The 142,967-nt window shown below is 52.1% G+C and overlaps 2 protein-coding genes across 2 annotated transcripts; one reads left to right on the top strand and one right to left on the bottom strand.

The window, feature by feature from the left end:
* Window positions 1–25,409: 25,409 nt before the first annotated feature.
* On the top strand, window positions 25,410–36,390 carry TACR2 (tachykinin receptor 2). The gene is made up of 5 exons (XM_075533431.1): window positions 25,410–25,801; window positions 28,186–28,380; window positions 30,849–30,999; window positions 33,064–33,260; window positions 36,189–36,390. The coding sequence occupies exons 1-5, from the start codon at window positions 25,410–25,412 to the stop codon at window positions 36,388–36,390; spliced, it is 1,137 nt and encodes a 378-aa protein (XP_075389546.1).
* A 1,873-nt stretch (window positions 36,391–38,263) lies between these two features.
* Window positions 38,264–106,956, bottom strand: HK1 (hexokinase 1). Its single transcript, XM_075534449.1, has 18 exons — window positions 106,791–106,956; window positions 80,019–80,181; window positions 72,318–72,466; window positions 68,134–68,253; window positions 65,143–65,238; window positions 64,473–64,572; window positions 64,206–64,389; window positions 59,973–60,128; window positions 58,588–58,821; window positions 56,976–57,280; window positions 55,040–55,188; window positions 54,530–54,649; window positions 52,997–53,092; window positions 51,034–51,133; window positions 46,456–46,639; window positions 43,985–44,140; window positions 41,061–41,294; window positions 38,264–39,089 (listed from the first exon to the last, which is right to left on the bottom strand). The coding sequence occupies exons 1-18, from the start codon at window positions 106,851–106,853 to the stop codon at window positions 38,939–38,941; spliced, it is 2,760 nt and encodes a 919-aa protein (XP_075390564.1). The 5' UTR covers window positions 106,854–106,956; the 3' UTR covers window positions 38,264–38,938.
* Window positions 106,957–142,967: the final 36,011 nt, after the last annotated feature.

Below are 142,967 nucleotides of genomic sequence, written 5' to 3' on the forward strand. Positions count from 1 at the left end.
TCTAGTTTTGTTTCTCTAGTCCACCTGGCCTGACACAGGGGCCTCTCCCTTACCTTCACCATCACTGAGGAGGAGTACAGCTTAACCATCATGAGATCTCACCTCGCGCCACCCAGAGGGACTAAAAGGAAAAGCGCTCACAGAAGAACCCAGTGTAATGGAGGAAGCGGAGCAGCAGGGACTCTTACTTCTCATCTGTAGAAATCCGTCCTCCCACCTCGGCAAACCTTTGGCATCATCTCTCTTCATGGATTCACTCTACCTAGCCAACCTGAAACCCCAAAGCATGCCCAGGGCTCCAAGAGGCAAGAATGAAGAAGGATCCGAGCAGCCCATTTGTCCATGAGCAACAGGGTAAACAATTATTGTGGTATAGTCGTTTCATAAAGGCCACTCCATAAGGAACTGCAGCTGTACCCAACAACTGGCATGAATTTTTCAACAAAAACAGTGACCAAGAGAAACCAGATATACAGGAATACATACATATGGCTTTTAACATCATAAAAATAAGCACAACAAAGCTATAATATTTGAAGATGGCTTAAACAAAAAGAGATGAAAGTGACTACCAAAAAAAAAAAAAAAGGAAAGAAAAGGCGCCCAATCTGAGCCCACCACAACGAGGCAAAACACTGAGGGCGTGCAACAGAACAGCAAGGGGAGCAGAGCAACAGAGTCCCTGGGAGTACCAAAAGTAGAATTTAGGGCCAGGGCTTGGCACCCCATCCAACTCAACCAGAAAACACTCCTAAAGGCCAACAAACAGTCCTTGAACTAACTACAAGCTTTTTGTCTTGGTGGTGGTAGTTTTGTTGTTGTCATTGGCTTTTGTTGCTGTTTTGTTTTGTTGCTTGGTTTACCTCTGTTTTGGTTTTGTGCAGTTTATTATCTCCGCAGGTCTGTCTAAATAAGATGGGCTGGATGAACAATCTGGAGAAGAAAACAATGGGACCGACAGTTCCTGGAGGGACATGGGATGGGGGAAGAGGGGAAGGAAGTGGTGTTAACAAACCCAGGGACAAGGGAATAACAAGTGATCCAAATTGGTGGTGAGGAGGGTGTGGGAGGCCTGGTAGGGTATGATCAAGGGTAATGTAACAGAGAAGAATTACTGAAACCCAAATGAAGGCTGAGCATGATAGTGGGACAAGAGGAAAGTAAAAGGAAATAGAGGAAAGAGCTAGGGGGCAAAGGGCATTTATAGAGGTCTAAATGCAGGCATGTATATATGTAAATATATTTATAGATGAGGATGGGGAACTAGATCTATGTACATATATTTATAGGTTTAGTATTAAGGTAGCAGATAAACATTCGGCCTCCACTCAAGTACTTCCTCAATGCAAGAATACTTTGTTCTTTTAAACTGGCATTCCATGATGTTCACATTCCTGACACAATCACTGAAGACAAAGTGGGGTACATAATTAAATGTGGTGAAAAAAGCTGATGGAGCCCGGCTATCAAAAGATAAAGCGTCTGGGGTCTTAAAGACTTGAAGGTAAACAAGCGGCCATCTAACTCAGAGGCAACAAAGCCCACATGGAAGAAGCACACCAGCCTGTGTGATTATAGAGTGCTGAAGGGATCAGTTATCAGGCATCAAAGAACAAAAAAAAAATCATATCATTGTGTGCTCACCTTCCTGATATGATTGCTGAAGACAAATGGGTACATAAGCAAATGTGGTGAAGAAAGCTGATGGTGCCCAGCTATTAAAAGATATAGCATCTGGGGTCTTAAAGGCTTGACAGTAAACAAGTGGCCATCTAGTTCAGAAGCAACAAAACCCACATGGAAGAAGCACACCAGCCTGTGTGATCACGAGATGTCGAAGGGATGAGGTATCAGGCATCATCAGAACAAAACAGCATATCATTGTGAATGAGTGGGAGTGCTGAGTGGGGATTCAATGCCTATCTGTAGGTAACTGGACATACCCTTATGGACAGGTTGCGGGGAGGAGATGAGCCAGTCAGGGTGCAGTGTAGCAATGATGAATCCTACAACTTTCCTTTAGTTCCTAAATGCTTCCTTCCCCCGCCACTATCATGATCCCAATTCTACCTTACAAATCTGGCTAGACCAGAGAATGTACACTGGTACAGATAGGAACTGGAAACACAGGGTATCCAGGACGAATGATCCCTTCAGGACCAGTGGTAAGAGTGACAATACCTGGAGGGTGGAGGGAGGGTGGGCTAGAAAGGGGGAACTGATTACAGGGATCTACATATAACCTCCTCCCTGCGGGACGGACAACAGAAAAGTGGGTGAAGGGAGATGTCGGACAGTGTTAGATATGACAAAATAATAATTTCTAAATTATCAAGGGTTCATGAGGGAGGGCGAAGGTGAAGGAGGGGTATAAATTGAGGAGGCAATTCCAGGGGCTTAAGTGGAGAGCAAATGTTTTGAGAATGATGAGAATGTTTTGAGGGCAACAAGTGTACAAATGTGCTTTACACAATTAATGTATGTATTGATTGGGATAAGAGTTGTATGAGCCCCCAATAAAATGATTTTTTTAAAAAAGAAAGAAAAGGGTAAAGGTCATTTTTAAGGGAGAGAGAAGGTGTACCTATGTACTCAAATATAAGCCGACCCGAATATCATTCAAGGCACCTAATTTTACCACAAAAATTGCATTAAAAATGTGCTGAAAAATTTGGCTAATACACAAGTATATACGGTAATTGGAAAGACCCCAAAGGGGAGGGGGCATTTCTAGTCTCTCACAGGATCCTTTAGCTTAGCCTGGGGGGTGGGCATAGGAGTGTCTGCTTTATAAAATTGACCAGGTTGCACACATGTTTCAGGCCCTTTTCTACACGTATGTCATTGTGCCCCATAAAAGTTAACCAGAAAACCTATGTTCTTTTGTTTCAACTTACCTTACCCTGATGATCGGTGAGGATGGGTGTACTTTTTCATGTTCATTAGCCATCAGTAGTTCTGCAGGTATCTTGATTTTTATTCTTTGTACGTTTTCTGTCAACTGCTTCTTTGAAGTGGGCAGTGCTAAGGACTGGCAGGCCGAGAAAATATCATCTCCACTCTTATCCCCAGGAGAAGGAACTTTCTAGCTGAGAAGATTATAGGCTGGACTCAGCTTCTATGGAAGGGTCTTGGTCCCAGCTGCCAGCAGGAATGGGCTTTGCTGGGGGCCTGCCAGGCATGCTGGGAAAGTCACTTGAGAGCACTGCCTGATGGGATGTCAGGCCAGGCCCCGTGTGACTCAGCGGGAGTGGCCAGTGCTCAGGCATCAGCACTCAAGGCACCCTAATGGTCACTCGGGAGGACAGACCAGCTGCCCAAGGAAAGGCTGTGTCCTGGAGCAGGGGAGGGAGACCTGGGAGGAGTGGCCAGGCTCCCTGGACAATAGGAGGGTTCCAAGAATGGGGATGCAGAGGGCACTAGGGGAGGACCTGGACTTGAACCTACTGCTGATGGTGACAGAAGGGAGAAAGGCTACTCCACTCAGAAAATGTTGGCTGGGACCTGCTGCTCTGCTCCAGGCTCGTTAAGAAGCCACAGTGGCCACACTGGTGCTAGACGCTCTGGCATCCCAGAACAGCATCAGGCCCTTTGTGGTCACTGTCACTGCACGTTAGATTACTCGGCGAGAGCCTGCCTGCTCCAGTCACTGTCAGCTCAAGAACAGAAGGGACATCTTACCACCGCTGCCGTCCCTGGCTGCCTAGTGTCGGGCTGGGCACCTGCAACTAGCTGTTGCCACCAGCCGACTCAATGCATGTCCCGGTAGAATGGTTTTCCAGAAGCAGATCCGAGGCCCCTGTGGGTGAACTTGGACCTCCAGCCTTTAGGCTTCACCACCCAGGGGCATGTGGGTGCTTACTAAACACGGGGCTCACAAGTCAGCCCTTCCCTGGGCCAGGTGGGCTCACTCTGCTTTCATCCCATTTTGGATCTCAGTGCACTGAGTTCCGGTGGCACAGCGGTTACAAGTTGGGGCTTTCGGCTCCTGTAAAGAGCAACAGTCTCCGAAACCCACAAGGGCAGTTCTCTGCTGCCCGACAGGGCGCTATGAGTCGGCATCAACTCGATGGCAGTGGATTTGGTTTGGTTTGGTTTCCCCAGGAGGATCCACCAGGAATCCAATCACCCCCGCGCTTGATTGAAGGCTGCAGCCTGAGCGCTGGGTCAGCTCTCTTCTCCCAGACCGGCTGGCTCCTCTCTTCTGCCTATAGTTTCCTCCGGGCACGTCAACTTCCACTTTCCCGAAGGTCACCGAACCGTGCTCTCTGCAGCAGCCCCCACTTTTTGCCTTCCTCAAATCCCTCTCTGCTCAGCTCCAAAGGGACAAGAAAAGTCCTCTATTGACAAAATAGCGTTTTCTGTGACAAACAGGTGTTGCTTGAACTGTGGTTGGCTTCTCCCCTTCGCTCGCGGATCATCCCAGCTGTGTGTGCAAAACGGGCCGGGAGGCTCTCTCCGGTGTCCTCTGTGGAGCCTCGGGCTCAGAGTTTGAGGTTAAGGTCACACAGCCTTGGGAAGCATGTCCAGCTAGGCCGTCCAGGTCCTAGAGCCAGGAGCTGCCTCCAAACACAGGTGCACCGTCTCCTCGCTCTGCCTGAGTGAGTCCACTGCGTGTCTGCCAGTCCGCCACACTGTGGTGACTTACCAGAAGAGTCCCCCACGGGGGACAGCTTTCAGAGGAACCCCCAGACGAAGCAGAAAGGCCTGTGGTCTCTTTCTGAAGTTGAGCCAATGAACACTCGGCGAATGGTCCCCTAGGGCGCTGGAAGATGAGCCAGCCCCCCTAGACTTGCAGCTGTCACTGTCAAGTCGACTCCAACTCACAGTGACCCCAACGGAGGGAGTAAGCCTCCCCCACCGGATTTCCAAGGCTGTAGTCTTTGAGGAAGCAGGCTGACCTATTGGCCGGTTCTGTTGGATTTGAACTGCTTACCTTTCGCTTAGCAGTCAAGCACCTCATTGCCACACCGCCAGTACTCCCCCAGGATGAAAGCAGCTCCAAGAACCCAGGAGCCACAACAATGAACTTGAGTAGGCGGATGATGGAGAAGACCCTGGACTGGACACCATCTTCTGCTGTACCTCGGTCACAGTGAATCAGAGCCATGAGTGCTTGGAAACCAAAAGCAACAACAAGCCGGAACAAATAGCCCTGACCTTTCCACAGGAAGTGGTGAAACCTGGCCAGTCGGGGCCTTAGGGGCGGGGGAGACCATGGTGAGTTCCCAGAAAACAAGCGTTTACCTGGTAGTCATCAAATTTCCTCAGAAAGGCCAGGAGGCACCTGGTATTGAAAGTAATCAGGGAGGAGGGGCAGGGAAGTGAAAGTTTCTTAGTGAAGAGTCTAATCCTCCTTGAATTTTGCTCTCCTCTGAAGCCGAGTCGGATGTCCCAGGATGTTCCCACTGCACATGCGTTTTAAGTGGTGTCATCCTTGGGAGATGCGCCCACGCATCAGACCCTGAGCACCACGCAATGACATACTGCCCGATCCTGTGCCATCCTGGCAATTGGTCGGTTTTCGCCCATCGTTGCGGCACTCTGTTAATCCAGCTGGCCACAGGTCTTCCTCTTTCTCTCTGGTCCTCTACTTTGCTAAGCATGGTGTCCTTTTCCAGTGACCGGTTTCTTCCCGTCGCCTTTTCAATGTACCTGGACATACATTGTACAACACGGTCCAATGTACAGATAACACATCCAGCTCAGCAAAAGTCTTTTCTATTTCTTTTTTTTAAACTTGGTGTTCGAAAGTTCATTAATCTAATGAAATCCAACTTCTCGTGGGATGCCTGAAGAGAAGCCCCATTCGGCTTGCTGCAACAAACAGGAAGCCACACCTGGATTTGCAGCATCTGTTTGCAGCCTTGGAAACCAGAGGGCACTTCTCTCCTGTTCTACAGGGTCACCAGGGGTCGAATCCACTCAATGGCAGTGGGCTTGGATTTTATTTTTTAAGATCATTTTATTGGGGACTCTTTCAGCTCTTATAACAATCTATACATCAGTTGTATGAAGCATATTTGTACATACGTTGTCGTCATTATTTTATAAACATTTACTTTCAATTTCAGCCCTTGGTATCAGCTCCTCTTTTTTCCCTCCCTCCCCCCCCAACCTCCTGACCCCTTGATAAATTAGAAATTATTATTATTTTCTTATCTCATGTCAACTGCTGTCTCCCTCCCCCCACAGTTTCTGTTGTTCAGCCCCCTGGGAGGGTGTGTGTGTGATGCAGCCATCATTGTGATGGTTCCCCCTTCCTTCCCGCCACCTTCCACCTGCCCTCCTGGGAGCTTGACTTTGTCGATAAGCCAAAGTAAAATATTTTTTTTAGGTTGTTCTAAGTGAATCTTGACATTTCCTACATTGATTGTAATGCCCTTCACTCCTCTCTCCCTCTGGGGTAAGTTGGGGCAGATGGGGAGTGGCTTCCAGGAGAAAGCAATATTAAAGAGAGAATGAACTACCAAATCCGTGGGAGTTGGTCAGGTGAGAAGGCAGGGCAGAGGGTCTCAGACGTAGGGAGGAGTGTGTCGCAAACCGGAGCCACCTGGGTGACTATGGAGGCTCCCTGTGACACGGACACGTGACACTGTGGGCTAGGCATTGGACTGCTAACCACAAGGTCATCCTTTGGGACCCACCAACTGCTCTGAGGGTCAACCGTGAGGATGTCTGTTCCCTTGAAGAACTAGACTTAGAAACCCTATTACTCAAAGCTGCATGAGTGGCAGTCGGGTGTGTGGCAGTGGCTTTGGTTTGGGGCTGGGGAGTATCTTTAAATGATACTGATACTGGCCTGCCACTCCCAGACATTGGTTTAACTGGTCTGAGTGGGTGACCTGGGGATTAGGATGTCACGAGGCTCCCCAGTGGGTGGTGACAACATGCTGCACAGTGGGGATTTCTGGTCTACAGAAGGGCACGAAGCAAGCGTATGTGGCCCTTGGTGACCTGAATGGGGAGCCAGAGCAGTGGGCTAACTAGTGGGGAGAAGGAGAGGGAAATAGGCTGAGATTCAGGATGTTGTGCAGACAGGACCAGGTGAGCATTAGGGGGGTGGAGGGCGAGCAGACCATGATGCCCAAGTTTCATGGTTGGATAACTGGCTGGATACTGTACACTCCCAAGATGCAGCGCACAAGGGAAAGGAGTATGGACGGGAAGACCTGATTAGAGATATGCACGCTCACTGCAAGGTAGCCTGGCTCTATAACAGTAACCCTCACAGCCTCCACATCCTCACAGTCACGTTATCATCCTCACCTGCATCTGATTGGGAGGCTGGCTGCTGAAGGCTGTCTTGTTCACAAATTAAAGCAGTAGGGCTCCCTCTAGCGTTCACATTTACACACTACAGGTGTTCGGGTGGAGGTTTCCCTTCCACTGCAGGTCAGGGGGTGGGGCCTCAGAGCCAGCGTGCTGGTCTTTCTGTTAGTCTCCTACCATCCAGTCAATTCTGACTCAGAGACAAGAGAGCCACGACAGTCACGCTCCACCCAGCTGTGAGTAAAAGTCTCGCTTAGGTGAGCTTCTTTCTCTCCCATCTTGGAGGGTGTCCTGGGCAGGGGGAAGGGCCGTGCACAGACTTGTCACAGCGCCATTAGTACTTGGCCATCGGACCTTAGGAGCGTGCTTTCCAAGGACACCTGTGCCTTTACTCGGACAGGGTAGTCTCTGGAAAGGTAAGATGGGTTTGCATTGACTCACCGCAGGCTCTGACCTTGCCCTTCAGGGAAGAGACAAGGGACAGCTCCTGAGTCCTCCGGAAGGACATTCAAGTGCCCAGGAGTTGAAAGTGGGAGAGGAATCCCTGGGAGACTTCCAGGAGGCGGTGGCAGTCCATCTGGGCACTAACAGGATCAATAATAATGCCTGTGGCAGGACACCCGGTCCCTGGGACATTCGGGAGAAACTTGTGGTCACAGAGAACCCTCGTGGTCAGAGAATTGAGAATGTGGGCTCACATCCAGACAGACCAGACTTGCATTGTTGACTCCCGGCGGGGCGGCCCTGGACAAGCTTGCAGACCTTTCTGGGGATGTAGTCCCTTCTGTGAAATGGGCGTATGACAAATGAACCACAGACACTTAGTACTAGTATCGTATGGGCCTGGTATTGTGGTAAGCACTCTGCATGGAGTAACATCTTTACTCCTCACACCCATTCTCTCCAGTAATGCAACTGTTGTGATTTGTGCCATCGGGTCAGTTGGGACCTGGGTACACCACAGAAGGACACACTGCCTGCCCAGGCAGGCGCCATCCTCACAACTGTTCCTGCACCTGGGCCCACGGTGGCAACATAACCGGCCGCCTTTAGTACTACGAGGCAAGTGAAACACAAAGACGTGACAACTTGCTCAGTCACCTGGCATGTATGTGGTTGATGATCAGTGTCAACGGCTAGTGCTAGGTGGTCAGATAGGGACTGGGGTCATCCCTCCCATACCTGTTCAGGCCCCCTAGAGGAGGTTGGAAGGGAATTAGGCGAGCATCAGCCTCCCACGAAGACTTTAATGGCCATGCTCCAATTCAGCGGGCGCTCACCCCCAAAGTTCCCTGCTCCCAAGGCAGGTCCTGAGCCAGGTGGGTATTACACCTGGGCGGCCCAAACTAGGCCCAGGTTCATGACCCCACCCAGGTGGGCTTAATTCAGCCACTGCGGTCAACCAATACCTTCAACCATGCCTCTCCAGCCAGAGACTTGAAATACCCTGGCGGCGGGGAGACCGATCTTTTTTTACCCCACTCCTGGCCAGAGGCAGGTGGAGGATGGAGGTGCACATGCACCGCTGTGGGGGGGGGGCCCTCAGTGCCCACTCCGGTCATACTTGGGGCCCACGTGCACCCACACCGGGCCTGTTCGGGGTCCACAGCCTCTCTCTTCCACGTACTCTCCCCCCAGCTCACGCTCACAGCCCCAGTTCCGCACATGCGGGTGCGCTGTTCCATGAGGTTGTGTGTCCGGGGTGAGCCCCAGCGCGGCTTCCGCACGCCTTGGCACCCTTTCCTGAAATAGCGTGAACTCCTTTGAGGCTGTAAGACCTGAAACTTCTCCTGCCCTTCATAAAAACTCACTTGGGTCACAACTGGGCTTCGGTGTGAATTTCTCATGTGAAGCCAAGAACCCTCCCGCTGGGATCACAGAGATAGGGTATCTGAGACAGATGGGTTCATTGGCAGACCTCGGTCTCCTCGACAAGTGTCGGGGACAGCATTTCAAGACATCAGAAGTGACAGTCCCAGCAGACATTTAGTTGTGGCCACATCATTATATTCCACTGTCCCTGGAACTCCTCAAATGGCAGCACCGGGCCGCGTGCTAGTTCCCCAGTGTTGCCACAATGAAGTACAAGCGCATTCCATCAAGGACCTTACCTTCATTCCCTCACTGCTTAGGGGGCACGAAGGCCAACTTCAAGATGGCAGCTCCAGGGGGGTGGAGGGGGGCTTGCTCTCTCTGCTGGCCCTGGAGGAAGGTCCCTGTCGCTCCGCGTTCCTGGGAGCTAGGTGTCCATATGTCCTGACATTGTTTCTCTGGGTTTAGAAGCTCTCAGCTCAGGGATTTTGGGTCCAATGGACACCCCTCTCCTGGCGCCTTTCTCTGTGGGACGGCCCTGTTTCTCTCCTCTCCCCTTTCATCTCGGAAGACAAATGGTGTAGCGATCACATCCCGGGGCAGCCCCTCTTCCATCGGATCAGGACTGTGACCCAAGGAAGCATGCTGTATCCCACTCCTGGCTGATCCTATCAAATCACCGGCCGGGCCATGATGCCCTCATTGTGTAACTGCCAAATCACATCATTGGATAACTGGAAAATAATTGAGTATCATGGCCCAGCCAAGTTGACACATTATTCTAGGGGATGTAACTCAATGCATGGCATTCTGCCCTCCCCCACCCCCACCTGTATGTCCTTGCCACATGCAGAACACTGTCACCTTATCATCCCCAAAGTCTCAAATCAACTTCAAGACCAAACTCCATCTTGGGAAAAATTCCTCTTCATCTGTGAACCTGTGAAATCTTAAATAAAATTCATGTGCTCCCAAAGCACAGTGTGAAACTAGGTGCCTCCTTCATAAACGAGGTGGGGGGAAATCTAGAAAGCCCCATACTCGGCAGCACAGTGCCTCTGAGACCGTCTGGGTACAGGCCCTGCTCTCCAGACTTGCGTTCTGCCCACATTCTCTGATTCTGGGTGGTAGTCTCTTGGCTTTAGACTCCCAGGCAGGTCCTGTTCTTCTTCCCCTTGGGCCTGGGCAGCCCTGACCCCCACCCCAGGTTTGGACAGCAGAGCCCCATGGCACCGTGAGTGGCAGCCTCACCCTCCAGAAACAAGTTGGTGAAGGTCTGACTCTGATACCCAAAGGTCATGGCCCCACCCTTTGACACAGGCTCTGGTTCCTGTGCCCGTGTAGCTCCAGCTTCCACTGCCTTGTCCTTGACCTCTCAGTCCCAGCTTAGCCTCTGCCCTGCATGGGCAAGTCTTACAATCCTCCTGCTCTACTGATAAGGGAGGGCCCAGAGGTACCTTACTCTGCCAGTAAGGTTCTGATGCTGGCACTCAGGTCGCTTATCCTGTGGGTTGGTGAGCCTGGCTCTGGCACAGCATCCTGTGGAGATCTCCATGAGCAGTGGCATCCATCTGTCCCCAGGTCTAGGAGGGTCTCAGTGCAGGGCCCTTGGGTGCAAAGGGTGTTCTCTGTTCCCAGCTCTTCTGTCTGGGTGGTCCTCTCTCCTCTGCTGGTGTCTCTCTGACGTCTTATAAGACAAAAGGCTAGGCAATGCAAGCCACACCCCAGGAAACCCCCCTTTATCCAGGTTGTGACCTGCATCCCACCCTAATCCCCTTACCACTCATTGGCTGATCCCATCAAACCACAGCACAGAGAGAGGATGGTTCCCTATTGTCCAACCACCAACTCACACCATTCCGTAAGTGACAACCTGGGTCCTGAGAATCATTATTTGGAGGGAACATAATTCATCCACGAGCGGCAAGGAGACAAGGGCCCTCAGAGGTCGTTTCTGCCCGCCAGCCCCAAGAGAGCACAGTGAGTGCACGGTGCTCAAACTCACATCGGTCCTGACAAGGAAGAGGTTTCCTTTCCCAGCTTCCCATGCAGCTAGGGATTGTCATGTGAACCAGTTCTGGCTGTGAAACATCAGGGCGATCTGCCTGGGGGGGACACTGGAAAAGGCTTTCTCTGGAACACCAAGATGCCTGCAAGGGGAGTTCTCGGGCTCCCTGCTCCCTTGTTTCCGCCACGGAAAACTGTCACGTGAGGCTACCACCTTGCAGCCATGAGGGAAAGCTCAGGAAACGCCAAGTTTCCAAAGAGCTGTTGATAATATTGTTCCGTTTAACAAAGAATCACCGTCCCCCAGACGTTTGGTCACATGAGAACATTCAGACCCAGTTTACGTTAGTCACAGCTACTTACAGCAAAAAACAGTTGTCATGTTATGTGCAACGTCTTTCCATTATTCTTGCACTTCCTCCGTCATTCATTCAACACCAAATATTTATGGAGCTCGTCCTGTGTGTCCAGGACAGTGGGAAGGGAAGCATGGCATACTCAAGAAGAGACAAGCCGTAATTCCTGGCCTCCTGGCTTTCGTAGTTTGTCAGGGAAAACAGACTAGGATCAAGTGACAAGAATGAGATAGATCAGGGTGTTAAGAAGGAACACACAGGATTGCTATTATTGTGCCGACAGAGAGTGTTAGTCTGGGTAGACTAGAGAAACAAATCCAGAGACACTCGTATGTGTATAAGAGAGAGCTTTATATCAAAGAGCAATTATATATTGAGAAAACACCCCAGTCCAGTCCAGATCAAGTCCATAAGTCCAATATTAGCCCATACATCTGATACCAGTCTATAAAGTCATCCTTAGACTCATGCAACACATGCAATGACGCCGAAAGCAGGAAGACCACAGGCCAGTGGGTGGGAAGTCTTGCGGATCCAGTGGCGGTGTATGCATCTCAGTGCTGGTGTGGGGGTCTCCATGTGGCTTCTTCAGCTCCAGAGGCCTCATGGGCTCTGACCAGATTGACTGACTAGATTCCACCTCCCTTTGCTCAAGTTGACAGGAGATTATGTAACTGCCACACAGAGGTACTGTTGCATTAACTTGGGTAGGGCATATGGTTTAGTATATGGTGTATTGTTTAGGTGTAATAAAAACAAAGCACACACACAAACACACACTCCGTTTCAAGTCCAGCTAACTCACGGTAGCCCTATGTGTTTCAAAGTAACTGCACTCTCCAGGTTTTCAATGGCTGTCATCTTCTGGGAAGCAGATCTTGGGTCTCTTTTTCTTTTCTTTTTTATAAATAATTTTATTGGGGGCTCCTACAGGTCTTATAACAATCCATACATCATTTGCATTAAGCATATTTGTACACACGTTGCCACCGTCATTTTCTAAACATTTGCTTTCTGTTTACGTCCTTGGTTGTCAGCTCCTCCTTTTCCCCTCCCTTCCTCCCTTCCCGCCCTTGTGACCTCTTGATAAATAATGAATTATTATTGTTTTCATATCTTACACCAACTTCTGTCTCCCTTCACCCACGTTTCTGTTATTTGTTCCCCTTGAGTGGGGGAGGGAGGGATGATGCATCAATCATTGCGATTGGTTGCCCCTTCCTCCCTTTCTTCCCCTCCTCTCCCCCTACTCTCCCGGTATTGCTATTCCCATTTCTGTTCCTGAGGGGTTTATCTGACCTGGATTCTGTGGGTCATGAGCTCTTATCTGTACCAGTGTACATGCTCTTGTCTAGTCCGAAGTGAAAGGCAGGACTGGGGTCATGATGGTGGGGTGAGAGACTGGCCTCTTTCTCTGAGGTGCCTCTGGGAGGAGTGCTTAACTGCTTGCTCCACCAAAGAAATCTTGCAGTAATAAAACCAAAATTGCAAACTCACTGCCACCAAGTCAATTTTAACCCATAGCAACCCTATAGGACAGAGTAGAACTGCCCCTGTGGGTTTCTGAGACTGTAACTCTTTTTAAAATTATTTTATTGGGGACTCTTATAACTCTTATAACAATCCATAATTTAATTGTATTAAGCACACTTGTACATATGTTGCTATCATATTTCCCAAACAATTTTTTTCTACTTGAGCCCTTGGTATCAGCTCCTCTTTTTTTCCCCCTTCCTCCCACCCCCGTGAATCCTTGATCAATTATATATTGTTATTATTTTGTATCTTACACTGGCCATTGTTTCCTGTCACCCACATTTCTGTTCTCTGTCCCCTTGTTGGGGAGGAAGGGTGTGGCATGTTATATATCCAACCTGTGATGGGTTCCCCCTTTCTCCTTCCCCCTCCTGGGCCATCCCCCCACCCTCATGATATCGCTACTCCTACTACTGATCCTGAGGGCTACTATCCTGAATTCCGTATGTGGAGAGCTCTTATCTGTACCAATGTGTTTTCTGGTCTAGCCAGATTTGTAAGGTAGAACTGGGTCATCTGGGGGGGGGTAAGGGGGGGACACATTCTGGAACTAGAGGAATGATGTGTGTTTTGTCGGTGCTCTACTGCACCTTGGTTGAATTATCCCTTCCTTATAGCCCTTCTGTGGGGGGATGTCCAATTGTCTACAGATGGCTTTGGGTATCCACTCCAACCCCTCCCTCATTCGCATTGATATAATTGCTTGGGATCTTTTGATACCTGATACCCGATCCCGTCGACACCTCATGAGCACACAGGCTGGTGTGATCACACAGGCTTCTTCCATGTGGGCTTATTTACTTCCCTGCTCAACGGCTGCTTGTTTAACTAGAGACTGTAACTCTTTTTTTTTTTAAAACAATTTATTAGGGGCTCATACAACTCTTATCACAGTCCATACATATACATACATCAATTGTATAAAGCACATCTGTACATTCTTTGCCCTAATCATTTTCTTTTTTTTCTCCTCTTTTCTTTTTTTACATTTTATTAGGGGCTCATACAACTCTTATCACAATCCATACATATACATACATCAATTGTATAAAGCACATCCATATATTTCCTGCTCCAATCATTCTCAAAGCATTTGCTCTCCACTTAAGCCCTTTGCATCAGGTCTCTTTCTTTTTTCCCTCCCTCCCTGCTCCCCCTTCCCTCATGTGCCCTTGGTAATTTATACATCATTATTTTGTCATATCTTGCCCTATCCGGAGTCTCCCTTCCCCCCCTTCCCTGCCGTCCCTCTCCCAGGAAGGAGGTCACATGTGGGTCCTTGTAATCAGTTCCCCCTTTCCAACCCACTCGCCCTCCACTCTCCCAGCATTGCCCCTCACACCCCTGGTCCTGAAGGTATCATCCACCCTAGATTCCCTGTGCCTCCAGCCCTCATATGTACCAGTGTACAACCTCTGCCCTATCCAGCCCTGAGACTGTAACTCTTTACAGGAGTCAAAAGACACATTTTTCCCTTTGAGGAGCAGCTGGTGGTGTGTAACCTACCGCCCTACCAGGGCTCCTTGGCTATATAAAGAAAATCCAAAATGCAACCTGCACGGGGCCCCAGATGGCAGCTTCAGGTGCTGCCTTTCTCCAGCAAGTAGGAACTCGTGTGGTCCTACTTCAAAGACCAGAGACAGCGAGAGACGTCGGGCACCGAGCAGGCGCCCGCAGTCAGGCTGTGTCCATCCCCTGCATCTGACGTGGAGCTTGGGAGGGAAGGTAGGAATGCCGTCGTTAACAGTCAGGTGATAACAGGTACTCAGGGAGATTCTCTTTCTTAAAGGAAGAAGGTAATAGTGGCTCCTGGTCCAGGAGGAGGAACATTCTCCTCCAAACCCCCAGAGCAGTGCAGTCATCGATGACAAGCGTAAGGTCAGCTCCGTGCTTTAGAAGGTCACAGCGGCAGCCTGGAGGCTGGAGTGGAGGTGAGCAGGGTGACACAGGGCAGGGAGAAGGCTGTGGGGGCCTGCACCGGATGGAGACGGACAGAAGGGCTTATGGATGCAGGCCCGGGGTTGACGGAGGGAATGTTTCTAATAAAAGGCAAGCAAACGCTTTCCAGTCCATAGAGGGGGGGTTGGTTAAGCCCTCAGCTACTGACTCAAAGTTTGGAGTTTGAGCTTACCCAGAGGCCCCTCGGAAGGAAGCTCAACCTGCTTCCAAAGGGTCACAGTCATGGGGCAATCCCTCGGAGCCCAGTTCTACTCTGAAATCGCCCGGGAAGCCGCCGATGCGGTGGGTCTGTCTGACGCCAAGCACTACCTAGGGTCCCAGAGTGCGTCAAAGGCACCGAGCAGGGTTTCGAAAAATCTCTTTCCCAAGAAGTCTCAAGAATTTCAGAAGTAAGCTTGAGCAGCCCGCCCTGGAATCCCGAGGGCTGGGATTCCCTGAGGAGCTCGTCCTCTGACAGGCACGGGGTGGGCTTCCTGACTACAGGCTGGGTGGGGAGAAGCCCACTTTGCACATGATCTTGGGTGAGCCACCCTGGAGTCAAGAAGGTCATAAGTGGTGACATTTGAGGGAACCTTGGAGGACCAGTAGGGCGGCTTCAGACAAAGGGCCCCAGAAAGGAGCCTCTGGGCTCTTCCCATCAGTCTCCCCTCTCTCTCCAACCTCTTTTCTGGGCCAGGAGATGGGACGTTCAGATAGTTTTAATATGGAAACTTTGCTTCGTGTTTTCTTCCCTTTTTTGCCACACTTGAAGGATGGAATGCAAATATTTCCCTTACTCACCAGAAAGGCTGGAAAATGAAAGGTCTTTATGTCCGGGGGGGAAAAGAATGATTTTTGGGGTTGCTGGGGCCTGGACCTCGTCAAAGACACCAGGAGAGAGAGAGAGAGAGAGAGAGAGAGAGAGAGAGAGAGAGAGAGAGAGAGAGAGGTGGGGGAGGCTTAGAGGCAGGGGCTGAGCATCTTGGAGAAGTGATTTGAGGGAAAGGAAGAGAGGAGACCCTGGGGCCAGAAGAAGTGGGTACTCAGCCACTCCCTGGTAGATCATTGGAGGACAGTAGGCTCGGGGCTCTGGAAAGACAGAAGCCCAAGACCACAATCCCTGGCTGAGCCCCAGTTTCCTGGTTCTCAAGAGCAATAGGCCCTGACCTCAAGGGTTTTGCAGGAACAGGAAGAAGAGACAGATCTGTAGTGACTTGTGGGACATAAGGACCCTACAGGTGCCCCTCCCCCAAAGCTCGGGCACATGGACAGCCCAGGAGGTGGTCTGTGGAGCCCCAGGGGTATTGGGGCTGCATTCCTCTGCCAACTCCTCCTGAGGGGGCTTGGAGTTCTGACCAAGTTGATTTTCAGGAAAGGAGACCTTGTTTTGCACCCATGGGTGTGTGAACTTACATTTATGCTACCGCATCTCCCTATTGCCCTGGGTTAGACTGGGTTCTCTAGAGAAGCAGAGCCAGGGGCGCTTGTGTGGGGTACACACACACACACACACACACACACACACACGTGCGCGCTGTGATCCACAAGCTCGGCAGTTCAAATTCACCAGCTGCTGCTCCTCAGGCTCTCGATTCCCATTAACAGGTACCGTCTCAGAAACCCACAGGGGCAGTTCTACCCTGCCCTATAGGGGGGCTATGAGCCACCATTGACAGATAGATAGATAGATAGATAGATAGATAGATAGATAGATAGAGATGTAGATATGTAAAGAGATCGATATCACGAGCTGATTTCCCCAGCTGGAGAAGTTGTTAAGTCCAGTCTGGTTCAAGTCCGTAGGTCAGGTGGGAGCAGAGGGCTTCTCTGACTCATGTAGTTACAGAAGCTTAAGAACAGGAAGCAGGATGAAGAAGCAGGAGAAGAAGCCCCAGGCTGGTGGGTGGAGAAGGACATCAATTAAGGGTTGGCTGAATAAATCCAAAGTCATCAATCCGCTGATGGCCCCTGGGTCAGAAGGTAACACACAGATCCACGAACCAGACCCAAGATCCAGGTGCAGTAGGAGGCGAAGGGGCTCTGCTTAGGATTTCTCTCTCATAAAAAAGGTCGCCCTCCCCCGCCCAAGAAGGTGCCATCTGGCTGTGACCCCCCCACTAATAGGTTCTCTGTTTTTGCCCGGGCACTTCTAGTTGACGTAAACTCTGACCACCACCCTCCCCTTCCTTCCCTGCAGAAATCCGCGGCTCCAGCCAAGCCTGTCTGACGTTCTCTCAGGGCTGGGGGTCTTTCTGGGGTCCAGTTAAGCACAGTCCCCAAGCCCCCACAGGCTCTCCCTACTTCATCAGGAGCTTGAAGCTCATGGCACTGACTGAGGGCCGGTATCTCCCATTGACAGATGGATGTTGTGCAGGCTCTCTGCTGGGCTAGGGTGTGGCTCCGGTGCAACCTGACAGTCCAGGGTGAACTGGTCCTAACTGGGACTGGAGCCCTTCCGGGGAAGCTTCTGTCCGTTGTCACTCTCTTTCCTCCCCGTCCCACCTTTGCCAATGCCTGGCAGCTAGTAAATCCTCCTGCCTGCAAGCTTCTGGCTGCCTCTTGGATGACCCTCAGCTCCCCCGCCAGCACGACGGGTGTCAGATGCCCCTGGCCCTTTCCCTCCTCCACCTGCCATAGATGGGCACATTCTGCTGAAGCCCGAGGCTGGCATTGGGTCCTTTCTGTTAAGAGCTTCTAAACTCTGTGTATACCAGGAGCCTGCCAGATATAAACATCCCCAGCCTCCCTCGGCCAGCTCGATAAACTTCAAGCTTTCAGCCCAGGCACTGCCCCCAGCATGCCCCCTGTGTTTAAAAAAGATGTCAGCGGCTGCCCAGGCGCTTGGCAGAGATCCGCTCTCTGGCCTCAGATGGAGTCTCAGGTTCTGGCTCACAGATGCCCAGGCCCAGAGCTCACCTCCTGAAGGTGCACAAAGGGGGTCTGTCTATACCAAAAGCATCCAGGAATGCCAGGGACGGGCTCCTGGCCTCCTGCTCAGAGAAGCTCCTTCCAGCGCAGCTGTCCCGCCTGATGGGATTAGGATGCCAGCCCCTGGCCCCTGGAAGGACAACATTTTACACCTTCCCATCATCTTTGAATCCAGCTCACGTTTGTGGAGCGCTCCGATGGGCCCCACTGTCAGCGTGCTAGAGAGACACTTGATGATTCCGCCCTGTCCACTCCAATGTGTGTGGCTAAGCACTCAGCTGCTAACCTAAAAGTTATGGTTTGAACCCAGCTAGCAACTCTGCCAAAGGACATCTGGCTCTCTGGTTACAGCCAAGGAAACCCAGGGGCCCGTTCTACACTTCTGCACCTGACTGTGAGAGAGCATCAAACAGTTCACGGGGAAGCCCATTACTTTTCATTCCTTCTTTCCTTGAACTCTGGAAGCCCCTTTGTGTGTGTGTGTGTATGTATGTATGTTTGCATGCCGCTGGGTGGTACAAATGTTTAATTTGCTCAGTAGCTAAGTGCTATAGTTTATAATTACTAGCAATCTGGTTTGTCTCTCTAGAGAACCCTGTCCAATACACTAAGTCAGAAGCCTGGGGGTAGAGCTCACAGAGGCACCTCGGAAGAAACACCTGGTGATCTCCTTTGAAAAGAGCAGCCAATGGAAATCTTATGGCTCCCAGTTCTGCTCTGACCCCCACAGGTTGGCCTGAGTCAGAAATGACTGGACAGCACTTGGCCGATGGAGAGAATCTATCCCTGTCGCTGTCTCTAGCGCTACCTCTATCCCTATCTACCTACCAGATCTTAAATATCTATCTCTACTCATCTTTAGATATGAATAACATGCAGATGTTTAAGACCTCCTGGTTCCACATCCCTGAGTTGTATTTGGAGTCATCATCGTTGTTTCAATTCAACTAGCACTCACTCACCACCATCTGCTAGGTACACTGGGGTGGTACTGCTTGGGTAACTACTAGCTCACCCAGCAATGCCACAGAAGACAAGCATGGACATTTGCTTCCATAAAGATCACAGAAGCTGTGGTAGTTACATAATCTTTTGTCAACTTGCGAAGGGGTGGAGTTTAGCCTGTCAATCAGGTCACAGCTTGATCACCTCATTTGGAGGCATTAAGGAGATCAATAGCTCGCTCCCACAAGACTATCCTGTGGAGAAGCCACATGGAGTTATGCTGATGGCAGGCAGAGCCCTGGCGCTGGAGGAGTCATGTGGAGACCCTTGCCAGCGCTGAGATGCTCCCACCACCACTGGACCCACAAGACTTTCCACCCACTGGCCTGTGATCTTCCTGCACTCGGCGTCATTGCATGTGTTGCACGAGTTTGAAGAGGAACTTACAGACTGGTCCTGAACTTGTGGGCTAATCTCAGACTTAGGGACTTGATCAGGATTGGGCTGGGATAGTTCCTCAATATTCAATTGCTCTTTTAGATAAAGCTCTTTCTTATACGTATTTGAGTGCCTCTGGATTTGTGTCTCTAGTCAGCTCAGACTAACACACATACAGATCGCCAAGTTTGTATTCCACTAAGGAGCCCTGGGGGGGAGGGGTAGTGTGTGTGGGGGGGTCAATGTTGACAGATAGCTCTGCTGCTAACTGAAAGGTCCATAGGCGGTTTGGACCCGACAGCAGGTCTGTGGGTACTGCTGGTGTCAATCTGGACGACAGCCTAGGAAACCCCGTGGGGCAATTCTACTCTGTCTGATGGGGGTGCCGTGTGTCCCAATGTACAATCTACTCAACAGTGCACAAGGATTTTGGAAGCAAAAACATCATCGGCAACCATGGTCTTCCGCTCCTCTCAGTCCATAAACGAAAGAATGCTTTCAAAAGAGAGCAGGTTCGCTGGTCGAATGAAGACTGACAGGACCCCAGAGACGCTGGCCCTCCGTCCCCCTCAGTCTGGAACTGAACTCACCCAACCACTGGCAGGTCTCTAAGGGGAACAGGGAGCGCTAGTGATGATCGTAGAATCAGCAGTCGTCTGAGATTTCTAGGGCAGCATTTACCCAAGGACCACGTTCACAGGGGCTAGGAAAGAACTGTCAGCAAGAAAGTGGGCTACGTGCCATGACGTAGAGAGGACGGTAATCTAGGAGATCTAAGAGATGGGTACGTGTTGTTGACAGTGACACTGATGATCGGCCCTGTAAGCCTTCACTGAAAGAGTCAAGGCTGACCCACAGTAACCCCTCGGTGGGTTTCTGAGACTGTCACTGCTTACAGGAGTAGAAAGCCCAGTCTTTCTCCCCGAGAGCTGCTGGTGATTTTGAACTGCTGACCATGCGGATTACAGCCCAACGCATAACCACTACCCCACCAGGGCTCCTCTATGAAAAGCTCCAACAAATTTGTAGAGGCCTTCATGAAAAAGAAGGAAAGGAGGTTTGAAACCAAAGGGGGCAGCCCCTTGAGCTGATTCAGACGGGTACAGAGTTCACCACATTCTCCACATTGACCTCATCGTGCCCTGCCCTGGTGAATTTGTCCCCCTTGGTGCCCCTGTGGGCCAGGTGCTGGGTGACGTGCAGCAGCTTCCAGTGCTCTCTCTCCCTGCCATCGGTCGTCCACAACGACCCGGCCAGGACAGGGTAGAACTGCCCCATGTGTTTCCAAGACTGTAACTCTTTTTCCTTTTCTTTTTTTACATTTTATTAGGGGCTCATACAACTCTTATCACAATCCATACATCAATTGTATAAAGCACATCCGCACATTCCCTGCCCCAACCATTCTCAAAGCATTTGCTCTCCACTTAAGCCCTTTGCATCAGGTCCTCTTTTTTTTTTCCCCTCCCTCCCCACTCCCCACTCCCTCATGTGCCCTTGGTAATTTATACCTTGCTATTTTGTCATATCTTGCCCTATCCGGAGTCTCCCTTCCCCCCCTTCTCTGCCGTCCCTCTCCCAGGGAGGAGGTCACATGTAGATCCTTGTAATCAGTTCCCCCTTTCCAACCCACTCACCCTCCACTCTCCCAGTATCGCCCCTCACACCCCTGGTCCTGAAGGTATCGTCCACCCTGGATTCCTGTGCCTCCAGCCCCCTATGCACCAGTGTACAACCTCTGCCCTATCCAGTCCTGCAAGGTAGAATTCGGATCATGGTAGTTGAGGGGAGGAAGCATCCAGGAAGGACTGTAACTCTTTATGGGAGTGGGAAGCCCCATCTTTCTCCTGAGGAGCAGCTGGTGGTTTTGAACTGCTGACCTTGCAGAATTGCAGCCCAACTGGTCACCACGCTGCCACCAAGGCTCCTGATTCCAGCACCGAGGGCCCACGATTTGTGTGTGACCCACTGAAGCCACAGCCCACAGCTCCACACTAGAGAGATAGGCCGGTAATGTTTACAGGTAATCCCAGAAACTGTTTCCTCAATCTCTGTGAATGGGATAGTCCCTGGATGGCTCAAGTGGTTTGCCCTTGCCTACTAACCTAAAGGTGGGTGGTTCAAACCTCCCTCCCACCCCCAGCGGTGGTGTGAAACAAAGGCCTGACCATGTGCTTCTGAAAGACCACAGCCAAGAGAGCCCCAGGGGGCAGCTCTACTCTGCCACATGGAAGCTGCCACGGGTGGCATCAATACAACAGCCTCTGGTTTGGCTTTGAGCCTGGATGTTGGGGACACCCAGTCCACAGTGCTTCCCGGGGCCCCTCTGCGTTCCCACTGCTTTCATCATGCCTCCCGGCTCCTGCGTTTCTCTTCCAAATGCCCTGCAATAAACAACCTCTCCAGGCAGGTTTGCAAGCCCCTAACTTAGAGGCCACCTTCACACAAATGACTGAAGAGGGGCCCTCAGGAGCGCACACCCCCAGTCAGAAGGGAGAGGCCCTGGATGTGCTTCCCAAGCCCCGTGGGCCTGAGCAAATCCACCTCCTGGCTCACCCAGGCGACAGAGAGCCGTTCCCCAGGACTCTCTCCTGCAGAGCCTTTGGGATGGTTTGAACCACCAATCCTTAGTTTAGTTGCTGGTGCCACTCAGGGACCGCATGAGCTTCCCAGACCACTGTTGAGTTGCGGGTGGGCTGCTGGGAGACAGTGCTGAGCTTAGTGGCTGCAGAGAGCTGCGTGTCCCAGGTCGTGTCCCTTCCTGGGCTGCCCACCACTGATCAGCATGGAGATGTAAAGGCCTGGCCATTGTAGCCCAAGAAGGACAACTCTGAGGGCTATTCAGGTCCAGAGGCCCCAAGGGTTATTTGAGGCTGCTTTCAGGTCTGTCTGTGACTCAGTTTCTTCCCCTGCTTACTCCTGTGCCTTCCCAAGGGCACCCCTTCGTAGCTCCTACACTAGACTCTGACTCTGAGCTGGTTTCCACCGCTCACCATCCACTCAGCCTGCCACGCCAGACCCACGAGGACAGCCTTTCCTCCTGGACCCCCAGCTCGGCCAGCGGGGACCTCCCACAGCCAACCAGAGGAGCAAACCCTCCAGTCCCGAAATGTCAGTAAGACCCAAAGGAACGTAGAGTGTTTTTTTCTCTTTGAACAAAGCCTGCTTTCAAGGCCATTGACTAGCTATGGACTCAGAGGTCAGCTCGAGCAGACAGGCTGATAGGAACCCCTTTGTCCTGGATGCCCGCCCGCCTCCCTCCATGGGGTTACGCCTCTCGAGCACATACTTGGGAAGCTGCGAACACACACCATCGAACGAAGACATAAGAACTGAAAGTCAGTAGCCCCACCCCGGGACCCACTGGCCAAATGAAGGCGCGTTTCAGCCAGGTTACGGGAAAATGGAGTTAAAAGATGGTGGGATATTTCCCCATGGCTCGTACAATGGAGGTGGGTGGGTGGAGGGGGGCAGGCAGGAGGGAGGAGGACCATTCTGGGCCTCTAGAATCTGCAGACACCCTTGAAGGCGTCTGAGCCCTGTCTCTTGTTTGCACCCTGGCTTGCCCCATAACCCTGGGAGCTGGTGGCCCGCACCACAAAGGGAACCGTGTTTGCGCCGACAGTCTTATTTCTGCACATTTTACTCTCCAGGCGCCTGGCCAAGCGAGCCCGAGACTGAGGCAAATCCAAAGCTGAGCCAATGCCGCCCTTGCCAGTGATGGCCGGGATCAAAGGCACAGGCCCTTCAGCAAGGGATCCACGTCCAAACAGAGGTTCCGAGAAAGAGCAGGCCTCTCCTTCACCGCCCGCCCGGCCCGGGCTGGAGCCAGTTCTGCCTGGAGCGGGTTCTGGGAGGGCAGGAAGCCAGGGCTTGCCCACCGGGAAGAGGAGTGGGGCTTACAATAAACACCCACCTCCAAGAGTGGGGTTGGACGGTGGCCAGACCAAGCGCATGGGTGAGTGATCAAATCCCAGCATTGGCCGCCTCCAGGCATTTCCAATCAACAAAGTCGAGCAAACCGCTCTTGCCCTTTCAGCACGCATGCAGACTTCGTGACTCATCATCAGCTGTTTTCAGCCTGGATCCCTCGCAGCTGCATCTTTTCAGCTCTTTAGGCCTTTAAAGGTCTTTCCCGGCTCAGCCAGGGAGGCTGGGCGGTGGCGAGTGTGGGAGGCGGGGGTGGGTGGGTGTGTGTTTGGGTGGGTGTGTGTTTGGGAGAGGTGTGTGTGAAGAGGAGAGATGGTAGTAAGGAGGGACAGTGAGACTAGGTGGTGGGCAGCCCCCCAGTCCCAGCCCCACACCATGCCAGGCAGCTGGAGGGAGGCTCCCTTAGAGCCTGGAGACCTGGGGACCACTGTGCCTGCATCTGCCAGGGATACTCCCTACCTTTCTGCACCACCTTAGGGGTTACACAGCCTCAGGTGTGCATAGGTGAAACATCACCACACCTTCGCTTGACCCCCAACTCACATATGTATCTGGTTGATGACAAAGAGCAGATTTTTCGGACACACCCCAGCACGGCCCCTCGGGACTGAAACTTGGCCTTTCTGGAACACCCCAGAAGGGGCAAGGAGCCCCATGCTTGTCTTACCACCGTGATGCTCAGAGTGCGGTGCCTGGGCCGGCAACCTCAGCATGCCCTGCACTCACACAGAGCTGCCCCAGGCTCTGTCTTCTCCCTCCTCTCCTCCCTGAGTTGTTTGCCCGCCCCTCCCCACATCCCCTTGGGGGCCCAAATCCTCAGAATCTTTAATGTGCTACTCCTGTGTGGAAGGGCAGCTTCAAAGAGGAAGGGCCTCAATGAGATGGATTGGCACAGTGGCTGCGTCCATGGACTCAGGCATAGGAACTGTGAGGACGACGCAGCACTGGCAGAGTTTCATTCTGTTGTCCAGAGGGTCGCTATGGGCTAGAGCCGGCTCCATGGCACCTTGACAACACGAGCCGTGCGCACATGATCTCATTTAAAATTCACACCTATACTGGGAGTTGTGCATCTTGGTTTTTGGAGATGGGGAAGCCCACACTCAAAAAGGCCCCGTGACTTGCACAGTGTTCCAGAGGCAAGCTCACATCTGGATCTGTGGGACTGCCACATGCATGCTCTCAATCACTTTCTAGACGCCCCCGGCCCAGGCTGAAGGGCTCTCTTGTGGCAAAGTGGGTTCTGAATTGGGCTGCTAACCATAAGGTCAGAAGTTCAAACCCACCAGCTGCTCTGGGGGAAGAAGATTAGGTTTTCAGCTGCCCTGAAGATTCACAACCTTTAAAACCCACAGGGGCAGTGCTACTCTGTCCTGTTGGGTCGAGGCAAGTTGGAGTCCACTGGACGGCAATGAGTTTGATCTATTTTTGGTGTCCCAGGCTGGATCTAAACACCCCGCTGAAGTTGGTACCCTCCGGGCCAGTCCCACCCCCACCCCTGCCTGGGCTCCTTTCCCCAGAACTCTCCCTGCCTGGGCAGCCAGTCTTAAATCTTTTCTCAAAAGACAGACCCAACTCCCCCCTCTCCCCTCCAAGCAGGGGGTGGGACAAAGGAGAGAGCTAGAGCCCCACCTCTCGGGCAGGAAGTACCCCTGCCAAGGCCCTCGCCTGCCCTAGCACTTGGCAGAGTTAAGGGCACGCTCCAGCTCCTATCACAGTCCGGGTCCCCAAAGCCTGGGCAGAAGGCTGCAGGGCCCTGCTGCGCGGTGGGGCTGCAGAATTCACCCACTCTGCCGGGCGCTCGGCAGATCCAGACTGCTTCCTGAGTAGCATCAGGAGGGGCCTGGGTTCAAGTCCTGCCTGTCAGCTTACGGAGTGACTTGAACTGCTCACACCTCATCTTGGGGTCTCCGTGTTCCCACTTCTGCAGTGAGGGGCTGGACGGCTGATCTCGAAGGATGCTTCCTGCTCTGGGACAGTGGATGCCAGATTTCCTTGTGACTTTGGATCCCACCAGCTGGGCTGTGGAAATCTGAGATGACAATGGCTCAGTGCTGGACTTCCTGCTCGACTTGATTTGTCCCGGGCTGCTGGAGAGCGTTCCTCAGGTGCCCCTCACGTGGCCTCTCTCTCCGTGCCCACGCACGCAAGGGGATTTCTGTTTGCATAGCTGAGCAGGTTCTGGGACCCCAGCAGCTCCACAGAGCCAGCCCCCCTTATCTGGGACCCAGAGAAAGCCAGCCAGTCATGGGGAGCTGCGATGTCTTGATTGACCCCAACAGCTCGTTTATCCCTGAGAGCAACACCACGGGCTTCACCGCCTTCTCCATGCCCAGCTGGCAGCTGGCGCTGTGGGCCTCGGCCTACCTGGCTCTGGTGTTGGTGGCTGTGACAGGCAATGCCACGGTCATGTGGATTATCCTGGCCCACCAGAGGATGCGCACAGTCACCAACTACTTCATCGTCAACCTCGCCCTGGCAGACCTCTGCATGGCCGCTTTCAACACCGCCTTCAACTTCGTCTACGCCAGCCACAACATCTGGTACTTCGGCCGTGCCTTCTGCTACTTCCAGAACCTTTTCCCCATCATGGCCATGTTTGCCAGCATCTATTCTATGACAGCCATCACCGCCGACAGGCAAGAAAGGGGTGGTGGGGCTTTGCTGGGGGCTCAGGAGGGCAGAGTGGGGTGGGGGGAGTTGCCTGCAATGGCACAGCAAGGCAGACCCCAAAGCAAGGCCTCCCACGTTTGGTAATGATCCAAATTCTCTTGGAGACAGTGGTCAGTGGAACTGAAGCATGCAAGCTTAAAGTTAGACCAAGGAAGAACTTTCACGTCAAGCTGCGGGAGGCGTGAGGTCATGTCTGGGGACGTTCTGGAATGTTCTTCTGTGAGTTGGTCTTTAATCTGATGTCTTTCTTTTATAACAAGGCAATTACTTAGACTCTTTCCCTGTTCCAGGTAGAGCATCCTAGGGGAAACCATTACTCCTGCATTCAATCAACAGATCATGCTGGTATAGAAAGGAGTGATTCACCACATCTGTCTTCTGAGGTGCCTCTGGGTGGATTGGAATCTCCCACCTTTCCGAGCTTCACTGTTCATGCCACCCACCCAGGGACCAGGAGCATATATGAAGCATAGCTCGGCCCAGCATAGAGCCAGTCAGACTGTCCCTTACAGAAGGCTGACTATTGTTGTTTTCTGAGGAGCTCTGTTAGTGTAGTGGTTACACACTGGGCTGCTAACTGCAAGGTTAACAGTTTGAAATTACCAGCCGCTCTACAGGAGAATGAAGGGGCTTTCTACTCCTGTAAAGAGTTACAGTCCTGGAAACTCACAGGGGCAGTTCTACCCTGCCCATGGGTCACTAGGAGCCAGCATCCACTCCATGGAAGAGTCATAGAGTCACTGTTTCTGTTGGGCTGCTAACTGCAAGGTTGGCAGTTCAAACCCACCACAGCCCCAGGGGAGTAAGAAAAGCTGTCTACTCCTATAAAGATTGACAGCCCTGGGAGCCCTAGGTATAGGGCCCTTAGGAGTCGGGAGGGATCCCATGGCAGTGGGCTTTGGTATTGTTCTGTGAGGCCCTCAGGGGCTGCAGACATTGACCTCTCCTGAGGAGGGCCAGGGTCGGGGTGGCAGAGTTAGGCTTGGGGTTTGTGAGTCCCTTTTAAAGCAGCTTGGGGAGGACATCACCCAGGTGGCTATGGAAGGGCATCTCGGCATCCTTGGTCAGAGAGGCTGAGGGGATACGATCCCGAGAGACAGTCTATGGCACAAAGAAAAACCCCACCTCCACTCCTCAGTGGAGGGAGCCAAGGTCCCACAGAGGGGCAGAGGCAGCCCCTGCATCTGTGGGGAGGAGGGTTACTTTGGGCCCCTTGACCTTGGGGAAGCAGCTGGGGACTGGGGAGTTCTCCCTTCTTCAGTCAAGGTCCTATAGGCCCATGAGGTCTCAGAGGCACCAGTCCCCAGGACCTGCCTCCAGGGGCTTCCCGGGTGCCAGGGACAGAGGGGAGCCCAATTGGCAGCACCTGGTAGCAGACAGCTGCAGCCAGTCTGGGTTCCAAACCAGCTCTGCCTCTCCCAAATTGGTTTGGCTCATGTCTCTAAGCCTCCATCTCCTGATAGGGAAAATGGAGAAAATCACTCCAGCCTGAGGTATCATGGTGGCAGCTCCTGCTCCTCGCCAGGCATGAGGGCAGAGGAACTCCCATGCTGGTTCTCCCGGACAATGGTGGGAGCCGAGGACCCAGCTGCTGGCTGGCCTCACCCAAGTCAACCAAACGTGTGTCCCAGGGTGTTTCTGTGGCTGAGTTGTCCCCAGGAGATCGCCAGGTCTGTCTGCTGAGGTGCAGCAGGGTAGACTCGGGTCACCAGCCTGTTGGTGGGCAGCGACTGTGTCAACCATCCACACCAGTCTTGGGCTCTGACTGCACGAGGGGGATCGTTCACTCGGACTTGAATGCCAGGTTTAAAGTTGGGGGCCGATGCCCGAGCCACCAGCCGTAGGCGCCCACTTACACTCAAACTAGTTAAAATGGAAATTTACATTCCTCGGAGGCACCAGTTACATTTCCATGGGAGAGCACAAAGGCAGAGCATTTTCCCTTGTAAACTGTGGCCTCTGCTAAGGTTTCTGGACAAGAGAAGGACTGGCCTAGGGCTGAGAGTCTTGGGAAGGGCTGAGCTTCAGGCTAAAGCTGCACACCGAGTCCTGCTCCCAAGTGGATTTCCAGTGTGGCTGCCCCACTGGTCAGTGCCCACCTGAGGGCATGTCCATGCTCAGAGGGAGGTGGCACCGTGGTGGCTTGGTGACCCCTCGCTTTCCGGGTGGCAGGGAGAGCTACGGCCCAGCTGGTTCTCCTTGGGTTCCGTGAGGGCATCATGTCTGCAGGCACCCGGCAGCGGTGCTGAGATGGACCTGCTGAGATGGGGGGTTCGGTGGGGGCAGAGGGAGGATGAAAGGGGTGGTCAAGGGAGATGTACCAACCACTCACTCTACCCTCTGCTCACAGGTACATGGCCATCGTCCACCCCTTCCAGCCCCGGCTCTCAGGCCCTGGCACCCAAGTGGTGATTGCTGGCATCTGGCTGGTGGCTCTGGTGCTTGCGTCCCCCCAGTGCTTCTACTCCACCATCACCGTGGTGCAGGGGGCCACCAAGTGTGTGGTGGCCTGGCCCGGAGACACCGGCGGCATGACGCGTCTCCTGTAAGACCTCTGGGCTGGGGTGTGGGGGAGATGATGCATGTGTGTGCACACCTGAGAATGAACTTGTGTGTCTGTGTGTGTGCTGGTGCATGCATGCACAAGTGGCTAGTGGGATGCAGATGGGCCTATGAGCATGTGTGAGATTCCCCAACCCAAACCCAGTGCCAGTGAGTCAATTCTACCACACAGTATCCTTAGAGGATGACAGACTCTTTACCGGACAGAGTGGAGCTACCCTTTGGATCCAGTGACTTAGTGGGTTACGCGTTGGGCTGCTAACTGCAAGGTCAGCCGTTCCAAACCGCCAGCCCATCTGAGGGAGAAAGGCGAGACTTTCCACCCCTGTAAAAAGTTACAGTTTAGGAAACCCACGGGGCAGGGCTACCCTGTGCTATCGGGCTGCTATGAGAAATCATCTTGATGCCAGTGGGTTTGTGTTTTGAAGATGTGGGGTGCTGAGCTGCGGGCTGCTGGGTAACCATGGCAACACAGTCTCCCTTCAAGCCCGCCTTTCACAATACCCCTCCGACTACACTCACCCCTGCCTGGCCCCACCTGCTCCCAGTCCTACCACAAGAACACCACTCAGTGGCCTCACTCGGTGGCCTTCACTGCTGGGGCAGATGCCATGACAGAGGGTGGGGTGGACCCTTCCTGGAATCTCTAGTTCCACCACACACCCTACCTTCTCAGAAGGGGCGCCCACACCCCCAAAGGGCAGTTACACACAGGGGACGAACCCTACTCTTTTGGCTCAAGGGTGGGTGAGTAGAATATTCTGGAACTGGCCACTGTGGGGCGGTGTTGTTTCTCCCCTTGTACACAAGTTTTTGTTCCTAAGCTGGGGACTGTAAATAGTAAGCGTTCTGGTGGGGTAGAGGGCTACACATTAGCCTGCGTCCGGCTAGGTCGTCTAGAGTAACAAAACCAGGGACATGCACATGTGTACAAGAAAGAGCTCCATATCAGGAGGGCCTCCCAGCCCAGGCCAACTCAATGCACGGCTCCGATGCCACGGGAGCCCTCTTCCGACTCGTGTCGCTGCAGGCTGAGGAGGCAGGAAGCAGGGAGATCTCAGGCCAGGGGCTGCAGAGGTGCGTGGATCTGGATCGAAGGTCTGGGGGAATATGGCAGGGGTGACAACTTGCAGGGTTGGTGGCTCACATGGGCCCCCTGAAGGCAGATACAGAATCCAGACAAGGAAGAAGGCAAGGGAGAGAGAGACATTCCTAGGGTCTCTCTTATAAAAATACCACACCCCAAGGTGGCATCATCACGAGGTGACCTGATGGATAGGTTGGATTCCACCCTTACACGCTCATCCAGGTATAAGTTGACATAAAACCTAACCACTGCAGGCTGCTCACTGTACGTTCAGCTGTTCAAACCCACCAGCTGCTCTAAGGGAGAAACAAATTTCTACATAGCTTCCTATTCCCATAAAGAGTCACAGCCCCCAAGCCCAGGGACACAGTTCTACCAGATCCTCCAGGGGCTATGACGGCATCGACTTGATGGCAGTGAGTCTGGTTGGTTTGGTTTAATGCCAGCTCTCTGGGGATTGCAGGTTCTGTTCCTACACTCATTCAGGCAACCAGAGGGCAGAGGTGGACAATGAATTCTGAGAGAGGATTTTCAGGACGCTTGGCTTTCTGTGTGAGAAGGTGTTGTCTTCTTTGGTGGGGAGCTTCCAGTGGGAATTCCCTAGGGGATTCTATCCTTACAGACCTGTGTCCTGGGGGTGTGGGGGGTGTGTGGTGTGGTGTGTGTGTGTGTGTGTGTGTGTGTGTGTGTGTGTGTGTGTGTGATGAAGTCACAGATGCTTTCTCCAGCCCCAAAACCAAAATTGAAGGACAGTCCAGACTCGGAGGAAAGGCAGGTCCAAGAACATGGTCCTCAAGGCTCAGAGGTCCCCTCTGCATGTAAGGGTTCAGAGTGGATGGATTCCTGCCCTGTTGCCATGTCGCTAGGAAAGAAGGAGGCAACTGGTGACACTTGGGAAGGATCTCAGAGCTTCTCTCATTATTTTACAAATGGGGAGACTGAGGCTGCGGGATAGACTTGACTGGCCCAATTTCGCACTTTAAACCACAGGCTGACGCCCTGTAAAAAGGTAGCAGCCGGCCGGCCCACAGCAATCCCCATTTCTCCGCGGGGTTGGATCCTCTGTCAAATGACCACATAACACTCACAGACCGCACTTACGGATGTAGCAAGCCACAATTTGGGATCAGATCTGGGTCGAGATCAGCCGGCAGGCAGGGGAGTCTGGGGGTCTAGAGCGCACCCCCTTCCTTTTGAGGGCAGAGCAGCTCGAGAGCGGCTCCTCCCTGCCCCGCAAGCACCTAGGTCCAGGGTGGAGCCTCAGGGCCGAGCCCGGGAAGCCAGGACCCTGGACAAGGGCGACCACGAGTGCTGGAGGGGGTGGGGCTGCCCGCGGACTGCCCAGTGCCCGGCTCTCTTTCTAGGTATCACCTCGCGGTGATCGTCCTCATCTACTTCCTGCCCCTGGTGGTGATGTTCGTCGCATACAGCATCATCGGCCTCACCCTCTGGAGGCGGTCCGTCCCTGGGCATCAGGCGCACGGCGCCCACCTGCGCCACCTGCAAGCCAAGAAGGTGAGCACTGGGGGCGGGGCAGGGCGGGGCCTGGCGGAAGACGTGGTGGACGACGTGGTGGACGACGTGGTGGACGACGTGGTGGACGACGTGGTGGACGACGTGGTGGACGACGTGGTGGACGACGTGGTGGACGGCGAGAATCCGCTCTTAAAAACGGTTTTATTGACAGATACTCAAGTATCATTCAATTCAAAGGTTTGCGTATATTAAAAAGTTGCACAACCATTGCGGACAATCCAGTTTAGAACATTTTCTTCACTTCTGTAGCTTGCTGTGAGACCACTAATCTAGTGACTGTCTCTCTAGATTTACCTAGCCTGGATTTCATATCATTCAAGAAAATCATACAAACCAGACAACCAATCAAACAAAAACGCCAACAACCACAACAGAATAAGTCATAGGAAAACCTCAATCTAAGTGAAAGCAGGAAATAAAAGCTAGAACAGGTTAAAAACGGGTCAACTGGTGAGGGGGTAGTGATGTTAAACTTAATAGATCTGCACTCACTCATTCTCTGATGCACTCTGAGGGCCAGGCTACTTCCATCCCTGGTCAATTCTACAGAATCCACCCTGAACTTGCCCTTGCCTCAACCCTGGGACCAATTTGCTTTTGGTCTTGGGCCAAATACAAAGTCAGGGGAACTTCCCGTATCTTAGGAGCTTCCCAGAATTCCAGACACTTCCCCAAACCTTACCACACGGGGATCTTCAAACCCTAGATGATTCTGGAGCACCTAGAGTAGCAGGAGCCTCCGAGCTGTGGGTGTGAAGGGGTGTCCTTGGCTGCTGGAAGTGCCGTCCTCATAGGTCCTGGGGACTGGCCTGTGATCTGGCCTCCTCCAGGCCGACTCCCATGCCCATCCAAGTACCAATGTGCTCACTTCCCTGACACCCAGCGCCCCCATCTAGACCTCCTCCATCCTCTCCTAATCAAAGCTCCCCCCCTTCCTGCTAAGTGACTAATGGAGGCATTGAGTTCCTCACATCATGTACCCAGGTAAAGCCATGGCATCCCACCTGGTGTCAGGCATTTTTCACAGGGTGGCACAGGCAAGTCATTGGGCAGGGACCCTCTTGAGTGGCCCTCCTCATGGAGAGGCTCTCTGGTTCACGGCCCATCCCTCAGAGGGACACAGGGCTAGGCAGAAGTGTGTGTCTATAAAGACAAGGCTGTGAGCAGGGGAAGGCTGGCACAGACTCATGGGTGGGGCGGGGGAGGTGGAGGTGTCCCTGCGTGGAGCAGCCTCATTGCTGGTGGCTGGAAAGCTGAGGCAGACACAGATCCCAGGGAGAGGGCCTCTTCATGACCCAGAAGGGGCTCTCTTGAGGAAACGGTGAGATGGACAACTCAGCCTCTCTCCAGGGAGGGAGGGAGGACGTCTGGGCAGCAACTGAAGTGTGTGGTGTGTGGTGTGTGGGAGGGCTTTGAGGAATTGGGCCTTCCATCGAGTCGATTCCAGCGCATATTGAGTCTACAGGGCAGAGTAGGCCTGCCTCTGGTGGTTTACAAGAGGAAAGCGCTACAGGAGTAGAAAGCTTCATCTTTCTCCCAAGGAGTAACTGTGGTTTTGAACTGCTGACCTTGCAATTAGCAGTCCACTGTGCAACCACTAATACAATCCAAGGGCTCCTTAAGGACTTCAAAAATGGACATCCCTTGTGAATCAACCGTGGGGGTAGGGTGGGGAGGGAATGCCCTCGGATGGATGTGGTGGTGACTATACAATCCCTCCTAGCTATATGTTTGATCGATTGAACTATTCAATTGATATGCAAATTATGTGCCAATAAAACTGTGGGGGGGGGGATAGACAAATCCCTTTAAGGAAGAAAGGCTTCGAAGGAAAGGGCAGTGTGGGTGAAGGGCCTAGCCTGTGCCAAGGCCCTGCGGCTCAGAGCATCTGGGCAGCAGATGTCCCAGGAAACAGGTCTCAGCGGTAGAAGAGGTCTAATTCGTTGGGCTGGCCTGAGGGCAGCGCGTGCCTTCCCTCGGGAGAGCTGGGGGGCGTGGGTGTCAGGCTGCAGAGTCACCATAATGGAGATTCTCCTGGAACAGATTGTGAAGACCATGGTGCTGGTGGTGGTGACGTTTGCTGTCTGCTGGCTGCCCTACCACCTCTACTTCATCCTGGGCACCTTCCAGGAGGACATCTACTGCCACAAATTCATCCAGCAGGTCTACCTGGCGCTCTTCTGGCTGGCCATGAGCTCCACCATGTACAATCCCATCATTTACTGCTGCCTCAACCGAAGGTGAGTCCCTCCCCTCGAGGTCCCCTCCTCAGTCCTTAGGATTTCCTGGTCCCACCCAGGTCCCCGAACAGCTTACACAGTCACCCTGTTTCAGTCTGAACCCTTGGCTCCACCTCACCCCAACTTGGGGGTGCCGTCCTCACAGTCCAGACCATACCACAATCCCCCCTCTTGTGGGGGTCTCACCTCCTCCCTGAAGCCTTGTCCCGCTCCCCAGGCCACAGCTAGTCCTGTCTTGTCTGTCCTCTCTAGGGTGGGGGGGGGCTGTCTGAGTGAAAGGGAACGAGGGGGAGGCAGAGATGGGGACAAGCCAAAAAGAGCTGGGGAGAAGCCAAAAGCAGACAGACAAGGGAAAGAGAGAAGTGAGGAACTTCTGTCCTGACTTTATTTTACTTTGCTTAATTATTTTAAAATATATTTAATTATTTTTAGCAATTTAAGCTTTACATAGGAATTGTGCAGAAGGTGTAAAGCATTCCCGAATGCCTCCTCCTCTTCTGCCCCGTTCCAGCTTTTCCTGTTATTAACATCTTGCCTTTATCTGGTACATGCCACACTCTAAAAACCAAACTTCCTGACATCCAGTCGATACCGACTCACAGTAACCTTATAGAACAGGGTGGAACTGTCCCTGTGAGTTTCTGAGACTGTGACTCTTTAGGGAAGGAAAAAGCCTCTTCTTTTTCCCGTGGAGCAGCTGGTGGTTTCAAACTGTTGGCCTTGCGACCACTCCGCTGCCAGGGCTCCTTCACATTGTATGACAGTACAATCATCCTAAGAGGCCACCTGCCAAGTCAGGGAGGAACCTGACACACACATTGCTACGTGGAAGAATCCAGTCTACCTACTAAGTGATTTCCGCTGTATAATTTGGGGGTAAAGTCAAAACAAGAGAGGGGGTGAGAGGATCGGTGCTAGGGAATGTGGATGCATTTTTAGGGCAGTGAAACTTCTGCATGGTAGTGTCATGATAGATGCATGGCATCCTGCATGTGTGGGAACTCATGTTGTAGTCGTGAGAGACTGCTGAATCACTATTTGTCTCCCAGAGGCCCCATGGGACACAGTAGTCAGGGCCCGTAGGGTTTTCTAGGCTGTGATCTTAACAGGATGGGCGCTGGTGGCGCAGTGAGCTACGGGGTGAGCAGTTCGAATCTATCAGCCATCCTGTGGGGCAGTCTCTCAGTCTTTATGGGAGTAGACTGGCACATCTTTCTTCTATGGAGCATGGGTGGATTTGAAATGCCAATCTCTCAGTCAGTGACCAATCACATGGCCACTGAACGGCCAGGGTTCCCTGTTGAATCCTGATGTCAACTAGGGAATTTGGGGTTCGTCTCCATATCGGTTCATCAACTGTAACACTTGCCCCCTCACCCCCACTTCCTCCGGCTACCGCAGTAAGAAAAGCACGGAGGTCTTTCTGGAGCAGTGGGCAGCACCCAGCACGCAGGACGCAGGGCCAGCACCCATGGGGCCGCTCCCCCAACCGGCCAAAGGCACGATGCATTTCCCACCCTGCAGGGGCTCGAGGGTGGCAAAGGCAGTGGGGACTTCTGGTTCTCCTGGCCCTCGTCCTCCTGGGTCAGTGGGCAGACCCTTCCCAGGAGCACATGGAGAGGTGTAGGGTGCTTCCGCACCCAGAGGTTCCGCTTGCCAAGCAGACTTTATCAGCCTTGGAAAAGCAGGTGGGAGATGAAAGGAGGTCACCGGGCCTTGGACCCAGGCAGACTGATGTGAGTGAGGTCGGTCCAGGGTCTCTAGTTCTCTCCTCCCGTCTCTTCCCCACCCTGGTGTCCAGACCATTCAGAAGGCCAGGAGGGAGAGCTTCCTGAGTGGGACAGGGGTGAGAAGCTGTGTTTGCGCCAGTTGACTGTGGGGCAGGGCACTGGCCACAGAGCGCCACGCAGTGGAATCTTGTGGAACTGCAAGGAGAGGAACCAAGGCCTGGCTTTCTGGAACAAGGAACAGACATGGAGTTCTGTCTCTCCTGGCTGTTGTACAGGCGCCCGTTCGCCTGCTCGAAGCAGCAGTGTTGGTGCCTTCACTGTCGGTTCCTTATGAGTCCAGTTTACACAGGGGCCTTCGTACGGCCACGACAGGAGAGCTGGGTATTTTTAAAGCAAACACCCCCAAACTCAGTAGTAGTATTTTACAAAGCAGTCTCCTCGAGCGTGTACGTATTCTACCCATGCTGCCAAACCCGCACTTTCCTTTACTTTTTATTACCCTTTCTTTTCTTTTTACATCATTTTATTGGGGCTCGTACAACTCTCATCACAGCCCATCCATCCATCCATCCATCCATCCATCCATCCATCCATCCATGTCAAGCACACTTGTTGCCATCATCATTCTCAAAACATTTGCTTTCTACTTGAGCCCTTGCTATCAGCTCATTTTTCCCCTCCCTCATAAACCCTTAAAATTTTATAAATTATTATTTTGCCACATTTTACTGTCCGACATCTCCCTCCACCCACTTTTCTGTTGTCCATCCCCCAGGGAGGAGGTTATATGTAGATCTTTGTAATCGGTTCCCCCTTTCCACCCCACCCTCCGTCTACCCTCCTGGTATCGCCACTCTCAGCACTGGTCCTGAAGGGATCATCCGTCCTGGATTCCTAAACCTGCAATTTCTAAGTGTTCTGACTACTCCTTTAGAAGCCAATTGACAAGGCAATGAAGGAAATCTGTTTGTTCCTCATAATTGGGCCTTATATTTTGTGATAACCAACTGTCTACATCTGCTTTCATCACCACGCCAGTCCCTAGACTGAGCTCCAGATGACAGATGGCTGGTTCAGAAAAATCAGATCTCTATCGTAGGCAATGGGGCTCTGGGCAGCATTGACTGGGGGGGGGGGGAGCAGCCACAGAGCAGCCCCTATAACCAGTCTTCCCCTCTGCCCCTCCCCGCTCCCCCAGGTTTCGCTCTGGATTCCGCCTTGCTTTCCGCTGCTGCCCATGGGTCACACCGACGGAGGAAGATAAACTCGAGCTGACTCACATGCGCTCCCTCTCCATGCGGGTTAACAGGTGTCACACAAAGACTTTGTTCGTGGTCCCTTCTGACGTTACTAATGGGCAGGCTGGGGGTGGCCAAAACGAGATGCCCACTGAACTCTGAAGCCTGGGTTGGGTCGAAGAGCGAGGCTTCGCACCCAGGGAGACGGAGAACTGCAGGTCGACCTGCCCCCCACCCTATAATTAACCAAACCGAATCAAATGCCTGCCATCGAATCCATGCCGACTCAGACCCTAAACTGCCCCGGTGAGTTTCCTTGACTGTAGCTGTTGAGTAGAAAGCATGTCTTTTTACCGCAAGAGTGACCGCCTCGAACAGCTAACCTTGCAGATGGCATCATGACCACTATGAGATCACCCTTCAATACGCCAACGGAAAAACAAGATGGGACCAAGAACTAAGCAGAGAGTGCTGACTGAAGGGCCCAGCCACTGATCCCAGAGTGCTTCCGGGATCTAGGTCAAAGACGGTGTGGGGTAACTTTTCCCTCATCCATCTGCGCAGGCGCAAGTGCCTTCCTGAGGTCAGGCTTACAGCATCCATGTTTGAATTGGATTGACTATGGAAGGAAAACTACCCTTGTGATGATAGAAAGCAACTAACTCCTGACTTCAATGATGGGACACTAAGGCACGGTGGGGACTGTGGCAAACTAGGAAGACCACCCATGCAAGGAGGACCGGAGCTACTCAGCTCTGGGCAATTGTTCGAGAGTTATCCTGTGGAAATGGAATTCACTGTTGCCAAATCCTTTCACGTTTTAAGGGAGGTCAGCAGTCTAAATCTTTAGACTTGGGAGGAAAAGTGGCTTACATTTTCATAAACTTTGGGTCAGTTGAGAAAATACATTTGTGAGAGATGCTGGTAAATAAATGATCAAGCTAAAGTAAAGCTGTCAAGAGGAAACATGTTTTTTTTTTTTTTTTTGTAAAGCCCTTTCATTGGCTGTGGGTCGCCCATGGCTTCTTTGGGTCTGCATCTGAAAGCCCCAAGGTGGTTAGAAAGCAAAACCTCCACTTCTCCCTCTGCCCAAAGGTAAAACGACCTTACAGGGATGCTGCAGGGAACCACGGCGGTGGCCGCGACCGTAAAGCAGGCCAGACACAGATGAAGTGCTCAGTAAACAGCGGCCATGACCTTTGGTTACCATGATGCACGTCAGCGGTACAGCTCCTGCCCTCAATTCTGCAGCAAGAAGGTGGCAGCTGGAGAACACCAACAGTCCCAACTCCCACCAAGCTCTGGGTCTGGTCCAGCCCACCCATGGGTGCACTTGTACCTGTCTGCCCACTCATCATCCCCCTCCAGAAGAACCACGTGACCCTGTACATGCACAGCAGAAGCACTTAATGGGCTCACTGTGCCGGAGACACCTCCCTGCCAGGCCCCCAAATAAAAGAGACTCTGATGTCACCCAGCCTGCCTTGGCCCCAGGGAGCTGTCGGCAGGGCCTGGGAGAGCCCCCAGGACCTCACCTCCAGCAGGGGGTGCCAGGAGGCTGGTCACGTGGGACCCCCACAGGGCCACAGTGGCAGCCGCGGGCAGGTAAGGATGAACATCCGGTGGTCGGCGTTAAGACCAGAGAGGGCAGGTGCAGGGGGCCTGGTGCTCCAGCACGTCCCCGGGGTCGGGCCTGAGGCCCCATTGACCATGGGTGCTGGAAGGGCAGCGTCTGCTGAGGGGGCGGGCGGGGACCCGGCCACACTTGTCCTCACCCTGGAAGCCAAGCTGAGCTTTTCTTTGTTCAGGCAGCAAGCAGGGCGCAGGGCTGGGGAGACGTGCGTGGCCCTCTTGAAGGTGCCGGGGTGGGGCTGTGGGCTAGGGCGCCGGGGCGAGACACCAGGGGACAGGATGCGTCGCTGGTGTCCCCGGGGAGGGGCCTGAAGGGTACGGTCGCCATCCGAACCCTCCCCCGCGTCCCACCTCCCGCCAGGCGCCCCTCCCGCTGTCCCCGCCAGGAAGCACGACTCGGGCCTGGAGTTGGTACAAAGTTTACTAGGTCACACAACACGGCTCACGAAAGCGATGGCAATTCCAGAGATGCCACTGTTGGTTGCTTGGTTCCTTTTACCCAGATGAAGATGAGACATTCCCACACGATTGCCACCTCCCCCTCCCCCACCCCCCACGGGACAACCGGGATGCAGGACGGTCAGCACGTCGCGATGACCGGTGGGGACGGGCGCTAGGCCGGCGGGAAGCGGTCAACGTTCCACGCACACGCGTCCGGCGGCGCCCCCGGCGGCCGAGCCCGGCAGTGGCTGCTGGTGATGGTACATTGCACGCTGGGGAGGCGTCCGGGGGTCCCGGGCACGGGGGTCAGCGTCCCCGGGGCCCGGCTTTTCATAAACAGCTGCATCGGACAGGTGCGTAACTCAGAAGTGGGCGTCACTAGGCTTTGCACGTGGGGAACGCACGACCAGGTGGAAATCGAACCATGCAGAGTGGCGGGCGGGTGAGATTACCAACAGCACACGCTAACTTGTATCCTACTGTATAGGCCATGAGTTGGGGTTTGTTTCCCTCCGGCTGCGTGGTGGCAGGCTCAGGCGCCCTTGTCCCCCAACTCGGCTCGCTGGGGGGAACCGGGGAGGGGGGCGCTGCTGCAAGAGATGAGCTCTGGAGGGGCGGCAGGTGGGCTCCCGGGTGCTTAGTTGCTCATGGGGATGTCTCCTCGGAGCCGCACGCCCACCGCCGTGATGAGAGCGGCCCCCTTGCCACTACCGTCTTCGGAGAGCAGGAAGGACACGTTACACTGCGGGGCCAGTTCCTTCACGGTTTGGTGCATGATTTTGGAGAAGCTAGAAAAAAAAGGTAAGCACACACAGAGAGGGGAAGGGGAGGTAGAGGAAGGTGAGACGGCCACCTGACTGAAGATGCGCTAACACGAGAAGATGGAGAGTGGGTTGCAGCCACGGCTGAGGATTTGCATGTAGTCAGGCACTGGTCTCAGTAGAGAGGCACAATGGAAAAACCAAGGGCAAGTTATTACAAAGAAATAGTGTATCGGCCGGGCACTCAGACACACCCATCTTCAGAGCATGGGTTTTCTCAAAAAAAAAAAAAAAAAAAAAATCAAACTGACGTAGATTTCGACTCAGATACAGCAGAGTAAGATTCCACAGGATTTCTGAGCCTGTAAATCATTACGTGAGCAGAAAGCCTCAACTTTTCCACGAGGAGCAGCTGGTGGCTTCAAACTGCTGACCTTTCCATTAGCAGTCCATTGAGGCATCTACTGTGTCACAGGGGCTCCCTAAACTGTCCCCCAGGTACCCTCCCCAAACCCAACCAAACACACTGCCATCAAGTTGATTCCAACTCATAGCGACCCCAGGGCAGAGTAGAACTGTCGTAACTCTTCACAGGACAGTTATAAAGCCTCATCTTTCTCCCACAGAGCAGCTGGTGGTTTCGAACTACTAACTTGATGGTTAGTCACCACACTACACCACCAGAGCTCCTCGGGGCTCACTATGGGAGCTGAACACGCAGCTGGCGCTAGGTCCTGGGCATGGGCCTCTGGTGTCCAGCTCCTGGACCAGTCAGGAACACACTCCATTCCAGCTGCAGTCCCTCTGCGATGCTCAGCTCACCCCCCCCACCCACCCCCTACCCGGGCAGGACAACGCTAGTAAGAAGTGCCAAGTGACACTCTGCACTGGCATTGTGCAGTTAAGACGTAAGAGAGGACCCAGCAGAGATTCTCGGGGAGATGGGGATCGAGGAGGTTGTAACAGCCATTTACTGAGGTGCCCGATGACAAGAGCCTGAGTGGCGTAGAGGGTTACGAGTTGGGCTGCTAACTGCCAGGTCAGCAGTTTGAAACCACCAGCTGCTCCGCAGGAGGAAGAGAGAGCGCTCCACTCCCCTAATGCGTGATAGTCTCAGGAATCCGCAGGGGCCGGGCTCCTTTGTCCGGTAGGGTGGCTCTGAGTCAGGCCTGCCCGGTGGGAGTGAGTTTGGCTTTCTGAGGAGCTCTGTACATGATGTACACACGCTTCAGGGACCACCAGCATCCCTGTGAGAGATGAGGCGGCGAGGCTCTGCCGAGAGCAAGCAAGGGCACGAGCCTGTGACTGTCAGTGCTGAGATGGATGCTGAGACTATCCCACACGCTGCCTCAGGAGGGTGAGGACAGCGGGCGACCAGTAGAGAGACAGGCGGGGAAGAAGCAGGATGGTTCCGTACCAAAGCCTGGCCATGACAGCAGGTGTCGCTTTACATGGAGTTGGGTGAAGCTGCTTGTCGGGAGGATGCCATCCGGCCCTGCTTGCCTGAGATGGTTCCAGAGGGCCTCTGCCCCCTGGCAGCGATGAGGAGTAGCCCTCTCCTTGGCACAAGCACCCCCGTTTGGGAGAGAAGGTGTATGGTCTCTCAACAGCTCAGAGCCATGCTTTGGGACATGCAGCAGATCAAAGAGTGTGTGTCCTTCTCTGGCATGGGGTGTGGGGTGACCTCAGCCACTGGCATCTAGGTGCCCGTGGGTACTTCCCACCCCTTCCCTGCCCTTCCACGTCTCAACAACAGCAACAGCCCAATGCGCCCTCCTTCTGCCTCCGTCACTCGCTCTCCCCACTAACCAAGCACAGACTTCAGCCAAGTTGCAGCTAGCCAGGCCCACCCACAACCCCCTCCCCCTCACTGTGCCTATGGCCCTATGCCCAGGCCGGACTAATGGACCCATGAGGACCCAGAAGGACCGGGAGGAGGGGTCACCTCCTGCTACCAGGGAAGCTGCTTCTCTTACCCAAACCCATGAAGCCACTTACTGTGGATGAAGCTTGAAGAGGGTCCCATCCACTCCCACAGTGACATTCAGATGGTCCAGCCCCCTGTTCTCACGGATCTTATCCACCACGGCAGCCATGCCTGCGCCACACAGCTGCGCGGCCCGCCTGGACACGACCCCACACACGGTCTTCACGAGAATACTGTCGTCGCAGGTGCTGTTCAGTCCCAGCTGCTGGAGGATGGCCCGGACCTGGAGCAGCGCCAACCGGTCACTGCAGTGAACAAAAGCCAGGGGGGTTGGATGGAGCGGGACGAGAGCAGAGCCCCAAATCAGAGTCCTCACCCCGAGGAGCAGTGGGGGCATGGTTCCCCTTCAAAACAACATTTGCTTTGTTCGTGCTCCCAGAAGCATTATGTGTTAAGGTGTAGACATGTTGGCAAGTCAAGGCAACTAGAAACTGGAGCATTAAAATGATCCATCCTCCCAACACCCAGGAACAAGCATGGTCATGCCTCCCCCTCCCAGCGGTCTTTGCCACGTCGTAAAGCAGAGTGCTGCGGGACGAGGGCTCGCAAGCGGAATCGTCCTTCATACATCCTTTCCTCTCGATCTGTTTCCTACTGGGTGCTGTGGTGGTTAGGTGCCATCTAGTCGGTCCCAACCCGTCGGGACCCTCTGCACAACAGAAGGAAGCACGGCCTGGTCCTGCGTCCCCCTCACCACTGTTCCTGTGCCTGAGCCCCGGGCTGGAGCCACTGTGTCCATCCATCTCCTGGCAGGTCTTCCTTTGTCACAGCCCCTCGGCACCTCCCACTTGGGATGTCCCAGCAAGTCCCCAGCCCTTCAGCACAGCAAGAGCCGGAGCTCCCGGTTTGTCTTGTTTTCAGGATCATGCGAGTTTCCTGCCTGACTGGGTGCCATCTCAGCCCGTCCCACTGCTTTCTCACTGGGGAAACCAGAGGCGGTTCCCTCTCAGGCAGGTCTCCGCCTAACCCGGGTCCCCGCTTTTGCAGGGGTTACGTATTCGGTAAGAGCAGCCTTGGGATCCCTGGAGTGCCGTTCCGAGTGCACCGTGAACTCTGATTGGTTCAGACAATTTGGGGAAATGTAAAGGGCCTGCCACCTCATCTGCTAAAACAAAACAATGCGCCGAGTTTACGTCTCGGGGCAGCTCCTTCCTTGTCCCTTAGGGCGCCATGCTGGGTCAAAGGCTTTCGACTCACTTGGCCAGGTGCCTTGAGTAACTTGCCTGCTAAGCAGGAGGTTGGCGGTTCGACCCCACTAGAGGTTTTCGGTTCCCATAAAAATGTACAGCCTCAAACCCTCAGCAGCAGGTCTAGGCTTTCCCAGAAGGTTGCTATGAGCGGACGGGTCTCAATTCACGCTCTGCCGCAGTGTCCTGTGCTGGGCTCCTTGTTCAGCTCTCCTTGGCCCGCACACCTCTGCCCACGGGAAATGACCACTCTGAAGAACTTCTGACCAGTCGATGGGAGAAGGGTGGCATTACACAAAGTTTAGTTTCTGGCTGGTAAGAATGACCTCCCATCTGAACTTCCTATTGTGTCCCCAAGCTCGCTCTCTCTGTCTGATTGAATTGAAAAGGACGATGACAGTCAGGACATCAACGGCAAACAGTTACGAGGACGAGGAGGACAAGAGCAGCTGTCATTTGTGAGGGCTTTCTACATGACAGCCACTTTACACACGTCCGCTCACGTATTCCCCCTAACAACCAAATATGCACGTGTGATTATCCCCAGCTAAAGACGAGGAAACTGAGGCCAAGAGAAATCAAGCCGCTCCCTTAAGGCACAAGGCCAGCAGGACTGAGCAGGGTCCCAAATCTAGCCCAGAGCGACCAGCCGCACCAAGGGTGTGCCCTGTGATCGGTCCCCATGATGCCAGCGCTTTCCTCCGTAGCCCTTTGTCTTTTACGTTTGATGACCCTTTCTCCTTTCTCTAATGTACAAATTAACGAGCCCTGGTGGTGTCGTGGGTTACATGCTGGGCTGCTAACCACAAAGCCTGCAGTTCAAAGCCATCAGATGCACCTTGGGAGAAAGACGAGGCTGTCTGCTTCCATAAAAAAATCCACGGGGACGGTTCAAGTTTGTCCTAGAGGTCAGAACAGATTCAATGTCTGTTAAGTTTTAAAAATTAAATTGACAGGCGCTTGCATGATAATGCAGCTGAATAAGGTGGTCGTTTTTATTTTATGATTTCTGTCTGTCCTGTTTAGGCTTAGAGATAGCTTCCCCACCCAGGGAGCAGAAATCTATTCACTGCTAATTTCTTCTGAGGGGTCTAATGCATAGTTTCTGCTTTCTCAAATGAACTGTCTGCTCCATCTGGGTGGAAGAGAGAATGGAGCCAGGGGATCATTCATATCCTGACCACAGCTGCATGCACCTGGCATGGCCCCTGAGCTGATCCATCCAGCCCCCGCCCCCATCCACACCCCAAGTGCTGCCCCTCAGCCCAGGCCTCCAGGCGGAAGTTTCATCAGGCGAGTGCTGGGTGAAAAGGTACCCAAAGGTACCTTTCTGGTGGATAGGGGGTAGGGGTAGGGGTGGCAATAGGCAGTGGTTCTGGCCTCTGTCTGACTCAATGACCCTCCGACACAAATATCTAAACATTATTTCTAACGCTCCTTTTTCGACACAGCGGTTTTGACACAGCGCCCCCGTGTGGCAGAGGGTTGGATTCCACAGCATTTTCTAGGTGGTCATGGAAGCTGATCATGGGGTCTCTCCCACAGAGCAGCCAGTCCAAGCTGGGCGCTTAACCCTGTGCGCTAGCAGGCTCCTTTAATGTCCCTTTACTGCCCAAGAATGGAGTGCATGTAACCACTGTGCACTTGTGCTTTCAAACGAGTCAGGGCCTGACAACTCCCTCACAAAGCCCCAAACCTGCCCCCCAAGCCCCTCCCCTCGGGAAGCACCGGCAGGGTGGGCTGCTCACCTCTCGATCTGAGAGAGAAACTTGGTCTCAAAGATGCCCCTCGTCTTCAGGGTCTCCGAGATCTGCCCCCGGAAGAGAAAGCCCTTCTTGGTGAAGTCGATCAGGATGTTGCGCACGATCTCGCCCAGGTACATGCCACTGATCATCTTCTCAAACCTGCAAACCAAAGCCGGAGGGTGTCTGTGAGGGCCGGCCTGCGCTGCCAGCCCCTCGGCCTCCAGGGTCCCACGTCTCCTGCCCCGCCAGGTGGGGAAGAACTGGGAGACCCGCAGCCTTGTCGCCCACCCAAACCAGAAGCAAATCCAAGTCCAAGGCTGGCCAGTCTCCTCCTCACCGAACTTCCTGACCCACACCTGGCTAGACCCCACTCCAGCGCCTCAGCTCCAGGGTCACCTCCCCAAAGGGGCCATTCCTCTCCAGGCCGGGTCACACCTCCCTAAAGCCCTGTCCTTCTTGGCCTTCACAACATCCGGGCCCACTGCCTCTCTTTTCTACTTCTCAGAAAACCCCACGGGGCACGGCTGAGGGTCTCGTTCCGCTTTGGATTCCCCAAGGTCCCCGCAAATCTCAGTAAATGCACAATTACTGCTGCAGTGCAAGCAGACAAACAGGCTGCCTCTTACAGGGGACAAGGAATGGGAGTGGGTTGAGGGGAAGGAAAGAGGGAGGAGAGGAAGTAATCTCAGACATCTGGAAAGTTTTTACAAAAACCCACAGTTCTGGTAAAGACACGGCAGGGTGGCAGGACCAAGCTGGCTGGAGAACTCCAAAGTCATGACACACCTGAGGCCAACCTGTTCTTGGAACTTGCCCTTTCCGGACAGGGAGTTAGATGTTTCCGTGCGTGCATCCAAGCCCAGTGTCCGACCAGCAGCCAGACCCCACTGTTGCTCACGGAAAAGCATGGCAGGGCATCCGGGGGTCCTCTCAACCCGCCTGGCTGCACCCAGAAGCCGCAGCTTGGAGCTGATAGGCCAAACCCGCTGCTCCTCTCCCTTTACTCAGCCGGGGGTCTTGGTTTAGAGTCTGGGGCAAGCAGTCGCATCTAGGCAGAACTTAATCCCACCGTTGGTTGCTCGGTATATTTGGTAGCGCTGTGAGCTGGGCATTGGGCCACTAACCACAAGGTTGGTGGTTGAAACCCACAAAAGCCGCTCCTTAGGAGGAACATGAGGCTGTGAATCTATAAAGCTGTGTGCAGTCTGGGAAACCCGACAGAGCAGCGGTTCTCAACCTGTGGGTCGCGCCCCCTTTCACGGGGGTCACCTGATTCCTAACAGTAGCAACATTAGTGATGAAGTAGCAACGAAAATAATGTTATGTTTGTGGGGGGTCACCACAACATGAGGAACTGTATGAAAGGGTCGCGGCTTAGGAAGGTGAAGAACCACTGCTCAGCGGGTCACTGTGAGTCAGAGGCAGTGGGGTTCAGTGGTTGGGTCTTCACTATATTCATTTTATGGTTTCCGTCCATTTATAGTAATATTGGGTCTCCTACCCGCATTAAATTTAAATAAAGAATACCAACTTATTTGAAGAACAGTAGACGAATAAACAGCATGGGGTGGGGGTTTAATAAGGCACAAATCGTGATGTGGCTGGCAAACAACGTGATGTGGCTGTCTTAGATCTTCTTTCTGCTTGGGTGAGGGTGGGGCGGGGGGCAGGGGAGAGAAAGCTTGTTCCCGCTATACAGGTGGTGGTGTGATTCCCAAGGCCCAAGGAGGCCTGAGAGCCTATGGGCACAGCATAGGACCTGCACTGCAAAACTCCAAACAACCACTAGATGGCAGAGGAGGATCACCAGGAAGGATGACCTGGGAAAGGGGAGTGGCTGTGACCCAGGTTGGCACTCCCAGGTCTTACCCCCACCTACCTCCTCATTCTACCTGAGCAGCTCAAACAACTCAACTCACTAGTAGTGACACTGCAGGGCAGGACAGAACTGCCCCTGCGGGTTTCCAAGACTTTAATTCTTTACAAGGGTAGAAAGCCTTCTCTCTCTCTCTCTCTCTCTCTCACACACACACACACACACACACACACACACACACACACACACACCCACCACCACCACCCCCCACAACCAAAAACAGTAATAAAACCCCCCCTGAGCAAGAGGTTTCAAAGATTAAGAAACAAACTTAGTTGTGCAGGATAAAAGAGGTCTCTGAGGGAAGCGGTGTATTCCCCGGCGCACTGCTCTCTGGGAATTTCCCTAGGGCAGAGGTGGTGCCAATCACCCACATCTGGTACCATGCAGCGACCGGCCTCACCGGTTCTTGCCTGTCCTCAGGCCAACAAGCCATGGCCGGGAAGTGAAGCAAGGACCTCCAGGGGCCAATCTCCAAGACTATGCACGCCCCATTCCCACTAGAAACTCCTTCCACCCTGAAAGACAAAGTGAACACTCTCCCCACAGACTGGCGCGGACCCCTCCCTCATGCATCTCCTCCGCCAGACAGAATTACCTCTGCTTCCCAGAGTTCAGGGAATATTCATCCACCAGTCGATCATAATTTGTTCTAATATCATCCAGACACCCGTTGTCCCCGAAGGCCCCCCATTCCATGTTGATACACATTCGCCCGTCGGTCCCTGGCACCGTCTCAATGTTCTTCATTTCTTCCATGTAGCATGCGTTGCTGCCCGTTCCTGAAACACAGAGGCGGGAGATCAAGGGCCGGGCCTCCGAGTGCAGGGAGACCTGTGGCTGGGTCTGGGCCAGGAGCCTGGAAGGCCAGACAGGTATGTTGTTCAAAATAGCTTTTTACTTTTGGGAACAAATTTTAGGTTGGGGGGGGGGGGAAGTACAGTAAGTGCAGTTCCCATACTCCTGCTCCCCTATCATTTCCATTATTCTTATTTAATATGCCTTTTATTTAATGCTTGTTTCTCCTATACTTACATCTCGCATTTTGGTATATTTGTTATGATTCAGGAACCACTGTTGATAGATTGTAACTACATTAACAGGGCCACAGCTCACCCAGCAGGGCTCACTCTGGGTTGTAGTCACTGGACTGTCAGGGAGCTATCTACCATTATGGTCACACAAAGAATACTGACACTGTCCCCAAATGCCCTGTGCCCCACCCACTTCCTCAACCCCCTGGCAGCCACTCTTAGCTCTACAGTGCTGCCTACTCCTGCCTGGGTGTCCTGTCAGTGGAGTCATGCGGTCAGGAGCTTGCTCAGACTGGCTTGGTTTCCCTGAGCAATCCGTACTTAAGGTTCCCCAGGTCTTTCTGGGCCCCGAAGGCTCATTTCCTTCTCTTGCTGAACGTCCTCCTCCGTTGGTACGGCTGTATCAGTATCTGTGCACCCACTACTTAGGTAGGTATGTGATGCGCATGTATGTAAGCATACAGATCTATGTGGATACGCACACGGAGATATGTCCATATCCGGGCCTGTCTGTGGTCGTGGCGCCCTGAGTGGAGTAAACGGCTGAGTGCTTGGCGCGCTGGAAGCGTCGGCAGGCTCAAGCAGTGCCGGGCTTGTGTTCTGAGGAGGGCTCTGGAGGACAACGAAAGCCCCAGTGCAGGTGCAGGGTCCCCCGGGGACTGAGCCTCCGCTGAATTCCTTCAGCTCAGGAACCATGAATGTGAACAGGCAGAGGGCACAGGAAAATGGATCACCTCCCCGCTCTCAGGAGCCCGGGGAGGGGCAGTCTCTGGGAGGCATGCCAGAGTGTGTCCTTGAAGGAGGCTGCCACACACAGGTCATCCAGTCACGAGTCGCATGCCGCACCTACCTTGGCTAGACCACCCCTCGGTCGTGGACCAACCTCGTGAGCTCTTGGGTGGAACGCAGTTCGCAGCTCAAGCTCGGCCAGTCCCCGACTCTGCAGCCCGCCTGGCACTGACTGGTCTAATGATCGGCCTGACCAAGCAGCTCCATGTCCCTTTCTCTTCCCGCCCAGGTCTTTTTGAGTCTCTGACTCTCTGAAAACTCTGGGGTGTTGTTACGGCCTCCAGCTCATGGGCTCTCTCATCCAGAGGCGGTGCCCTAAGCTTTTCCTTAATAAATGGTTCCCCTTAAGTTGAGTTTGCGATTTGGGGTCACTCTTGTACCCTATAGCAAATGCACGCCGAGGTGCCTCAGAAGAGCGGCTTGGGTATTTGAGTCTGCAAAGTAAAAGGCCCCGACACCTTGCTGCTCTCCTCCGGCCAAACAGGCCGCCAGGATGGGCTCAGCTGGACAGCGTGCTTTCTTCCCAGCTGCTCCAGCCCGCTCCCCTGCCTGTTTCCCAAAGAGCCTGCAGTGGTTTTGGAAGCTCAGCACACCTGAGCACAGGTGGGCCTTTCTCAGGCAGTAACAGGTTCTGTTTTGGGCAACGAGTCCTCTAAACTCTGAAGATTCTCCCAAGAAAAGCAAACATTTGTGAGTGTGCCCCCACCGGGCACATACAGGCTGGCACTCATTGTCCAGGGGTTCAGGACCCCTCTGGTTTTTATTCCCCACACCCCAAGAGCAAGGCTCCTCTCGGAGGGGGGTGCTGGGCTGTGTGGGACCCAGGAGGAGGTCTGTAGAGAAACTTGAGAAGCATCTGGAACATTCTATATTAGTTTTATTTGCCATTGATATCCAAGCTTGTGACCATCAGACTTGGCTCACTGAATGGTTGGAAATGAAAACTAACCAACTAAGCTAGGGGTCTTGGTGTTTCCACAAGAATCACCTGCAGAAGCAGAGTTGGGGGGGGGGTGCCGCTATCTGGCCTGGAGGCCTCAGGAGGTACAGGGTGTGGCCAGGTGATGTCCATGCCCCCCATCCACAGGCCACGCTGGATGTGCAAGTCCCCGGGGTACTGCTGGTCCACCCCAAGTGGGAGGCAGAATTCCATCTTTCAGTGGGGGACACAAGCATACTCCCCCCATCGTGGGGGGTTCACTGTCCTTGAAAACTCAGAGTTCAATGGCACCTGGGTGGTGGAACAGGGCTGTTTCCTTTTGTTCTCCAGGCCCCTCTCACTCAGTGTGAAACAGAGGGGGGTCTCCGGCAGGAGGCCCCATCCGTCCATCTCCCTGCCCAACAACAGGGCTGGCCAACAGGAAGCCTAATCCCGCCGCTACCCGGCACAGCAGGAGAATGTGCTGTGTCACCCTGGCTTTGCATTTCAGGCCTAAGCCTCTGCGGGGGAGGGGCTGGGCGGAGACTCCTTTGCAAAACAAAAGACGAACAGCACTCGCCTGCCCCCCTTGGGAACTCGGAGCCAGATGTGTTTCCGGAAGGCACCGTCAGTGACCACTCCCTCCTACCTGCTTAGCCAGCGTGACTCTGTAAATTCCACAGGCAGCACAGGCTCCTGCTCGTGGGCCACCCAAACCAAACTCACTGCCATCGACTCTACGCCGACTCATCGCGGCCCCTGTGGGTATCGCAGACTGAGACGGGTTACAGGCGTAGAAAGCCCACTCTTTTTCCCCTCGGAGCTGCAGGTGGTTTTGAACTGCTGACCCTGAGGGTCTGGGCTCAATGTGTAACCACTACACCACCTGGGCTCCCCTCTTCGGCTCCTAGAGGTGTTGCAATAGATTCACAGCTCATCTGCTGTCATGGTTACCCTGTACTTTCCCTCCCGACAACCTGGCCCTTTCAAACCCTCTCCCTGCAGGGAAATCAGCCCGCCACAGCCCAGTCTAAAATAACTGGGTCACGGGACAGTCACTGGAAAGAGCCCCAGGCCGACTCACACGTGTGAGCGTGAGAAGGTCCAATAAGCCATTTCTCCGCCAAAGAACCCTAACTGCCCCAACACACACTCGGTTAAACAGACTGGCCTCTCAATTTACTTTTGGTGCATATTTTCCCAGAGCTGCCCCCCCCCCCCACACTGGATCACCCCCAGTAAAGAAGTCCCCTTTTGCTTTGTCTCACAGTGGTGCTGAGTGAGCCCTGGGTGGGTGACAGGGTTTCCCTGGCCTGCCCTGGTTTGCTGGGGCTCGTCCCCACCTCCTGACACGCAGTAGGGCCTGCGGATATTGGCCTTTTCCCAGCATCCTCTGACACCAGGAACAGGACCAACTGGACAAATGGTTTCCCAAATCAATATGCCTCAGGAATTAGATGCTCTCTAGCCTCAGTCTGGGAATGGGTTCAAAATGCAAAAGTGGCCTGCAGAGTGGACAAGCGCTAGCGGACCCACATCACTGGCTGGGACCCTTGCAGACAAAGGCTGCTCACGCACAATGGCACTCATTATCAGTGACTGCGATTGTAAGCCAGGGGGCCTCCCCACACCAGAACTCAGCCTGCTGGTGTCGCACTGGCCGCCGAGGCAAGAGGAACTGGGAGCTGAAGTTAGTGTCTCTGGTGCTTCGGAACCCTATGGATTTCCCTCCAAGCCGAGTTTTTAATAACAAAATAAGCAGCTCATGTGGGCATCTGTCTGATTAAAAGCTTCAATCCTATTAGGGAAAATACTGCCATGCAAATACTAGGTCCCTTTAGGGGCAGTTTGGTGAGTGGTTTCTCTTTCCTTGAGTCACGAAGGCTATGTCTCCCACGGATGTCGCTCCCTAGATCCACGTTTCCTTCTGAGCCTCCTTTTTTTTGCACTCACCTGATGCACTTTATACTAATAGGCTGCGACTTTAGCAGCCCTTAACTAGTGATGTTAAAACCCGACCTTCCTGACTTCTTCTGTCACTACTGAAGTATAAACTCAGCAACCGTCGACTACACTGACATCACATGAACTAAAGGCCTGGGAGAACAAATATGTACACAGTGAAGTGGCTGACTGTTGTCCTACACTCCACTCTCTGTCCCTCCCTTTGCAGCTGTGAGCACATCGAGAGGACATTCAAGCACCAAGGGCCTTACTCACCCTGCTGGCCTGCCAGCTTCAGGTGCCCCTCTCCCCAACCCTTCACTCCCTCTGGAACCTCGCTCTGGGGGAGAACAGTGTTTGGTAATCTGATCACAGAATCCCACCCACGAATAACACACATTGGCAACATACACGCACGCACACACGCGCGCACGCACGCTGCTGAGCCAAAGCCCTCCAAGCAGGAAAGCTCGCCTTCCAGGGCACCTACCTACGATGAGTCCGACCTCACAGGTGGGCTCCTCGTAGGCGCAGGTCATCATGGTGCCCACCGTGTCGTTGACCACCGCGACCACATCCACATCAAATTCCTTGGGAAAGAAAGGAGCATAAGTTCGGGGCAGAGACAACTCTACACACCAGGCAGAGAGCTGCCGGAGCAGACGGAGTGGTGCTTCCAAACGCTCCTCACCAATGCCTGCCACTAACGGCGTCTGGCGACACTGAGGCCTAGGGCAGGGCAAGTAGCCTACCCGTTTCACAGATGGCAGTCAGGACGGGTCATCGAATGAAGAAAAAGACAAGAGCCACCGAGTTCCAAATAGTAACGTCCAATTTGAGTTTAAAGCATTGACGCTTTTTCAGTGGGCAAAAGAGAAACAGCTCAGCCATTTCTTAGAATGGGTTCTTCAGAAATGACCATTGCTGAGGCACCAGGGTGCATGGCATGGCCGTGCAATGTAGCCTATCTCGCAAGAGCCACAGAGAGGCAGCGACCCAAGCACAGATCAATCCACGTCGTGGAAACCAGGGTTCAGGCACCCTGTGCAGGTGGGAAAAAGAGGGAAGTTCATCTCCAAGCAGTGAGGGCCAAGAAAAAAGTATCGTGTTAAAGGACAAGAGCAAGTTGTAACACATATTCCTATCTTAAAAAAACAAAAGCAAACCAACAAAACACCTGCATGTGTATATGTGTGTAAAGCAAGCCGGAAGAATACACATTAACATTAAATTTGAAAAATGAGCCAAAATGGACCAGCGGCATCTTCTGAACGAAATCTAGCTGTGAACTAGCTTATCTTCCCAGGCTCTCTGAGGCTAAAACTACGCAAGCCTTTTAATGCTTTTGGCCTATCCTAAAATGTTTTCAGTTGTAGAAAACTGAGAGCAATAGAACATATCTTCTCCAAAGAGATGCAAATAAACTTTGCAGGTGGAGGTGAGATGGCTCCCCCATCAAGTCCTGTCTCAAACACGTTCCTTTCAGCATCCTGGTGGCCTATTTGTCTGCTCTTTGATCTGACTTGTTTGTTTCTGCTTCCTACTGCAGCTCTCCTTAAGTAATGGGCTGAGTTAAATGCTGGCATTTTTTTCACGTTATACTTTGTTAATGTTCTCCTGCCAGACCACCAGAAACACAGGGGAAGGAAGGTGGGTCTGTGGGAGGACGCACGCCAGGGGGCCCTGTGGGAAACCTCAGTCGGAAAACAAATCAAACTCTCTGCCGACTCACAGAGACCCTACAGGACAGGGGAGAGCTGCCCCTTTGAGTTTCCGAGACTGCAACTGTTTACTCGAGTAGAAAGCCCAGTCTTTCTCCTCAGAGCAGCTGGTGGTTTCGAACTGGTGACCTTGAGAGTCATAGCCCAACTTGTAACCACGACACCACAGATTTGGGCCCGTGTTGCTGTGCTCAGAGAAAGCGGGCTTTGCTCCGGCTTGGAGCCACAGAAGAGCAGGCAGGGCAATGGTACATGATTGAGTGCCTTCATTAACTGTCTCTGGAAGCCAGGGGATAAAGCCAGGCTCGAGCTGTCATTGGTCAGGCAAAAGCAATCATTTGTATCAGCCCAGAGGGTGTGTGTGTGCAGTGTTTGGAGTTCTAACGTGATTATGGAGGGTCTTCTTTTTGTCTTTGTCCATCCTGGTTAGAGAGCAGCCATGTCTAGCGTGAAACTGCTGACAGTCAAGGGCAGAGCCCCCAAGGTCAATGCCTAGCAACGCAGCCTAAAGGTGGGGCCAGGCCAGGCTCTTGGGTTAATATGTGTGAATCTGGGCTTGGGGGCCCTTTAAAAAGGATCTTGAACGAGATAAAGGTTTATTGCTGGCAAGAGAGTGAGCAAGTGGAGGCCCTGATAACCAACAAGCTCTGTAACCAACAAGCACAATTTCTGTGGCGTCCCCTCCCCCCCAAAATAAAGATGGGGGAAAAGAAAGATTTTACTTTAGCTTACCTCTCTCCTTCTGACCGCATCCCTCAGTAAGGTGGCTACATCGTGCCCCACACAGTCAGTCGCTTTAAAACCCTTTGTCCAGGTAATCAAAATACCCTGAACAAATGAAAGGCAAGCCAGGTGTCATTAGGCAGCATGCAAACCCTGGCCCCTCCATCCTCAGCGGACACCTGCTGAGAGGCCTATGCTGCTGCTCAGAACCAACTGTCACCACATTCCACGGCCCCACCCCCACGGTCCCCACACCGGTCTGGTTACAAGCCTACTTCGTGGACAGAGAAAGTGGATGTGCCCAAGTTCACCCAGCAAGTGACAGTGTGATTCTGATTCTTGGTCCTTAGGATAACTGACCAGTTCCCCCAATGGCACCCATGAAGGAATGTCTATTTCCAGTGGTAGACTCTTTAGGCTTGAACTTGGGGGGGGCGGGGTGGGGGGGAACGGGACACTCAGTGTGTGCCCACTACGATGACTAAAAGGTGACCGCATAAGGCAGTGGCTCTCAGCTGTCCTCATGCTGCAGCCCTTTCATACAGTTCCTCATGTTGTGGTGACCCCCAACCATAACATTATTTTCGTTGCTACTTCATAACTGTAATTCTGCTCCTGTTATGAATCGGGCAACCCCTATGAAAGGGTTGTCGGACCCCAGAGGGGTTGCGACCCACAGGATGAGAAGCACTGGTATAAGGGATCCTCCTTCCAATGTCACCCAGACCTGTGTGTGAAAAGCAGTTCGCCTGGATCAGGGCCGGGGCTTTACGGGGCGGGTGAAGGAGAAATCAGACGTGATTAACTGGCTTACAAAGGCAGGCCTGGCTTTCCGAAAATAGCCGATCACATGCCTTCAACTCTGGCTGAAGGCCCTGTGCAATCTGAAGCCACCTCCAGAGGCCACCTCCAGGACCTCCTCCCAGGCCACACCCTTCCTGTGACACACAGCCACCTGAGGCCTTTCCAACAAGTCAGGATCTGTCTTGCCGCAGGGACTTTGCACAATTGGTGTCCTGCTGCCTGGAGTACTGGCTGCCCATCTGCCCCACGCACCTCAGCTCAACTTGCTGGGGGAAGGGGGTGGGGTCTCCGTTAGACTGTGGGTCCTTTCTGCTCTGTAGGCAGCACTTAGTACATAACAGGGGTTCACACGCTGATCTCAGATACTTTCACCCCACATGTTCCAACTTTACTGTCTCCCCAGACGGGACCCTGAGTGGTGGGTGGGGGACAGACCCTTGCACGGGGTGCTTACAGCCCAGCAGAAAAGAAAGAGGAGGCCGCCAGGGACTTTATAAGCAAGGCAACCTCAAAGGAGCAGGGGCTGGGGGGGGGAGCAATGTTGATTTGTGGGGTCAGAAGGCTTCCGAGAGGTGCTGGCTTTCGATGACAAGGGAGAGGAGAGAGGTCTTCGGACACAGGGAGAGTGTGAAATAAAGCCACGCGGGCCAGTCGCAGACACCTCTGGGTGACTTGGAGCTCAGTGCTCGGTGCAGGGCGCAGTGCTGCCCATCTGAGGCCTGGGGCAGAGGCACTTACCGCGTCCAAGCTCATCTGCTTGCAGGGGAACGAGAAGGTGAAGCCCAGCGGCATTCTGGGGCCTTTGATCCCCATGTAGTCCAGGAAGTCAGAGATGCAGGAGACGATGTGGTCAAAGAGCTTTAGGAGAAAAGAAGGGATCACCCAGGAGCTCTGCCACAGTACATGCACACAGGTGAATAAACACACACACATGTGCAAACACACCTACACTCACATACAAATGCACGCACATGTGTACACGAACACACACGCACTCACATAGACACATGCATGCTCACACACAGGGAAAGCTCCCGTCCCTAGGATCTTTGCAGCCTGAGTGCTATCAGCCAGGCAGCATGGCTGAAAGGCATGACGCCCTGGGCCACCAAGAGCACAGTTGTGGCACCACATGGTGGCTTTGGGGGTCCACTCAGGTCACTGACGCGCACCTCTCCCCCGGCCCCGTAGTGCAAGTATTTCATACGCACACACGCACGCACGTGCGGTGGTGCCGGGCTGCCTCACCTCCTCCCCGGTGCCCTGCATGATCTCCACGGGAATGGCATAGATCTTGTTATGCATTTCCACCGTTCTCCGCTTCCCGCTACGGATCTTCACCAGCAGGACACGGAAATTCGTGCCGCCCAGATCAAGGGCCAAGAAGTCACCGTTCTCTGTTGGAATCAAGAGGGTGGAGGTCAATACAGCTGGTGCCTTGGCAACCGGGGAGCCCCAGACTCAGGAGGCTCAGGTGGAAAGCCCGGCACTAAGTTCAGAGGAGAAGCTGCGAGCGCCCCCAGGTGAGCACCGCCCCGCTTTCCTCCCTGCAGCAGGCAGCCCGGGCCTGCTGACCACCAGTGAGCCCCTTTACCAAGGGCAGGATAGAGGCTTGCAATGAACCTTCATGGGATAAGAAGCTATTTATGTCAGGGTGTGGACTGTCTGTCAAAAGGGCCATCACCATGACCTTCCTGCTGCTTGGCAGCTGGACACCTGCCCCCACCCCACAACCTCACCAGGTGCTGGACACCGCCTACAGCTCACGGTGACCCCAGCCCCCAGACGTGGGTGGTCCAACTGCACTTCACGGGGTCTACAGTGGCTGATTTTCCAGAAGGCGATCACCAGGCCTTTCTTCTGAAGTGCCTGCCCACAGGTGGCCTCAAACCTCCCACCTGGCTGTTAGCAGCCAGGCCTGTTAACTGCTGCACCATCCGTGCCCTCTCCTCTCAGGCATCTGGGCAGGCCTCAGGATGTGCTCGGCCAACAGTGTGCCAAACATGAGCCGGGCCACTCAGCCAGCCACCCAAGTGGCTTTGTCATCTCCACTCTCCCTCCCGGGCCTTGCTGCCATTATGTGAACATGCCTGGCGGAGAGGCAGATGGCCAGGGACCTCCGGGACCGCAGACACAGAAGTTTAAGTCCAGCAGAGGTCAGCCAAGGCTGGGCCAGGTGAGCAGAACAGTCCACAGACCCATGCACTGACTCGTGAGCATCGAGCAATGGGAGCCATGGAGTTTGAGGGAGGTTTATAATATACTCATCCACAACTCGCCCATCAGACCTACTCCTGTCACCAACAATCATCACGCCAAGGACCCATCGGAGACGCCTTTCAGAGTCCCCACAGTGCTTAGCTCCAGGGGAAACGTGCCAGGCAAGCATCCTAAATTGGATTTTGTTCCCTGATCTGCCTTGGCATGCCAACCTCCAGGCCCCTGTCTGCCTCAGGCACATGTTGGCAGGATTCTAGAAGGGGCTGGATTCAACTCCTTCCTCACTCTGGGTCCAAGTGTCAGGTGTCTGTCTTCTCATCAGTTTACCGTGTTTCTAAAAGGGCCTACAACCCTCTCTGTCCTGCAGGATTTGCTTCTGTCTTTTAAGAATAATTTCTCACTTGGTGCAAACAGTTAACATGCTCAGCGGCTGACAGTGAGGCTCAAGCCCACCCAGAAGTACAAGTTCAAGTCCACTTGGAAGAAAGGCCTGGAGGTCTGCTTCTGAAAACCCCGAGAGAAGACCTTGGTCGCCTGAGTTGGAGCAGATACAATAAACAGCACATGGTACTGGCTTCTGGTTGCAGGCAGAGCTGGGAGGCCCAACCAGCGCAAAAGTAAAGCCAAGCTCACTGTCATGGAGCCAATGCCGACTCACTGCCACCCTACAGGACAGGGTAGGCCTGCCCCGGTGAGCTTCCGAGGATGTAACTCATTACAGGAGTAGAAAGTCCCACCTTTCTCGCACGGAGCAGCTGGTGGTCGTGAACTGCTAAGCTCATGGATGGCAGCCCAGCTCGTAATCACAAAGCCACCAGGCCTCCTAACAACCAGGGCAAGTTAGTGGGGGAGGGAATGGAACAGACTGGAGTTCGTTTCCAGCTCGTCCCCAAATCATACATCCCAGGTGCAAATTCATCTCCCGAGAATCCAGCAGCCCCCATTGCAGTGGCGGCCTCCTCACCAGACCCGTCCGGGGTGCTGCGGACAAAGGAGGGCAGCATTTTGACTGTGGCCTTGTCGTTCGTCTTCTTCTTCAGCCCAAACTCCATCTCATCCCGCATCCGCTTCTTCACCACCATCAGCGTCTCCTTGGTGAGGCGGAAGCGGACCAGGGTCTCCTCGATCTGCCGGTGCTGCTCGGCCAGGCGGTAGGCCACCGCGGTCACCATGGCAGCCCCCTTGCCACTGCCGCTCTCGGACAGCAGGAAGCGCACATCCGAGTCGGGCACCAGGCGCCGCAGGGTCTTGTGGAAACGCCGGGAATACCTGGAGGCGGGGCAGAGGAGGATGAGCCATGGACCGGAACCTGTGGTACCCCTCTCCACACTTTTCCACACTAACTTTCCCTGTGACCCATAGACCGTAGGAGAGCTAGGGGGCGCAGTAGACTGGGAGACAGGAAACCACCCAGACCCACACATTAAACGCAAGGCTCGTCATGCTACATGAGTATGCTAAACACAGGGAATGCATGGTCCTCCACGTGGCAGGTAGATGATGTGGCAGAGGGACTGGCGGCCAGCCAGACCTTGGCTAAGTCAGGTGACCTTGAGCTTGTCACTTAACCTTGGAGTGGATGAGGAAGGCAGGGGCTGGCTGGTAGTGATGGGGTGAGAACGAAACATGTTAATTATAACTCTCAGACTCCTAACAGGCGCTGAATACACGCTCCATCAGTAACCGCTGGTCTTTTATTCTGACTCGGGCTCATCCACCCTCCCTCAGGGTTGGGGTATTTTTTAGTGGACCTCCAGACAGACCTCGGTGGGACCCAGAACACACTCCAAGGTCATGGTCTGCTGGAAGCAGGGATGGCTGCTTGCCAAGGAGCCCCAAATGTCAGCAATGGTCAGCACAGGGTGGGGGCGGGGGTGGTAAAGACGTCTAGCCTCTTTGTCATGGCTCGAACTAGCTGATGAACATGCATTACTTCTGAAATCAGAACTTAGGGAAGCTATCTTTGTTATCTATTTATTTATTTCAATGTGATGTGGCAAATCCCTGGGCCTTCTTGCCCCAGAATCCACAGACTACTCACACTGAACATCTCTTTGGCGCTCTCTGCCACAACCTACCAACCAGGTGCCCACTTAGCAACGTTAAGAGCCAAGACTCTGGAGGATTTGAATGGAAGTTCTGAACCCAAGAAGGTGGGCACTGCCCTGTACCCTTGAAGCTAACTCCCCAGAGGGCGAGGGTCACTGATGGTAAGTGAACTGCAAGAGCATTTATGCTGCAGGCTCCCTGCACCCAGCCCTCTGGCAGACACACAACTTCCAGAAAGACTCTGAAAGGACACAGGATGAGAGAGGCTGTGAGACTCAGCCGAGGGCCACGTTCTTCCCGTACTTCTTAATTCAGACTGGCGGCAAAGAACAATTGTCACCGGCATGAAAGTGACAGCGCTCTCCTCAGGCTCCTGGCCGCACCTTACCGGTGATTTGGGCTGGTTACCACCAACCCACCCTCTGACCTTTCTGCCCAGGACAACGGATGGCCTTGTGCAAAAGTCTGACATCTAGAGAGAGGCCTTAGCCCAGCAGGGTACCAACCACGGCAAGGGGCAGACTCACTGTGGGTGCGTCTTGTAAAGAGACCCGTCGACACCAACCGTCGTCCGCAGCCTGGGGGTGCCCTTGTTATCACGAAGGCGGTTCAAGATGGCGCCCAAGGTGGCAGCCACCAGGTTGGCCGAGCGGAAGGAGACGATGGTGCACACGTGCTGCACTGCAACGCAGTCGTCGGAAGACGGCTCCACGCCCAGGCGGGTCAGGATTTCTTTGGCGTTGTGGAGGCCCTCTTTATTCCTGCAGGGTGAGAGGTCGACGGCGTGGGGGAGGCCGGCACTGGGCATGCAGAGCGTGCGCGCCGACGGTGGGGACCATGACGGCCCAACCGAAGAGCGTGAGCAAGCTCCTCCGGGCCAGCGGTCCTGTGCAGGAGGGAGGGGCACCACCGGGCACCACGCGGCTCAGTGCCCTCGAGGCTGAAGGTGCTGCCCCCTCTTGGGCCTACGCTTTCAATGTCTTTTGTTAGATTCACGGATTCTGGGGTACTTTATAATTTTGTTTCTGTGGGAGTCTGTTCACATAACCACACAAAGAGGCTCCCCAACCCTGCGCGGGGAAATCCCCTTCTCTGCTCAATCCACTGTTTGCACCCACTTTTTGAAGCCCCTGCGTACACACACCCCATTCTCCTGTGGGTCCCAGGAAGGCTGGATGCTCACAAGAGGAAGCCGCTGGCAGAGTGTCTATTTCCTCTTTTAAGAGTTGACGTGGTTTTCCTTTGCCCCCGCCCCTAACATTTGTTAAGACTTTTAGTAGAACGAGCGCCATCGTGGTCCTGAGCTTAAAGCGAAGCCTTCAGAAATCCGCTCTTAAAAACCTGACTGGATCGGCTAAAACCTGTCCGTTGATCCCCCCGCCCTGATGCATGCTGGACCTGATCTGGTTTTCAACATTTCCTGTATTTTTCTGCTTGTTCATATTGGGGTGTATCTCCGAGGTGTTATGTCACTGGGGGCCTCCCTCTTGAAGTTGTGCTATGTGATTTTCTGTTTTTCGGCTAATGAAACCCAGGACTGATGAACCTACAGGGACAGCAAGCAGAATAAAGGTTTCTGGGGAGGAAGGGGTACAGTGGTGGAGGTGGGGGGCGTCAAAGGGAGACGATGCCAAGGAGTCCAGAAAGTTAAAGAATGTTCGGAAACGGAATGTGGGAGCAATTGTGCAATATGTCTGATGTGACTGAACGATGGGATGATCGATGTATTAACTCCCACTTTAAGAAAGGAACCTGCCCTTGTAGGATGATGGCTTGCATCCGTCTTTTGAGATGGCCTTTATCACTAGACCCTCTTGAGGGCTGAGCCCAACAAACTCAGACTCAAAAGGGAACAAGGATTTCTGGGTTTTCTCCCCACAAACACCTGGAAGCCTGCGAGCGTGGGACCTACTTTTCGATGGCTGACACGTCACTGGTGTTGAACTTCCCTTTGGTAAGTAGCTCCGGGGTGATCCGCCCTTCAAACAGCAGGCCCTCCTTGGCCATCTTGACCAGGATCAGTCGAACCAGCTCCCCCAAGTACATGCCGCTGACCATTTTCTCAAACCTGCCGGAGACGAGCACACGGGGTCTGCGGGCTCTCCCCACACCAGGTGCTGGGGGACCGGCCATAGGAGGAGAGGGAGGTGCTGCCCCCCACCCCCCGAGGGGAACAGTCCCATGACGAGACAAGAGCAAGCGCAGGTGTGGTCCCCCCACGGGGCTCAGAGGGGCTGGGAGTCTGTTGCAGACAGGGTGAGGGATCTACATGGCACACCTGCCCCTGCAGAGGTCGACGGAAGAACACCAGTGGGCAGGCGCAGGCAGGGAGGCTGCTGGGGGTGAGGGCCAGATGGGGATCCAGGTGGGGGTGGGGGTTGGACACCAGAAAAAAGTCCCCTGGCAGAAGAGATCCCCTCTGGCACTTCCACCTCTCTCTTTGTGAGCACTGTTCAGAACTTTTAGTCATCACCCTGTCAGTGAGATCCCAACCCCTTGGGAACAGGGAGGTTGGGATATATCACTGTCACGTGTCTTCTCCAGGGCAGGCTGACAGGACTGCAGGTGGGGCTGCTCTCCCTATGGGGTGGCCATCAAGGCCATCGCTGGCCAACCCCCTGCAGTCACTTTCTTCTTCTCCACTCAACAAAGCCAAGAATTTGCTTTGGGGAGCCCAGTCCTTGCGCCTGCCCTCCCCGCTAAATCCCAGTGGGAAGAACTGAGTCGCTTAAGCCAGTCAACATCAGCATCAGCATCCACGGCTCCGGCCAACTGCAGGCCTGGACCAGTCACAGAGAAGGCTGTGGGCTGCAAAGCCAGGCTGTCGGCTATGTGACCACCACGGGTGGTGGCGGCCAGAAGGAGCCTGAGAGTGATGTCCGACTACCCGGGGAAGGACTAGCAGAGGCCCACCCAGGGCCAGGTCTGCACCAGACTCAGGCCTCTGGGCTGAGCACATCCGAGAGGCAGGTTCCCACTTGTCCCCTTGGCAGGAGTCCAGCTGGCACACCAAAAACTGGCTCTTGGATGCAGCAAGCAGCCTGTTCCAGCCAAGGAGCTGTGGGCATCTCAGCACTCCACCTTCCCCTCACTATGGGCCACAAGTAGACTTCCGGCCCCATTAGAACACTGTCCTCATTGTTTCCACTGTGGACAGGACCAGACAGGCCCTCCCCAGTCAGGCTGCCTCCAGGATCCCTGGCAGGAGAGTGCCTTTGGAGCAGCTGGTTGCTGTCCCCAGCGCCTGTGGGAGTGGCCTCTAAGCAGATCTCAGGGTTCGGGACTAGCAGGGTGGAAGGAGAGCCAGACCTCTCTACCTCGGCTCTCCCACCTATTGGATAACACACCTGTCTGTGCCCCAGCTTCCTGTCTGTACGGGGGGGGGGGGGAGGGGCTAATGATAGGTTCTTTTCCCAAGGCAGGTAGGAGATAGGTTCGTCTAGGTCAAGTGCTGTACTGCCCAGCTAATGGTAAGTAGTTACAGCCCTTCCTCTAAGTTGACCCTGCTCAAAGCTCATTCTGCACGTGTATGACCATCTCTCATCTCGTTACACCCGGTGGGGCAGGCATTATCATCAGCCCCGTTTCAAAGATGGGGAAACTGAGGCACTGGGAGGCGTTCAGCCTCCCTGTCAGCTGGTGGGCACAGGAAGGGTGTGACCCACAGGGTTGGGAAGTAGGCTGGAAAGAGAAGGGGGGGGTGTTGTATTGCGATAAAGGAAGCAATGAGCATGGGCCTGCACACAAGCGAGGAGGAGTCCCCTTGGCAACAGGGCCTGAGCTCACCCACATCCTGTGAGACAGGATGGTCCACGAGGGAGCATGAGCAGCCACCAGACGATGTGTTTGGCACTGACTTGGAAGCAAGTGAGGTCACTGCCTCAGCATGGAGGCCAGAGAATTCCGCAGCACCACTGAGTGGGTGGCTGTGGACCGGCTGCGGCGGCTCTGTGGGTGGCGTCCCCGTGCACTTAGAAGGAGGAGCTAAAAAAGGAATCACATGGAAATGGGACTCCAGATCCCAGATGCAAACCCAGAGCAGGAGGCACAAGACAGGAAGGAAGGAGAATGACACTGAGCAAACCCACCCACGATGGTCAATTGGCGGCCAAGAAGGGTGCTACGTCCATTCAAGGGGCAAAGAGAATCCTTTCAACAAACGGCACTGGGAAAACTAGATGTCCACGTGCACAAAAGTGACAGAGTCCAGACCTCACACCATATAGCAAAAGACAAATTCAGGCTCTGTTTAGACCCAAATGAGCACACGAGAGCCACACAGTCTTCGACGGAAAGGCAGAGGCAAGGCTGTTGGGCTGAACCTTTATCAAGAAATTCCCTCCTACGGTAACAAAAGCACAAGCAGCAAGGGACACAAGAGAATCCTGCATCACCCCAGACCACAGGGTCGCACGGGCCCAGAGACAGAGCTCAGAAGGCGGCCGGGCAGGAAAGGAGGAAGGGTGGAATTGGGGCGCAGAGAGGGAAGTGGGGTGGGCGCAGGCTGGGGGTCGGAAGAATTCTTGGATGGGAAAGTGACTTGCTGTGGAAATTTTTTACTCACGTCACAATAGAAAGACCAAATAAATGGGCCTTCAAAATGAAGACCTGGTGCTCCTGACCGTGAAAGGAGAAAAGATGAGTGACCGGCTAGAAGAACGGCTTCAGAAGCTGCGTATCTGTCATATGAATCTCAAAGTAATGATGATTAGACCTATCTAAAAACTTTACCAACGTCAAATGAATGGACAAAGGACTTGAATGGACGACATTTTCCAAAAGCGAACATTCAAATGGTCACCAAGCACGTGACAAGATACCACATCCTCACTCGTCCTCAGAGAGAGGTAAATCAAAATCACAAGCCGAACCATTTCACTCCGACTGGGAAGGGCAAAACAGAAAACCAACCTCAAAACGTAGGAAAATGATGTAGCTGGAGAAGAAGCTGGAACCCCCTTTCCAACGCTGGCGGGCGGGCATGTAAAATGGTCCAGGCGTCGTGAAATCCAGGGAGACAGCTCCTCCACAACGAAGCCAGAACTGCCAGGGGTCCCACTCCCAGGCCTATTCCTCCCAAAGACATGAAAGCCGAGAGCTGAACTGACCCGCAAGCTGGTGTTCCCTGCAGCACGACCCGCACGTGTGAACAACCTGAAGCCTCCTTAACAGAGGAGCGCCGCAGCGCAATGGGGTGCACACCTGCTGTGGAGTATTGCTCAGCCAGAAGTAGAAGAAATGAGGTCTTGATACATGCCAGCGCACCGGCGGATGGAGTCAGAAGAGCCTGATGATGTTGAATGAAATCGCTATGAAAAGACTTCACTTGCTCATGTGAAAAGATAAGAAAAGGCACATGTAGAGACCAAACTGTATTCGGGGTTGCCAGGAGCAGTAAGGTGGTTGATAATGGCAGAAAGAGCACAGTGGTGAAGGGTAGTAAGTTGCACACCTGTAAGGAGATGAGCTGGCCAAAGCTGGCCACAGCTTTGTACGCCCTGGGAAATCGAACGTATTCGCCACCACCCCTGGTTCTGCGGCAGCGTGTTGGCGCCTTGGTGCAGCTCTATTAATTCAGCTGGAAAGCCCCCTCCTCCATCTGGCGAAGAGGTTTCAAAATGACTAGCAGACTCCCGTCTGTTTCTTCGGCACAGGGACGCGGGCTGTTGGGCCCACAAGGTCAGTGCACACGAGAAGATGGGCGAGCAAGGAGGGATGGACGAAGAGAGGATTTTTACTTAGAGTGCACTGAAAGGATCTTATAATCTGGTCAGGGGGAGAGGGGGCAAAAACGGTCGTACAACTTCAAGAAAGTAATCAATGTCATGGAGGTATACAAGCAGAAATTCATCAAACGTGTTGTGAAAACCGAGTCTGCACTTCAGAACACACGTGGTTCAACAAATAGGTAAGGGCTGACTACTAACCGAAAGGTTGGTAGTTCAAGCCCACCTGGAAGTGCCTTGGAAGAAAGGCCTGGTGATCTCCTTCCAAGAGGTCAGAGCCTTGCATGCCCCAGGAGGAGTTCTGCTCTGCACACACAGGATGGACAGGAGTGAAGCCAACCCGCACAACCTGGTGACAGCTTAGTGTTTGGTGCTCCCCGTTACCAACATGGCCAAGAAGGAGAGAGTAAGACACTCACAGCTGCTTTCCAGGATTGAGGGAGCCCCGATCTATCTCTCGGTCAAACTCGGTCCGGATGTCTTCTAGAGACCCGTTGTCCCCAAAGGCCCCCCACTCCGTGTTGATGCACATCCTCCCCTCGTCGCCTTCCACCAGGTCGATGTGCCTCAGCTCCTCCATGTAGCAGGCGTTGGTGCCAGTGCCTTAGAGACAAGACCAGAAGGGAAGGTAGTGCCTTCTCAGGGCACCCGCTGAGGCGAGGAGGAGCGGGGGTGCGGTTAGTTACCGATGATGAGGCCCACTTCACACTGCTGGTCATCGTACCCACAGGTCATCATGGTCCCCACCGTGTCGTTCACCACGGCCACGATGTTGGCATCGTAGTCCTGGGGACAGGAAAACGGGCTGTCACCCTCTCCTCACGTGGGAGAGTGCCAGTCTCAGTGGCCCCCACTACTCTTGTTGATAGAGCCGATTCCATTAATACTGGCGCTCACATGAATTGGACCAGGGTGCCAATTCTTTCCAGGGTGAACTTTACGCACAGAGCCACATGACTCTGCAAACCCGCTTCATCATACCTCCGTGCCAACCACCACGTCCACTCTGCTGCCCCTGCCCCACCACCGCAGGGTTAGAGCCCCTGCTGGCGTGGTTCCCTGCATAATTCCACATGCCCCTGGAGGGAGGGGTAAACACGCTTGGCTGGAGTTCTGTTCCTTTGGGCAGCTCCCTGGGGTGGCAATTCTGAGCCCCCGGTGTGGAGCCAGCCCTGTCCTTCCGGACTCTGGACCCTCCCCCTCCTTTGCTCAGGCTGTCACGACCTCAGGGTCCTGGCACACTCTGATCACAGACCCCTGCCCTCCCTACCCCCAAGAAAGGGCCTCGTCTGTCTGAGAGCACCCCACAGCCCACACCCACTGCGTGGCAGAGGCAGGTGGGCCGGGAGAAATTACCCCTCGCTTTTTGATGGCTTTGTTCAGCAGCGCCACCACGTCCGCTCCCTCCACTCCGCTTGCTTTGAATTTCTTTGTCCAGGTGATCAGGATAGCCTGCAAAGGAGGGCAGATAGGATGGTTGATCCTGAGCCTGAGAAGCCTCGAGAACCCCCAGGTCCCTGGAGAAGTTGTTCAAAGACGGGGAAGAAAGAGAGGCCCAGAGTGGACTCCATTCTGGGCTCACTCCATCCGCTCGGTGCATCTCCCTGGGGCCTGCCAGGGCTGAGACCCAGCCTTCCAAAGCTGACTCATGTGACAATAAAGCAAGGGGCCAAGCAGGATGGCCGTGAGTGTCACTCAGCAACGCACACGTGACTGGAATTCAAATGCCCAGCTAGAATCCTTTCCATAGAGCACACTGGAGACGGTCACCTGATCACCTTTCCCATAGCTCTCGGCTCCCCGAGGGCAGAAAGCCACAGCCAAATGGCAAGGGAAAGAAAATGCTACGATGCCCATTGGCTGTGGGGCTTCTGAGAGCCAGGTCCTGGAGGTTTCAGGGACACAGTTGACTGGGCGGGATTCATACCTCACTTGTCCACATTGGAACTTAACCCCCACCCCCACCCTCTGTAAAGCTGAGACTCTACTCTGCTCACACAATATGATGCCATTTCTACTTGTGGGTCAATGGAGAAACATCTAGAAGACAGGCAGCCAATGGTTATTCACTTAGGGGTGTGGAGCGAGGGTTTTTCACCTTTTGCCTTACACACTTTGTATTACTAACTAGTTTTACATATCTCCTCACGCCCCCGCCCCTCCCCGCCCCCCGAGTCAGCTACTAATAGGAACTACTGTTATAGTGGAGTGCCGTCTCCTCTGGACGGGGAAGGTAGCCGCACTGCAGAGGGGCTGGGAGGCCCAGGTCTGGGGATCAGCTCGCCAGCATCCGCTGCCCTTGTTTACAGCGACAGCCTAGGCAGCCGGAGGGCACTGGCAAGGGCAAGCCTTGATGCGAATCGGTGCTTCTCAAGCAGCGGCCTGTGGCCAGGCCAGGCCAAAGCCCTTGGATACACTACCCACTCCCACCCCTTATAAACAAACAAAGAACGTGACGAATTGGAAACCAGGTATCTGGTCCTGTTTCCACATCCTCTGTCCATTTCCCATGTGGGGGCTGCTCACTCAATGCCTCTGAAGTTCACTCTGCCCATCCGCAGAAAGAGGAACTGGTCCAGATTTGGGCGGTCTGGAGGAGTGGGCACAGGCCCAGGGGGGGTAATCCCTTGGCTTCCCGCAGGGGGCACTGCAGCTGAGGAAGCCTCCCACACGTGCTCAGGGCCCCTCCCTGGCTCCTCCCCTGGACACACTGGCTCGGCCCTGCAGGGAGGGTGCTGCTTCCATTCCCCCAAACACATCTGCAATGCCGCCCCCTGAAAGACTGTGCCCACTGGGCGGGCAACCACATCGGCGCACTCAGGGACCAGCCAGGGGACACTCAACTCTCCCCTTACAAGGCCTGCTGGGGAATGTGTCCCCAAGGTGACCTTGGAAGTGGGCGTCTGAATGAGACAGCAACACCTCAGGGACAGTCCAGCAAGCTGGATGGTGATGTCGGCCACCGGCGGGGCCGGCGGGGCCTCCCTGGGATCCCAGATCTCCCTTCAACAAGCCATGTGGCCTTGAAGAGGCCTCAGTTTCCCCATCCATGACATGAAGGGTGTGGCCTGCTGAGCTCTCAGGACTCCCCCTGCTCTAACTCCATGGGATTCTGCAAGTATGCAGACGCTAGGGGTCAGTCTTGGGAGCAGGTACTGATAAAGGGGTGCAGGGGCCCCGCCCTAACATCACTAGGCTGCGCAAAGGGGACCTTTGGCAAAGCTACTAACCCCTCTGAGCCCCAGTTCCCTTTGCAGAGCATGGGGATCCCACACACTTAGCCCAGGGGTGCTTGGTTGTGAAGTACACGTTAGGACGGTGCCTGGCACAGGGTGGGCACACAGGAAAGCTAACCATCAGTAGTGTGAGTTTGCTCCGGTTATTCTCAGAGCGGGCGGGAGCACTGGGAGGGAATGTGATTACACAACTCATTTTTAAAGGCGATTTGATCATGGGTGAGGGGGGGGGGGATGGTGTGGAATTGATGGTGGCAACGACTGTACAGTCCTCGACGTGACTGAATGATTGAATTGTATGGCATGTGGATTATGCAGTAAAACTATAAAAAAGAAACTAGCAGGCAGTGTCTTCTGCATTTAGTGCTACGGTAACAGGAGTTCTACAAGGAGATAACGTTAGTAAACAGAATTTATTCTCTCACACACAAGAGTTACTCTCATATATAATAGATATATATGTGCACACACGCACACACACACACACACACACACACATTTTTTCTTCCTCCTTTTCTTGCCTGTCTGTCCATGTAGAATTGGAATGGGCTGAGTCTACTTGTCAGGTATTCTTACTGGCAGTGTCCCAGGTGCAATCCTGTCCCTATCTAGGTCTCCTCCTGTCCTTGATCAGATAAATGAATGAACAAATGACCAACAAGAAGCTCTGTGCGACAGGTCACCAGGAAGGCAGCAAAGGAATCCAGGGCTGGGCTCCTGTACCACTCCCCCAAGCCCCCCGCATGGTTAAGAGGGGCTCCCGGCCCTGAGGCCGAGATAAGAATTACTGACCAGGTGCCTACAGGTCAACCCCATCCCACCCTGTGCAATTCCAAGGACTTCCGGACCGCTCTCCGTCACCAGGTTTGGACCTGGTTCTTTCTACCCGTGGCCACCAATGGGAGCCTTCTCCAAATTTCCAGAAACAGCTCGATGGATGGAACAATACAAACAGCCCCTGGCATCAATTTCTGCAAATGTTCCTCAGAAAACGTAAGACACAAGACCAAGACCTTCAAGAGGGGAAAGGGAAAATTCATCGAGAAAGGGGCTTCCTTACTTCCCCACTCTGGGCCGTCCGGGGGGCCTGGTGACTCCGGGGTTTTCTTACCTCATCAATTTTGGATTGTCGGCAGGGGAAGGAAAATGTGAATCCCACAGGTAATTTCTTATCTTTGATTTTCTTTTTCTCCATGAAGTCTCCCAAGCACTCGGCGACATGGTCGAAGAGCTAAAGGAGGCGTGAGAGAGTAGTAGAGGAAGGGGGCTTAACTTTCCAGGAAAAAATGTAGCCCACCCTGTCCCACGTCCATGGCAGGGGTCGCATCGGCTGACCCAGGCTGCAGAGTTCCTGGGGGGTAGCAACGGTTAACACGCTCAGCTGCTAGCCCCACAAGCCTGCAGGTAGCTTGGGAAGGTCTGATGGCGACCTACTTCCAAAATATCAGCCACCGCAAACCCTGTAGAACACGGTCTTAACCCTAAGACACTGGAGGCGCCGAGAGTGGAGACCAATTCCAGGACAGCTGGAGCTGGGCCCCCGGGGCCCGAACTCACAGAACCAGCCGTGCCCTGTGAAAAGCCATGGTGTACATGAGTGGTCACAGAGAACCGCAGACAGGAAGCATGTCAAAAGCTTCAGACACAGCCGGACTCTCTGGTCTCTAACATGTTATCTGAGCAGTCAGAAAATTAAAAAAATGAGGCAGAGCCAGCTCCAGCCTCTGTCACACACAGGCCGGGATGCACATCCCATATGGGAAGAGGGGAGCGGGTGGGGATTGTCCGGGCCCCGGCAAGGCCAGAAGTTCTCTAGGTAACACTGGGGAGTCAACCACCTTCAGACCATGGTCACCTTCCCTGCTCCTTATTCGTGAGGAGTATTCGACTGAGACCCCGACAAGGTGCACATATGCTGCGGGGCAGAGCGCTCTCTCTCTCTCCACACACCTGTTGCTGCGAGCACCCAGGTCCACAGCCACAGTCTCAGGTAACCCCCTCTGTCCTCCGCAGTCACTTCGGCCACCACCACCAAGAGCCACTAACTTCAAACACCACGATTCCTTTCGCCAGTTTTCCTCCGCACACCAAGGGGAGGCTGCGCTGTGGGCCCCTGGGTGCCTGCTGCCTCGCGCTCCAAGGGGCGGGGGGCATGAAGCACAGGGCTCTGCTGTCGTCAATTTGCAGATGGGGCTGCAACGGAAGCTTCCCTGCTCCACCACACATTACCTTTGGTTGGACAGAGAATCTACCAGAGCACCCTTGAACTCCTAGTCCCTAAGCTCTGAATGCAAACCGCCAAAGACGGGAGACTCACTGCTTCAAAGGTGATGTGTCCACCTCTCTGACATCTCTTCTCGTTCCTAAAACGCATCCCAGAATGAACATAGCATCCCGTGTGCTCCAACCAGAGGCGGCGTCAGTAGAACGCACGGCCTTCTCACCCTTGGCTGTCAATCTCTATGAATGTAACTGAAGTGTTGATGAGGTGGTGGAAGCATTCCATCCTATTTTAATTCTATGTGCCTCCGGGTAGCTAACGTCTGTCTTTCTCATGTAGTAGGCATGACACTGCACTTTTCACCTGGACCCCTATCTCTATCTATCTATCTATCTATCTATCTATCTATCTATCTATCTATCCATCCATCCATCTACATCTATCTAACTATATCTATATACACATCCCTGGATCACTATATATATATATATATATATATATATATATATATATATATATATATATATATATATATATATATATATTCCTGTCACTGTAAGTGAGCTTCTTGGAGGCCCAAGGAAGGCAGGCCCGAGCACACAGCCACAGGAAGTTAGCCCCAGCCTGTGATTCCAGACTAGGCCACGTTCCTTGCAGGGAATCCTTTCGAGGGGCCAGGAGTCATGATTCCCCCCCCAGCTGCATTTGTCCTCAGAAGCCCCGGCCCCAGCTCTAAGGTCTGCCTTTCCTGCCAGGGTGAAGAAACGCGACCAGCCTTGATCTTGGCACCTCTGCCTTGAATCATGATTACTTGGGCTGGAGCTGAGGACACACACGGCCGGCTTCCCTGCTAAGCTTGCTGCACCCTACATTCTAGATTAACTCAAAGCCATTGCCAAGTCCATCCGCACCACCACATCAGGGACTTGTAAGCTCCAGGCTCCCCTGGCAGCCCTCGCAGGGAGGGTCGGTGAAGGAGGACTCCCACAGGGAGGGCCTGGGAGAAACCTGAGCTGAAGAAGCATGTTCACATGTTTCAGATGGCACGATCACATGTTCACATGGCCCAGGACCAGCTCTGGCTCCTCACCAAAGACCACTGCCCCAAAGAGCTCCATTCGGACGGAAGTGTCACTTCTGTAGAAGGCCCAATCCAAGGGCTACCAACCAGAAGGCTGACCGTGGGTCCATCTAGATGCCTCTCCCTCGGCATGATCCGCACAGCAGCCCGGAACCCAAACCCTAGACTCAAAGGTGCACCCTCAAAACTAGTTTTTCCTGTCCTCTTAATATGCTCATTATCAAAACTTTTCTTAACGCCCTCCTGCCCTCACAGAATCAGTCCCTCTGACTGAAGACAAAGACTAAAACAGCAACTTCAAAATGTATTGTTCAAAATCCCCCACCCCAATGAAGTGATATTTACACACACTGTTGACATTTCTGAAATGATTAAAATCTGAAGCTGTATCCAGACTTGCAGCCACTGTGTGCGGAGGGAGCCGGGGAGGAAGACTGCTTGCAGAGTGGCCTGGATTGGAAGGCAGCTCTTTGCACTGTCTTAAGGCTATGGGGTAAGTTTAATGTTTCAAAACAAACATTTGAAATCGATTAGAATTGCACTACAGATAAAGGTCCTGCATTTAACAAATACGTGCAAGGTGTCCAAAAGTTGGTGGGAAAATTCCATGATACTTTTAATACTGTATCGTCATGATCACCAGCATCCTTTCTTCGCAGACTGCTTGGGATGGGCAGTGGGAGACACAGAGACAGCGGGCGACAAATTGGCCGTGGGGATGAGCAGAAGGGAAGGCAGGGACAGAGACGATGTCGCTGGACAAGAACTCAGGGGGGTGTATGCATTTGTGTATGGGGAGGGGGGTGTCTTCTTCCCTCAAATTGAAAACCCCCCTGAAGGTCACACAACAGGGAATGTTGGCAGCAGGCAGGCTGGGGAACAGAGTGCTTGCTTGCTGCCCAAACCCGAGGCTTCTGGGCCTCTGAAGAAAGAAGCAGCACAGTGGCCAAGTGGACACCAGCTGGAGCCTAAAGGCAGCAGCCTCCCACACGTCTGAGCTGGAAGGGCCCAGGAGCAGGGAGGAGTGTTGGGGGCAGCGGCCCAGCTGGTCCACCGGAACAGGTTAAAGAAGCCCACAGAGCAGCTCAGGTTCCAGGTCCGACCCATATGAGTCAGGAGAAGGCTCCCGGGCCGCCTCGCAAAGTCTGCCCCCGAACAAATGGGCTCTCTGGAGAATTAGTCACGAACCGTGTGCTGAACACACCCTCCTGAAAGCAAATATTTGGCAAGGTCTGAATAGGGAGCTTGGATGGCAGCCACAGCTCCAGAAAAAAGCTGCAAACCGGAGGAGCCAGAAGAGCGGCAAGAAAGATGGGCTTTGGGACTTGGGGAGGGGGGATGAGAGAGACCTGATGGGGAGGGGCTGGGGACCCATCGGTGGTGGTACCCAGATAGGTGGGAGCTGGGTGAAGGGGCCTTCCTCAGCATGACTTTGGGAAAACCTGGAGGGGGTAGCTTTGGGTACTGAACGTAAGGAGGGGGAGAAGGGGGACAGTGATTTTCCAAGCAAAATCCTGCCTTCCAGACGTCGTTCCGGGGGCCAAGGATTTGTGCAATGTCATTACGGCAGGTAGCTGCGAGCCCTCGGGCGTGCCCTGGAGTCGTAAATGATAATTCCTCTTACTCAACATGGCAACAGCGCCACCTCAGGAGGGCTGGGCTTGGAGGAAGGGATGCGTTCATGCGGGGTTTGGGGCAAACTTCTGCTGGTGGGGGGGGACAAGCCCAGGATCCCAGTGGGATGAGGGCTGCCGGGTCTCCCTCCTCACAGTCCTGACTCTGCAAAGGTCCAGCGGCTCACTTGCAGAGCTGCACACTCCCACTCCCCAGACAATGCGAGTCTCTTCTGGAGTAAGCCCACCCCCACCCAGCTGCCGCATCCTGCCACCCAGCAGTCCCTCCGCAGCCCCAAAAAGCCTCCAGCAGGGGCTCAGGTTTCAGCCGCCTGGCCAGCTGGGGCTGAGGCCCTGAGGCCCAGGGAACGGGGACCCACCTGGCTTCCACTGCCGTGAATGATGTTCTCAGGGGTGTCGTAAACCTCGGACTCCATACGTACATTCTGATGCTGGTCATGATTCACTTGCACCCGGAGAATTCGAAAGGAAGACCCACCAAGATCCAAGGCAATGAAATCTCCCTTTTCTGTTTAGGGAGACAGCAGGTATCCTGAATCAGATTCACAGGTTATGACACACACTGGATGGACCCCCTTCTCTGCAGGGTCCAGGCCCTCCCTGCATCCCCTCTGCACTGCTCTTTCAGGTGGGAGCCCACAGATCTTCTCTCAGCACTCCCCTTACCGGGAAAGCCAGCCTGAGGAAACTACGCCAAGCCTGGGACCCTAAAACAGCCATTGCTTTCAGTAACCCCCGTCTCACACCCAACTCCAGGGGCATGAAAGCAATGGATCAAGTACATTGTAGTCAATCACACACAAAAAAATCCGCATCATCAAACTAGGGCCAGCGGCATTTCACTCCGAGACAGCCCTGCAAGTTGAGGTCCACACCAGCTCTGACACCCCAATGGGCATTCCAGAGCTTTGCTAATTCCCTGGGGGATGCTTTCATCAGCAAAGGCCCTGGTGGTCACAGGAGAATAAACTGGCTATTGTCATTAGATCCCCAAACTGGGGTGGTCTCAAGCAACAGACAGAGCTGCGGAGACCCGGCACACCAAGACCACCAGAGAGCAGCATGACTGGGCGCCACACACACGACACCAAACCATGTAGCCCAGCATTTGCTTGATAACTCTCCTTCTTTAACATCTTACTGTGTTTCATTCAGGTGAAAGTTTAGGCGCCCTGATGGCGTAGTAAGGAGTCCACAGGGTGCAGTGGTTACAGGTGGGCTACTATCTTCATGGTCAGCTGTTCAAAACCACCAGCAGCCCTGCAAGGGAGACTTGTCTTTCTACTCCTGTGAACAGTTCTGGTCTCGGAGACCCAAAGGGGGTGGCAATGAGTCAACACTGACATGATTGCAGTGAGTTTGGTTTTGAGGTTTTGGTGGCATAGTGGTTATGCGTTGGGCTGGTAACGGCAAGGTCAGCAGTTCTAAACCATCAGCCGCTCCTCAGGAGAAAGATGAGGCTTTCTACTCCCATAAAGAGTTCCAGTCTCAGAAACTCGCAGCTCTACCCTGCCCATGGGGTCATTATGAGTGGGTCAACAGGATGGCCGTGGGTGAGTCTGGTTTAAAGTGAAAGTTTACATAGGAAATGGGTTTCCAATAAAAATCCACACATGCATTGCTCAGTGACACTGGCTGCAAACACTGTAAGGTGCCAGCACTCTGCCCATTTCCTCCCCGGCTTCCAGCAAAGGCTGCCCTTTCCATCTCACACAGTTGCTTCTTCTAAAGAGCACATGCTTCCTGGGCACTAGGGTTTATTTAATTGTAGCAGGCGTCCTCAACCATGGCGCCCGCGGGCCACATGCGGCCCGCCGAAGACATTCATCCGGCCCGCCAGGTGTTTTTGACCTGTTTGTTTTTTTACTTCAAAATAAGATATGTGCAGTGTGCACAGGATTTTTTTTTTCATAGTTTTTTTTTAAACTATAGTCCGCCCTCCAACGGGTCTGAGGAATTGGCCCCCTGTTTAAAATGTTTGAGGACCCCTGAGTTATAGGCTCATCTGTTAATGGGCTAAAAGGCATCAGTGTAGCTCAGAACCCCCAGCGGCTCCTCAGGAGAAAGCCGAGGCTTTCCACTCCCGTGAAGAGGTAAGTCTCAGGAGTGCCCAGGGCGGTACACTCGGTTCTGCAGGCTCGCTCTGAATCAGGATCATCTCAGTGGCAGTGGGTTCGGTTTCAGTTTATCTCCTTCCCCCAAGCACCAAGCCCTGCACACAGCAGGTGACCAATCGATGCTTGCTGCCAGCTCAGTAAGGTGTGGACAAGCTGGGTAGGTCTGAACCGCCAAGCCTTTGGTTCGCCCCCACACGTTCAGCCCCTGCGCACTGCAGTGCTCTCTACCAGGAAGCAGCTCCAGGCAAGGGAAACGGGAATCCTGGCACGCTTTTTTGTGACATGCGGCATCTCTCTGGATCAGAGGTTCTCCACCTTCCTGACGCTGCGACCCTTTAATATCGTTCCTCATGTTGTGGTGACCCCCCCCCCCACCATAACATTATTGTTGCTGCTACTTCATAACTGCCATTTTGCTAGGAATCCGGCAACCCCTGTTATGAATCGAACGACCCACAGTTGAGAACTGCTGCTCTAGATCGTTGCCCTGTTTTTCATCCAAGAGGGTGGGGGCGACCCTCTTGCCTGGTTTAGGGGGAAGAGATGTGTGGATGGCCACGCCCAGAACCATCCAACTTAGTCATTGTGACTGTTCAAGACTGGCACACGGTCCAGGTGAGCCAACTATTTCCTCGACACAAACTTCCCTGGTTCTAAGGAGCCTTCGTGGAAGGCTCTTCGTGGAAGAGTGGCCAAGCGTTGGGCTGTCAACCCAGAGGCTGGTTAACTGGCTGGCAGTTCAGACCTACCTAAAGGCTCCTCAGGAGAAAGACGGGGTGCTGTGCTCTCAGAGATCGAGCTTTATAACACACTCACTGCCACCAAGTCGGTCCCAACTCACAGCGACCCCACTGCATGGAGCAGAACCGCCCCGTGGGTTTTCCAGGGATGAGAGCCGCGGTGCTCAACCTTCCTCAGGCAGCGACCCTTTCCGACAGTTCATGTGCGGTGATCCCCCAACCATAACATTATTTTCGTTGCTACCTCATCATTGTCATTTTGCTACTGTTATGAATCAGGCGACCCTCTGAAAGGGTCGTTTGACCCCCAAAGAGGTGGTGACCCACCGGTTGAGAACTGCTGGGCTAGAACGTCTCACTTTCTCCCTCAGAGAAGCTGGTGGTTTGAAACCACTCACCTTGCAGTGAACGGCCCAACTCAAGACCCACTCCGTCACCAGGCTCCGCGGAGCCCGGAAAACCCCATGGCGCAGGGCGACGCTGCCACAAGGGCCTCCACGAGTCACCATCCATCTCGAGAAACCGAACAACACGGGGGAGAAGGAAGCCCTGAGTTAGCGTGGCATGATTAAACACTGGACTAGGAACTGGAAGGCGGGAAGCTCCAATCCGCCCACGTGCATTGGAAGAAAGGCCTGGTGATCTATTTCCAACAGGTTCCTGCCACTGAAAGCCCTATGTGCAGCTCAGCTCTGAGAGGCATGAGGCCGCCGTACGTCGCCAGTCACACTGAAGGTGCTGTGTTATCATGGACAAGTCGTAATTTGCCCCTGGGATTGCCAGTGGGGATGGCTGGGGCTGGGCTGTCCCCGCCAAAGGAGGAGGCACCCAGGAATGTGCAGCGGACTGACGGATGGGGAAACAGGCGAGGCCCCGGATTCTGAGGTCAACCTAAGACTGGGCTTCCCAGGGATGTCAACCTAAATTTCCCTTCTGTCCTTGCACTACGTTGGTTTCGTTCCACTATGGCTAGGAAGCCCCCAAGTCTCCGAACTACCATGACCTATTACGGGGGCTCAGGAAAACCAAGTGACATCTCAGAGGCCAAACAGCTAGCTAGTTAAGCAGGAGAGCCAGAGATTAATCCAAAGCCCTGGATTTTGATGTCTGTTGGTGCTTTTCCCTTCAAGGTCAGTCTCTTCCCACAGCCCTGGGCTGCCCTCCATCCCCCCCTTGAGATCGTGGGTCCCAAACTTCGGTCCGGCTACGGTGCCTCCTGCTTATTTCCCATTTCCGCCGAACCCAGGAGAAGGACGGCTCTTTGAGAGAAGGTTCATTAAACAGAACAGGTGAAGGGCCCCTGGCATCTGTCCACATCCTAATGACAGCCATTATCACCAGCAAATCATGGAGAACAAACACGGGCACACTCATTGCTCTTGAGGGCTGGGCTGGGGTGGAGAGCAGTGCTCACCCCGCCCGGGCTCACTGAGTTAAGGAGGCACCCGGGCACAGCGAGGCACCGAGGCGCGCATTCCCTGCCCCCTGCAGGACGTCCTCGCCTCCTTCAAGAGCCCCCCTGCTGCTGCACATCCCACTGGGTTCATTCTAGAACTCCACTCCGCCAGAGAGCTTGCAGGCTCATCCAACCTCCTGTCCAGATGAGGAACAGACACAAAGAAAGAAAGAGAGAAAAAGTCCTTCCTGTGGCTGGAAAGAGGAGCCTGGTGGCCCCAGGCCACGTGCTCGGTGCTAACAGAAGCCCTGCGGGCGAGTGGCTTCGTGGAGAAACGGTGTGGCTGTGTGCTTCCGTGGAGGTGACCTCCCCGGAACCCCCCACTCAGTGCTCCCTGGTGGCCCTCTCAGGTGGCAGTGAGCTGACACCGATTTGGCTGGACAGCAGTACAATGCAGATCCAGGGCTCTGAAATAACTGACCACACTGCAGGTGCAAACTGTCCTACTTTGCCCGAAACAAGAGGATGGTCCCACATTCAAGTTCCTAGCATGTTATTTTGGGGGGCTTGCCCTTTCTTTAGAAGCACACACCACAGCCACCTCTGTTTACCTTCAAACTGTGTGGATGGATTGGTATTTACAACATCCCGAGTGATAAGTCAGAAGATGAGAAAATGGGAGTTTTGTGAATGAGAAGTGAATTGGAGCTGCTCAGAGGAGCTGGACAGAGAGGGACCACTGTCCCCCGGAGACCCGGGCAGCTCCGAAGAGGGACTTTTATTTAGTCCAGTGTTAAAAGGTTTCCTTCTTATTTATTATTCAGACTCTCTCTATTTTAAAAACTATTGCAGCAGCTAAAGCATTTCAGGATAAAGAAGAAACCAAACCCCCACATGAACAGATGATGTAGGAGCAATAAAGACAAACCACTGCCTATTAAAAAAAAAAGGACAAAGGGAAAACAACTGAATAATAAAAATGAGCCGGTGCATTTCGGGGGGTGGTGGTGTGCGTGCGAAATCAGTAGAGAGGGCAACAGCTTCATCTCAGGCCTCTGCACCCAGCCTGCCAGGGGCCAGGTGCAGAGAGAAGGGAAGGGTTGTGTCTCCTTGGCCTTGGAAGTTGCTCCCTACTGAGCTCGCCTGGGTGATTCTCCACCACGTGGGCCTCCCACTTGCCCTTCCGTGGTTTGGGATTACACTAATTCTGTGGCTGATTAATTACTGCCGCTCAAGCAGTGATTAACATTTCAAAGAGGGAACAGCACCCTGGACTTACTATTAAGGAGACCTGCGTTCTAATGACTCCTACAGAGTCTTGGCCAATACAGGGGGGCAGCTTCCCCCCACCGCAAGCTGGTGTGATGGCACCTCCCACAGGACTGGGGGGGCTGAGGGGAGGTTTGGGGGTGTTGGCATCACTATGAATATCTGTGAGTGTCTGCAAGGACTGCCCCAGGGTCAGCGTGGGTCCCAGCCACATGAACCGAACCCACGCATGCATTATGAGGGCAGCCGTATGAGAAGGGCCATGAGATAGAAGCAGCAGGCAGGCAGAGCCGGGCCCCTGTGCATGGGCAGTGGGTCCGAGAGGTTCAGGGCTTTCCCCATCTTGTCTGCTCCGGAGAGGTCCCAGCCACCCGGCCCCGCTGCACTGGAGAGGGGAGGGAGGAGCTCCAAGGAGCACGGGCACCACCCCTAGCCGTGCACACCCTAGCACAGTGTTTGCCAACCCTGGGGGGGGGGTCCTCTCACACCTATCAGCAGTGCTTACGCCCGCGGACGCTGAGGCATATCATTCCTTCACAGAAGACACGGGAAGAAAAGTCGAATGCTGCCGGTCAAAAACGTTAAGATGCAATTCTTGTACCACGTTGTACTGACTTCAGAGAGACTCAAAGAAAAAGAATACGTGTCTGAAAGCAGGGGGACTGGGGTAGCAGATGCTGGGAAAGGCGGTGAAGCGGAGTTACACTGCTGTGGTCGTTACCCTGCACCTCCAACGTCCTGGTGTCTGCTATGAAGCGCTAAGTGGGGGCTGGAGAGTGATGTATTTCCCCAGCCACAATGAAGTCTGTCTGAAGGCACAGCCGGTGGGTGGCGAGGAGGAGGTTACAGCAAGCGGCTGGATTACACTTGGAGACACTTAGTCCAAATGGTTCGTGACGGGAGGTCTCCTACAGACATGCCGTCCTGGGGGGTGGGCTGGTTTAAGCAGGACCAGGAGGAATGGAAGGCAACTCCCCCTCCGATGAGTCTGCCCTCGACCAGACACACAGGCTCAGGGGCCCCACAGGATCAGGTATTTTCTGTACTCCCCCAAACAAGGCCAGAGCAAGTACCCTCCTGGGGGCTGCCCACACCCACACCCTCTCCTCTTCCTCCTCTCTCAGCTAGAAAAACAAAAAACCAAGCCCTGGGCATCGACGATTCTGATTCATAGGTGGATTTGAACTGCCAACCTAGAGTCAACAGTCCAATGCCTAGCCCCACAGCGCCTTTCAAGGCTCCTTTCCCAGCTCGTAGCAGGACACAGATACATCTCCCATGGAACTCCAGTGATCCTGGGAAGGCCCACACACTCCTGGACTCAGCTCCTTCCAGGGCGGGAGAAGCAGTAGGTGTCAGCTTCCCGCTCCCGGGCAAGAGCTTTAGGGCCTCCCCAGCATAGTGCGGCCCAGTCTGATCTCTCTGGCCCTTATCAAAAAGCTAACCCGCTGGTACCCAAGGCCTTGAGGAAGACAAAAGGAGGAAGAAGTCTAAGGAGACAACTGTCTAGGTGTGTGCACAAAGCAAGCCCCACCTGGGGCCACTGGTGATAGAATAAACAGGGCCTGTCTGCTGTCAGTTCCAGGATATCAGCCCGGGCTCTGATGGCTCCTAAAAACAGGCTGTGGGCAGAGCAGGCCTTTCCAACCCCGGCCAACAAGGCACTTGACCAGCCTATCTATGTGACCACCAGCTGCAACAGAAATTCGTTTTCCAGGCTGCATACAAGATGCTCCCAATCACTGCTCGAAACAAGAGCCACCAGGGCTGGGGAATCATGGTAGTGGGTGCTCACTGCCTCCTGGCCCCTCTCCCTGTGTCCTAGGCGATGTAGACAGACTTCAGAACACAGCTCTGAGTGAGGTTCCTGACCATGACAAACTGGGCAAGAACAGCTCACAGAGGGATATGTGCAGGGCAGTCAGGCAGAGCGGGCTCCCTGGGGCAGGCCAGGCTGTGCCCTCCTGGTCTCCACTCTGCCAAGTACTCAGCTGATGCTACACTTGGGGAGCAGGGCCAGGGCCTCAGGGCAGCAACCCAGAGGATAACGCCTTTGCCCATTCCACCTCCCCGCTCCAATTCTCTGCTTTAGGGCTACCTGGATTCAGCGTGGCTGTCCTTTGTTCAAACAAGGACGTAAATCTCACCTCTGAATCAGAAACGCACCTGGGCACGAGGATTGCTACCTTTCTGGGGAGGCCCAAGTGCCCCAATGGAGAGATCTTCTTAAAACGAGCCTGTGGCTAGTCCTGGAGCATTCATCTTCTGGACACGTCAGAGCAGCCACAAAACCCAACCACACCAAGCTTTCTCCAGCATCACGAGTCACTGGGTCGTTGCCCCGGCCTCCCCGGTGCCTGCCCATGGTAGGTACATGACAGACCTCAGATGGATCGAGGCGAGATCAGATGGATGGAATGGTGAATGAACGAGTGAGTGGATGAGAACATGAATTTAAAATAAATGAATGAACAATTAGCACAAATTAGAAGGCCGGTCTCGCAGAAGAGCTGGCCCTGAGTGAAAGACAAGACTCACCTGAACCGTCGGGAATGGACCTGACAAAGGTTGGCAGCATCTTGATCGTGGCTGTTGGGTTAAAATCCCGGGAGAGGCCGTTCTTCATCTCCTTCCGGAAGCGAGCCATGATGTCCAGCAGAGTTTCATCGGAGAGCCGCATAGTATAGAGATACTTGTCAATCTGGGGAAGAAGCATGGTGGAAGGAGAGTGAGGCTCGGGCTGAGGCTGGAGTTGAGAGGTTGAGGAGAAGGAGGGAGGTCATTTAAACCCAGGTCTGGGTGGGGCGAGGCAGGGCAGGTCTTGCCCAAGACAATCCACTGCTGGCACGGAGACACACACACACACACACACACACACACACACACAGACATCAAACAATGGGACCGAACAAAATTGAAGCATCATGATGAGGGCAGTCAGTCCGTAACAAAAGTATTGCCACGGTGTGAGTCACTTGTATGAGTTACCTAGAATGGGCACCCGGGCACAGATCAAGACTGAGTCACACGTAACCGAGGGCGGGCAGGAGGGAGCGGGAGAGGACACCGATCTTAAAAAACGAACCAACATGCAAGCGGATGGGGGCCACTCAACTGCCATCAAATGTGTCCCAGGGCAGGCTTGCAAACGCGAAGCTTCGAGATGCTCACGGTCCCTCTCAACCCTACACTGTGACATTGATGCTGCCCTTTGGCCCCCACAAATCTATGGTAGAAGTACGTTTCCTCAAGTATCAGAAGCCCCTCAACCCGACTTCTTTCTTATATGGGGGGCGGCCCAGCAGAGCTTGAGAACAAGGCTTCTGGGGCAGCCAGCGAGGTCTACCTCCTCCCAGCCCCATGCTGGGCAGTGTGCGCACCTCAGATTCCTCAACCCCCAAACGGAAATGCCACAGAACTCAGGGGACATTGTGAAGATCCGTGAGATCGGGAAGCACAGAGAACGCCGGTACGTGCTCAAAATCGCCCATTGGCCACGTGAGACAGGGATTGTCTCTGGTCCCAGAGGACCCTGGTCAGCGCCCTGACTGTCTGTAAAGCGGGGAGCAGGCAGGGTCAGGGGCACATGAGGCGTGGAGAGTGGAGCCAGAGAACCGCTGCTGACGACCGAAATACGCACAGGTGACCTCGGGCTGGGGACTCCGTGTCCTTGAGTCACGAACTTTCCAGGTGAACGGGACATCCACACAGGGAGGAGACAGGCGCATGACTTCTGGACAGACAGAGTGATGGCTAAGAGGATAGACCCCTTCAGAGGGCACGGCTCTTTGACCCGAACCACCCCAGGGAGGCCTGCAGATGGCTTGCAGGACTCCTGAGCCCCTAAATGGAGCCAAGTGCCAGGGTCCATGTGCTCACACATTCGCACGTGATCAGCAAGGCTGCTCCAGCAGACCTTCATCCTGGGCCCCCCAATCGCCTTGAGATTCTCAGGTGTCTCACGCCGCTTCACCCGGCAGAGATTCAGTCGCCACGTCCTCGGTAGCTCTTTTCTTTGCAGAATCTCCCCATTCTTTCAAAAAATAGCTACTCAATGCCTGGCCCCGGGCTAAGCACCAATCCTCCCAGAGTTCCTGGGGACCTTTCACCTCACTCGTCATCCGCCACCGGTCAGCCTAAGCAGCCCTGGTCACCAAGGACCTGCTTATCAATGACTCGCCCGCCTAATGCTTGTCCCTCCCTTCTAGCTCATTCTCCAGGCCACCACCACCCCACCTTCTGAAAACCCAACTCTCCTCCACGCTCCCCTCTGCCAAAACCTCAGGTCTCTCGTCTCCGAAGCTTCCAAGCTTCGCAGGCTTGGCCCTGGGCTCTCCTGCTCCCGAGGTTACCTGAAAGGCCCTTCCTTCTCAACGAACACTCCCTCCTCCGGAGGACACCAAGACCCACGGGTTGTCTCCGTCGTCCAGCACTGTCTCGCCTGAGCCCTGCACCCATCAGCTCCCTGTGTGGGTGACCCGTTCACCTGGGCCTCCCGTGGAGCCGCACACCGAGCTCGCCGAAGCAGTCGGAGCCCAGACCTCATGAGCCCGGGGGCCCTGCCTGTTTCTTGGCTCAGGAGAGCAGCAGGTCTCTTCGCGGTGCCTGGAAAGTTCGTGACTCAGGACACGGAGTCCCCAGCCCAAGGTCACCTGCGCGTATTTCGGTCGTCAGCAGCGGTTCCCCTGCCCTGCCTGCCCCCCGCCTCACGGGCAATCAGGGCTCTGCCCCCATCTCCAATCCCTTTTTCCTTTTCCCCTTGGGACAAAGCCACGCGCACAGAGCAATCACAACCCACCTGGAACAGCATGAGAAATGGCCGGTATCCGGGCCCTGCCTACTCCATTCTCTTGCACATGCTCTGTTCTGCCCACCAGCAGGCACACGGGCACCTGCCCAGCAGTGTCCATTCCAGAGGACATGAGTGCGCCCGTCCTTCGGAGACACTTCTGACAAGGGAGACCGGCGCGAACAGCCCACTAGAAATGCCCTACAAGAAGGCACTGTAAGAGAGTGGCAAGTGAAAAGAGGCCATGGGAGCGGATGGGAGACCACTGCAAGGGGCTGAGGACACAGTGCTTCCAGGCACACGTCAGTGCAGGTGCGAGGCCAGAGGTAAGGCTTGTTCGGCGAACAGAAATACATTCGATGTGGATCCAGCAGTCCGTGTAGGAAGTGATGCCATTGGAAAGATGGTTATGCGGTAACGGTCAGGGCCTCTCAGCCAGCTTCAAGATGGCGGCATGGAGAGTACAGGGAGGAGATCTTCGTGTCACAAAGATCAAGCTGTCTGCTGGTGGGGCACGGATGGGCAGGAATGCTGTAGCATTCTGGGCTGCCCACTGGTCACCCTCAAACCACAGCCAAATTCACTGCCATCAAATCGGCTCCGCCTCTTAGTGACCCTCTAGGACGGAGCAGAACTGCCCCTGTGGATTTCCTTCTTCTCACAAGTACAAGTCACTTCTGGTCACTCCACCATGACCATCTGTTGATTAACACGTCCTTCTCCTCTAGCACTGTGCGTTCTCCGGGGACTCCAGTGTCCGACACACCACTGGGACTCACCCAGGGAGTCCGGCACAAAGGAGGAATGCAATGCATGTCTGTTGGATGCTGGAAGGGCACGTTACAGTTACTTTAGGGCTGACCACACACCACGGGATGCATTTGAATTTCGGGGTCAGTGAAGATATTGAAAGCACCAGAACAAACAAATCAGTCTTGGAAGAAGTATGGCCAGGCGGCTCCTTAGAAAGCATGGTGGAGAGACTTCATCTCACATACTTTAGCCGTGTTACCAGGAGAGACCAGTCCCTGGAAAAGGACATGATGCTTAGTCCAGCAGAGGGTTATCGGAAAAGAGAAAAACCTTCAATGAGAGGAACTGACACTGGATCCAACAACAAACTCAAACACAACCCTGGGAGGAGGGCCCGGGCCCAAGACCAGGCCCAGGCAGCGTTTCATTCTGTTGCATACAGGGTCGTTACAGGTTGGAACCAACTTGACAGCCGACAGCAAGAAGTACAGCAGCACAGGCGACCCTGTCATGCGAGGGAGACATCCTTCACACCCACTTTACAAATGCAGACACGGAGGCCCCAAGAAGCTGAGTGATTTGCCCCAAGGGGACAGCCAGGGAGCCAGGTCTTCAACTGCAGGTCTCTACCATCCACTCCCCCTCCTCTGCTAGAGCTGCTGAGGGCTTCCAGCTGGACGTGAAGAAACTTCTAGAAAAGACAGGGCAGTTCAGCAGACACTGATCTAAGAATCCTGATTTCTTAGGGCGACCCAGACAAACCCAAGCAGCCAAACTCACAGGAGAAAGTAGGTTGGGACAAGAAGACAACCTGGCTTCCAAGAGCTCCTGGCTCAGGCAGACAGCCCCACACCTGTCTGGATCCACGAGGCATCACATGGTACAGCCTCTCTCGGAGGAGATGTGGAAACAGTGGTCAAGTGGGAGGCTGGCACAACCCATCTTGGAACAGAGAAAACTGGAGCCAAAGGGGGTGGGGGTGGGAGGTGGAACAGAGAAAACTGGAGCCAAAGGGGGTGGGGGTGGGAGGTGGAGTGGCTTGGGCAACGCTGGGATGGAATCAGGGCCTCTTGAGCATCACGTAACGGAGGGAAAGGAAAAGGAAGTAGAGACGGCCTTTCCCCTTGTCTTCAGCAGAAGCAGCGTGGATCCTGGGACCAGGGCTGGTGAGGGGAGAAGTCACCCCCTCTGATGCCCCCACCCTGCCCATTCATCTGATGCAGAACTCGGCAAGTGTGCAGCGTAGGGACCCAGGACTGAGGCTCAGGGAGCAGCAGGTCCCCAGCCTTTTGCAGAGGATGCCAGGGGCCTGCGTTTCCCCTCATTCAGAGTCACCTCCCTGGCACCTGGCCAGGCTGCCTGTGCCACCACCCTGCTTCTGCCAGCCTGGGAGAGAGGATGAAGGGGAGAGGCAGCGTGGAGGGAAACTGACAGAGCTGGTCCTGGTGAGAGAGGGCCAGACAGCCAAGAGGGGACAGGCTGGAGGCTGGGGAGGAGTGAGCCCAGGGCCTGGGGTTGTGTTGAAATCTGTGGCCCTTCAGTCTCCACGGCATCTCCAACTCTCCCCCTTGCTCACGCCCCACATTTCCACAATTCTGCCTCTCCTCTTGTGGTAGTCACCTAATCTGGTGTCAATTTAAGGATTAAGAGTATAGGGGTGGAGCCTAGGCTGTCAATCTGGAGATAGCCAGTAAGACTTCTGTGTGGGCATGGCCTTCTCCTGAGAATTCTGGGAAATCTGGTACTTCCTCCTTGGAGGCGGAAGACACCTCTCTCTCTCTCTGCTACTCCCTGGGAGACATTGCAGAAGGCAAGCCACATGGACGCAACCAGACCTCTGAAGGCGGAGAAGCCACAGAGAGACCCCTGCCAGCACTGAGATGCTTACACCACCACTGGACCCAAAGACTTTCTACCCACTGGCTTGTGATCGTCCTGCATTTGGCTTCATTGCATGTGTTTTGTGAGTCTGAAGAGGACTTTATAGATTGATATCGGACATATGAGCTAATACCTGACTTATGAACTTGATCTGGACTGGAATGTTTTCTCCATGTTCAATTGCTCTTGTATATAAACCTCTCCTTTTATACATGTGCGTGTTCATGAGTTTGTTTCTCTAGTCTACCCAGACTAACACATCTCTTAAAACACTGCTTTACTGTGCTGGTCAATCACCAGAGCCCAGAGAGTCCCTTGTGCCCTTCCAAATCCCCAGTGACCAGTTGCTTCCGACTCCTGGCGCGCCGTGGGTGTCAGAGGAGCACTGTGCTCCACAGGGTTTTCCGAGGCTGGTGTTTCACAGTCAGAGAGCCAGGCCTTTCTTCCACGGTGCCTTTGGGTCAACGCAAACCTCCAACGGCCTCCTCCTAGGTCTTGGTGATGGCGAGGACGGCAGAGCACAGAGCCTTTGCTCTGATAGACGCTGCAAGCTGCAAACATGCGAGACACATCACAGGCTAGAGTCCTCCTGAGTTCAGGAGAGGCGCTCACACACCCAAGGGGGCACATGATCACAGCAGGTGACTGAAACAGGGATGTAGCACTGTGAAGGAAAGGGGGCCCAGGGGCCCCGACACCACACTCGGGGCTGGTCCCCCATACTCTTGGCCGAGACTGACCAGGAAGGGTTTCCAGTCACCAGGGCCTCTCGCCCCGTCCCCTGAGGATGAGCCCTTCCCTGGGAGGGTGGGAGCTGGGTCGGCTGGCTGCACAGGACGGGGGCTCTTGTCCTACTACCACCCAAGTATGTGTCCCGTCACCCTTCTTTATGTGTCCCCAAGAGCGCCTAAAACGCTCCACAGCTCCAGAAGTTGGAACATGAAGGCAGGAGGGGGAGGGCAGCAGAGAGGACAGCTTTGCCAAGCACCTCCCCCCACCTCACCCCCCCCTGCCACCTCCGGCTGAGCCTGCCAGCTCCTGAAGGGAGCGAGTCCTGGCCTGGGCTGAACTCACAACTACTTCTGCATCCTGACTCCAGCTCCGCCTCCTAACAGAGCATGCAAGCCAAACACCTAATTCAAGATCAGGCATGCCGAGTGACAGGCGCCCGCAGGTCACATGGGTGACCCAGCACGTTCCCCCTGCGCAGGGGGCCCGACAATGGAAAGTTTTCCGTCCCACGCATGAGGATCAGGAACGAGGCAGAAGCAACAAGGGCGACTGGACTTCCCGAGGGAGGTCGCTGTCTCTCACAGGCAAGGGGGAGCCAGTGGCAGAGGGTTAAGCGCTGGCTGGCTGACTGGCTGGCTTGCGTAGGGCAGGGCCGAGATTTCCACACGGGGCTCACTTCCCTTTCTTCAGCAGGCTGACTCAGGAAGAGGGCAGGCCCGTGATCACTAGGATCACTGTTCCTAAGAAGCCACGGGCAGCGCAGAGGGCAGGACGTTGCCGTTGACACCAAGGACTTTCACAGACACGAGATCCCATTGGAACTCCATCGACAGGACGGAGTGAGCTCGCAGAGGCCCGGGGCTGGCCCGGAGAAGGTGCTTAATGTGTGAGCGCCCTTTCTAGCTGCACAATAACGCCCCAGGGAGGCCGGCAGGAAAGGCATGATTGCCTCCAGTGTCCAGGAAAGGAAACTGAGACCCAGTGACTCACGCGACGTCAGAGGCTTTACAAGAGGTGGCCGGCTCACGAATCCAGGTCTTCGAACCTCTCAATGGGGAAGTCTACTCGAGCGAGCGTGTTCATGGGTCATAAGCATGTGCCGCAAACATTAAGCATCAATTATCATTTTCTTCCACCCGTCCCTGACAAGTGTCCAAACCATGTGTCCCCAGCTCCTTTCATGGTAAGTTCCCATTGCTGCAATGGGATGGGTTGCTTATGTGGTCTTCCTAGCCCGGCGACTTTTCAACAGCCCCCCCCCGCCCCCCCCCCCCCCCCCCCCGTGACTGGATGAGGCGATGCAAAGCAGACGCTCTAGCCCATTAAAGGGACAAAGTGGTTGTGAATATACATGAGGTTGTGAATATAAAAGAGGTGCATGGGACTCTTGTACGGCAGGGACCGGGCAAAGGAGGCGTATGGAACTCTAATGAGGGAGTTGATCAGCTTGGCCATGCCGCCGGGTTAAAATGAGCCACCCAAAAGGAGATGGGGAGAAGAGATGGGAACGGAGCACATGCTCTGATCTGCGGTCCGGGTGTGGGGAACTTGCTAGACCCCGTAGACAGAGAGCTGCAGTACTGGAGACAGTGAGAAATGGCAGAGAAATCGTGGCAGCAGCACCAGGAGACAGGAAGGAGACAGTGGCAATACACGCTTCACAGCCCAAAGAGGGAAAGAGCCTTTGGGTTGAAGCTTACTAACAAGAGGGAAGTGGTGCTGGCAGAGCACTGTACCAACTGCTCAGACAGGACAGAGACTGGCCAGACGAGGTGGCCCCAAGAAGCCAGAGAGAGAGAGAGAGAGAGAGAGGCCCGCACCCAGAGTGATTTCTGACCTTGAACCATGACCTGCGACTTCCCTAATCGTGAGTATTGTCCGTGAGTTCTGTGTGATACTCACAATGGGTTATCAAATGCAGCTGAGAAGGAGAGGGCAGTAGGAGGGAGGGCTGGTGTCAGACCTGGGAAGAAGGCAGGAGAGAGGAGGCAGGCCTGACCCCTGGCTCACAGGAATCAGCCTCGGGCTGGTGCTGACAGGTGATTCGTGAAGTTAGGAGGTCAGATGCCTCTGCCAGGCTAATGCCACAACTGCCAACACCATGGACCTATTTTTGTAGACGAGAAACCGAAAGCCAGGTGGACATCTGCCCGACACCATGCATGTGAAAGAGCTGGGCAAAAGTCCTTAAGAAACGTCTGTTCAGCAATAGTACGGCATCGGGACAGCGAAAACAGAAGGCCTTCCACAGATGGACCGACGGGGTGCCATCGAGGGCCCAAAGATAAGAATGCTTTTGAGGTGGCGTGTGGCCGAGCGGTGTTTCTTTCTGGTGTACACGGGGTCGACTCGACAGCCCCTAACCACACGCCACGATCAATGTGCAAAAGTCCAATGTACGCGTTCTTGTTCTTGTTCGACTCTCCGCCAGAGCTCACACGGCTGGATGTTACCATCAGGACACAAACACCCAGATGGACACGGATTGGGGGCTTTGTGAAACGATGGAATCCCATCCTAAACTCTCTCTCCTTTGAAATGTCAACTCTGCCCTCCTCCATTGCTCCTGGAAACACCTTCTCAGACTCCGCCACCAGAAGCGCACTGGACAGTTCACCTGGAGGAGCTTCACCTGGACAGGTGTGGACCGACAGTGCAGATGCTCTTTGGCCTCTGTAGGCCTCTCAAGTCTCCCCACCCCTAACCTGGTGCTTCCACATGACTTTCACCAAAAAGGCTTCCAGCCTGCCAAGAGCACCCTTACATGGCAAGTCCTCCTCTCACACGGCTCTGCTCAGAGAAGCGGACAGGAAGAGCCTGCGGCCCAAGAGGAGAAGCAACTGGCCAAGGGTCACACTGCTGCTCAGTGGGAGGACTGCATGGGCACCGAGTTCGCCAGTCTCTCTGGCCTGGGCACCCTTCTCCCCAGCTCAGGAACACTCAAGGCCAGGGGCTTCCTGGCACCGTGCCAAAGGCACCCGTGCGACAGCTCCCCCCACTCTGGAAGCCACTTGCCCAGCTCCCCGCGCAGACAGCACCTGCACTGAGGGGACTTCTGGAAGGCCTGGCCCCCTACCAGCTGGGATCACACCAGCTCTGAGCTGCTCGGCTGAAACAACCCTGGGCAGACGGTTCAAAGCCGAGCACGCCAAGGAGCCGACCCATCCAGGTGCCCCCTTGTGGTGTGTGCCACCCCTGACCCGCCTCCTGGCCAAGCCAGGCCCCAGCTTGCTTCCTGCCTGCACGTGTCTCTGCAGGCAGTCCAGCCCCACCCCCACCTTGCTGCTACTGCCTACTCTTGGGGGGCAGCGGGTCTCTGAGCTGAGAGGAGACATCTTCGACCCAGCGGATTCCCTAAGGTCCCCTCACAACAGTGGTTCACCTTCAAGGCTCTTTAAGAGATTCCCAGACACCGCTCTGCTTCCCTCCCTGTCTTCTATCCAGAGCCCCCCTCCCCACTCACCTCCTCTGGCAGTCTTGCCATGATCTGGCCCGCCCACACCAGCCACTCCTCTCCTCTGCATCCCCTCCGTGGCAGCCAGTATGGGCACTCACCAGGCAGGGAGAAGCCTGCCCCGGTGGCCCTGCCGCTATGCGCCACTCTCTCCTGGCCACCGCTGGGATGGGCACATGGTCCGTGTCTCCAGGGGTGCGGGCATCAGGCCTCTCAGGCCTGTCGTGTCCCCTGGAGCCGAGGACAGTGCTGCTGGGAGGCTGGGTGGCTCCTGGGCTGGGCGGGAAGCCTTGGCGGCCAGGCTCCAGAAGGGTTTGCTGGCTCAGATAAGGCCGAGACTCCTCTTCCCCAAAAGGCCCAGCCCTTCTCCTCTGCCAGCGTCCACCCCGCAACCCCCATGCCCCCTTTCTAGGCCCCATGGCCACCTGTGTGGGCCAGCAGCCAGTCACTCTCTGAGGTCCGCCCTGCCTCACAGCACCCCAGAGGAGCAGCGGAAGCCCCAAAGACTATCAGGACTCTCACTCCTACAGCCAAGCCTCCCAGAGAAAGCTGGATTATCATCCTCAAGTCCCCAGAGAAAGGCGTGTTTTGTAAAGTAAACGCCGCCTCCGAGGAGGCTCCTGGAGGGCAGATCTGGGGGTGAAGACACCTAGAGCAAAAGGACCCTGAAAAAAACCAAATATAAGACACTTCACTGCCATTGGGTCATTTCCAACTCACAGGGACCCCACAGAACAGGGAAGAACTGCCCTGAGGGTTTCTCAGACGGTCACTCTTTAGGAGAGGAGAGCCTCATCTTTCTCTCTCGGAGTGTCCGGTGGCTTCAAACTGCTGGCCTCGTGGTTAGCAGTCCAGCATGTAACCACTACATCACCAGTTACACTGGGGGTTTTCTGATCTGCTTTTTCTTCTCCTTCAAACCGTTTCATTGGCATCTAACTCCCAAGTATTCAATTCACTGGTTCAATCCTATTCAGAAGAGTTGGATAGGCTGCTTTTTCAGGCTCTCACATGGCTTTCTGTGCCTTAGCGATTACTGCATTTATGCTTCTGAACTGTGGGTTCCGTTTCAGTGGACACCAGCCGAGCACTTCGCAGTCACCGCGCACTGTCCCTCGGACAGCTTTGTGTTCTCACGACAAGCCAGGAGCAAAGTGGGGGCCCTGTCACTGACGAGGAAAGTGAGGTCGACCTGCAGACCTGAGGGCGGGACCCATGCTGGGACTTCACGCTGCCACCACTCAGCCTGCACCCCACGTAAGGGAGGCATCGGCTCAGCCACATTCACAAACACGGAGGAGCCTAGGACAGCAGTTGGCACTGCTCCACCTGCCTGCAGCTGCTGACAAGGAGGCCCTGGCTCTCGGCAGACCCATCCACAGTGGGAGGAAATGCCGTCCCGGCCAGTGCTGTCCCCTGGTTGGTGGTGGGCCAGACCCTGGCGATATATGGGAATTCCATGGCCTGCTTTGTTGGGACGCAGATCGCCAGGCCTTTCTTCTGCGTCTGGAAGCTCTGTCGAAACCTGTTCAGCATCCTAGCCACGGGTAAGCCTCCACTGAGGTATCGTGGCTGTGCACGAAGGAGGTACACCTGCCCAGAATCAGACGCAGGCTGCCTGCGCCCACAAGGCCAGACTCATGCCCCCTGATGCCATTCTGGCCCACAGCGGGCCTGTAGGACAGGGAGAACCCCGCTGTGGGCCTGAGGAAGCAGGAAGCCTCGTCTTTCTGCCGAGGAGCAGTGGTTTCCACCTGCAGACCTCGTCGCAGTTGGCAGTCCAACCTCTGACCCATGGCGTCCTCACCAGGGTCCGTGGCGTCCTGCAGAGAAGACAAGAGTTCCACCTTGAAGCGCCACTGCCCCCGCCGCACCGCCAGCTCCGAGCTTCCGGACTCTCCCTCTCTTCCCTTATTCCCCACGAGAGCTAGTGGAAGGTCACACCACAGGTCCATCCAGTGGCCTTGTCATCTAGATGCTTCCTGGCTGCTAAGAGTGGCCATGTTCTTGCCCAGGATGAGAAAGGCTATCACACTGAACCAGCGAATACTAAAGGAGGGACAGTCTTTTCAAGAATGAACAGCCCCCGAATGTGGCATGGCAAGAACCACAGGCGTGGGGGGAGGGGGGCGGCCTCCAGACTCAGCATTCCCATGCTCCAGGCACTTCTGGCCCTGAGGGAACGCAAGACCAGAAGGACACGTGGGTTTACTTTCACTCTGAGGCAAGCACTGTCGTAAGCAGAGGGCTGCAAGACGGGCGGGCGATTCAAACCAACCAACCAGCCACTCCATGGGAGAAAGTCGCGGCTGTCTGTCCCTGTAAAGATTGACAGTATTGGAAACTCACGCGAGGCAGTTCTACTATGTCCTATAGGGTCACTCTGAGTCCGAATCGATTCAATGGCTGTGAATTTATGAGGCAACCAAACCCCAATGCAAACAATGCTCACGTGTAACCACTCACGAGGCTAGTGGTCAAAAGGCCTGGGGTCTCCTCCAACTAAGGTCTCCGGAGACCTGGGGCCCACCACTTTCATCTTGCTTTCCTTCAGTCACCCAGCAACTCTGAAAGCCTGGCCACTTGTCCTCGTGTACGGTGGATACAGGAGCCCCACATGACACTTGGGGCTTTCTCTGAACACAGGTTTTTCTCAGAAATTCACAATGTCCTTTTCATTTGTCCATTTGTCCAGTGACCATCTGGGTATGCAGACGGTCCATGAACTCTCATGAGCTCACATGCAGGTAGGGGCAAAGGCAGAATGGCACCCAGGTTCCCTGCCTGCTCAGGGCACTGGCCACTTCCCCTTTGTAATCCAGGGCTGCAGTCTCCCATCTAGCGTCTCATGATGCTGGGAGAAGGAACAAATTCGTCTTAGAAAGCGTACAACCACTCCCAGAAGAATTTATTTCAAAGGGCGGCACTGAATATGCAGCTCCGGGAGAGGGAAATATCTGATCGGAGCACACGGGAGCAGATGAAGGGGGGGCAGGAGAGAGTGGAGCAAATCCTGGCCCACCAGGCCTTGAGGATGATGTTCCCAATTAGAGCAGCCAGTCCACATAGAGAGAAGCACACGGCCAGCCCCACTATGAGACACGACGTCCCTCACTGACCCAGAGCCCTACAGGACACAACACCGGAGACACAGTGTTGAAACTGCACCTGATCTGATCCTGCCACACCGAGGCAAAACACTAAGGAGGTGCAACAGAACAGCAAGAGAATGGAGCGGCGAGGTCCCCATGGAATGCTGAAGGTGGGTTTTGGGGCCAGGGCTTGGTGCCCCAACAGACTGGACTGGAAAACACTCCTAAAGGCCAACAAACAATCCTTGAACTAACTACAAGCTTTTCTTTCTTGTGTTTTTTTTTTGTGTGTGTCATTGATTTGTTGTTGTTTTGTTGTCTATTGTTGCTTGGTTTGTCTCTGTCTTATTTTTGTGCATGTTATTATCTCTGAAAGTCTGTCTAAATAAGATAGACTGGATGAACAATCTGGAGGAGAACACAACGGGACCGATGGTTCTGGGAGGACATGGGAGAGGGGGAGGTGGGGGGGAAAGGTAATGGTGTTAACAAACCCAGGGACAAGGGAACAACAAGTGATCCAAATCGGTGGTGAGGAGGGTGTAGGAGGCCTGTTAGGGCATGATCAAAGGTTAATGTAACCAAAAGGAATTACTGAAACCCAAATAAAGGCTGAGCATGATAGTGGGACAAGAGGAAACTAAAAAGAAATAGAGGAAAGAACTAGGAGGTAAAGAGCATTTTTAGAGGTCTAAATAAAGGTTTGCACATATATATTTATATGAGAATGGGAAAAGAGATCTGTGTGCATATATTTATAGGTTTTGTATTAAAGTAGCAGGACATTGGACCTCCACTCAAATACTCCCTCAATGCAAGAATATTTTCTTCTATTAAATTGACATCCTATGATGCTCATCTTCCTGACACAATCGCTGAAGACAAAGTGGGTGCATAAGCAAATGTGGCGAAGAAAGCTGATGGTGCCCGGCTATCAAAAGATATATTATCTGGGGTCTTAAAGGGTTTTAGGCAAACAAGCGGCCATCTAGCTCAGAAGCAACAAAGCCCACATGGAAGAAGCACACTAGCCTGTGCCATCACGAGGTGTCGAAGGGATCAGGTATCAGGCATCATCAGAACAAAAAATCATATCATTGTGACTGAGGGGGGGGGAGTGCGGAGTGGAGACCCCAAGCCCATTTGTAAGCCACTGGACATTCCCTTACAGAAGGGTCTCGGGGAGGAGACAAGCCAGTCAGGGTGCGATGTAGCAACGATGAAACATGCAACTTTCCTCTAGTTCTTAATTGCCCCCCCCCCACCGCCCAACTATCATGATCCCAATTCTACCTTACAAATCTGGCTAGACCAGAGGATATAACTGGTACAGCTAGGAATTGGAAACACTGGGAATCCAGGGCAGATGATCCCTTCAGGACCAGGACCAGTGGTGTGAGTGGCAATACTGGGAAGGTGGTTGGAAAGGGGGAACCGATTACAAGGATCTACATATAACCCCCTCCCTGGGGGATGGACAATAGAAAAGTGGGTGAAGGGAGACGTCAGACAGGGCAAGATGTGACAAAATAATAATTTATAAATTATCAAGGGCTCATGAGGGAGAGTGGAGCGGGGAGGGAGGGGGAAAATGAGGAGCTGATGCCAGGGGCTTAGGTAGAGAGCAAATGTTTTGAAAATGATGACAGCAATGAATGTACAAATGTGCTTTACACAATTGATGTATGTATGGATTGTGATAAGAGTTGTATGAGCCCCTAATAAAACGATAAAAAAAATTTTTTTAACGCTCACCATAAAAAATAGAAAAAAAGAAAGCGTGCACCCACAACATTCCTTAGCCATGAAGCCAGAAAGGCCTCAGCTCACGTACTCTGGACACCTGACCAGGAAAGACCAGTCGCTAGCAGATGACATGGTGTTTGGTAGCAGAGGGGTCAGGGTCAAGAAAGGAAACCCTCAATGAGAGGGCCTGACCCGACAGCTACAGCAGTGGGTTCAAACCCACCAGCAAGCAGGAAGATGCCTCTGTAATGCAGAAGGCTGCCAGGAGGCAGAGGCAACGCAGCAGCAGCAGCAGCAGCAGGTGTGTTCCAGGTGAATGATGATCAGAACACCTGGCATTTGTACAGCTTGCAGACTTTCAAGTGTTTCATTCACTGATTGCATCGTCCTCCTACGTGGGCCGATCCACAAGGCAGGAATTACTTATCCCAAAGAAACCAAGGCCCAGGGTGCTTGAAGGCCATCGAATGACACAGGTGCCAGGGAAGGAGTCCTGTAGAGAGTGGGTCCCATTCCTGGGGGGCAGCCACACCCTTTTGTCGGGGGCAGCTTGTGTGCTACCGTGGTTTCAATGGGCCGTCTAGACTGACAGACATTCTGGAGAAAGGCCTGGTGACTTACTTTCAATACAAAGAAAAGAAAACCTTTCGGATCACAACCACCCGATCCCACTGTGTACGAGGTTGCCGTGAGTCGGAGAAAAAAATCAACACAGCAAACAACAAGAGCTACAGTCTGCTGGATGAGACAGCTGAGGTCCAAGGACCCCCAGCACGGGCTGTTTGCAGAGCACAAAGCCGGTGTCCACCCTTGTGAGCCATGAAACCCTGGACAGAACCCTAGCAGAACCCTGGACAACAGAAACAAAAAGTGAGCCTGGCATGCAGTTTTTAAATTACCTACGAGAAGAAATGAAACAGGTTAAATTAAGGTTAATGCCTTCTTTGACATTAAAACCTTTTTCAACTTGTGATCCATAAACATTTAAACAACAAGCTATATATATATATTGTCTTTTATTAATCATTTAATTGGAGGGCTCTTACAAAACTTATGACAATTCATCATTCGATTGTATTAAGCACACTTGTACATAGGATGCCATCGACATTTCCAAAGCATTTCCTTTCTCCTTGGGCCCTTGCTATCAAACAAGGTACTGTGTACACGAGACGAGTCAAAAGCATCGCTACCGGAGTTCCAAATCACCCACGCACCAGCTCATTCCACACAACACAGGGTTAAACATGGAGGTGTGAATGTGGACGGCTGCAAACCCGTTCTCTCCATAATACGCTTGCCGTAGTCTCAGTAAGGTGCTTTCAAGGCAAGAGGTGAAATCAAAACCGGAGCTTCTCCCATGCGGTCCCACCACCCACCTCCTACAAAATCCACTCCACCCTCCCCCCAACTCCCAGGGTCCCAAATCTACCTTGCAAACCTGGTTAGACCAGAGGATGCACAGCGGTACAGATGGGAACTGGAAACACAGGGAATCCAGGACAGATGATCCCTCAGGACCAGTGGTGAGAGGGGCGATACCAGGAGGGAAGGGGGTGTAGAAAGGGGGAACCTATCACAAGGATCTACATGTAACCTCCTTTCTGGGGGATGGGAAACAGAAAAGTGGGTGAAGGGAGACGCCGAGAAGCGTAAGATAAAATAATAATTTATAAATTATTAAGGGTCATGAGGGAGAGGGGAGCGGGATGGGAGGGAGAGGGGGAGGGGGAAAAGGAAAATGAGGAGCTGATTCCAGGAACCCAAGCGGAAAGCGAATTTTGAGAATGACAAGGGCAACGAATGTATAAGTGTGCTTTACACAATTGATGTATGTATGGATTGTGATAAGAGTTGCATGAGCCCCAATAAAATAATTTTTAAAAAATCCACATCACACCCGAGGCAGGGCCTTCTTCAAATGGTGAGGCAACCCGCTTTATGATTGAAGTGAACTATTGCTTATTAAATCTTTGCTGCACTTACTGGAAAAAAAACAAAAGCAGGGAGCCTGTTGAATTCATGGCAGTTAAAGTCAAGGCAGAGAGGTCGGCTCAGAAAGTCATGGAGACTCTTGGGGGATTCCAAAACTGTATTCTTGGTAGATTTTCTTAAAGGACACAGGATGACCATGGGGTGGAATTGCAGGGGGAGACCTTACCCCATCCACCCTGCAGCCCTGAGCCTGCCCCTTCGGACTTCTAGGATTTGAAACGCCTAAGGCTGCCCAGGCTACTTGGACACGGGGTAAGCTGGCGCGCTCAGCATTCTTCGGGGAAGGGTGAGAGATGCCAAACACCACCTTGAGACATGCACAGACCTAGACCGAGGCTATGTCCACACACAACAACAGCTTCACACTTCGATAGTTCTGTTTTAAAAGGGGCCCTATTGTTTCAGAGCAAGGCTGAGTATACCTTGCCAGAGTATACTTTGCCAAATCCCTGAGTGAAGTTTGCACTTCAAAGCACCTCTCAAATCAGACTGCCCACACACACCAAGTACTCAACAGTCCCATGTGGCTGGAAGCTATTGAAGTGGCCAACATGCTCTGTTCATTTCACACACAGTCCCACCCAGGGAGGCTGCCGCGTGTGGCCAGTGCCCAGTGCCCTGCATCGGAAGCCATGAACACGGCCATTCCATGTGCCCCATATGTAAGAGTCCATGCACACTCGAAGCAAGCCTACAGGAGAGGGCAGAACTGCCCCTGTGAAGTTCCGAGACTGTCACTGCTTAAGGGAGTAGAAAGGCCGTTTTTCTCCCTCAGAGCTGCTGGTGGTTTTGAACTACGGACCTGGCAGATCGCAGCCCAACACATATCCACTAGGCCACCAGGGCTCCTGAAGATAAGACAAAGAAATACATTTGTCTTACCTAGACAACGAAAAGAGAAATGCCTCCATCCAAGCTTGCTGGAAGATCAAACTAAAATCAGACACTTGTAAGCATTTCATAAACGCAACACAACTCTGCCAGGTGGAGGGCTGTGTGTGTGTCAATGGTGGCCCGAGTCTCCCACTCCACTCATCCTACCCACACACACAGGGCCCTGGAAGGCACCAGGAGACGCTAGAAAAATGACAGACGCTTATCGTATGGCCGGGCAGAGGCTGGAAGAGAAATGGCCCACAGCCCCTAGAAGCAGGGAAGACTAATTAAAGAGGGGAGGGATTTGAAAACAACCAGGCAATCTCCAACATCTCACTGCAAAGCACTGTGCTGGGCCAATGCCTTTCCCAGGTGGAGGCAGATGCCCACCTGCGCCTCTGGGGAGATGAGGAAGCTCAAGTCGTCATGCCAGTGTTAGGCAGGAATAAGATACGGGTGTCTAAGGCCCTGGAGAGTCCTGAGCCCAGCTGTCCTCACCAGCCCTCCCATCAATGGATCTCAGTTTCCCTAGCTTCATGAATGGAGAAGGCACTGCCTGGTTTGGACTCTGGGTAGGTTCACGGCCCGAAGCCTTCCTGAGCTAGGTGGCGAAGGGCAAGTCACTGCACTCCTTCCCAACGACACTACCTGCCGCCGAGTCCACGCCGGCTCACAGCGAGCCTACAGGCCATGGCAGACCAGCCCCTGCCAGTTGCCCAGACTAATGGTTCCGGGAAGCGAGCCCCGTCTTTCTCACACTGCACACTCTCCTCATTTCTGAATGGAGACGGTGATGACGTGTACCTCCATCAAGGCGGCTTAAAACGAGGACTCTTCTGGCCACCGCACACCTGCACGACAGGCCCGGGAGAGAGACCATACGTTCACATAAGAAGCTGTCCACGGCTGTTCACGGCTGTACGCCAGCTAACAATGGAAGACCCCCACCGCCCGCCCCCCCCCCACAGTGAGCGAGGCCCGCACTGTGGCACGTCCACACGAGGGTGGACTGATACAGGCAGCGGCGTGGATGACCCTTGGACGCAGCGTCCAGAGGGGAAGAAGCAGCCGAAGGTGATTCCATTGATAGAAAAGTGTAGACTAGAAAGCCCAGAGAGGCAGACAATGGATTCGGGGTTGCTGGGGGCCGTGGGGGAAGGGCAGCTCCTGACTGGGAATGTCTCTCTGGAGTGATGAAAATGCTCTGCAAGTAAATGGCATCGATGGTTGCACATTGGGCCACTGACTGAAAGGTCGGCAGTTCGAAACCACCAGCCTCTCCGAGGGAAAGATGGGTGGCTTTCTACTCCCATGGAGTGACAGTCTTGGAAACTCACAGGGCAGCTCTACCCTGTCTTATGGGGTGGCTATGAGTCGGCATCGACTCGAAGGCAGGGAAGACCCATTCGAAACCACAGAATTAGCGGGATGGCCGCTTCAGCCTCCTGTTGGTGGCCTTCCTCATTTGCCTGATGTTTCAGTGTCATCTTTGTCTCTTTTAAGAGTTAATAAATGTTCTCTTAAAAAAGAGGCAGAAACCACAGAATTATCGACTTTAAAAGAATGGATTTTACAATGTGCTTTATGGTGTTGGAGATATATGCATTCTATGTCAAAAATAAAATAAAATAAAGCTGGATATGGGTGCTGCTGCTTAATACCTGAGTCTCAGGGTCCTCAGGCAAAAGGCAGCTCGGAAGAGAACCTGCTCCGCCAGGCAGGGTGAGCATTAAAGAGACGTGCTCATGCTGCCTGTGATTCAGCACTACCTGACCATCAAGGGGACACAGGCATTGCAGTGATTGTCAGTAGTCATTTAATGAGTCCATGTGATGGAAAAGACAGCAGCCTCATGCGTGTCCAGTGCACCGCTTGCTTATCTCTCAGCACCCCCGAGGTCGGATGGGTCTGTGATCAGGCATGGACTGAAGATGACCTCGGGCCAGCAAAGGCATCCCGCCTCACCCAAGGCTGCTTCTGTTTGCTAGGGGCTAGCCAGACTTCACGTTTCCGTTTCCCCGTCGCTGGGGGATGGGGTGGAGCCACCCTCTCCTTTTAGGGAAGAGCATCTCAGTGGGTTTTCTCTGCGTAGAGCAGGCGCCTGATAAGCCTGCCCAGGTCAGGCCCGCCCAGGAAGAGGGAGAGGGTGTGAGCTGAAGGGCAGGGTGTGCGTGTTCAATTCCTAGGAAAGTTTATCGGCTAGCCACCAGAGCACAAAGGGCCACCGCGAGCCGCCGGCCTCCTCCTCTGCACCCGGCTCTCCAATCACAACTGTGTAAATGTGGTGGCGGTGGCAGTCAATGGAGCTGGCCCCGCGCGTGGGCAGACACGGTCACACTTGGCAACAAGGGCGCTGTTTGATAAAGCAAATGAGGAAATGGGCTAGGTTTAAAGCAGGCTCCGGTGCTACAATGTGAATGGCAATGACTGGGGAGAGAAACGGGCTCTAAAAGTCACCTCTCGGAGAAAAGTGTTGACTGTTACCACAGCGGGCTTGGCGCTGGAGGAACCACCGGAACTTGTACATGTTTCCGACGGCGGGTGTGTAAAGTGCAGTAAGTTTGAGAGGGCGCAGTCTGGCCAAACCCAGTCCATGGGAAACACACAGCCCCCTTTCAGCAAGGCCCGCCCTGGGCACACAACCTGAGCCCGGAGAGACTCCTGCAAACACGCTGACCGTGAGCTGTCCAGGGAGGTGCCCCACCCCACTGTTGGGCATTGGGAAAATCAGACCCCCACGTGTCCATCAAAAGAAAACCGGACTGTGGTGCATCCACACATGGAACAAGCTGTGGGGCACTCATGACGGAAAGCTACATAGATCAACAGGGGGACAATGCTGACCTGAAAAAGACGAGTGGCAGGATACACATAGTAGGACGCCATTTCTACAAGTTTAAGATTTGAATACAGACAGTGTAAATAACAAACAAACTCACCCCATTGAGTCCCTTCCAATTCGGAAGACAGGGTACAAGAGCCACCTGAGGTTCACAAGATGCTAAATCTCTGTGGGAGCAGGCAGCCTCATCTTTTAATATTTACCAGATGAACACCGGAGAACAAAGGGCTTCGAGAAACTGATGGGTTTGAACTAAGGACCCCCTGCGCCGCCAGGATTTCTTGTATACGGTACAGCATCGCTGACAGAAGTTTAAAGTCATGCAAAGCAACACTGTCTCACTTGCAGAAACATGAGCATGCACGGAAACGATAAACTCCAAATTCAGGGCAGAGGTTGCCTTCGGTGGGAAAGGAAGCAAATGGGATAGAGGAAACAGGTATAGAAGGGGCCCCACGGGGGCAGAGAGGGGGTGGGATAAAGGGAAGTTCAAGAAGAAAGAAAATGTTTTGAAACTGACTGTGGTAGCAATTGTACAACACTGCTAGATGTGATTGGACTACGGGACGTTTTATCTGTAAGTGCTCCCAATAAAATGATTTTTAAAATAGAAGGGGCCCCAATTGTGTCTGTGATGTTTTATTTCTCAAGCTGAGTAGTGGGTGGATACAAGGCGGCTTGTTACATAACCTCAATATCTTTATTCACCTAAAATATTTCATAGGGAGCCCTAGTGGCATAGCGGGTTACCATGATGTCAGCAGTTCAAAACCACCAGTTACTCTGAGGGAGAAAGGTGAGGCTTTCCACTCCCACAAAGAGTGTCGCCTCAGAGAAAACCCACGGGGCAGTTCGACTCCATCCTCTGGGGTCGTTTATGAGTCGGAATCGACCAGATGGCAGTGAGTTTGTTTTTTGGGTTAAATATTTCATGATAAAAATTAAATAATTATTGTGTAGGAAAAGAGTTAAGATAAACAATTAAAATGAGCAAAAGTGGTTTTATTTTGTTTTTCTTTCTAAAATAAAAATAAAACAGAAAGCAAGAATAAGTCTCTGGAAAAGTATCATGTAAAAAGAGAGCCCTCTCCCTGGGTCCCATTCCTGAGTCTCTTGTGGCCTTTGGAAAGCTGCTTATCTCATCTGGGGGGCAGCCAGGCCTTGTGGATGGAATGTCTGCCTTCGTGGGCAGGGTATGGTCTGACACACTAAAGGCAGGGTATGCTGCAGGACCAGCCCTGCACAGAGCACCCAAGGAAGGTGCTACAAGGAGGGCGTTGCTCTAGAAGACAGGTTAGCACTTCCAGTCCTGATAACCTCACGGAGTGTTTAAGATACCAAATAAAATCATGCACACGGAGTTAGTTTATGTGCGTGGGTAGTTTAAACTTGAAGCACTTGCCAATGAAGGTCAAAGGCTGCAGCCTTCAGTGTAAATTACAGAATGTAATTTTGTATGAAGACCAAAATCTTCACAACTGGACCAATGGGTTACCATCATGATACATGGAGAAAAGATTCAAGTTGTCAAAGATTTCTTCTTGCTTGGATCCACAATCAATGCTCGTGGAAGCAGCCATCAAGAGATAGAAGAACACATTGAATCAGGTCAATCTGCTCCACAAGACCTCTTTCAAGTGTTGAAAAGCAAGGAGGTTATAGTTACATTGCCTCATATACAAGTTTAAGTTGGACACTGAATAAGGAAGAATGAAGAACCGATGTGTTTGAATTATGATGCTGGCCAAGAGTACTGAACAGTACTGCCAAGAGAACAACTAAATCTGTCTTGGAAGAAATACAGCCAGAATGCTCCTGAGACAAGGATGGTGAGACTTCATCTCATGTACTTTGGGTCTGAGATGGGCATCATGCTTGGCCAAATAGAGGGGCCGTTGAAAAGAGGCCCTCGACAAGACAGACTGACGCAGAGGTGGCAACAATGGGCTCAAAGACAAGGGCAGTGTGAGAAGGGCCCAGGACCAAGCAGTTTTCTCCTGTCGTTCTATTGTACGTAGGGTGTAGGGTCGCTATGAGTCGGTACAGACCCAATGACACCTAACAACAAGCAACATACAAAAGTACTTCTAAGACTTTGTGGGAAATGCCATTATCTTTCAATTCCATTTTTTCATGAACATTTTGAAATCCTTGTGTGTTTAAAATTGTATGTATATATATATGAGATATCTAATATGATGCTCATAAAGTTTGGAGATGCTCTCTGATGTAACAAACCATTAAAAACAGATAGCTGGGAGACACCAAGTTCAAGAGGCATAACACAGTTCACAAGGACAATCTCCTGCATCCTAACTTGGTGAGTAGCAACTGGAGTCTTCCAAGATTGTGAGCAGCCGTCTAAGATGCAGCTATTACGTCAATTCTCTGTGTTTAGGCTAAGATCAAGTGTAGTGAGATGCGGCTATTGGTCTCTTCCTGGCTAGAAAAAAAGGGGAAGAATGACAATCGAAGACGCGTGGAAACAATCAGTCAATGAGCTAAGGAGCCACACCCACACCAGCCTCCAAGACCCTGAGACAGAAGCACAAGATGGTGCTGGGCTACCCCTACCAACTGCTCTGAGAAAGACCACACTCAGAGGTCCTGGATAGAGGGGTAAGAGTGCAACAAAACTCGGAATCATAGGAGCTGAAGCTGACTGGCTGGTGGACCCCGAAGACTGGGCCCTTCGTCACCCTCCAGGTCCGGAGCTGAGCTCCTTCATCCCCATGAACTGCTGAAGATCAAAAGGGCAGCATTTCAACCCAGGGCAGAATCCAGAGGGCTAGGGCAGGAGGAGGAAATGGAAACAGGAAGGAAGTAGGATAAGTCATGCTACTTTGGGGGGAGAGTGGGGGCGTTGGAATGGATGAAATACAACCTATATGAATTGCTGAAGGTGAAACGGGGGACCTGTTCTGTTTGTTTATTTGTTTGTTTAAAGGAGAAAGCTTACAAAAAAAATAAAGCCAAGCTATATGTGACTTACTATCATGTGGTTCTACCCTATCAAAGTTTCTAAGGTTACAGGCACTACGCCATTGTACTTTCTACCGGAAATCAATGTTACTTTTAGCAATAAAAGCCTATTGATCAATTAAAATCTTTATTTTTCTTTAAAATCAAGACAATGAATGCAAGCCAGTATATATTTCAGTGGCTTCAGAGGAGCCTGCTGGTACCTGGGAGGTTAGCCTGCCTCACTGCCATCGAGTCGATGTCAACTCCTAGTGCCCCTTAGAACAGGGAAAAGCTGTCCCATGAGTTTCCGAGACGGTAATTCTTTATGGGAGTTTCTCCCTCTGAGCGGCTGGTGGTCTTGAACTGCTGACCTTAAGGTTAGCAACCTTATCTATGGTATGTCACCACTAATCACCAGGGCTCCTTTAGCCTGCCTGGCTACCCTAAATGGGGTCACCTCCCTGTGCCCACTCCTTCCCCGGGTCTGTGAGTAGGGAAAGGAGGGCCCCCTCCATGCTCCATGGCATCTTCCATCATTACTCATGCTCTCTGAGAACAGCCTGCTACGGTGGCCTCCCGGTCCAGCGCAGCACCCTATACATCATAAAGGACACTTTGGAAGAAGTGAGTGAGTACCCATGAGTTGATCTGATGATAAAGGTGCTCAATTTGACAAGCAGGTGCCTGCTGTCTGGCCTAGGTCTACTTCGGGGGCAGTGCACAGTCCCTTCTCCACCCACTCTCCCCTGGCCTCCTTCAGCCAGGAATCCCCGCTGCAGACACACTGGAAGGCGATTCCAGTCACCACAGCCTATCAGTCTGGGAGAAGCTGGGCCTTCTCCAGGGAACGGCAAGAGCGGGGGAAGGCAGGGAGGCTCCCCCAGATGTGAAAGCCCTCCTAGCCCAGGCTGTCCCGTTTGTTTGTTCTCTCCCGACATCCCTAAACTATCAAACTGAAGAAAACGCCCACGTGGGGAACGTTCTCTTGGGGAGGCCCCTAGGAGAATCACAGGTGCAGGAGACAGTGTTTGTGAAATAAAGATTCACCAAGGAGAGAGGCAGGCGCTCACTGGCCATTCTGCACGACACCAGATTGAAAAGCTTTCTAAATATCATCCCTCCAGTTCCTGTTGCTGTTTGTTTTAAAGAAATCATTTTATTGGGGGCTCTTATAGCCCTTATACCAATCCAAACATCAATTGTATCAAGCACATTTGTACCTATGTTGCCATCGGGAAAGGAAGGGTTTTTTTTTTTTTTTTTTTTTGCTGCTGGGACATGAGCACTCACAAGAAACAGTCCTGGGTGGTCCTTGAATTGCTAAGTCCACTTCCCTTCCCGGTTCCTGGGCCAGCGCCCCTCCCCCCTCCCCAAGCTCTGGCTAAGCCACTACACTCCTTCACCAGCTGGAGGGGAATTACTTGGCCTCACAGAGACCAATCCAGAGAAAACCCACTGGCATGTGACAGATGGGAATACAGAAAGTCCAATCTTTCTTTAGAGTTCCACTTCTGAGCCCATTGCCTTCCCTAAACAAACAGCGCACTCTGTAATCCCTCATCCTTCTCCAGGCTCCTGGTGGCTTCACTGAGCTGGTGAGTGGAGACGCGTGTTAATAGTGACTTTGAGGTCAAAGGACCCAACAGTCTGGGATCCTGATGAATGGAATCTTCCACAAGTGCACAAGACGAGCCTTCTTGATCTCCTAACTGCCCAAGAAGAGGGACAGGGGAATATGGATTGGGACGGAGGGCTTCAAAAGTCCGTGGACAAATGAAATGACAAGATAATGGAATGTGATCGTGTGCTTAGTCCAGCCCACTGGACCCCATTCACCCCATTGACAGGTACTGTCTGCAAGAGTCTGGACCTGCTACAGCCCTAGATCCGTTCCATGAGTTCCATGACTCCTTGTGCCTTGGGGAAATCCCCCAAACCTCCCCTTCTCCTTCCTGTCTCCCAGCTGGGGGGTGGGGGTAGGATGTGGAATGCCAGGCCAGCCTGTGAGACCTGCTACTCTCCCACCACCAGGACCCGGCAGGCTGAATCATCATGGCTGCCTAAGCTGGTCACCTTCACTGGGTCCCTGTAGTGCTTGCTGTAGGCAGGGCCCCACCCTCACAGGAGACACAGGGCTTGGCATTCTGCATTCTCACCCAGCCTTCCCCAGGGGGAGTGGTTGGTGGGAAGGGCTGCTCTCTACCAAATGCAGAACACCCTGAGAGCAAATACAGTGCTGTCACCGCCCCCACCACCCTGGCTGGCATCAGCTACACGGGGTGGGGACAACTGGCCAGGTGCAGTTATGTGTTATGTGTTCGAGTGACAGGGAAGATTCTCAGAGACCACACCTAGGGCCAGCAGGGCCACCCAGCCCATCGCGCTGGCCTAAGTGATTCCCCCTGCAGGAATCCCCCCACGCTCCACAGAAAACAGCTTAAGAGGACGCAGGTGAGGAGCAAGCTCAGCGGGGGGGAGGGTAGGAATCACCACCTCACAGATTTAAGATCGACTGATTCTTTTGGTAGGCACATGCGCATATGTCTGCAAGGGTCTGGGAGATGGAATCCACGTGTAAATCAGGCCACAGGTCTGGGCTGCAGGAGACAGATAAAACCCCACTGAGTACCACTCAGGTCTCAGGAGGGCTAAGCCCCGGGGGGCCCAGCATCACACGTGTGGCGGTGGAGGTGGCCCCCTCTCCACTCCACATCTTAATTCTCCCCTCTCCAAGAAAGGCATGGATGCACAACACAACCGACTACAACATGTGGAAATTCAAGTTTGGGCGTGCACAATGGTTTGAACTCAGGGGCCAGAGGGCATGGCAATTCCACAGCAGCCAGCGAAGGTGAGGCCACAGGTTGAAGCCCCAGTACCTGAGACCAGAGAGGGACCGTGAAAGCACTGAGCAGACAGCAAGCGACTCACTGAAATTGAGAAGCTGATAGCTAGAGCGGGCCCTTAAGTATTCATTAGACTCCACCCAGTGAAGCCCCCTCCTTCCCCTCCGGAGATTTGTCCCCCATAATTCTCAGCTCAGCTGACTTCCAGCCCTGGTTAAATTCTGAGGGAAGGGAGGTGAAGGTCTCCACCCAGGCAAAGCTGGTAATCCTGAGTGACCTTGATGAGGGCACTGCCCTTGGTCCTCCCCTTTTCCTACTGTGTCAGAGCAGGGGACAGGCAGACAATCAAAGCCTGTTGCGCCTGCCTCCCACCTGTAGGTTGCACACCCTGATCTGAACACCAAAGTCACGTAGACTGTGCCCATCTACCCCAGCAGTAACATCGCCCACGTGAGGTGTGGGTGGGTCAGAAGCCTGTGCCAGGCCTAAGCTGTTTCCTAAACAACACGAGAGCAAAGCTGGCAGAAAGGAGAGATACACCTTTAAGACCGACCAGTGGGAAATATTTTATGCTCTACACATGGCAAAAGTGGCAACGCCCAGCTAAGGGTAGGAGGATGCGTTCGTTGGCAAGCACCCAGACATCACCAACAGATACACCACGGACAACTCGCTCAATTGACTTGAGTGTCTAGTTTGAGCTTTCGGAGCTCACTCAAAGTAGGCTCAGTGAGCAGTCAGGATAGAGGTATATTAAAAAATTCCATTCAGACCTGCGGCCTATGAGCAAAGTTTCCTGTGGCTTCCTTGACCTCCTGGCCAGGCAGGTCACCCAGTCCTCAGGTAACCGAGCAGCCGCAACTAGGCGGGGTGGGGAGGGCGCCCTTGACAGCTATCTGGGGTAGCCGGCCCCAGGAACCCCAAATATGGGATGCCTGGCCTCCAGCCAGTACGCGGCTACTTCCCCACCCCACCATGAGGATCACACCTGTGCCCGTGGCGCTCGGACACTTCCAAACAGGCCTCGCAGATGGGCCTTGGGTCCCCACGCGGCCACCTCCCTGCTCCGCCCGGGGCGTATCTGACATCACCGCCCATTTCAAGGGCATTGCGGCTAGCAGCCAGCAGTCTCAGAACTACTCCCTTCCCACGGGCCCCCGATACACCGAAAGCAGCTCGGGGTGAAGCCAGTCCCCAGAGCCCTGCAGGCCAACCAAATGCAGGCCCGGCGGGGAGGATGGAGGCGGCGGCGGGGAGCGGATGTCGGAATGCCCGGCGGCGGCCGGCCCGAGCGCCCGGCGGCGGCGGCAGCGCGGCCAGGCGAGGCGGGGGGCGCGCACCTTTTTGACTTGGTCATCCTTGAGCTCGGTAAAGTAATAGGCCAGGAGCTGCGCGGCGATCATGTTGGCGGTGCGGGCGTGGGGAGGACGGCAATCCTCCCGGCCTGGGCGAGCAGTGGTCCTCCGGGCGGCTGCACGGCGGCTCCTCCTCCTCCTCCTCCTCCTCCTCCTCCTCCCGCGGCTCCGCCCACCCGGCCCGGCCCGGGGCGCGGCTGTCGCTCCGCGCGCTCCCTCGGTCCGCGCGCCCGTCGCCGGGAGGGCGAGAGTCGCGAGCCGGCCCACGTCCCCGGCGCCCATTGGCTGCGCGAGCCTCTGCGGCACGGGACGGAGCGTCCCGGCCAGCGCGGGGGGTGGCGGGCGCGACGGCCGCTCCTTCCCGCGCCGGAAAGGGGGGGGCGGGAGGCGCTGCGACATCCCCCAAAGGCAGGCATCACGCTGCACGTCCCCCACGTAGGGAGCCTGGTCGGAGGGGGCGGGGGCGGGCAGCACGGTCACGCGTGGTGGCGCCGGGCGGGCGAGCGGGGCGCAGCCGGGGAGGGGATGCCACTGGCCAGCTCCTGCGGCACGAGCGCGGGGCAGTGGGACCTGGATCTCAGAGGGTGGGCTTGGGGACCCCAGGGCACTTCCTCCGAGGTTGGGGCTCCTGCTTGGGGTAAGCGGGGTGTGCGCGCGGGTGGGGGTGGAGGGAGTACTGCAGAGAAGGGCGTGGAAAGCGAGCAAAGCCTGCGCCGGCGGAAGCCACAGCCCCAGACAATGCAGTCCCCGCGCCGGGCCGCCTGGCCGCTCTCTCCTGGATCCAGTTGGGGCGTGGGCCCCCAGCATGCGCTACCCAATCCCGGACTGGCGAATTTGTATGCTGAAACAAGTGCGGGGCTCCTTAGCTCCCGCCTTTCCCGGAGGGCACCCGCCACGGGGAGGGACTTGGGACTCACAAGCCCTGACCTCCACCTATCCATGGCCTCTCTTCCTCTTGGGCACCTTTGAGACCTAGGGGCCCGTCAGGCGCCCACTCCCCACCTGCCATATTTTTCATAGAGCCCCTGGGTGCACAGTGTGGGTGAGAGGGACCCCTAGAAAGGGGGAATGTGGACGCAGAGGAGCCCCGGGTAATTGCTTCTGTGTGCTATATCCTGCCAGGAGCTTCACCGACTTACAAGATGTAATGTGGAGTTGTACGAACCCCCAATAAAATGATTTGGAAAAAAAGATGTGATGCAAAACACAAAGTAGTGGTCACTGCCCCCGTTCAACAGGTAGATCCAAGATGAGACCTTGGGTCAGCCTATCTCTAAAGCTGATTCTCAGCCTGGACTTTGCTGCCCTCCCAGTTGTACCCTACTTCCTACCTAAATAGGCTAAGTTCCTGGGTCCCTTTTACAAACCAATGGAGATTATAGTGCATAAACCTCTGGTAATAGGCTGGGCTAGGTCCTGGAATGAAGGACCGACTGCCTTGTAGTCCCCTGAGATGGCCAGAGTACAGAACCCCCCTGACTCTATCCCAGACTTGGCTCCTGGAAGCCCCTCATCAGGCCTGGAAAAACTCCAGTGAAGTCAAGAGGGAGATGGTGCACCTTCCAGGACAGCCCCGAGTCACCCAGGGGCCTAATGGTTGCTAATGGAGCAGCAGCTCAGAAGTTCTTGACCAGAGCTTTGGATCCAGCCCCTATGCCCTCCCTTCAACGGCTGCGGCATACCAATGATCACCACCTCCCTTGGGTGTTACAAAATAATTTTTAAAAATAATTATATATATGTAAAACATAATCAATGGTGGATATTGTCATAGGATAGGCGCCCTGGTTACATGCTGGGCTGCTAACTGCAAGGTCAGCAGTTCGAAACCACCAGCTGCGCCACAGGAGAAAGATGAGGCTTTCTACTCCTGTTGCCATCTTGGAAACTCAGGGAAAAGTTCTACTCCATCCTATGCATTTGCTATGAGTTGGCATCGACTCCATGGCAGTGAGAGATTTTCTGTAACGTGGATGAGGTTTACGTTTCAGGGCCTCTCACTTGGTTTTAGCCTAACTAGTATAGCATAGTTACATTTTTGAACAGTGGTTTTGGGAGACTAGAATTCTAGCTTTCTATGGTAGAGACCCTGATTCGATTCCCAGCCAAGGTGCCGCATGCCCAACCACCACCTGTATAGGCTTGCGTGCTGCTCCTATGCTGAACAGGTTTCAGTGGAACTTCCAGACTAACACTGACTAGGAAAAAAGGTCTGGCAGTCTACTTCTGGAAAAATCAGCTCATGACAGTCCTAAGGCTCAAAATGAGCCAATCTGCATTAATATTATATTATTAGAAGCCAGGAGTGGGAGGTTCTATGGCACTCATGGAGGACTTCCAGGACCTCTGAGGCCATCCACCACAAAAGTAGGTGAATGAGAGCAAGACGGTGGTTCTCAACAGCCATGTGATTTGAGTTCTGCCAGTGTGATTGCCAAACTGAGGCCCTTGAGACCGAGGATGGAGGATTGTGCTCTGCTCATTGTCTGGCTCCCCCGACCACCACAGCTTGGGCACATGGCAGATGGTATGAGCACAGTTAGAGAGGGGTGTGTCCTTCACCCTCTCACTGCCATCTAGTCCATCCCAACTTACGGCCACCCGACAGGACAGGGTAGACTTGCTCCTGTGAGTTTCCAAGAACATACATTTTTATGGGAGCCTCCTCATTCTCCCATGGGGCAGCTGGTGGTTTCGAACAGCTAGCCTTGCTGTTAGGTGCACAACCGGGGTACCAACTGCACTCAGGAGAAAGATGAGGCTTTCTGTAGAGTTACAGTCACAGAAACCCATAGGGGCAGTTCTACCCTGTCCTATAGGGTCCCCATGAGTCAGAATGGACTCAAAGGCAGTGAGTTGGTTTGGTTTTTGGTATGACCTTGGCCCAGCCACCAGAGGCAGCATTGCCGTACTGTGACACTGAGATCTCCTAGCCAAGCTCAAGCTAAGAAGCATGGCCCTCCGGATGGCCAGGCTTCCCTAAGCTGCTCCAGCGGCAGGCAAGAAGACTGTCCCTGATCTCTCTCCCCCTGGCCAGTGAGCAAACAGCTTCTCAAGGTGGCTCCTCCTCCTCACCCCTGAATGCCACCAGGCCTGAAGGCTTCCTCCAGGCAACCATCCACCCCATGCCAGGAATATTACAATAGCCCGGTAGCTGTCCTTCCTGGCTCCTGGCTTCCTGCCATGCAAGCCATTCTGATCACCAGGTCACATGAATCTTGCTAGAAAGCAACCTAATCTCATATGGCCCTGCCCAAAGCCCTCCGAGGCCCCTTCCCTGTCCGCAGAGCCAATTTAAAATTTCCTGCTTGAGGCCTTCTGTAACCTGACGCCACACTCCCCCACTTATCTCTCTTCCTCTGCCCTTGGCCACATGGAGACCAGTTCCCCACTGTCTGTCTGTGGCCTCCACCACGTCCTTCCATTTGAGCCTCTGCTTGTATTTCCTTGATTGTCTTGCCTTCTCACTTACCCCAGATCGATTACTCCACCTTCACCAAAGGCCAGGCTGCTTCACCTTGCTTCCCTTTAAGCCGCCCCTGACCACAACTGTGACTCACCCCGGTCCCACAGGTCTGTGCACCTCCACAGGGCAAATTCAGAGTGTGCTCAGAGTCCATCTAGCTCCAAGCCAATCCTCTTCTTCACAGACAAGGGACCTGAGGCCTGCCAGGTAAGCCATGATGCCCAGATCACTGCGAGGTCGACTCTGGAGCTGGGACTCAAACCCAGTTCTGTTGCCCGGCCGGCACGCTGTGCAGTCCTCCCTCCATCTCACTGCAGCCGGGACCTCAGATAAGTAACACCAAGTCATGCCAGTCTGCCTGATATGGTTTGCTGTCCTCTGGGGGGCTAGTTTTATCAGCTCCAATCAGACAGCACTTCCAGAGGCCAGAGCCCAGGCTGCACTGTGTCCTCTGCTGGCCTCCTTGTACTAATTAGCACGATATGCTGTCTTTCTGTCTTTCTTTTTTAGTTTTTCTGCTTCGTGTGGCTGTCACGTGGCTCTTAAGAAACAAGCCCATTGACGTGGAGTGGATTCTGGCTCATGGTGACCCCCACGTGGGCCAGCGTACAACTGCGCTCCATAGGGTTTTCAGTGGCTGTGGTCTTGTGGAAATACTTCTCCAGGCTTTTCTTTCGCGGCCCCAGTAGGTGGATTCAAACCACCAACCTTGGGGTTAGGAGCCAAGTGCAAACCCTTCCTGATACCCAGAGGCTTCACACAGCTCTTAGATCTCAGTGAAGTCTTCCGGCAGGTAAATCCCTCAAAAACAAACAAACTCACTGCTGACTCATAGGGGCTCTTACAGGACAGGGTGGAAGTGCCCCTGTGAGCTCCCGGGCACAAATAGAAAGCCCAGTCTTTTCTGGAGGAGCTCCTGGTGGTTTCAAACTGCTGACCGGTCAGATGGAAGCTGAACTCGGAACCACTATGCCCCCAGGTCTGAACAAAGAAAAGCAGCAAGGAGTCTCACCTTAGGGCCCCTTCTTTCAGAGGCCTCCACCCCCCTCCCCCCCGCGCCCGTGAGGAAGGGACTTCCTGATATCCCTGGCACTCTCTCTGTTCATTTACTGTTTCTGTTGGGCAGGCCGGGGCATGGGTCTCACCTGTGAAACATGCCCGACTATAAGAAAACACAGGTTGCAGCCACGTCAGAGTGTCACAACATCGGACCCAGGGCCCTAGGAAGGTCACTGCAGAAGTGATGGACATCGGGTTGCAGCTGTGTCCCCGGCCAAGGGGCACACATTCCTGACAGCAATACTGGTGTCATAATACTTGACAGCCTCTGGAGAGGTTTCCCAGTTATTGCCTCATTTCTCCTGATAACAGCCGGAGAGGTTAGAAAGGCAAACATCATTATCCCCACTTAATCAATGAGGAGGTGGAGGGCAGAGCTTGTTTAAGACGTCAAAGATAAAGAAAAAATAGGAGGGGAAAAAAAAGTGAGGCTGTGCCCTCGCCACTGCCACTGCCACATCTCGAAACCCCGAAGCAGGTTGCAGCTGTCACCGACAGCGCATCCTGAAGGGGACGGTCCCCACCCAGCACTGCTACTCCCAGACCTGCCGACTTCAACCTGGCTGCCCAAAAGAATCACGCCAGGAGCTTTCAAAAATGCGGGCCCAGGCCCACGCTAAAGGTCATGGCTGAATGGCTCTGTGGCCTGCCCTCGGTCTGGCTCCCTGCAACCTCGCACGTGCATGCACAACTGCCTTGATGGTTTGCAAGGCTGGGAGCTCTCAGGAGCTGATTGCCAGGCCTATCTTCAGCAGTGCCTCGGAGTGGTTTGATTAGCCAATCCTTTAGCTTCCCCACCACCCAGGGAGGCCATCAAAGCGTCGTTAATAAAGCCTGTCGGGTGAGGCTCTGTGCTACCAGAAATGACAGCCACTGGTCTCGACCCTGGCTTTCCATGGGAAATGCTGGAATGAAGGGACCAGTAGTATTTTTAGCAGCCTCTCTCAGCGGTTGCTGGGGGCGGCTCCCTTGGGGTGGCAATGGCCCTGTGGATTGAGAAGACACTGGAATGAAAGTTATCGGGGACTCTCTCGTAGGCTTTGCAGGACACTGTTCCTCAGCGTAGCTGGAATTAGACAAGGAAAGTCCCGCCTTTGGGTCATTTCCTCCCTCTTTCATTTGTCCATGTCTGCCTGCCTGCAACATTGTAATAGAGGTGTTAAACTGGCAGCCGCCAGGCTGAAACAGCACCAAGCTCTCTGCCACCAAGCCCATGCTGATGCCTATCGAACCTATAGGACGGTACAAGAGCCCCTGTGGATTTATGAGCCAAACTTTTTTTTAAAACAGTTTTAATGGCATTTAATCCCCATATCACATAATTCAATAGTTCAATCATATCAAGAAGAGTTGTACAATCATCACCACACTCAATTTTAGGACATTCCCCCCCCCCCCCACCACCCCATGGTTCAATCACAATAGAACAGCCGTTCTCAACCTGTGGGTCTTGACCCCTTTGGGGGTCGAATGGCCCTTCCACAGGCGTCGCCCAACTCATAACAGTAGCAAAATGACCGTTATGAAGTAGCAACAAAAATAATTTTATGGTTGGGGGGTCACCACAACATGAGGAACTGTATTAAAGGGTCATGGCATTAGGAAGGTTGAGAACCACTGCTCTAGAATGAGTTGTGTAATCATCATCAGTTCTAGTGAGTGCTCCCGTTCTCCCTCCTCCCACATACATTGTTGTCTCCCCCAACCCCTTTACCCTCCCTATTTCCGACCCTTCTCCCAAACCTCCGCTATAGCTCTTTACATCAGTTCTTATCTCTGTGCCTCCATTCCTGCTGTGCTTTGAAAACTAGAAAACCCACCAGAAACAATGAAAAACAGGCAAAAATTAAGTGTTGAGGATAAAATAATAATAATACAGAGATAAAACTACAAGAAGTGAGTAAGAAAGAAAAGATCACCGTGAATATTTAAAAGGCCAGCAATTTTACAAGCAAGAAATAGTTGCATCTGAAAGAATTTCAGGTTGGGTCAAGAAGGAGGTCAACTAACCAAGTGTCAGGTTCCATTCGGTATAATCACGATTACACTGATCTCTATCTGATAGTACAGCTGTTCGAGACCCTTGCCTGTGGCTCATAGGGATCTGCCGGCAGCTCAATCAGGCTAGATACTCTGCAGGTGGGTTTTGTGCTCCCACTGTCCTCCATAGCCTTCTATTACAAGACTAATTTTTAAAAGAGTAGAAAGCCTCATCTTTCTTCCATGGAACATGTCATGATTTTGAACTGCTGATCTTGCAGTTAGCAGCCCAATTCATAACCCAGTAAACATAGCCTAGAACTTCTCTTATTTGCCTCACCCTTTAGGTTAAGCAGTACTCTCTTAACTGCAGTCAGTGGTTCAAACTCACCAGCCACTCTCCTGGAGAAAAATGAGCTTTCTGGCTGATTTTATTGAGAAGCTCTGTTGGCATTGTGGGTTGGACACTTGCTAATTGCAAGATCGGCAGTTCAAACCCACAGCCACACCTCAGGCTCAGACATTCTTAATAGGGTCTTTATTAGCTGGAATCCATTCGGTGGCAGTGGCTTTGGTTTCTGTTGGTTTGTTTGGCTCTGGTAGTACAGTGGTTACACCTTGGGCTGCTGAACACAAGATCAGCAGTTCAAAACCACCAAATGCTCCTTAGGAGAAAGATGAGGCTTTCTACTCAAGTATAAAGTTACAGTCTTAGAAAACACAGGAGCAGTTCTACTCTGTCCTATAGGGTCACTATGTGTTGGCATTGATCTGATGGCTCCGAGTTTGTTTGTTTCAAGAGGGGGAGGGTGTTGTTAAATTAATATGAACCCACATTTAAAAATTCAAGGGTTTTACTTTGTAACTCAGGTTTCTCACAGCTAAGACCAGACCAAGGAGTCTTGATGGTGTGGTTTACACGTTGGGCTGGCAACCACTAGTTCAACAGTTCAAATCTACCAGCCCCTCTATGGGAGAAAGATGAGGCTTTCTGCTCCCATAAAGATTTATAGGCTTAGAAACCCACAGGGTAGGTCTACTCTGTTCAGCAAGGTTGCCGTGAGTAGGACTCAACTCCACAGCAGGGAGCGTGGGGTCTCTGGGTGAAAGCCTTCCCACATAGGGCCCTCATTGTTAAAGTGCAAAAATCAGCCAAACTGACATCCACTCCCCTCTTTGGACTGGCTCTCATGCGGCCTTCTGCTTCAGGGCCCACCTACTCTACTGATGACAATTCAGACTAGTCCCTGCAGCCATTTCCCTCTTCACATCTATGATCAGTGGTTATTCCCAGGGAAAGACAAACTGCTCACCATGGACTCCTCGTGACCCTCCAGGCAGAATAGAGCTGCTCCCTAGAGTTCCAAGGCTGTCAGTCTTTACAGGAACATAAAGGTTCCTCTTTCTCCCTTGGAGAGGCTGGTGGGTTTGAACCACTGACTCTGTGACGAGCAAACAAATGTAGAACCCATACACCACCAGGGGTCCTGTACAGTAGGCGTGGGGAATGTCTGATCCCAGGGCTATCTAAGGCCTGGAACATCATCAACACCAGCTAATATCACACGCTTCACCAAAGAGAAAGGGGCCCTGAAGGTGCAGGGTCACCTTTGGGGCTACGATCCGCACGGTCGGCAGTTTGGGACTACCAGCCGTCCCTCGGGAGAAAAACTCGGCTTTTTGCTCCCGTGAACAGTTACAGTCTCGGAAACCCACAGGGGGCACTATGAGTCAGCTCTGGCTCGATGGCAGTGACTTAGGTTGGGTTTTTTTTTCCCGACCAAAGAGAAACAGGTCCAGAGCCATCATGCTCACCTGGCTGTCATCGAGTCAAGGCCCATTCGTGGTGACCCGCTATGACAGGGTAGAATTGCCCCTGTGGGTCTCTGAGACTAACTCTTTGCAGGAGTAGAATGCCCTCCTTCTTTCTCCCAAAGAGCAGCTGGTGGCGTTGAACTAGAGACCATGCTGTTAGCAGCCCATCTCGTAGCCTCTGCGCCACCAGGGCTCCAGCCATCGCATTAGAGGTGAGGTAATTATATGTTTGATCAAAAACATGGCCGGCTGATTTTTAAGTTGATAATTTTGTATGGCCCGAGAATGGTGCTCTAAATTATTCAGCTATCTGCCTCTGACAGAGAAAAGGTTCCCTGCTTCACAAGAAGGCCTGGGACATTCTAGCAAGACTCCTAACACAAAAGCGGATGCAACATTTAAACCTTGCCCTCGTTAACTGACACACCCTAAGCCCTCCTCTTGCCTCATCCCAGTCTCAGGCTTAACTTCTGATATCTTTTGATATCTCTTCAGCCTCAGAGAAGACCTGACTCCAGAAGATACCTGTCTTTTTATTTATTTTCTTCTTTAATTTTTACGAGTAAGTGAAGGTGTACAGAGCAGAGTGTAGCTTCACATTTGGCAATTCATACACCTCCTGATTCAACTCATCCTTTGTCCCTGTGATGGACCATCACTATCTCACCTTCCTCCCGGGGTTTCCTGTCTCCAGTCCTCCTCTCCTAATCCTCTGGATTGTGTCCTTGGCTAAGTGCTGCCTTTTTGGTTGCAGCTGGCTGATTGTCCCAAAGGAGGCGAGTTCAGTTCCAGACCAGTAAGTCTGGTCTCTTCAGTGATTCTGTGTTCTGTTCCACGTTTCTTTCATTCTATCCAGGACTTTCTAACGTGGCGGTTGGTAGTGGTAGCCGGGCACCATCTAGTTCTTCTGGTCTCAGGGTCGTGAAGACCGATCTTTGTATGTTTCCACGTGTCTTTTGATTTTCTTCACTCTTCTTTCCTCTGCACAGGGAGAGACCAGTCGTTGCACCTGAGACGGCTGCTCACAGACTTTTAAGACCCAGTTACCGCTCACTAAATCAGTTTGGTTTGTGTGTGTGTGTGTGTGTGTGTCCTGTTATGTGCCTTGACCTTGATGACCCCAAGCTGACAACCCGATCCCCCAGGCTCACTGACTCGCTCCCAAATCGCCTTTGATTAGGCCTAGGAAGTTTCTTAACTGTGTGTGTTCCGTTCCCCAGGTCCCTGGTTTATCTGCAGCAAAGGTAAAGATCTTTTGAGAAACCTGTGTATCTCCGGGATCATGCTCCGTCTTTGCGCCTGCCTGTTCCGCCTGCGTGTCCGTGGAGTATCTGTTGTCATCCCCCCAGTTGCAGGGCGGTGCACTTCACAGTGTTACTGGCCTCTGCGCAACCCTGGCGGAGCCTCCCTTCCCCTGCCGTCATCCTTCCCCCCCCCCCTCTACGGAGGGGCCTGTTGCAGTGGTTGTGGGAGTGTTGCACCCGCTGCTCACTGCAAGGTCAACCTTCGGAATCACCAGCTGCTCCGAGGGAGAAAAGGGAGCCTTCCACTCCCGTGAAGCATTGCAGTCTCGGACGCCGTCATTCAGGTTCACTAGGAGTTGGCACCGACTCGATGGCAGTGAATTTGGTTTTGGGGTCCTTCTTATTGTACGTTGCTCTTCCTTTACCCAAGTTACTAGGTGTCTGCCCTCCAGCCAGCGGCTACCCCTCCCACCCTGTCCCCGCTACTAGGATCCTCCAGGTTTCTCCACCGTGTGAGGTGCTTCAGGGAGCTAGCATTTGTCTGGGGGCGGCCTGTTTACATCTAAGTGCACTGAAGCGCTCTCCCGCTTGGAGGCACTTGGGTGTGTTTCCGTCTGTTGGCTATGGTGCTGCCATAGCGCAAGTGCGCGTTTACTGTCTGGGCCGCAGCCCTTCTCGCTCTAGGCTCTTTCCCACTGAGAGGGATTGCCGTCTTTTCTCCTGCCCCAGCATTCGCTTCCATTCCCAGTGGATTCACAGCCCCGCCTTTCTCAGATGCCCTCCCAAAGAAGCTTTGCTTCCCTTTAGCAATTGCATTCCTTGGGCCAGGGAACCTGGTGGGTGTGGCACCTAAGGGAAACCTAGTCACTCCAGCATCTCCCATCGCATTCCATTGTCATGGCTCTGTCATGTCTCCCCGTGTAGAGAAGCGCAGCCTGGAGGAGGAAGAGTTCACTGAACTGCTAAGACTTCAGACCTGCCTTCTATCTCAGGCAGGCTCCTTCTCCAAAGGAAGCCATATCTCATGGGACCAGCTCCCTCTCCAATCACCCTGCCTTTCGCCTTGTGTTTCCTGGAGTAGTTCTCTGCTGTGGCCTTCACTGGGCCAGCAAAAGGTCCCCAATGCTGCTCCCCAAGAACCAGCACCCCAAAATAGAGGGAAATGACTCTGTCTGGGAAAGCCGGTACCTAGGCAGGTGTCTAAGCTGTGGGCTTTCCCGGGCCAGCAAATAAAACAGACAGGCACAGTACACAATTTGGGTACTGACTTCTAATATTGCTGAGAAAGGATATTTAAAAATGAGGATCATTTCCAAGATCCCAGAGTGGCACAAAGGGTTAAGTGCTAACTGCAAGTTCAAAGCCCTCCAGAGACACCTCAGAAGATGACAAGCCTGTTGATTCGCCCCTGGAAACGCATGGACAAGAACATCCTGTGGAGCAGCGCTTCATGTGGTGGTTGGCACGGGCTGGGACCACCTTGACAGCAACTGACAATCGCAGCAAGGTCACCATAATGCAGATTCATGAGGAGCGCAAACGGCTAGTGGTTCAACCCACCCAGAAGTACCGCGGGAGAAAGGTCTGGCGATCCGCTTCTGTAAAGACGACTGCCAGGAAAACCGTATGAAACCGCTCTGGTCGGGTTGTTAAAGGAATTTGTTAAAGGAAATGGTATTTAATATTATATTTAAGGAATATTATATTTAATCTAGAAAAGTAAAAAGGACATATTCTCAAAATGATGACACTTTAGGATGATGTCTGGCTGCATAATAGTCATAGCTCTTATGGGAGCAAAATGTACTATAGGCAAGGCATTGTCTTCAGTTCTTCATGAACATTAACTGGTGTGATCCTCAAAACAACCAAGCGAAGGCCTTACTAGTAATGTCCCTAAATTACAGGTGAGAACGCTGCGTCACAGGGAGCAAGGTGTGGCAATTGGCTTCCAATAGGAAATGAAAATCCCATGGCTCACAAGCCTACTGTGCGACACATGGTGTCACCACGAGTCAGAATCAACTAAGAAACAACTGGGTTGTTGTTGTTGTTTCATTATGAACAATTGAGAAGGGAGGCAAATAAGCAGAGGCATTGCTGTGAGGTAGGCAAACAGCTGACCTCCCAATTGAGCAGAAGGGCTACTTGACTTGAGCAATTCTGCTGTGCTTCCTGGCTGCGTATGTTCCCCTCTCCCCATCTGCCGTGCGTCTACCCCATTGTGCCCTTCCCAAAGATTTAGTCTTACCAAGATCTCCAGCCCCAACTAATCTCCTGAGCTGCACACTCACAATGTCTAACTTTTGTGACCATCACTCCCAGCTGTCCAACTCAGTATGTCTTCCATCACAGTCCTTGTCTTCTTCTTAAACTTGTATTCCTAACAGATTCCACACTTGGTCATCCCTGACATTTATTCACTCAACAAATATTTGCGTGAAGCCCAAGCACTTCTCTGGACATGGGAAATGTGGCGTTGAGCAAAACAGAGCCTCTGTCCACACTCTCAAGGGGAGAGCTAGACAATAAGCAAACAGCAATTAGATATACGCTAGGTCAGGTGTGCTAAGAGGATTAAGAAAGCCGCATGTAGCCAACACAGCTAGATTCCCCAATATCCATTTTCCCTTTGTACTAACAAACACTCCAATGTTTGGCTGGATTTAGGTCCCACAGAATGAAGACTACATTTCTTTTAAAAATCATTTTATTGGGGGCGCGTACAACGCATGCATCCATCTATTGTGATAAGCACATTTGTACATATGTTGCCATCCTCATTCTCAGAACATTTTCTTTCTATTTGAGCCCTTAGTATCAGCTCTTCATATTTTCCCCTCCGTTCCTAAACCCCCTCCCTCACAAACCCTTGATAATGTATAAATTATTATTATTTGCCATGGAAGACTACATTTCTCAGCCTCTCCTGCCACCATGTGACCAAATTCTGCACACAGAGATAGAATTAAGTGTCTCGTGACAGCTCCCAGGTGCTTTCCTCAATAGACAACGACTATGCACCTTCTTTGTTCTTCCTCCTTCCTGCTGGTCGAGATACAGACCGACTGGCTGGAGAGCCAGTAGCCATCTTGGATTCAATGAAAAAACTAACAAATTAAAAGCGAAGGAGCCTGGGTCCCAGGTATCAATGTGTCCCATATCTACCCCAAACTGACTAGTTCTAGATTTCCAGAGCTTGAGAGAAAAAATAAAATTGCCATGTGTTTACCCAACCAGGATGGGACATTTAAGTAGAAACCAGATGAAAGCAAGAGTGTGGGCCATGCCAATGTCGAGCACAGCATGTTTGGCCAGAAGCCCCTCTCTTACCCCGGCTAGAAATCTGGATGTCCTCATCTTTGAACTCCGTCCTCCGCTCCGTCACCCACCCCGTCAGTTCTGCTTTAACTAGGTCACAAAAACAAACAAACCAAGCTCCTGAACCCATTCTTTGCCTCCCCATTCTCTCTGCTCCAAGAGGGCCTTGTCCATTTGAACCCTCTCTAGCCTCAGGGTTTGGAATTTGTTTGATCATGAACCCTGTCAGTAAATATACACATAGACCAGACTGTAAGACTACTCCACTACCTACATTATGTACATTATAAAAAATAGGTTCCTTGCATTCTCTATATATTTTATGATCAGCTTATGAGTCTCTGCAAAGAAACCAGCTATGACTTGATAGGATTCACTGAATCTGTGGATCTATTTGGGGAGTAATGTTTCTCAACAATACTAAGTCTTCTGACCCATGAGCCTGGATTTATTTAGCCCTTCTTTTAAGATTTTCCAACAATGGTTATGGTTTTTGGAGATATACACTATTGTTAAATTTAGTTCTAAGTGTTTTATTCTCTTTGATGCTATCAAAAATGGAATTGTTCTGCCCAATGGGAAATAATCACATGAACCCTCGGCCTGAGTTTTTGGGGTCTCTTCAATGCAGTTCCATAACAGGACATTCAACCCCACCCCTCCCAACTTTGTGAACTTTACCTCAATGTCACTGCAGCTTCCCCAAACTTCCCCCATCCCTTGCACTCTCAGCTGCTGCTCACCGCCCTCCCTGGTGGTCTGGCAATTCCTCCGCTTCAAGCAATCTCCAAATCTCACCTCCTTTATCTACCCTCCTGTATCACCCCAAGCTGGGGTTGATCATTCCTTCACTTGACTCTTAAAGCTCCCTTCCCACATCACCCGAAGGGTGATGTTTTAGAAGGAAGGGTAGGTAGATAGAATATTGAGTTTCACTTCTCAGTCATCGTTCTTTGAGACTGAAGGTCCATCTTCATCTTTGAAAAATGAACAACAACAAAAGCATTGCCACTGAATCAATGCTGACTCACAGTGATACAGTGTTTCCAAGACTGTAAATCTTTATGAGGGCATCTTTTCCCCTGGGATCAGCTAGTGCATTTGAACCACTGACCTTGTAGTTAGCAGCCTAATGGCTACCTTACAGTGCCACCCAGGGTCCTTACTTTGAACGCTATAGATACTCACTCAGTAGAATGGGGGACAAGGCAGAGGCGACTGTGACTCCTGACTACAGATGCTGACTGGTAACAGCCCACAGTGCAGGGAAAATTGAGAGCGAATGCATTTCTCTGTCAACAGGTTGCCTCCTTAAGACACCGCCGCACCATCTTCGCATGAAGCAGCCCACCCCAGATCAAATCTGTTGCGATTTAAGGGCAGCAACAAGGTGCCTGCTTGGGAAATGGGGTGGGGGAGATGGGGAGAGTGGAGTACCGTCATAAATAGCACTGGAACCCTGAGTTGGGGCTGTGTGGGACAGGCCAGCAGAAATTATCTGAAACTTGTCTGTGTTCAAGTGCAATGGGAACAGGTGCCAAGCTTTTGGCATGCTTGACTCTGCACATTGGAAGAGAGGCACGTGGGGGAAAGATACACCTCTCAACGTCTCCCATGTGGACCCCAGGCGAAACCGTCATCAGTTCTGGCATTTAGCATCTTGCTTCCAAAAAAGGACAGAGGGGGCCGAGGAACATAGGTGAGGCGCTCTCAGAAAGTACTTGGCCTGTGGAGTGTGCCGGAGCCTAGCAGGGAGCAGATTAGAGGTGCCTTTCACCCCTGAAGTGCACTGCAATCCTGCGGGACTGGCTTGAACCACCATTCGATTCCCGGGGGAGTGCAGTACAAGCTCCGGTGGGCGGAAGGAAAAGACAGGACATTTCGGTTTCTTACCTTGCTTTCAGTGAGTGGAGGTTGCACGGCCTTTTCATTTGCTGTGGACTTCCAGGGGCATGAAAGAGACAGGACAAGACAAGGAGTTAAAAGTCATTTTAGGAGCTGGCACCCATGACGCAACTAGTCAAAGGAAAAAAAATAGTACAAATAACCTTGACATCTTGAGATACATTCTAACACACACTATTGTTTGGGTGAAATGCAGCAGAGCTCAATAATGTCCCAGTCACTAATTCTGCCACCTGCACATTTATCAGAAACTGCTGGGCATCGTGCCAGGAGTGTGCTGCGGATGGAACTGTGTTTCCCCCCAAATACGTGTTGGAATCCTAAACTTTGTAGCATGACGAGTCAAAAAGCAATGCTACAAAAGTGGAACCTGCATTCAACACAAATATCAAATTGGGAAGCTATAACTGTCTAGGTCTATACACTTCTGAAAGTGGTGTTTCCACATCTCAACCCTTTTCCCAAGGAATTCTGTGCTCTTCCATTTACATCACAAAACCCAGCAGTTTGGGATTCACAGTATGTGCCTTTGAAATGTTCTTTGAGTTTTGCGATCAAAAAGAAGTCTGAAGGGATAAGGTCAGGCTTGCAGGGTACCACTTCCCAAGCAAAGTCTTCTAAGCCAGCCCTCACAGCCCTTCCAGGTGAGCAGGGCTCACCAGGTGCATTGGGTGTGATGGAAAAACCTCCTCACTGCAACTTTCTTGGCCTCTTCCTCACCAAGGTGGTTTTCAATTTTCCAGAAACTTCATTAAAAATTTCTGTGATCAGGCTGAATCCTAAAAGAAAACCTCCAAAGATTACCTGTTTGGGATCCCCTAAACCAGTTGACATAACCTTCTGAGCAGACCTTTCTACCTGGAATTTAGCTGACCCAACCGAGGTCCTTGGAAACCACTGCTCTGATTGGACCCTGGTTTGAAGGCACTCTAAGAAGACGGTGACGGTGTATCACTGAGAAGTGTTGTCTGCCACCATCCATTGATTGTAGAAGCATGTTTAAACAGTTCCTTTGGAATAAGTCTGGTCAGCTATGAACCGAAACCCATCAGCAATACTTTGCCACTTACTCACAGATCTGTGGATAGAATCTTGTTTGCGAAAAGGGTTTTCTTGGTTGTGTAGGGTGCACCCTAAACCTAATCACCTCTGAGTTATGGAAGTAGCATAGATACACATGAACAAGCACACATTGGGGGCTAGAGGTGGAGAGGCTGGTGCCACATGAGACTCGCCAAGGGACTCCGGGGCTATGGAAACTGGAGGCCGAATGATGCAAATATCTGCTCCCAGAGGCAACAGACAGCCTTCCTCTGGTGTGGGTTACCTGAATGCAGACATCTAGCCTACTGAACGGGGAGAAAATACATCTAGTTCTTTAAATCCACCCACTTAAGGTTTTATCTTATGGCACCACTAGCTAACTAAGGCAGAGTAGGAGGAGATGGAGATGGAACAAAATCATCTCTACCCTCGGGGAGCCCACAATTCCGTAGAGAAGGTAGATGTCCTCAGTGGCTGGAGAGGCCTTTAGGGAGCTGTGGGGTCTAGGGGCTTGATCTCTGATGAACCACTGGTACTATCGTGTCCCCAAGATCACAAGATGCAGTACTTTCAGAAATGGCCATCAGGCAGTGACCAGCTCTTGAGTCTGGGAAAGGATAAGTTAGCATCTTTCCCTTTCATAACTCCCTGTACTAAAGTGAAATTGCTTAATGTAAGGCTCTTCTATCCATAGTCTTTGTAACTCCTACCAAAGGAATGGTTGGGACCCCGCGAATGGGGTGTATGAAACCCTAATAGATGGGACCGGTCGCTTTCCCACTGACTAGACAGTGAGCCATTTGCAGAAGCAGCAGAGAACTGCATCATCACTAAGGAAGAAGAACCAGCCATGAAGCGTATCTGAGACCCCTGCTTGGAGCGGTGCCAGAAGAGCAGCGCTGAGCCAGAGGAACCTGAGCAGCACAGTGCATGACCAAGATGGAATGATGAGCCTCCGGGCCTCCGGAATGAGTAAAGCCGAGCGCCTTTGAGCAGGAGGCTGGTTAGCAGAAGGGGGTAGCTTTGGGGCCTTCATTGGTGTGCAAAAGGAGCTTTGGAACATTTGTCTGGGTAGGTCAGCAGCCAAGGGATGCCCTTGCTGAGAGGCCCAGGGCCAGAGAGAGCAATGCACACCAGCATGACTGAGAAGAGGCACTAAGCACAACAGGGCTAAATCCTTAACATTTTTAACCTGTTAGTTTCCCTAGTGAATCCCATAAGTGCCTGGGAGTCCCATGTGGCCATTGCAATGGATTACTGAACAGAGCAGAGAGGTTGTGAGCACTTGGAGGGATGTCTGGTGTCAAGGGTGGAAACATATCTGACCTCTGCTGCCACCTGGGAATCATCTCTGGGTAGGTGTGGAGTTGAATTCTCCTTCTCCCTTCTGTATTCAGATAAGGCCGGACATGGCTTCCAGGTCATTTCTTCACTTCGCTTACCTCACAGATTGTAGAAGCTGCCACCAACCAAGGGAGAGGCTTATATGCATATCTGCACGATGGCAGCTGTTCGGCAGGATTACAATAATTCTTCTTTCTACACCCATGCTATTCTGGGAAGTAACCTCCCAGAATAACCGTGGGATTGGCTTTGGGCCTTGCATGGGCCAATAGATCAACAGCAGAGCTTTGAAAACTTTTTGTGCACTGGGACTTGTTCTCTCTTGCTGCTCCTGGATCCTTTCAGTCACCGCCACGTGAATGAACTTGAGTGAGTCTGCTGGAAGGTGAGTGCCACATGGCCCAGTTATCTTCATCACCCCTTCCTTTAGCCAGCCAACGGTCACCCATGCGACAGAAGCCTTAGACCACAAGCTGATTGTAAATATTCAAGTGAGCCCGGCTGACAGCAAGTGTAGTACAGAAGAACCGGCCCTGCTGAGCCCAGTCCAAATTGCCAACTCACAGAATTATGGACAAATAAAGCATTGTTTGTTTTACACCATTAAGTATCGAGTGACTGATTCCACAGCAAGAGCTAATTAATACAGAAGGAGACTTGAAAACTGCAGAAAAGAGTGACAAGACACTTATGACTTAGAAATATCTTCCTTCCCCCTCCAGTATCCCTGACAGTCAAATGCAAGCTTGGCCCTAGTTCCTGAAAACTAGCCTGTGCCTGTTAGTGGTGAGCTGAGTCTGGGTTCTCAAGGGGAGCTGAGGGCCAGCTTTCCTGTGTAAAGATCATGGTGGGGCTGAAGCTTGGGGACTGAACTAGCATCTATCTTTGGGCACAAAAAGAGGCCCAATGTGGAGCATGGATGCGACATACACCAGCGCAGGTGGAGGCTGCCAGGTAGGGTTTGGGTTTTTGAGTAAAAAAGTGATGAAAACAAGTCACACCTCCAAAACCAAGTCCTTGGTTTGAAAATAAGAAAATGCTTGGGGACACTCATGGAGCTAGCTCATCTGCTTTCGAGCCCAAGGCCGGCAAATCTAGTCTATTCCGTGAAGGGGAGGCCTTTCAGATCCATTAAAGCCTGAGTGGCCCCTCCCATCTTCCCATCTGGAAGATGGGAAGTTTGGGCCCAACCAATCCTAGGCTGTTAGGGACAGAGTTTCTGGGGTTTCCCAACCAGAACAGATAAAGTCCAAGCATGAATACATTGGTGATGTCGACTTTCTCTCCCCTTCACGAATGTAGGCCGAGCAAAGTCCTTGCAAATCAGAGACCTGGGGCCTATCTTTAGCCCGTTCTCTTAGATAACCACCTGCAACATGTCTCCCATCACAGGGCCTGGACCTGGACAAGGCAGTGTCATTATTAAGGGATGGAACTCCAGCAACTGAACACAGACTCAAGCGCACAAAGAAAGAGACTGAAGTGCATAGGAAGAGATAGCCTAGTTTACAGACGATGCAGTAAGAGTCAGAGCAGAACCACGTCCTTGCTGGAGGGCAGGGCTGTCACTTGTCCTGCACAGCGCCTGGACCACATTAAGACGGTAGTCAATACATTGTTGCTGTTTGTGAAAAACTATGCCCTCTTCTGAGTAGGCCCCAAATCAAAGGTGGTCTCCGTACATCCTAGCACTGCCCTAGGGTTAGGGGTGCAAGCGAAGTCATACGACAGATAGCTCACGTGACCAAGATAATCCAGGCAAGTTTTCCGTATGCCCAAAGCCCAATGGCCCAGACCTCACACTGATAAAAATCCCACAAGAGTCGACTTTCCACCTGATGGAGCTCCAATGAAGCTTTGCAGATGGTAGGTGTAAGCCCGTTTGAGAATTTAGAGTAAGGTAAATAGTAAGCAATGCTGTTTGCCACTTGGATTAGACCAAGAGCCTATGAGAAAGAAAGTTAATAGGCCAATATCATTTTTGCCCCTTCCTTAGACTAAAACCACAACTCACTGCCATTGAGTTGATGCCAACTCACAGTGACCCTACCGGACAGAGTAGAACGGCCCCTGTGGGTTTCTGAGCCTGTGACTCTACAGGAGTAGAAAGCCTCCCATGGAGTGGCTGGTGGTTTCAAACTGCTGACCTTGCGATTAGCAGCCCAGTGCCACTGTGCCACCAGGGCTCTGCTTAGACTAAGAACAGGGTCGATTCACAATAAATCCGTCCATAGGAACGTGTGGTTCGCTTCGGCACCCATCACTTTCAGCCTTGACTTTGGTGTGGAGGCAGAAAGGCACAGGCTTGGAGACAGAGACAGAGACCTAAGTTATGTCCTGGATCTGCAACCTTGAGCAAGTCAGCCAACCACTCTAGGACTCCGTTTCTCCATCCATAAAACAGCATCGATCACCTTCCTGCTGGCAAGCCATTCTGAGACCTGCTAGAACCACCATCATTGGATCCACAAGACTTTGCACCCACCGGACTGTGATCTTCCTGTGTTCTGCGTCATTGTGTGTAGCTACGTGTCTGCGTGGCTGCATGCGTCTGAAGAGTCTGAAGAGGGACTTATGCACTACTAGCGGACTTATGGACTTGATCTGGGCTGGGCTCAGATGTGTGCTTGATATATAATTACTTCTTGTTATAATGCTCTCTCTTATACATGTAAGAGTATCTCCGGATTTGTTTCTCTAGTCAACCCAGCCTAACACAGTGGGTTAGGTTGCTGATCTCACGGTTAGCAGTTCAAACCCCACCGTTCCTCTGAGGGAGGGAAATTAGGTGTGCTGCCGCAAAGGTTGACCATCTTGGAAGCCCAAAGTGTCAATTCTATTCCACAGTGTAGGGGTCACTATGAATTGGACTGGACTCAAGGGCAGTGGGTTTCGGTGTGGGTTTATAGTAATGATCACGGATTACCAGAGGCCCAGGGCAGAAGAACTACAGTTTACTCTGTGGTGTTTGAGGTGTCAGGACAGAGAGACAAACCAATGTCTAACTCCTGGATTTCCTTTTTGTGCCTGTAACCCCAGAGTCCCTATTTATTCCCTCTGGACCCACCCCACCCTCCACCCCCGCCCCCTTGGCCCCAAGTACCACAACACTGACCTCCAGGCCCAAGCACCGCAGATCTCAATGGAAGAGTGTGACTGAGCGCTTCCATTCACCAAGCACCTGCTCTGTGCCAAGGCCTTAGAAACAGACTCCCACTGGGCTCCCCCAAGCCCCGAGAGGGAGGAAGGACATGGCTGGGCTGGCCTGAGAGGGGCTCTTTACTGAGTGGAGAAAACCTGTCCTTCACAGACTGCTTACATATAACCAAACACCTCATAGGATTTGGTTTCTTGGATTGGAGGTTTAGAGTCATGTTTTCATGGGACATCCTGGTTAATTGGCCTAATAACATGTTACTGCTTCTGTTCCTTGCGTAGTGCCTAGAGCAGCGGTTCTCAACCCCTTTGGGGGTCGCCCAAGATTCATAACAGTAGCAAAATGACAGTTATGAAGTAGCAACGGAAATAATTTTATGGTTGGAGGGGGCGTCACCACAACATGAGGAACTGTATTAAAGGGTCAAGGCCTGAGGAAGGTTGAGAACCACTGGCCTAGAGTCTTAAAAGCTGGTAAACCACCATCAAAGGCAGACCCCTTGTCTCTAGTCACCTGGAACAACAGAGAAAGGAAAGCCAGGGATAGAGGGAGGCTACGGAATGTGTGACTAAGTTCCTCCATCAGTAACTCTCTCCTTTCTTGCGAGGCCAGAAGGGACTGGATTGGTGCCCGACAACCATTGCTGTATGTTTTGATCAAAGATTCCATAGAAGGATCCTGATCAAAAGGTGGGGAATGTAGAAGAGAATTTCAAATTCTCATGGGCTGTAGCATCTCTGGATTCATGGAGTATGGGTGAACCCCTGAAACTTCTGCCCTGAGATCATCTCTAAACCTCAAACAAACAGATGTCCTGAAGTCATCTTAAAATCAAACAATAGTTTCATTTAGGGAGTAAAATTATCTGCCTTGGGCATGATACTCTTTTTAATCTATCAATATAGAATCCAAGTGAAAACAGAGATTTGGAAGGTTATTCTGGAAGCTTGAGGGGTTTCTGTTACTGGGGGAGGCACAACTCCAAAGGGGGTGGGGTGAGAATGGTTGTACATTTGGAAAACATAGCAGAGTTTAAATTCTGAGCACCCCGCTTTGCAAAAGGGCATGGTGAGAGTGACAGACAGAGTCCCCACATAGATGAAGCTGCCAGTGAATGCTTTCTGAATTTCGTTGAATCTTTGACCAGGGCTGAGGAGAATCTTGCCCTCGGCAGAAGGACTTGGTGAGTGGATTGCTTTCACCCTTCTCTGGCCAGTCCAGAGGGCTTGCCTAGACGTGTCCTCGCTGGAGGTCACCAGACTGGGGACGGTACATGAGTCAGGCCCTGTCAGTTTGGTGCCTTGGTACAGGGCCCTGGATCCATCTTGTAGGCCCTGTATCTAGCGATGTACATGTTCCAATCAGGGTCCCGTTCCTGTTTCTGTCGTCCCACCTGTCACTGTGATGTCATGTATTTGTGACAATTTCCTTTGCCCACCCTATTCGTTTCCTGTCTCACCCCTCAGGTGTCATTTCAACCCCCTGTTGGTGGTCTCCCTCATCCAGATGACGTGTCTGTGTCTTTGTGTCGTCTTTGTCTCTTTTAAGACATAATAAATGCGTTCTTTAAATTGCATACAAAATAGGATCTCTTGGTACCCCCAAACAGACATAAATGTTAGGTCGCCAAAACAGGGGCTAAGAAGGGGCACTGTCTCCCCAATGCCTGCATAGGCCATCGGGCCACAACAAAGGGGTTGGAAAGAAATCAGGCACATGAATTAGATACCTATGGAAAGGTCCAAACTGAGCATGCTCAGACACAAGGCCCTCTAGGCCCAGGTGGAAGGTGCACACAATAGGCCCAGCCACATGACATCACCCAGGTGCACATAGACTCAGCCAGTGAGGTCGGCCAATACCTTCAACCTTGCCTCCCCAGCCGGAGGAGGTCAGAGCCTGCCACTGGAAAGGAGCCCTCTTTGATGCTTCTGTTGTTCGAATGCACTCTTGCAGGTCAGAGGCTGGGGTGAGGGGTGGAGGGGGGCGCACACCCATTGCCGGGGCCTGGAGCCGGGGCTCCCTCTCAGGCCTCTCTCAGGGCGCTCTTGGAGCCTGGGATTTCCTGCCAATACCTGAAACGTCCCTTTTCCTCATAAAAGTCACCTGGATGACAGATGTGCTTCTGCCGCATGGGTTCTTTCAGCGTTACAAACAAGAACTGAGGTAACCCACCCCAGAAACCCAGCAGAATCAATGTCACTAACTGTACAGGTAGACAGGTAGAAACTGGTCGATTGGCGTATGTTCAACTGTGTCTACTTTCAACAGAAGAACCCCCAGCGTCGTAGTGGGGTACGTGCTGGGCTGCTACCCACCCGCCGCTCCTGAGAGAAAGATGAGGCTCTCTACTCCAAGCGGGGCCTGACCCTGTCCTTGAGGCTTGCTGTGAGTCAGAATTGACTTGGTGACCCTAAGTTTGGTTTTTTATTCTCAACAGAATGAATCCGGTATAGAAAACCACAGTCAGTCTGACTGTAGGCCGGAGGGAAAGTTGCCCTCCCCACCATTAAGGCAGCTTCTCCAGCTAGCAGCCTCTTTGGGGATGCGAATCAGGGTCTAACTAGTTAGGGAGGTACGGGAGGGGGGCTGACCAGGGAAATTCTTCCCCAAGCTGCGCTGAAGGATGCTGGTCTCCGGGCACTCAGTGGATGTGAGGCTGGTGTTTGCTGTTGGGCTTCAAGTCCCCGACTCTAAACAGGAGCAACTGTAGTCGCTGTCCCCGAGGGCTGCGTGGCACGGGCATGTTCAGCGAGCCAGCTGCTCAGCAGAACACCCTTTGTCCTAGCAACATTGCCCAGGCCTTGGCTTCCGCGTCCAGAGCTGTGGCACAGCTCCACGTGACATCACGTCAGACGGAGGGCGAAGGCGTCTCTTTCAGCCACATTCTGGATTTCACAACCTCACTGTCCAAGAAGTGGTTGACCAAGGTGTTACGTAATCCAACTTCTGGCTTCCCCTTGTCCAGGACGCTCTTGGCCCCAGAATGAGACTTAAGTTCCACAAGAGTTAGAGGCTCGATCCGGAGCCTCCAGCCTTGCTCTGCTTCTGTTGGCCAGTGCTTTCTTTCATGGAGAATGGACCCAGCATGACCCTCACTAGGGAGAGAGGGCTCAGGGTCCCTGGGACCTGAGTGTGTGTGTCTGGGGTGGGGGGTGGGGTGGAGGGGGCTGGGTTGGGATGTGGGCAGGCAACTTACAAATCCTTGCTGGCAGGTCTGCCCCATGGTAAGGTGGACACTTGATGTTCTCTTTTGTTCTGAGCAGCAGGGTCGGGAATAACCTGGAGAAAAACCAGTTTCAAAAACGTCAGGTTCAGTGTCCTGTCAGCTTCATTCTGGTGCTGGAGACTGGAGGCCAAGAGCGGGCCTCTGTTTCTAGAAGGATCAGTAAAAGATCATAGGGTTCCAGGCAGGATGGTATTCTAGAGCAGTGGTTCTCAACTTGTGGGTCGAGACCCCTTTGGGGTCAAACGACCCTTTCACAGGGGTCGCCTAAGATCATAGGAAAACATAATTCCTCTCTCGGTCTCCAGGCGGGTCCGCCCACACACGAGTACCCGGTGTGAAGACTGTTACCCATGCTACACCAGGCTTCAAGACAACATTTTATTTATTTATCATTAGAAATATTGTACAATATAGAATTATCGTTTTTGTGATGAATCACTATGCTTTCATTAGGTTCAATTTGTAACAATGAAAATACCTCCTGCAGATCAGATATTTATGTGACGATTCATAACAGTAGCAAAATTATAGTGATGAAGTAGCAACGGAAGTTATGTTCTGGCTGGGGGTCCCCACCACATGAGGAACAGTATGAAAGGGTGGCGGCATGAGGACGGTTGAGGACCACGGTTCTGGAACTTCCCTGGAGCCTTCCTCTTCTGCAGGTGTACCTTGTCACCAGCTACACCTCTGCCACTTAACCCGGCTTAATGAGCTGAGGTCTGAACCAAGCCATGCTCTAGGGAGCACGTGGAACAGAAATGGGGCTCAGCCAAGACCGTGTCCAAGGGCCAGAAATGCAGAAGTGGGATCTTCATTACCATTCTTTCTCCCCATTTATCTAATTTTAAGAGAATGAGAAGTATCTCTCAGTGAAATTTGAGATGATAAAAACCTGTTCATCTCCCTCACACAACAGAAAGTCACAAAATACAGGTAAGTCATTTAAAAATGAAAATAATCTTTACTTCACTGGCAATAAATTCTATTCACATCTTGGTATATATATATATATATATATATATATTCTTCTGCTTTTCTCTGGATAACTATAGACCAATATCACCACCAAAATAGAACCATGCCTAGATGCCAGACAGGGCAAGATATGACAAAATAATAATTTATAAATTATCAAGGGCTCATGAGGGAGTGGGGAACCGGGAGGGAGGGGAAAAAAGAGGACTTGATGGAAAGGGCTTAAGTGGAGAGCAAATGCTTTGAAAATGATTAGGGCAAAGAATGAACAGATATGCTTTATACAATTGATGTATGTATATGTATGGATTGTGATAAGAGTTGTATGAGTCCCTAATAAAATGTTTTAAAAAATCTGTGTCTTTATGACACATGAAATACAGGTCAGATAAACCCACCAGGAACAGAAATGGGAGTAGTGATGCCAGGAGTGTAGGGGGAAGGTGGGAGGAGGGGAGGAAGGGGGAACCCATCACCATGATCAATACAATATCCCCCACCCCCCAACGGGGATGAACAGAAACCATGGGGGAACGGCGCAGTCAGTATAAGATATGAAAATAATTATCATTTATCCAGGGGTCATGGGGGAGGGGGGAAGAGCAGATACCAAGGGCTCAAATAGAAAGTAAATATAAAATAATGATGGTGTTACATGTACAAATATGCTTGATACAATTGATGTATGGCTTGTTATAAGAGCTGTAAGAGCCCCCAGTAAAATGATCTTTTAAAAAATAAGTAAAATAAAATCTGTCCACAGGGGAAAGGATATCGTGGACATAAATATAGAGCTCATAATTTAGGTATTTCCCTAACAAGTGGCATTTCATGGCAAATCCAAACGAGTCCATTCATTTAAGGCCCTTGCAACTCTAAGAGTATAAGCCAACAATCCATCCTGCTAAATACTGGCCACACACAGGGAATCGCAATTGCTCGGTCATGGGTGATTCCACCTGAGTTGACCTTGGCGGGATATCTGTCATTCCAAACCCTCCCTAGCCTGGCTCAAAGTCATTGGTACATAAATCAAGTTTGTTTCAAGGTTCACACTTGACTCCTTCATCCCAAGGGTCTCTATAAGAGAAGACATACAGAGCTCGCCTGTTACATATCCCTCGGAGCCCTTAGAAATACAGGAAATGGAATTATTTATTTATTTGTCCCCCACTCTCCCACCTCCTCCGCACTGGCAGCCGTCCTCACCACTATAAACTATAAGCTTCAAGGTCGCTGGGAGTTTGCGGCCTTTCAGCTGGCAGTTTTTGCATCCTGGAGCAGTGCCAGGCATGTAGTAAATATTGAACACAGCCAGAGGTTATGTTTGTGGGCTGGGACTAGGCTGCTTGGTTGAAGCCCTTCCTATTCAACCTTATTAGCTTTGATTCTGGGAGTCTTAATATAGCTGAACCTCCGTTTCCTTAACTGTACAATGACGATCGTAAGAGTATTCACATAGACCAGTGCCTGGCACCTCCTAAGAATTAGTCCCCGATTTATGATGTGTTCAAGTTACAACAAGCTGCACTTCTGACAGTCAGTGTGCGTGCACCTTCATTAGTCATTTTGCAGTGAGAGGATTAGCTGAAGTTTTTCTAAACCAAACCAGACACTTTCAGTGCTTGGAAACATGGACCCAAACGCCGATGGCTCTGCTGCAGTCAATAGGCCCATCTGGGAAGGTGCGAGAAGTCCCTTTGAAATACCCGACGGAAAAAGGAAAGGATGAAGCAGACAATTCTCAGGACTTTTCTGACCAGGGGTGTCAGCACCCATTCCCAGGGATAATTCAGAGCACCTACAAGTGAAGTTCTTCCCGAAACGGGTAAAATGCCAATGCTGTTCAATTCTTCTTCATTGTCAAAGCACGTTTTTGTGAATTGTATAGTTTTAAATGTATATATATATATATATATACTAAAATATATCTGTAAGTTAATAGGTAATGTTTCCAACCCCCAAGACAAAGAAAAATCAGATTTATAAAGATACAGATTTAAAAGCCATGGATAATATACCCGTTTATTTAGATGGAGTATTTGGTATTAGAACCAGGTTACAATGGAATTGCTGGCCTGGAACATGGTGATAGAGCTGTTGGAATGGAACGTGTCAGAATAGACCCTTCTGTAAGTGTGGAACTATCCGTACTCAATAAGTTTGGTACCTACTGTTATTGCTTATTAATTAGAATTTTGACTGAAATTTGAGTGGTTGTGAGAGCAGAAAGAGCTTTTGCTCGTGGCCAGAGGTGGCTTATAAGTGGGACTTGTTCAGAGGTGATTTAAAGCAGTGGTTCCACAGAGGAAACACAAGACAATTTGTCGGGGGTCAAAATCAGGACTTTGTTTACAAGACTTTTAAAACTGGGCAGCCCCCATCTCCTCTCTGGCTCCTCAGGAAGATAAAACCACAGGGCCCCCATTTCCAGCCTCTCGGGAAGATAAATGACCTATTGAAGTACTCATCTTCTGCCCCAACATTCCAAGGAGCTTATCTCTCCCAACCAAGGTTGGGCAGCCCCTGTCCCAGCACTGCAGCATGTAGGTGGGAAAACAACAAAGGCACTTCCCACGGATCGCATCCTGACTCAAGGACCTGCAGCTGCAAGCAAAAAAGTCTGCTTGTTGTCAATGTCGGCTGTATGCCTCCCTAGCTCGAGCCCTATATACCCCCCACCGCCTCACTGACCAGCTGTGACTTCCCTGGCCCGACTCGCTGGGTCTTTGAGCTTGACCAGGAGTGTTCCCTCCTTCATGAAGCCTCCCTATACTTCTCATTCCTCACTGAGCCTTATCTCCTTCTGCGCCTCCGACTCCAATCTTTCAAAAACCTCATCCTGTAACTTTTTAAGACCGTTCATCATGTACACATTATCTGAGTGCATTAGTGTGTGGGGAGGTCAGACACTTAGAGACATCCTTCCTGTGGGCAGTTAGTCACCCTACTACAGGGTAGGCCTCGCTCCCTGCTGCTGGGGACAAGGAACTATTTCTCCCCGAGGCCTGCGACCAAGCGTTCACACCCTACCAATAATGGTCTCTATCAGTTGAGCCAGGGAACAGACCGAACTGGCTCTGTGACATCCAAAGTTAAGTTGCCATCCTAAATCTAGGATCCTCCCATCTTGCCACATTATACCCCCAATCCCTCCTCTTCTTTTTATGTGGATACCCCTAGATCACCCCTTCCCATTACTGTATTACCTATAGCACAACCCCTTCCTGTGACATATGTCTTCACCTGTAATTAGGGTGCTTGCATGTTGCCAGAGAATATAGAAGTCTGGGCTAGTATTAAACTTTCTCTCTCCCTCCACGTGGACCACCAAACGGGGCTGAGGTGAGGATGCTACTATGAAATGTGTCTGACTCCATTTATTTCAATACTTCTATCTCTCATGCTCTCTATAACTTTAGTAAATCTTTACTTATTATCGCTGTACAATTACGCCTACTGGACCCGTAATGATGTGTTAGGGGCTGGCTTCCTAACTGTCAGTGTGGGTTGACTAGAGAACCAACTTCATAGAGACACTCTTGTATAAGAAAGAGCTTTATATACAAGAGCAATTGTACATTAAGAAAGCAGTCCAGTCCAGTCCAAGCCCTTAAGTCTGATATTAGCCCATATGTCCAGTACTAGTCTATAAATTGCTTTTCAGATTCATGTAACACATTCAATGACACAGAATGCAGGAAGATCACAGGCCAGTGGGTGAAAAGTTTTGTGGCTCCAGGACAGTAGAGACATCTCCGTGCTGGCAGTGATTCTTCCAGCTCAAGGCACTAGTGTAGTTCCATATGTCTTGTCAACTGCAATGTTTCTCAGGGAGTGGGGAGGAGAGAGAGAGTGAGAAAGAGTCTCTCACCTCTAAGGCAGATAAAGGAGTTTCTAGAATCCTCAGGAGAAGGCCATGCTCACACAGAGACCTCATTGGCTATGACCCGATTGACAGGCTAGACTCCACTCCTTCACTCTTAATCGTCTCAAATTAACAAATGCTTATATAACTACCACAATTACTAAAGGGCTTGTGTATAATTTTATAATTAAAATATAATTCACATACTGTGTTAGTCTGGGTTGACTAGAGAAATCCAGAGACATTCATTTGTGTATAAGAGGTTTGTTTTTAAAATAATTTTATTGGGGGCTCATACAACTCTTATTACAACCCATACATACATCAGTTGTGTAAAGCACATTTGTACATGTGTTGCCCTCATCATTCTCAAAACATTTGCTCTCTACTTAAGCCCCTGGCATCAGCTCATTTTTTCGCCCTCCCTCCTGCTCACTCTCCCTCATAAACCCTTGATGATTTATAAATTATTATTTTGTCATATCTTACACTGTCCAACGCCTCCCTTTACCCACTTTTCTGTTGCCCATCCCCCAGTGAGGAGGTCACATGTAGATCCCTGTACTCAGTTCCCCCTTTCCACCCAACTCTCCCTCTAGTTTCCCAGTATCACCACTCTCACCACTGGTCCTGAAGGGATCATCCGTCCTGGATTCCCTGTGTTTCCAGTTCCTGTCTGTACCAGTGTACATGTCTGGTCTAGCCAGATTTGTAAGGTAAAATTGAGATCATGATAATGGGGTGGGATGGGGGGGGGCCGCAGAAGCATTTAGGAACTATTGGAAAGTTGTATGTTTCATCATTGCTAAACTGCACCCTGACTGGCTCGTCTCCTCTCTGCAACCCTTCTGTAAGGGGATGTCCAGTTGCCTGCAGATGGTCTTTGGGTCCCCACTCCCCATTCCCCCTCATTCACAATGATAGGATTTTTTGTTCTTTGATGCCTGACACCAGATCCCTTCGATAAAGAGTTTTATATCAAAAAGCAATCTAATACTGAGAAAACATCCCAGCCCAGTCCAGATCAAGTCCATAAGTCTGGTATTAGTCCATATGTCTGATACCAGTGTATAAACTCCTCTTCAGACTCATGCAACACATGCAATGACGCTGAATGCAGGATGATCACAGGCCAGTGGGTGTAAAGTCTTGTGGATCCAGTGGCAGTGGAAGGGTCTCAGTGCTGGCCGGGTCCTCTATGTGGTTCCTTCAGCTCCAGGGCTCTAGCATAGCTCCATGTGTCTTCTCAACAGGAATGTCTCCCAGAGGGTGAGCGTGTGTCCTGCCTCTAGCGAGCTGTTTATCTTCTTAGCTCTTCCAAATGAGGCCATCAACCTGATTGTTTGTCTTGGATCTTCTGATGCCCGATACCTGGTGATCCTGTGGACACTTCATGATCACACAGGCTGACATGCTTCTTCCATGTGGGCTTTGTTGCTTTCCAGCTAAATGACTGCTTGTTTACCTTCAAGTCTTTAAGACCCCAGATGCTTTATCTTAATAGCCGGGCACCATCAGCTTTCTTCACATTTGCTTATGCAACCATTTTGTCTTCAGCGATCGTGTCGGGAAGGTGAGGATCACAGAATGCCAGGCTATTAGAATAAAGTGTTTTTGCATTGAGGGAGTGCTTGATAGACACTCAATGAAATTCTGGTCATTTTCATCATCCCCAAAAGAAACACTATGCCAGTTAGCAGCTATTCTCAATCCCTTCTTCCCTGAAGCCCCGACAATCATTAATCTCCTTTGTGTCTATAATTTTTCCTATACTGGTAATTTCCTATAAATGGATCATAAATGTATTTAATTTAAAAGTAATTAAAATGTGAAAGGAAGTGAAGAAGTGTTTCTCTTAGGGCTCTGCTTCATACAAGCTTAGGTTTAGTTTAAATAAGATCTATTTAAACATGACTCTGCTATCATTGAAAGACTACAGACAAGTTTTGTCAACATACACTTGTCATAGACTGATTAGGTTGATTTGAAGGGGGAAAAAAAGTCCAATCAAACAATGGCTTTCCAGGAGATCGGCTGGGTCAAGTTAAACTCAACGCAGGGAGGGCAGCTTAGAAAGTATTAGCAGCTGTTTTAGGGAGCTCCTAGGGAACTAATCTTCAGAGGTTATTTTTTTTCTCAAAGAACATAGGATCATCATAGGTTCTTATGAAGATGTTTTTAGAAAAACTAAACATTTATTTGTTGAGAAAAACACCAGGAAGGTTGCACCAAGGAACACACACACACCCTGCTCCCCATTGTAAGAACACACTTGCTTGTTCTGTAGGGGTAGCCAGGGCTGTCCTACAAGTATTTCATTGGGGAACCTTATTCTATCAGCTCTGCAGTCCTGATCTTGCCCCTTCAGATTCCATTTCTCAAGGAACATTGAAAAGAAACGGGGTAAATCAAGGAGTAAAGCAGTCATTGGAGAAGGGTTAGAGATAGAAACTCTGCCTTCAGAAGTGTGTACATTATGTCCACAAATACTTTGGCATTTTGATATTTGTTTTAATAAATGCTCCCATTACTTTATAGAGGCACGATGAGTCGGCATCGACTCAGTGGCAGCGAGTGTGGTGTGTTTTCTTATACTTCAAAGCAGTGGTTTTTAAATTTTTTAATTTATTTTTTTAGTATTTTTTTTGCATTTTTTAACATTTTATTAGGGGCTCATACAACTCTTATCACAATCCATACATATACATACATCAATTGTATAAAGCACATCTGTACATTCTTTGCCCTAATCATTTTCAAAGCATTTGCTCTCCACTTAACTTTTCCTCATTCTTGTCCTTTTGAGCTCCAGTCAGCATAATGTCTTCCAGCTGCATCCATACTGCAGCTTGTATCAGGATTTCACTGTTCCTACTGGGTTAGCAGCATTCCATCATCTATAGCTACCATATTTTGTTATCCTTTGATGGGTTGGTAGGTGTTCAGGTTGCTTACATCTTTTGATTATTGTAGGTAGTGGTGCAATGAACAATGGTGCACACGTCTCTGAGTCTTTGCTTTCAAGTCTTTCCAGAGGAGTTGTTGGATAAGGCAGAGCTGATTTTAGTTCCTTGAGAACCTACCACACAGGTTTCCATTATGGCACTACCATTTTACGTTCCCATCAGCGATAGATAAGGGTTCCGCTTTCCCCATGTCCTCTCCAGCATTCGCTGTTTTCTGTTTCTGTTGCTTATCTCAGCCATTGTCTTAGTTATCCATAGTCATATAACAGAAACCTAAAACTTACTCTCTTACAATGGGGAACTCTGGAAGTCCAAACTCAGTCAAAACCCCTCATCTCTAGGAGAAGGCTTCTTCTCAGTATTGACTTTGAAGGAGATTCCGTTTCTCCTTTAAACATTTGTGGGCCCAGCATCTTTTGGCGATTGCCATGTGTCTTGGCATCAATCTACAACTAGATCTAGGAGGTTCAGAATGCAGGAACTCTGGGTCCAAAGGACTTACTCCAATCCTGAGTCTTTTTTCTCAGTAGTTGTCAGGTCCCTCTTTCTCTGCTTCCTTTTTCTCCTTTCATTTATCTTAAGATACACGGTGATGCAAGCCATACCCCAGAGAAACTCCCCTTACATGGAGTGGGGCTATAACTTAATGGTGATTGTTATTGGGCGCCATTGAGTTGATTCCAACTCACAGTGACCTGATGTACAACAGAAGGAAACTGCCCAGTTCAGTGCCGTCCTCACAATTGCTTCTATGTCTGAGCCCATCATTGCAGCCACTGTGTCAGTCCTTCTTGTCAAGGGCCTTCCTCTTTCTTGCTGCCCCTCCACTTTACCCAGAAAGATGTCCTTCTCCATGTCAGGTCTCCCCCAACATGTTCAAAGTATATGAGTTAAAAAAAAAAGTATGTGAGACACAGTCTCACTATCCTTGCTTCTAAGTATTGTTTTGACTGTATTTTTTCTGAGACAGATTTGTTGGCCTTTTTGGGAGTCTGTGGTACTTTCATTATTCTTTGTCAGCACCAAAACTCAAATGCATCCGTTCTTCTTTGGTCTCTTCATCCAATTTCCACATGCATATGAAGCTATTGGAAATACCATGGCTTGGGTTTGGCACACCTTAGTCCCCAAAGTAACCTTGCTTTTCAACACTTGAAAGAGGCCTTTTGTAGCAGACTTACCTAATGCAACTTGTCTTTGGATCTCTTGCCTGATGCTTCCATTAGCCATGGTTGTGGATCCAAGCAAGCCGAAATGCTTGCCAACTTCAGTCTTTTCTCCGTTCATCTCGATGTTACCCATGGGTCCAGTTGTGAAGATTTGTCTTCTTTACATTGAGTTTTAGTCCATACTGAAGGCTGAAATCCTTCATCTTTATCAGCAAGTACTTCAAGTCCTCCTCGTTTTCAGCGAGCAAGGTTGTGTCAACTGCACATCAAAACTGACAGTAGTCTGCTTCTACTCATTAGCCCTTCAGTAGCTGACAATGTTTTGATGCTTTCTGTAAGTTTCAGTGGCTAATTCCTCCAAACTGGACAGCATAATCCTTCTTCACAGTCTGTTCTTAGTCTGGAAGCTCTGCTGAAACCTCTTCACTTTGGGCGGCTCTGCTGGCACTTGACATGCTGATAACATAGCTTCCAGCATCTCAGCAACACATAAGGTACCACAGTGTGACAAATTGGCACACAGTGGGGTAAGGGTGAGTAAGGGTGTCAAATTCCACCCTGATCCTCTTGCAATTTATTGGCTAATCACATCATGTGGGATGGTTACATCATATAACAGCCAAAGCACAGAGAATCAGGCCAGACAAGTTGAAATAGATAGGTATTTTTCCCCCAACAGTTTTATTGGCATATAATGTACATCTCGTACAATTCAATAGTTCAGTCACACCAAGAAGAGTTGCATAATCATCACCAAAATGAGTGTTAGAACATTTTTTCATTCTTGTATGCTTCATTATTAGCTAAGTTGACATTTTAAGGGAGCATGACTCAAGACATCATAGCCACACTAGTGGGAGTTAAAGTTCCATTTATTTATTTTGACTTTAAATGTTTAGTCTTTTGTTATTATATTAGACAACTCATTTTAGAATCCAGGCCTTGCAATGTTGACCCTGATTTTTCTTTTAAGGATTTTGTGGTCTTACTTTGCCTTGTTAAGTTCTTAAGCCATTTTGGATTTGTGTGTGTGTGTGTGTGTTAGAGAGAGAGAGAGAGAGAGAGAGAGAGATGAGGCATGGGTCCTGTTTTATTTTTCTGCCTATAGAAATGCAATTTTCCCAGTACTATTTATTGAAGAAACTCTTCTTTCCCCATTCAAGGATTTAGCACACTTGTCAAAAGTCAGTTGACCATTACAAAATTAAATTATTTTAGAAAGCCTAATACAGGACTAGCCCCAATGAGGTGGCAATGAAAAATGTACCTATCAATCCAGGACAGATAAACCCTCCAAGATCAATAATGAGAATAAAGATACCAGGAGGGGAAAGAAGAGGGGGAACCGACCACAATGATCTCCACATAACCCCTTCCCAGGGGAATGGACAGCAGAAAATTGGGTGAAGGGAGACAGCAGTCAGTGCAAGACATGAAAAAAAAAAATCAATTATTAAGGTTTCATGAGGGATTGAGGGAGGGTTGGGAAAGGGGGAGAAGCTTTTATCAAGGGTTCAAGTAGAAAGAAAACGTTTTAAGAATAATGATGGCAACAAATGTACAAATGTGCTTGAAACAATGTATTATGTATGGATTTAATGATTTATTTTAAAAAGAAAAAAAAACAAACAAATGTCCCAAGGTCTGAGTTTCCCAAAATACTGTACTACTTCAATTATCCCAGATTCACATCCCAGTGTTCCACAATTGACCACAGAACTGACAAACCAATGAGAAAATGGCTCACGTGTTTGTGAATCCAAGGATCAGATGTTTGTGTGGAGGATCCTCCTCACTCACAAGACTGGGAAGCTGGTGACCAGATAAGGTGACAGGCTAGAACTCAGCGCCTTAAACCAAGGTTAGGCAGAGGCAAGCTGGAAGAAGCAGGATGCAGAGCAAGACAGTGAAATGTCCCAATGGGAAAGATGGTCTTAGTTCTTAGTCATGCTGCAAAGCACACTGGGATTCACATCAAGACAGTTAGCCCAGTTCTGGGTGGTAACTGGTGTCTGATTGGTGTTTGTTACTGGTAACTAAGCACGATTCTTCTGCACATGCTCAGTCAGGAAGTAAAGATCACAAAGATGGCAACTCAATCAAGTCTGGGGCTTTGAAGGTGTGAGTTTCGCCTTCTGCACACTAGACCCCAAGAAAACAAAAGGTCGCAACTTGAGTCACACCCCCTAGTAAGGTAGGGACTCAAAATATATCCCACTTTATTCCTGTCTGATTAGCATAATAGATAACTCCCTCCAAAATTGGGTCATAGTCATAGGTGTAGAGGCTAGAATTTACAATACATCACAAAATGGGGGGTACTATGACTACAAGACTATATTTAGTCATTAACTACATCACAACTATCCTGTGCACCACTACAAAAAATTGGTTGACCACAAATATGTGGATTTATGTCTGCACTTTCAATTCTGTTCCATTTGGTTTATGAGTCTATTGGTATACCAGTACCAGGCTGTTTGATTATGGTCACTGAACAAACCAGACCAAACTCACTGCCATCGAGTTGATGCCGACTCATAGCAACCCCCAGGGCATGGTAAACTGTCCCTGGGAGTAGAACCCCACTGTCTCTTCTAAGGAGTGGCTGGTGATTTTGAATGGCTGACCTATCTGTTTCCTTTTTTTGTTGAGCACATTTGTACATTTTTGCCATCATCATTTTCAAAGCATTTCCTTTCTACTTGAGCCCTTGGTATCAGTTCCTCATTTTCCCCCTCCTACCCTAACCACCCTTGATAATTTATAAATTGATATTATATTTTTGTGTCTTGACCTATTTCTGTAGAGGTTATTGGAAATTTTATCAGGATTATGTTAAATCTATAGATCATTTTAACATCTTAATATTCATTATCCTAATCCATGAACATGGAACAACTTTCCCTGTTCATGTTTGTTTCATTTAATCTCTTTCAGCAATGTTTTAAAGTTTTCATAATATAAATCTTCATGTCTCTTATTAGATTCATTCCTAGATATTTTATTATTTTATATGCTACTGTAAAGGGAATTATTTCTCTAATTTCCCCTTCAGATTTCTTATTGCTGATTTATATGAACCAATTTTTTATTGTTAAACTCATACCCTAAAATTTTACTGAATGGTTCTCCTAGATCTATGAATTTTCTAGTGGACACTTTGGGATTTTTCATATAAGTATAGGATCATATCATGTGAATAGAGATAATTTTACTACTTCTTTTCCAATCTGTGTATCTCTCCCACCCCACCCACTTTCCTTCTTTCATTGCCCTGGCAAAAACTTCTAATTAAGACTTCTAATACAATGTTGGATACAAGTGGTGAGAGAATGCACATTTATCTTGTGCCTGAATTCATGGGGTAAAATATTTTTAAAAAATTACCACTGGCGACTTCCGGGAGGATGGTGACTAAGTAACACATGCCAGAGGGACTCCTCAGAAATCAGCCCATGAGAGTTATTCAGAGGGAAATTTAACACCGCAGGACCACAGGAGGAGCATCATAAAGCTAAGTAGGCACAGATCCACAAGGTTTTGGGGGACTGGGGGCTTTTGGCTTACCACAGTGAAGGCCGGCTAGGGCTTGACCTTAGCCCTGCACTGTTTCT

The sequence above is a fragment of the Tenrec ecaudatus genome, chromosome 16 (assembly GCF_050624435.1).
Source record: "Tenrec ecaudatus isolate mTenEca1 chromosome 16, mTenEca1.hap1, whole genome shotgun sequence".
NCBI classification, from domain to species: Eukaryota; Metazoa; Chordata; class Mammalia; order Afrosoricida; family Tenrecidae; genus Tenrec; species Tenrec ecaudatus.

Coding starts and splice junctions, on each gene's coding strand:
- TACR2 (XM_075533431.1), top strand. CDS start 25,410: ATGGGGAGCTGCGATGTCTTGATTGACCCCAACAGCTCGTTTATCCCT. Junction 25,802..28,185: donor ACAGCCATCACCGCCGACAG/GCAAGAAAGGGG, acceptor CTCTGCTCACAG/GTACATGGCCATCGTCCACC. Junction 28,381..30,848: donor GGCGGCATGACGCGTCTCCT/GTAAGACCTCTG, acceptor CTCTCTTTCTAG/GTATCACCTCGCGGTGATCG.
- HK1 (XM_075534449.1), bottom strand. CDS start 106,853: ATGATCGCCGCGCAGCTCCTGGCCTATTACTTTACCGAGCTCAAGGAT. Junction 64,390..64,472: donor TGAAGTGGGCCTCATCATCG/GTAACTAACCGC, acceptor CTTGTCTCTAAG/GCACTGGCACCAACGCCTGC. Junction 46,640..51,033: donor TGAGGTCGGACTCATCGTAG/GTAGGTGCCCTG, acceptor TCTGTGTTTCAG/GAACGGGCAGCAACGCATGC.